Source organism: Poecile atricapillus, chromosome 2, assembly GCF_030490865.1.
Source record: "Poecile atricapillus isolate bPoeAtr1 chromosome 2, bPoeAtr1.hap1, whole genome shotgun sequence".
NCBI classification, from domain to species: Eukaryota; Metazoa; Chordata; class Aves; order Passeriformes; family Paridae; genus Poecile; species Poecile atricapillus.
In genome coordinates, this window is record NC_081250.1 from 21481984 (window position 1) to 21596369 (window position 114386).

Here is a 114386-nt window from a genome sequence, read left to right on the forward strand (position 1 = left end):
AAAATACAAAGAAATTTTCTTGCCTGTATATTGCAGTTGCACAGTGAAGCAAGAATCAATAAAACTTATAAAACACAGAGAACAAAGTATAACTTGAATAGGTCTTGGCATCAGCAGCTCCAAGTCCATGTAGAAGATAACCTAGAAAAGCAATTGTTTTCTTATTTTATGATTATTTTCTTATTAGTAGGGGGAAAATCTCAAGTTTTTAAGGACAAAGCTTACAAAAATAATGAAAATATGTTTGTCTTAAAAAAATAGCGGAAACAAATCTTCAAAGTTCAGGTTCCTTTGTATCACAGACTCTCTGAAATGTTAGCACTGTTGAGAGTTAATACACTCATTAAGAGTCCATTCACTACATGGTTGTCCCCCAGCTCCCACTTTGTTCTTTCTCAAATACTTGCTTCTCAAAGCTTATTAAACTATCTGTGAAGCACCTTGACTTATCATGAAAATGATCTATTACTTGATTAAGTGCTTTGTCAGGGTACCAGCATGCTAAACCCTCTGCAGATACAGCGACAAAAACTGGTTACTGCCTTGGAGCACTTGCAATCTAACAAGACAAATTATACAAACTTGTACTGATCTGAGATGAACAGATTACAGAGGAATGCCCATAATTTGGAAATTGCTCATAATGCTTTTCTTTGTTACAGGGAGGACTGAATAGCTTCAGCGGACTGAATTAAGCACTCTTGAAATACCTTGGCAAAATTTTCATTTTCTGCCCATCATTCTATCCATGAGTTCTCTCAGGGACCAATTTTATCTCACTGTTCTGAACCAATACATTTCAAATGGGTAAGAAATCAAATGTCCTATGTAGGGTTTAGTCTATTGAACAGTACAGGTATAAATGAGCAAGTGTTGGATGAGATATTAACTCTTACTCTAGGAAGGTCAGTAGTGAACCAAAAAGGCTTTTTTTCTTAAGAATTCATCTGGGAATTAAAATTTATTATAACACAGTAATCAACTGTAACACAGTAATCAATCGTCTGTAACTTGGAGCATGGTAGGGTCCATGCAGTACATCCTTGGATTCGGTCCAAGGAGAAGAGTGTCTGTTTACTTTTCTAAAATACATCTGCAACAGATAGTTTTTTCTGAATCAGTGCTGCCGTTTGGTCTCTCTGGCATTTGAAATTCAAGTTGTGGTATCTGCCACCTGGTGGTGAATTGTTTCTCCAGATGTGCTGTGTGTGAAGCAGTTCATCATTTCAGTATAAGCACAGTTAACAACTTCAGTAACGCCAGCAGACAGCTGGCATGGGATCATCAGCTGTTGCCTGGGCCTGCTGTCAGTCCAAGTGCAGAGATCCCTGTCAGCTGAGGGACCTTGCCCAGCCTCTTTGCTGGGCAAATATTCAGCTTATGACATCTCCATTCAAATCAAAATGCATCATCACTGTTGGTACTGCATTCTGCCTTGTGAATAGCACCTTGGGTTTAGATTAAAATAAAATAAAAACAAATTTAATTACTAACTGTTTCCAAAGTTGAGAAAAATAAGAGCAATTCAATTATTTTCCTGTTCCTCTGCTTACAGACAAATAAATAAACTGTCAGGTTCAACACTAGCCTTACTCATAATGCTAACCTTACTATTATTATTGTGTGTGTGTGTGTGTGTGTGTGTGTGTGTATATACACTCACACATGATTTATAATATCTAATACAATATATATATATATCTAATATAATATCTAAGCATAATATCTAATATTATGCTTTATCATATGCTAGGATAGATACGTATATACACTATATTTTCATCATATCTGCTATTTTTATTTCCATGCTGCAAAACAATTGGAATTGGAGCTTCAGGTGCATTTTCAGAATAGAGGAGCATTTTTTTTTACATTTACTCATGTAATTCCAACTGTTAAATTGAGACCAGGTCTTCTATTTGTCAGGAATAACAGAAAGGGTATCTAGTTCTTTTCAGTTGTAATCCTCTGGTATCCACAGGTAATTACTTTGCAAACTGTGGCACCTGGTCTATTATCACTTAGCTGAAATATTTCTTGTTTTATTGATGGTGCTTTTCTTCTAGGGATGAACAGTGCCAGTTAATTTGTTTGATCATTAAATAGCTATTCTGCCTTAGAAATTTACAGCCACGGGGAAAGAAAATGTGATGACAACAGGGAGGTACAAATGAAATACTTGTTTACAGGTTATTTCTGTAATTGTGTAAAGAAGGACTTTGTGTTCACATGACTAGGACGGACTCCTCAATAAACCCAACTGAGGAATCCTCCTGACACTTTATATTATAAAGGGAGGAAACAGTGCTTAAAATAATGCTGAGATGAGAAATCCCACTTTGAAAGGAATGGTTGGTCCTGCTACAAGAGAGGTAGGGCATTAAAACTGAAAGAACTTATTTAAAGTGGGTCCTGTTACAAGCACTGTTTTTTAAAGGGTTTTGGTGACTTAGTGGTTGTATGAAGTTTAAAGAGCTTGGAGATGAAAGAAGCTGTGGGCCTTCGCTTCTCTCTCCTTTCTCTTCAGGGAATGCCCCTTCTATAAACCAAACTCCCTGATTCTGCTTTCAGTTTTTTGCCGTGCTGTGAGGCCACACATCAATGGGACGTACAATGTGACACCCTATGATTAGACTTTTCAGGAAAGCTACATTTAGGTGTTGGCGAGGGCAAGCTTTCTTTGGATCTATGCCGTTTGCTCTAACTGGAATTTAACACCATGCAATCCTGCATTAAATAACACAATAAAAATGAGAGAACCAAAACATGATAGCCAGGTTCTCCCAATGAAAAATGTATTTGTCTGGACAGCTGGATTGGTCTTTCTTTCCTTGAAATGCTGGAAAGTATACTTACAATATATATATATATTATACTTACTTATTACATAAGTGTGTGTGTGCACGCACACCTGCATGGATACACATTCACATGTATGTATATAAGTGCAGTTAATATAAAAGCTGGCTTAAATACTAGTTTCAGCATTTCAACATCAAGCAATGGCCAAGTAAAGGTCGCTCACCCAGACTGACTGGAAGAACCAGCATGAGAGCCCATGAAGGCTTGTATTAATTAACTTAATTGTCCTTGTGGTCTGACATTGCAGGGTCAAAACTATGCTTGATGCTTTCTGCTGTACCTCCAGCTTCCATGAGATTTATTCATACTTGCTTTCTGGCCTAGACCTGATGTATAAATTTTGTCTAAGTATCTATAAACGAAAATTAAAAAGCTTGTCTAGTATCTATATTTTAAGTAAGCAACTCTGCAGTTGTTGCACACTTGACAGAGTCTTTTCTTGTGTGCAAAGGTGTAAAATTCTGAAGGGTAAAATCTTACTGTAAAATCTAAAAAAAAATGCATAGAAATTGAAGAGTTACAATAGAGTCTGATTTTCCATTGTCTTCATAGGGAAGACACTACATCTATGAGACACTTCTTAATTCAGTGTAATTCTCCATGCCATAAGTGTGCATTCTGAACCATGCTGTTAATTTGTTTCCAACCACCCAGAAGGCACGTCTTCTCATAGGAGAGAGTTATTTTTTGGTTTTGGGTAAAGAACTATCTGAAACAGACAAAAAGAAAACTCTAAAAACTTTCATTTTGGAAAAACTACTGAAATGGTCAAGAGATGAAGAATAATTCATATATCTATCGCTCACTTCATCAAAAATGAGGGAAATAAAGCATCTTGGCTGCACCTGCAGCCTTCCTGCAAAGAGAAGGAAGCAGCAGGCACATTGATATGGGGAAGTGTAAAAGGTTAGTGGGAGAACTGATTGCAGAGCTGACAGAGTAAATTGGATTGATTTGGAGATTGGATGGGCAGAAGTAATTGCTGAGTATCAGTTTAGAGGTCCTGCAGTGCCTGTGTCAACACTGTCTTTATCAAAAAATCTGTCACCACTAATTCTCATTCATATACATAATTTGAGAAGGGTCTCAGAATAAAAATAGACATAAAAATGAAAAATATGTTTATATTTGTAATAATTATTTAATTTTTTGCTCTGTTTATTAAGTATTTTTTTACCTTTTGGGGCTAGAGACCCTAGGAACTGAGCAGAGCTGGAAACAGTTTGAACCTGTGTTTGATGTAAGTCTTGTATCCTGCTTCCAACAATCATCAAAAACAGATGCTTTGGAAAACTGAAATCTCTACTAGCAATAATAACAGGATGAAAGTCTTTCTATCCTTACTACCTATACCTTTAAGCACAAAGGTTTTTATTTATCATGCACATTTTTTTAATGTTCTGATAAGTTTTCACTATGCATGTAAATGCCTAACCCTCTTCAGTGCTGTACAGCCCACAGCCCTTGCCAATGAAGGCACCAGCATGGAGAAATAGATGTTTCTGTGCAAAGGTAAGCTGTAAAAGAGAAGAAGGAAGATATGAGCTGCATTAGAAAATGGAATAAAAGCAAATTGAATGAGAGTGCAGCAGTAAGAATATCTGGGATACTTTGAGTGCTTGCCTCCCGTTTGACCACTGCAGCCAATACAGGCCATCAGCAAGTGGGCTGTAGGAACAGGCAAGGCTGCAGCTCCCCGAGCATGGTATGCAGGGGGGTCTAAAAAGAGATTGAGTGAGTGAGACAAACCATAGAGACCAGAGCTGTGATGTCACATGGATACATGTGCAACATTTAGGATCACAAGCTCATTTCCTTCCCTAACCATTTCTACTTCTGCTGTTAACTGCCTTAACTATGCAGAAGTGTTTTGGTGCATCTCTTCTGTTTCTTTTCAATCTTACTCTTTTACCCTTGCCTCTCACTCAGAATTGAGGAAGATAGTATGTCCATTTTCATCATAAAGAGCAGCCAATTAGAAAAAAAACAATGTGAGGTAGTACTAATAGACGCTTGAATGAACCAAAGTCCAAATATATTTGTTTGCTCAATAACATTTTAATGTTAATTAGGAAAATAGGGGAAACACTAAAATAGTAGCTAATTTTCAAATTGGATCAATTTTGCTTCCAATTTGCAAGATTAAAAATGTTTACATCAAGTTGCTACTTGCAATCCAAAAACATTTTATATTATAAATGCCATTAATGATTCAATGTGTTGTGTAAAGGTGGGAGCAGGCCTATGATTGCATGAAAATTTTAGATACTTTTCTTCTGCAGTGTTTAATGCTCAAAACACATAGACTAATCAGATGATCCCAATAGGCTGAATGCTGGATTATATATCACCAGCTCACTGGGATGTAATTAATATGTGTTGCTAGGCAGGTAAACAAGACTGGGTTATGCCTGGCTGCTTGAGGGAAATAATATCTGTGCCTGGCTGGCTTTATTCAGTCACAGAAGAGCAAGGAGAAGCATTGTACAGCCCTGCCTGTGTACTGCTCAGTCTCACCTTATGGTTCATCCGGTCCCTGTACAGTCCTGGGAATTTAGGCTTCCCAATCCCCAAAACTTCTTACTGCCAAGTTTAGATGGCTCCTCCCTCAGTAATCTGGGGTTCTTGTGAACTCATGTTGGCCACCAAGATGGCCAAAGTATTTGACTGCTTGTAGGGTCTCATTTTGAGTCTTGGCACTTCTGGGAGTCAGCTAGGAAAAACAGAGCAATGACAAAGCCCATTTGTGCATCTGGACCTATGCTCATACATGCATTTGAGGTGGCTCAAAGCATCTCTGAATTGTAGACATGGGTTGATTTTGTGTAGCCATGACAGACCCATGACTGCCTCTGTAATGGGTAACTGGGGAGAGACAGAACCTGGAAAGTAGAATGGAGAAAGATCCAGAAAGCTGAGATTTATGGTGGTGTGGTGGGTCCCCTAGACATTGCTCTGTTCCTTGGTGGCTGACAGTAGTGGGAGCAGCAAGACAGAGCTACACCTGAAGTAATTTATTTGCCTTTCTTCCTTTCTTCCAATTTGTTGCCATAAGCAACTGGGTATTTTGTCCACATCTAGCAGCAAACCTAGAGTCACTACTAAAGCTCTAACCAGACCTATGAAAATAACCAACCAATGAATAATTCATTACATGCTGGAAGTATTTTAATTGATTTCATGATATGCCATTTAGTATTAAGTGAAGTGTATCTCCTGCAAAGGAAGTCTATTTTCCTTTGTTAATAATTTTTTAGCTTTTGTGCAAAATGACTGTGCTTTCTTCTTTTCAGTCTTCACAGAATAAAAAGCTCTTGCTTTTATCTTCCCTATAGATCTAGGAAGAGGTCTTTTTTATCAATTAAAAACAGTAAGTTTGCACCGCCACAAACACAAGCTCTTTACCTGGTTAAGTTTAAGCATTTCTGTTGGTTTTTGATGGTCTGCTTAGACTGGTGAGAGTCTGTGGGTTGTGTCTGCAGTACTGACATGCAGCATTTTGGGGCGTCCCTGGATATACTCACATGCAAGAACAGAGATCTTGGAAGTACAGAAGACCATGGGGAGTCTTTTTGGGCACAGCAGGTGCCATGTTTGCTGCTTGCTGTCCTAATGTTACATACTCCAATAACTCTCTGTGGCTGAGCATCTGGGGTCCTGAAATTCAAAGATACATTTTTTTCACCTTGCTGCTCTATTTTTGGAAGACAACTACACATGTGATAGCCAGCACCTATCAAGCACCTAACTGCTGAGCAGCATCTGCAGCGTGAATTTAAATGCTCTGGGAATATGTCTTATAATTTCAGAAAAGTAAAGCTACCTCAGAAATCCACAGTGCAGGACAGGTGCTTAACTTTCACTTCGGGTGAACTTATCTACTTGTGGTATAAAAAAAAGTTGAATTTTCATAAAATGCAAAGCACAATCCAGTGCTGTCATTTGACCTTGCAATGGTCAAACCTGGATAATAATCTCAGTATATCAGCTGCACTAAAGGTAATTCTTCACACATGCTATGAAGTACAGAACAGCAACCACTCTGCAGCTATAGTCCCCCTTTCAGGCAGAATGCCTAGCAGGGTAGCTTGCTGGGAGAAATTCATATTGCCTCTTTAACTGACAATATGAAATGCAAGAAGAGTCAGGATCCAGGCTTCCTGTAGTCCATTTGTCTCAATGAAGTGAGGAAAATTGTAAAGGAAAGAAAACAGTGAAATCTACAGCTTCTCGAACACAGTGATTCAATACAGCTGTTTAGTCTTTGACATACTGTTCTTCACTTTCTCTTACACATTATTATAAAGGGAAAAAAAAATCATTCATAATCACTGGATTAACTTCTCTCCAGCCTATGGGACAACTTCACAATTGCTTTTTGTAATTGAAAACTATTGGGTATTGTGCCTTTGTTTTGAGATTTCCTTTCTCCCCTATGCATTATAACTGAATGAAGGTTTACTCCTAAAGGTCATTTCAAAGTGTAGTGACATGATAGAAACATTCTCCCTCTAAACTACAGTGACAGGCTTGACACTGGGAAGTCATATTTGGCCAAGTGTAAACTACAGACTCCATTTCATGCATTTGAATCACAAGTTCCTGTGGCAACTCATAAGTTGTAAGTGCGGTGGGACAAAGGGCATCCCCAGGCTGGTGGTCAGTACACCGAGTTTGACAGCTGGAAGGACGTTTATCTTTCTTCTGCCTGGCCAGTGAGATCTTTTACTTGACACATGTCACCTGCAATACACAATAGAGCAAAATATGATGCCATCTCAAATCAAAAATGGAAAAAACTAATCCAGATCAAACCTTAAATCAAATAGGGTGGTAGCAACAGGTTCCTCACATTAAACTGCTTTCAAGAGTGCAAAGATAATTACAACTGATGCACCCTATTCTTATGTTGTAATGTGGTGTTTGGCAGCACTGCCAAACCAGGCACTCAGAAATTCTGGATCTCATTCACAAAGCTTGATATGACCCTGGAAATCACAACAGTTCAAATACTTAACACAAGTTGTTCTTTATTTATTTTCCTGGGTATAAATCATTACCATTCAATTCCAGGTTTTCTAGCATGGAGCTTGAAGAAATACAAAAGGCTTTGGGAAAACAGCAAGTGCTGTGAGTGCCCACCAGCCACAGTGCTGGGATTGCCCCTGGGTTGCCTCAGCAACCTCTGCAGCAGCAAATTTTGTTCATAGAGCTGCATTTTAAGTTCTGGAGTTTCCTCTGGGAGTCAGCTAGGAAAAAGTTAAACAGAGCAATGGCAAAGCCCCATCTGGACCTATGCTCATACATGCATTTGAGGTGGCTCAAAGCATCTCTGAATTGTAGACATGGGTTGATTTTGTGTAGCCATGACAGACCCATGACTGCCTCTGTAATGGGTAACTGGGGAGAGACAGAACCTGGAAAGTAGAATGGAGAAAGATCCAGAAAGCTGAGATTTATGGTGGTGTGGTGGGTCCCCTAGACATTGCTCTGTTCCTTGGTGGCTGACAGTAGTGGGAGCAGCAAGACAGAGCTACACCTGAAGTAATTTATTTGCCTTTCTTCCTTTCTTTCAATTTGTTGCCATAAGCAACTGGGTATTTTGTCCACATCTAGCAGCAAACCTAGAGTCACTACTAAAGCTCTAAGGAGACCTATGAAAATAACTTGGGCGGCTGAGTGTTTATGGCGTGAGAAGGAAACATGGGGAGCCGGTAGAAAGCGCACCGATGCTGCCGAGGCCCATCGGCTGCAGACCCGGCCTAAGGGACGGACACGCCGGGGCTGCGCTCGGGTCTTTCGCGGCTGCGGGGACAGCGCCTACGGACGGGATCCCGGGGCCATAGAGAGCCGGGGAAGCACCGTGGATGTCGGTATGACGGGGTAGTGCGGGGCCGCACCCAGGAGCGGCACCGCCCGAGCGTACCGGGCTGGGCTGGGCTGGGCCGGGCGGGACGGGGCGCGGAGCGCTCCCCGCACGGCCCCGCCCCGGTCCCCGCGGGGTGGCGGGAGCGGCCGGGCAGCCCCGGCGGCCGCCGCCTCCTCGTCCCCCGGCTTTGGCGCGGGGAAGGACCGCAGCTAGAGGGAGCTGCTCCGGACCGCGTCTGCCCGTGCGTCCCGGTTCTTTCACAGGCTCCCCCGCCCCTCCCCTCCCTCCTTCCCCCGTGATGGCGGAGGACAGCGAGTCTGCGGCCAGCCAGCAGAGCCTGGAGCTGGATGACCAGGACACCTGCGGCATAGACGGCGACAATGAGGAGGAGACCGAGCACGCCAAGGGGTAGGGGCGCGCATGGGGAGCGGGCATGGCTCGGGGAGGCAGCTCCGTCTCCTCCGCCGCGGCAGAGGCCGGGCTGGAGGTGCCCGGGCCGGGCCCCCCTGATGCCCGGTGCGGTCCCTCGGCGGGGCGGGTGTGGCGGCCGCTCCTGCCCGCTGGCGGGCGGCCTGCGCGGCCCGGCCTGGCCCGGCCCGGCTCATCCGCGGCGCCTGCGCCGGGCCGCCCGCGGCCGAGCGGCCCCGGCCCGGGCTGTCTCCCGCCGCAGCGTGCGGGCGTGGGACGGCCCCGCCGGCCGGGCCGGCGTCCGGCGCCCTTCTACCCGTAAGGGGAGAGGCGGGAGGCTGGGCCCGACCCGAGGTGAGGGGGCAGCGGGGCTAGTACTTCCCCGCCGGACACCGGCCTTGAAATCATGCCATATAAACCAGGGTAAATGCTGCCTTCTTGTTGGTGCTTTTAGGGCTTGGGGGCATTTCTGGGTAATTTTGGCCGTCAGGAAGCCCCCTGTAGCGGGGAGATGCCCCCGTGTTCCCCCGGTGGTTCCGGGTGGTTCCAGCTGAGCGGCTCCCGCGGGCGGCCCCGCGCTCATCCACATGCACATGCACACCCACCGCCCGCTCCCGCCCTCCCGGCCGGGCTCCGGCCCGGACATCGTCTGTGGCAGCCTGTCCTGCAGCCGCTCCTCCTCACCGTCACCCATTGTCCTCCAAGAGATGATACCTCCAGATCCACACGCTGTGCAGAGCAGAGCGCGTGTTTTAGCACGGCGGTAGCCGGGGCAGACGCTGTTATCTGGTTGTAGTTCCTTCTCCGCTAATCTCGCGTCTCAGATCTTCCCACGCTGTGGATCAGGCGGTGTTTCCAGTTGCCTGGGGAGCTGATGGGAGAGGCAGCCAGCATAGCTGCGGCCCCTGCCACCCGACCGCAGTTGGGCTGGCTGCAGCGTGGCTCTGTCCGGGCACGAGGTGCCAAGATTCTGGCTTGCTCTGCAGGCTTTTGGGGCAGAAGACTGGGAACGATGTGTTTCAAAAGTCGGCTTCATTTAATTTTTATTTTTTTTTTCTTTTTTGAGGGGTTAGAAACGGGATTGCAGAGAAGGCGCTTTGTTGTCGCAGCTAGGAGTGGCTGGAGTAACCTAAAATAGAACTAGGTTAATCTATACAGTGCTACACAAATATCTTCCTCATGAATTTGTGATTGATCTGTTTGAGAGCCTTTCTGTAGGTGATTGATGTTTGAGGACGTATTCTGTTATCTCCTGCCCCTAGGATTTAGTTGACAACAATCTTAGACGTGGCAAGAGAAATCTAAGAGACTTTGGAGGGCTGACTTGTCTAGAAGGCAGGAAGGGGGAAAACTTTGATGCTTGCTGCTCTGTCGTTGAGTTGATGGCATGCACACTAAAATAATTGCATCAGAAATAAGTACAGCAATATAAATTTGGGATATTAAAAGGGATAAAATACTGTTTTTTTATCTTGTGGCTTTTGTTACATTTATTTCAGTAAATATGTCACAGTTGATGCGACAAGTACGTGAAAGTAAAGTCCTAAGAGCAGAGAGTTGTTATTTATTGTTCTTCGTAGGAACCGAGCTGGCATCCTAGTTAGGATTGTTTGATAGCCAGGTAATCCTGTCCAGAATTCATTTGGATTGCATTCCTGCTTCAGTTTGCTGTCCTGTTTGTGTGTGTGTCTGGGTTGTAGCTGCCCTCTGCAGCGTAGCTCTGCGTGTGGCTGTGCTTGGGCTGCTGTGACAGCGAGTGCAGCGTGTAAGGAGCAGCCAGGGAACAAAGAATTGCACTTCGGTGTGTTCTGAATCACAGCTTGCTGCTCTACTTCAACACGGGTCTCGCTGCTCTCTAAGGGACACCAACTGTAGCCTGTATGCTCTTCTACCCAAAACTAGTTTTTGTTGAATACCCCAGATGTATTTTAATGAGTATTAAAAAAAAAAAGCTGTCTTGTGCATCTGTGATTAAGAAAGTGAATACTTTCAAGTAATACGAAGTTTAGTTAAATTAGTGGTATATCATTCCAGTAGAAAAAGCTTCTTAATTATTAGTATCTGCTGCATGAAGTCTCATTGACCCTTGAATTACTTTATTTTCCTGTAATCTTTGAAAAATCTTGTTTGCTACTCTTTGTCTGCAGGCTGAAATACTCAAACAAATTCCAGCAAATGAAAGGCAAACTCTCACAGCAGAGTATGCAAAATCTTCTCTTGATCTAAGAGATTAACCCATAGTAACAGGAGCCTAATTAATTACTCTCTGTTTTCTCCCTGTCATTGTATATTAATTCTTGAGGTAACTTTAAAGTTTGCTTCAAGCTTTTGGATTAGGTTTTATATACTTAAGCAATTTATGAGCAGTCCAACTACTTGAGACTATGACTCTGCCAACTGACTTGCAAAATTCTGTGTGGTCTCTATTGCTGCTGATCTGTATTTAATCTATTTTAACCAGATGTTTCTTGACATTTGAAAATAAGTCCTTAGAATATTGCCCACAGGAAAATATGATTTTTTAGATATATATGACTTTTTTTGTTCTGGGCATGTTTTAGGGGGTTTCTGTTTGGCTTTTTTTTTTAGTTTGCAGGTTTTTTTGTGCTTGAGCACTGAATGAGTGCAGCAGAAAATAACCATTTTATAGCTCTCAACTGTGCAAATGTCTTTGTCCTCTGATTCTGCTCCTGTTTTTTAGATGCAGGATTATGTATGTTGAGTGACTCATTGCTGTTTTCCTTTTCTGTAGTTTGCTCCTGCTAGACACATTACGCTGTATTTGTTCTGTATTGTAATAAACAGTGGTTTACAAAATATCTTTGTTCGTGTCTTATGTAGAAAAAATGTATTTGTTGGACCTGGATCCATCCTGCTAAGCCCAGCCTTATAAGGTCTCTCACATTCTAAATAACTCCTTATGCTCCTTGCCAGAAAGGCCTTGGGCATGAAACATTTAGTAAACAGATGAGGAAAAGGTATGACCTTTAAACAACTCCCCCAGCCCTCACAAATTATTTGCTTTGAATGTTTTAGTATTATACACCTATGATTATTTTTAAAAAGGCCAACTTCATAACAAATACTATTTCTAGATTTAAAAAATAAGCAAATATTTTTAAGGTAGTGGAAGCAGTGCTCTGTTTTAGCAGGTGAGTTTTATGTCTCGGAGTACGGATTATGGACTTGAAGGGTGATGCAGAGGAAACATGCAGATCTGAGGAAATCTCTTGGGTTAGGGTTTAAGGTATTGCTGCTAGGTTTCTGTTCTAAACATCTTGCATTCTCAGGCATTGAAATGTGTAGAAATTAAATCTTCATGCAGAGAGATTCTTTGTAATGGCAGTTTGTTAGTAAGTGGGATTTGAAGAGCACAGACCCTTCTGGTCAAGACCTTTCTGTATTGTCTTGGACTAATGGTAGTTTTTCACAGCAATGAGAAAGCCCTTTGCACCTAAACCTCCATTTTCTTTATGAAACAAGGACAGCTCTAGTATAAATAATACTGCTTTAAAAATTTTTGAAATCTTGCCCATATACATGAGACCTGATTTTTGTGATCAAAAAGATCTGTGTAACATCTTCAGAAATACAGCTTTGCAACCTCACTTACTCATAGAGAGAGAAGTACTGTGAAGGCAAGAACCCCACACAGACCTTTGCAGTTTAAAAATAAACATCTGAAGTACATGTTTGGTTTTAAATTTGAGAAATTGGTAACTTAAAATTACCATTCCATGTAACTTAAAACAGATGTTGATATTACAAGAGGCTGTTTCTGCTAAAGCAGAATTTAGTGTTCAAAAAGGAAATTAAAATAATAGTGGCAGTCAGTGAGAAAGATAATCTCAAGCCAAGGGAACCAAAACAGTTTGACCACCTGAACAGGGCAGTTGTCATGCTCCTCCTGATTTTTCCATCTCAGCTTTTCATGGATTTGCTCTAAGCCTCATAAAGTAAGTTTCTCCACTTTAGCTGCACTTCTCCCCAAATGCAGTAAGTATTCCCATTTAAGTTTTTTGCGTTTAAAAAAACTCAACCAACCAAAACACCAAATGCAGGGAGAAGCAAAAGTATTTTTTTCCCACATCGATGCAAAACACCAGATGTGTGTACATAAGTGGAAAGGTATGTGGGTGGGATCATGGGCTTGCATTTGTGACTTGCAGACAAAATCATAAAACTGTAGGCCTAAATGACTGTCTTGGAGTCCTAGCCACAGCCTGTTACTGGACAAGATTAAGTCATTTTGGGGCAGAATAAGATCTTTTGACCCTACTTATGCCTCAACTGAATTGTGATTTGCATGTAACTTCTATGCTGGCCTCACCTTTTTCTTATTCATCCAACTGACAAAATTGTCATTGTGGGTGCATTTAAAAATACCTTCGACTATGCCTGTACTAAGATATCGCTGAAACTCACAACCTCTTGTCATTAGAGTTGTCCTGGTATCAGCATGTCTCCACTAGACTGATACAGTCAAAATTTTCCCAAAGTCTAACATTGAATGGTTTTCACGCATCTGATGCGTGAAAAGGTTGTGTTTCCTGACCTGCCAGCTTGACGTGGCAGCACCCTGAATTCTGTATTGCTTTTCTGCTTCCTACATGGGACCTGTGCTCAGAGTTGTGTCACTTTACAGGTGCAGAGTAGTTTGGAAAAAGACATTTCATGCTTAAAGATCAACTTTCATAGAAATGGGAAACTTCTTTCCTCACAGCTTCTAAGTGTGAGATATAATTCAGCATGTCAGCATATAGGTGTATCTGACGAGACAGAGGAGAATTTAGATCTTAGTCAGCACACAAGAGTGTCAGAGCAAAGCTTTTAATAGGAGCCTATGGTTTCAGTCTTGTTACCTTCACATATCCTTTGTGCTGTCAACTCCAGTGTAATTAATACAAGTTGAGCAACAAAGTTCCTCCCTTCCCAGCCATTCTCACTCCCAGTTTTAGACCCTTTCAATTCTTTTCAAGGCAGAGCATGAGAAGGACACAAAATCCTGAGATGTTTCAGTTTTGCTTCTGCCCTGATTTGCTTGATATCTCTGGTTGTAACTTGTGTTGGACAAACATGTTTACTGAGGAGAAGTTTATGTGTGCTGCCTGCTGCCAAATATCTGGGTTGCAGGCATGCCTAAATAGTAGGATGAGTAGAACTCTATTTAAATCCTCTTTTTACATTGTGTGGACTGTAACAGTAAAAAATAAACTGGCCCAAGCAGGAGACTATGCATAAATAACTGCTCAGAATGATCCCTGGATAAACTGTCAAACAAAGATACCAGTATTTATTTTGCAACACAGTGTGAAAGATTTAAACCTAAAGGTCATAAACCAAGGACTGGGATTTTGGAAGATTAAAAAGTACCAGAAAACACCAAAACCAAGTAGCATCGTTTTAAACGCCACATATATTTTACACTAATTCACATCTGTCTTCCTTCTTTCCCAGCTGAAGAATACACATTTCTATATGAAAATGATCTTGAATTGGTCAGAGAACAAATTATGATTGTCCTGGTAAAAAAAAAACCTGGTTTGACTGGGGGTAACATTAGTAAAGCTTGGCAAAGCTGATTTTTCTCCATAGCTGCCAAACGTTTTTTTTTAGTTCAATTGTTCATTATTTCACCAAATTAAATAAAACATTGACCCTCAGGTAATCCTAGTGAGCAGAATTCCCCTGTGGTGTATGTGATGCCAGATCCTCCTGAAAGACGAGAAGACAAGTGAGCTGCATGGGTGCAGGGTGGGGCTCAGTGCCTGCTGAGAGTGTCTGTCCGAGAGCAGTGTTTGCTGAAACTCTGAGTAGCCTGATGTTCAGCACACAAGCCCTTGGGAGCCAGCTCAGGGACCCAGCAGCATCATTTGTTTGATATATGTGAGGTGTTACAGGGAAATGGAAGCTTGTGGACAGTTGCAGGAAGTAAAAAATGCTTCCTTAAATGAATCTCAGCAAAGGTGAAATCACTTTCCATAGTATTTTTATCTGTTTTGCCAGATAGAGGTGGTGAAGTCCTAGGTCTTATACACACAGGAGGTTTTACTGTTTTGTATTTCTAACCGCTTGCCAGACTTTTGGGTCTGTTGTGCATTTAAATTCTGTATAAAATGTCAGCTTGGTAGACAGGTCTTCAGATAGATTCAAATTTTATTATTTTAGATGAGTCAACACTGTGCCCAGGTGACCAAGGAAGCCAATGGCATCCTGGCTTGTATCAGACAGAGTGGCCAGCCGGATGAGGACAGTGATCGTACCCTTGTACTTGGACTGCTGAAGCCACACCTTGAATCCTGGGTTCAGTTTTCACTGGCCTCAAAACTGGTGCTGGAGCACGTCCAGAGAAGGGCAGCAAAGCTGGTCAAGGGGCTGAAGAGTATCTCCTGTGAGGAATGCCTGAGGGAACTGGGGTTTAACCTGGAGAAAAGGAGGTTCAGGGGAGATCTTATTGCTCTCTACAACTGCCTGAAAGGAGGTTTTAGCTGAGTGAGGGTCAGCCTCTTCTCCCACGTAACAAATGACAGGGGAAGAGAAAATTACCTCAACTTGCACGAGGGGAGATTAAGATTGGATGTGATGAAAAATCTCTTCACCAAAGGGGTTGTTGTATTAGTAAAGGCTCCCCAGGGAAGTGGCTGAGTCAGCATCCTTGGGGGTATTGAAAACATGTGTAGATGTGGCACTGAGGGATATAGTTCAGTAGTGGTCTTGGGTTAATGCTAGGCTCAGTGATCTTAAAGGTGGTTTCCAACTTAAGTGCTGTGATTCAATGAAATTGTGATTCATCATGGATCATGTAGGTGATCCGGCAGTATGCTTATTGTGCAACAGAAGATTTTCTCCCTGATCGCTTATACAAGTCCATCTTTTGTTTCTCCAGCCTTCTAGTAATGCTTCAAATTCTCTTATGCTTCCAGTGTGTTTGGTCTGCTCTACTGTTGTCCATTGAGTAGCAACTTGGTCCTGTTCTAGAGGCTGTTGCATTTACAACGCTTTCTTTCTGGGAGCATAACTCAATGTAACTTTGAATGTTAAGGACTTCTTGAAATTGATCTTTCATTACAGACTATTCTAAAGTACAGTAATGATCTCAGAAAAAATCAGTCTTTGCTTTGCATTGTTTGGTTAACTGCAGGCTTTGGGCCTTCCAACTGGAGGAAGGTGTTTTCTTGACAGTATCAGCTCAGACATGGTATAGATACTAAGACTGGTCATCATAATCTTGAAAGTGAGCATGCAGCAGCAAATAATATGTCCCTTGTAAATATGTTGGTCATAATAACTTTAGTTATTTTCTTCTGAGTTTTCTTTCTGTTTGTCAGTATTATACCTAGGGTTTTTCTCCCTCCAGGATTAAAAGAAACAATTGTTTGTTGCATTGACTTTTTTCCGATGAAAAATATCCAAGCCCCCCCAAAGTCTGATATCTGTCTTCAGTTCCAGTTATGTGCATATGGTTTTGCTGAGAAATTAGCCTCTTGAAGACAATTTCATGTTAACTCATACCCTCTATATTTTTGTTCTGTCTGAGAGTTGCCAACACATCCCACACTTTGCAAATTCTGATCTAATCTTGATTCTATATCTTGATTATTTGTTAAATAAAAATCTCCTTTAAGAATAACATACGTTATCAACAGTCAAAATATATCAGAATCCTCAGATGCAATTTTTACTTTGTTGCTGAGGATTTTTAATTGAAGTTGACCCCATTGTGCTTACTGTTTTAAAGCACAAATACTTGGTTAGTTTTATGCTGTCTCCTACTGGGATTTCAGCAAGACTTTTATTGTGGCTTAAGTTAGGAACAAAATATCCTGAAAACAGAAAGTTTCATCTGGATTCTTCTCAAATACAGATGTGTCTGATGGTTGAACAGAAAGAGGGGGAAAAGTATTGGGGCACTAATAGTTGCTGAGTTTCGAAGGAGGTTACTTTCCTCAGTTCCCATACTTTCTTGTGTTCCTCCAAACTGTTGAATTTGGTCATTTTGTGTTTGTGCTGGGTAATAGACTGGAGAAGAGCACTGGTTTCTGTGTAGTGTCACAATTTGACATGAGTATGTCAAAATGCCTAGTTGTGCTGGTGTCAGAGTATAAAACAAATGAGCTAGCAGTTGCAGGAAGTTTTTCATCAGTGCTCTCAGTTCCCCCCTTCCTTCCTTTCTTTCCACTGCCTTTTCTTTACATTCAAACTGCTGTTAGATTTTTCATATCAAAATGCTGGGTTTTCCATATTTAACTTTTTTTTTAATTTGAGACTCAGTGGTACTGATTTTTCTCATTCCACATTCTTTGAATCTCTGGCAGAAGTCCTGGAGGGGATTTGGGAGCGAAGAAGAAGAAAAAGAAGCAGAAGAGAAAAAAGGAGAAACCAAATTCTGGAGGCACCAAATCAGATTCTGCATCTGACTCCCAGGAGATTAAAATTCAACAACCTTCAAAAGTGAGAGCCTGGTTCTGTTTTAATTTGTACTTGCTTTCTAATTTAATTTTAATTTGTTTGTCGCTTGCTGTAAAAGTGAGTTGGTAGTTCTGCCTTAGTGTGTGAAAATTAAACAAATGGTTCCTGTCCTGAACAGAGAAGCGAGCCAAGACCTGGTGTTTTCAGAGCTGTCGTCACCACCATGGTGGTGTACTGTGAGAAAGGCGGAGGAGGAGTTTTGTCTTTCTCTTTGAGCACTTAGAACTCGGGCTAGTGACAGCCTCATTGCACAGAATCATAACCTGCAGTGGTAATGCTTTCAAATAAAATTTCTATTTGATGAATTGCTTTTAGTTTTTAGCCACCATCTAACTTGGCTTAGTGCATTTTTGGTCACTTGTGCAGCATGAAGCAGGAGGGAAGGTGGGCCTGCTGTGCTAACCAGTCTCTTTAGGGCAAGCAAGCACCATGTATTTGTACGTAAAATGCAGTAATCCCACACATGGAGATACAGCTGAAGAAAATTTTTGCTGTCAGAAAGGCCTCCACTATAATTAAGAATGCAGAATTGCTTGGGGGAATGTACAGTCCTTGTGGAGTTTCTGATAAAATAGTGTTATTTGTGTGCTTTTGTCTAACATGTTCTGAATGAGCAATGAATAACATGATGTGGTGGCTTTTTAGCATACAGCTTTTATCCCAAAAGAAATCTGAGTCCAAGAGCTAAAGTTTGTAAAACTAAGAAAGTTAATGGACCACTGAGCATATTGAGGTAGTTACATTCGCTTTATCTGATTATTGTTGAGAATTTTACACCATTGTACCAACAGTAATCTCTGTCCTGTAAGATTTGTCAAGTACATTGGAGCTACCAACTAATTTTAGGGAAAAATGATTGTGTTCTGGCTTATTAGCATAGTGATACATTTTTGTGTTGTCCTTTTAGATCTTCTCTGTGTTACCCTGATTGCTTTGAATGGGCACATTTGGCACAGGGAACACTTTATAATATGTAGAGAGTACGTATTATATATACTTAAGTGTCGAGTTTTACGTGGGTCTTGGGTCTTCAAGGAGACCAGAGCAGTTGTTGGTTGTTGTAAAGTTGTTTATTGTATGAATGCATCAGACTCAAAGGCAAAGAGTTCAGAGTATTAAAGTCTGTGCTAAAGGCTTTCTGGCACAGAGTTCTGATATTTTGAGCACCAGCAGCTCCCTCCAAGCAGAAGCAGCAGCAGCAGCCATAGCAGCAGCTTCCTTTTTCTTCTTTCTTGTGTGTTCTTCTGTTTTTGTCCTGTTGTTGTCCTTCTTTCTTCTGTTGTTGTTCTCTCCTGTACTGGGGGATTTTATTAATAAGTCATCTAAGCAGCTAAAAACACGATTCTAAAACGTTCTTTCTACACTAATCTAAGCTTAATTCTAACGTGCAAAAGTAGTGTCAGTTCTTACCCAAAATCTACATGTAGAGTATTATCTGTTTACAAACGTAGATCTATCTGTTCTATCTAGAAATGCAAGCAATGGTCTTACTATGTTTTCATTATGTCTGGAGCTAAGTTATGTTTATGAAAGGTAACACTACTGAACTTTAAACTAGACTTTAGGGCTTTTTAGTAGCTAATACAGTCTCTTAAGGCACTTAAGTTATATTTCTACTTACTTAAAACTAAAACTTACGCTCCTACTTCATGTCTGTAGCTTAATATATTTTAGTTTCTCTGAAGGCTCTAATTTAATCTCTGCATTTCTTTCTCTCTCTGAGGAACTCAGAAACTTCAATGTCATACATTCCAACACTGAAGTACTTCTTTGCCACATGTTTTGATACTGCCTTTCAATACAGGATAAATATAAAGGATACAGGATACAATATAAACAGAGAGGGTACACATAAACAGGTGATAATACAGGAAGACTGTTGGCAAATGATACACAAGTAACTTCATATTCTTACAATTGTCATGAAGTAAATTTTTATGTTAACATAAAGGCATAGTTAATTGCTGTAGTATCCTGTGACTTCCTTGATCTGCTGACCAAGCTTATTGTTCCATGTGTTGCCTCTAATTGCATTAAAATGAAGCTGCTTAATGTTATTTTTGCTTTTGTGCGCAAGATTTTAGTCCTGCACCTTGCAGTCTTGCACACTATTTCTCTGATGTGATATGTTGTACAAATGTGGAAGCCTATCCTTGTTCTAAGTTGTGTGCTTAGAGTGGCACTGTTCATGATTATTTTACTGACACAAGTTTAGTTCGTTCATTAGCAATGTTACAAAATTTTATATTTTATTGGCATAAAGAAAAAGTTCTTATATAAATCTTTCTTTCAAGATCTAGGCAGCAAAACCACTTTACTCTTCTTTTATGGCTTTCACTTTTCTTTAGTCACAAATGCATCAATATTGCCTGGGGGTTATTTTGCCTTCTCTGCTGTGTTGCAGGTCGGTTTTAGACAGCTATTCTGTTTTGGATTTTTTGAAAGCATCTTAGACTGCTGATCTGGATCAGTGTGGAAAAGTATATTTATTTTGTCTGCTACTCAAGTAATACTTAGATTTTGTATTCTTGTCCTATATGAAATTTATTACAGAAAACAGGCTTTTAGTATTTGCTTGCTCTTGGTTGAAAAGAGTATATTTTAGACAAGAATGACATTGCACACCTTACCTCTAAGAGAATATATGCAAGATCATCAGGTAGAACTCAGTGGGGCCCCTGAACTCATTGAAAATTATTTTGAAAAACTTTTTTGAGGTCATGTGAGTTTGTAAAAAGATGTATCACTCTGGAGATGAGTAAAGCAGAACAGTGAGTCACCTTGGCTTCTGCTTTCCTTATATGTGATAGTAGTGATAGACTTTTTGAACACTGGTGTGAGTGTAATCATAGCAGTAAATGATTGTTAGCATTGTATGCTTACAGTGACCTTGAGGACACTTCACTGCCTGTCTCACAAGATTTCCATCTTTCCCTATTACAAGTTCCAGTGATGTAAGCTGTCACACTGACACAAAGAAGGCCTGCCATATCTGCAGTCTAATCAGTCATTATCGTAGTCACTAGTGGCCTACACAACCTAGTCACAGAATAATAGATTGGAAGGGACATCTGAAGGTTTTTTAACCAACCTGCATGCTTAGAGCAGGTCCAGCTAGATCAGGTTGCTCAGGCCTAGATCAGGGTGTTTGGACTCCAAGGACGGAGACTCCATGATCTTTGTTGGTAACTTATTCCAGTGTTTGACTACAGTTTCTGGTTAGAACAAATAGTAATTCCTTATATCTAAATGGATTTTACTGGTTTGCAACTTGTGTCCTTTGTTTCTTGTCCTATCACTGTGTTCCTCTGAAAAGATTTGGCTCAGCTTTTTTAATACCCTCCCATTAGGCAGTAATAAGATTTCTCCTACTCCCTCAACCTTCTTTTCTTAAGACTGAACAAACCAAGGTCTCTTGTCTTCTCCTTGTGTGTGATGTGCCTCAGCCCACCATTTATCTTGGTGCCCTCCAGAGAACTCGCAACACTCCGTCAATGTTCTCCTTGTAATAGAGAATCCCAAACTGTAAGGTGTGCCCTCAGGGGTACCAGATAAAGAGGAAGACTCCCTGGTCAGTCTTACTTGTACTAGCTAGTATGCAGCTGTTCTTTGCTGGCCATTAGTCTGCTGCCTCATGTCCAGCTCTCTGCCCACCTGGACCTCCACGTTCTTTTATGCAAGCTGCTTCCTGGCCAGTCCATGCTGCCCTGTGCCTTTGAATGGGCTTTTTCTATCCCAGGTGGAAGACTTTGTATTTGCATTTGTCAAACTTGATCAAGTGTCTGTTTCCAGGTTGTCAGAGTAGCTTTGAATAACTTTTCTCTGTGGTTCAGCATATCAGCAGTTCTAGAAATTCTTCTAGGTATCATCTGTGCACTTGCAGAGAAAGTACTCTTTGTCAAGTCCCAGATCATTAAACAGTATTGACCACTGAGTCCTCCCCCTTGCATTCTTGAAAATGGGTGTGACATTTCCTTTTATCCATTTAGAGGAAACTTCCACCAGCTGAGATTTTAAACTTAATAGATGTTAGTTGCACTACATCAGCCAGCTCCCTTAGTATCCTTACATTTGGTGTGTTTTCAGGGACCTGTGCATGATTAGTTTGCTCAACAGTCGCTAACTTTCTCTCAGACTGCTACAGTGCACAGGGACATCGAAGGCCTAAGGTCATCAACAAAACTGAGGCAAAAACACCATTTTGTACCTGAGCCCTGTTGCACAACAGGGCCATCTTGTGCTGTGAAGAGATATTTGCCCTAAACTGAAATGAAACAAAAGAGCTGTTTTTTGTTTTGCTAATTCATGTGAAGTTTTGTGTAGGTTTTCCTTGCTTTCTGTTAAAGGAAAACAAAAAGTGTTGAATGTAAACTTCTTAGTCAGGTCAATCTCTGAATGTTTTGAAACCAAAGGGGATTCCTCCTGATGTCCCTAGCCATGGTCTATCTAGTACCTGAACAATAACTTCTTACTATTATGCTAGTAAGGTCTTTCTTAGGAACTGTTTTGTTGGGTTTTTTTAGATTTTCTGCTTTTTTAATGGAAAAGACATATAATAGTCTTTAAATAAATATACAGAATAAATTACAGTGTGTCAGCATTTATGTATGATATCATAATGTACTGATAAGATTTCAAAATGTATCTAGTGGCATTAGTAATTTATGTCTCTGTTAATCCTGATCTAGAAATAAGTAGGCTTTTTAGGCCTACTTTTAGTGTTGCTCTAAAGTGTGTAAACATATTAATTCACAGTTACTCAGTTGACAGGTGTTTAAAGCACCTTACAGGTGAAATTTGCAATACTTAAACATTAGGCTTTTTTTTTCATTAATTTAGATCATAAAAGTGTTTATTATAAATAGTAAATGAAGGGCTACTTGAGCTCCAGGCACTTCTGCTCCTTTTGTGACTGAGGCTACCAGAGACTGATCACCCAAATTAAGCTCTACCATCATTATTAAATTTATTTTATGATGGTTTTTCAACACCTGAATCCTAGAAAGAAAGTGAAATATGGAAATAATAGTCCATTACTATTCAGTAAAAAAAAATAAAACAACAGTCTGGCTTGAAATATCTGTGCAGAACTGCTTAAAATTTTCCAGTACATTTGAGACTGTTCTTTCAGATGCATTATTGCACTGCAGTCTAGGGAAACCTGAGCACAAGCATGCTGTTGATGTGTCTCAGAACAGGACTTACCACTGGGAACATAAAAAAACAAAACAAACAGATTTAAAAAGAGAGAGGGGGAAATCTCTTTAGATTTAGAGGCCTTATTTAGAGTTACTATTATTCCTCTGTACTGTCCTTTGCAAGAAAAAATCTCATTCCTGTTACATTTACTCAGAGTGATCAAAAGTGAGGGTTTAAAAGCTCAATTTAGAAATGCTTAGGTTTATGTTTTTAAAATAACTTTTCTATAAATATTTTTCAACTTTTAAGTGGAAAATGAGTTTATTTTATGTTTGCCTGCTTCAATTAAAATTGTCTTTAGCTGTCAGTGTTGGCACAATTGACATTAGCAGCAAGGTGGTTAACTCCTGCATGTATGATGCAGAAAGGTATTATCTGCTCTAATAATTGCCAGAAAATACAAGACAGTATAACTAAGGTTAAAAAGCAGGTATTCATAGCACATAAGTATCTTCAGGCACTACTGAACCAAGGTGAATTTAAATATTATTTTATATTGTATGTGTAAAGTACAACTTCAAACAACTCCATGTGTACTGATGGTACCTTTATTTTTAAATACCTAAACTGACCCTTTTTTGGGGATTTTTTTGTGTTTTACCAGGGGAACAGGGAATATAAGAAGTGTTTATTACCTTAATGCTGCTGTATTTGTGTTAAAAATGTTGATGTTTCTTGGTTAAATGCAAGTACTACTGACAAGTATTTTGTGTAGTTGCTCACCTGTTACCCACCTAACTTTTTTCCACCCTCTGTCTACAAACATTGTATCTAAACTCACTATGATGAGAAGAGTACCTGTAAGAATAGTAAAATAAACTAATATGTTTGTACAACTATTCCCAAAGTAAATGTATTCAGTAAGCCCCCTGTTCTGTTTGTCTCTGTGTGCAGAATCCAGCCATTCCAATGCAGAAGCTTCAAGACATCCAGAGAGCAATGGAGCTGCTCTCTGCATGCCAAGGCCCAGCAAAGAATATTGATGAGGCTACCAAACGTAAATACCAGTTTTGGGATACACAACCTGTACCTAAGCTTAGTAAGTTAAACTGGATTTGTGTCAAAGATCTGTCGTATGATCACTAAAGAAATGTTGTGCCAGCTCTGTGGCATGTTCTCTAAAATGGGTATAAAGTTGGACTGTGTGTGGTAGGGATCCTTAGTCTTTCATGTAGTTTATGTGGAATTTTTGATTTTCTAGGGAAGTGCTTGTCTTCCCTGTAGATAATATACAGTGTTAATAAGTGTCATTCTGATGTCCTGTGTAAAAATGGGAAATGCTATTGAAATAGCCTTCTTTTGTATATTTTAGGTCTGAAATCTTGAACAATAGAACATAGAAGTCTTTTCCACTTTAGAAGTAAGAACCCCTAAGTGGTGACAAAGAGTAGACTTTAATTCTTTTAATTATTATTTGTTTTGTTTGTTTATTTATATTTCCTTAAGTTTTTTTTCAATAAATGGATTTGTTATCACAGAAATTACTCTCCTGCCATAGGCTGCACTGTTTTCATACAGCTTTAAGTGGATAATGGCACTTGTCTGATACACAGGCTCTTCCTCTACTGCTTGTTCATGTTCTTCTCCACAATGTACACTACCTTGAAGACGTGCTTTCTCAGATTCTGTTCTCTGTTTTTGATTCCAAGTGAGATGATGAGGTGATCTCTCCTTGCCTTTAAATTTGTAATGAATCTGACAAGTTATTTTTCATACTGATCTGATCCCAGATAACACAGTTGGTAAATCTTCTTGTTGTTGGAGAAATTAATTTCTGACTGTCTTGTGTTTTCTGCATTGCTTTCTGATTTGATTTCTTCTTTTTCTGATTTCATTATCTTCAAGTTAAGCAGTTCTAGCTTTTCAGTGTGAACATACCTTGGAGGCCCCACAAGTAAAACATTCTCAGCATAGTAGCTGGTGCTGCTCTGTCCTGCAGGTTTCTCTCATTGCACTGGAGACTGGTATAGAATAAGCAGAAATAAGGTAGAGTCTAAAGCACAGGAGCACTCTGGTCACTCTCTCCACAGGCAGCATTTGACATTAATCCATGGCTATAGCTTAATCCACAGCAATCTCATTTTTTCCTGACTTTTCTTGCATAGATAAGTCCAGAGCAGAGTCACTAGATACAATATTTTCCCCTGGACTGCACTGAATTGACCTGCCATGGCTTTTCTCTGAACAAACTTTATCAAGTTACCTGCATAAAGTAATGGTAGTAATTGTCACCAGAAATCCAGCCTAAATGGAGAAAGACCCTAGCCAAAATAAGTTGAAGTGTAAATCAAAGAATGCTCTGGCCATAATCAAGCTTTTCCAGAGCTAGTTCTGGTGTCTGTGCAGTGGTGCCAGGAGTTCAGTTCAGACTAACCAATGTATTTTACAGCACTTAGAGAGGAAAATCTGTCACTTTTCCGTTCTAAAAGGTCCATACAGTGGGGTTAGTTACAGTAACAGATAATTTGTTAGTATTGTTCAGTAGAAATTTGTTTCATTGAATTTGGTCAGTGAGGTTTTTTCCAACAGTGTCTATAGATTTCTACTTAATCTCATAGATTTTTTTTTAAGGTTTTTTTTTTTTTTTTAATCTGATAAATGAACAGATTGGGAAGTGATCACTAGTTGATTTACGTTATATGTTAAGGTGGAAAAAATAATCTCTCAATTCAAGAAAATGTTGTAGGGATCTTTGCATTAAATTTACTTCAGAATCCTCCAGCCTTCAGGTTAAAATTATTAGCACTAGGTCCTTTAGTTATGCCAGATCTGCCATGTAGTGGCAGTAATATCTGGGCTGTTGGTACCTTCCAGAGTTTGCTTAAAGATGGTAATAATTATGACCTTACAAACTGGATGGCAGGCCATAACTATTAGTCCAGATTGTGTATCATTTGGAAAAATTCATACTCAGAGGAACATGTGACTGTCCAGTTTGATGATGCTGATGATACAATTGAGTGTTTATGGGTAAGGATCAGGGGGAAGGTCAACAGGGCAGATATCATGGTGTGAATCAGTTCTAGACCTCCCAAACAGGATGAAGAGCCAGATGAAATATTCTTTAAACATCCAGCAGAAATCTCACAATTGCTAGCTGTTGTTCTCATAGGGACTTCAACATACCAAGTGTCTGCTGGAAATACAGAACAGCTGGGAGGAGACAGTCTAGGAGGTTCCTGGAGTGTGTGGAAGAGAGCTTCCTGACAAAGTTGGTGAGTGAGCCAACTAGAAAGGTGTTCTACTGGACCTGTTGTTTAGTGAAAAGTAAGGACTTGTGAGTGATGTCCTGGTTGGAGGACATCTTGGGCCCAGTCATTATAAAATTATAAAATTTTTGATTCTTAGAGAAGTAAGGAGGGGATCAGCAGAACTGGAGGGATGACTTTGATCTGTTTAAGAGACTGATTGACGTAGTCCCTTGAGAGACAGTCCTGGAGGGCAAAGATGTACAGGAGGACTGGAAGTGTTTTCAGAAAGAAGACTTAAAGATGCAAGAATAGGCTGTCTCCATGTGCCAAAGGATGAGCCAGTGGGGACAAAGACCAGCATGGCAGAAGTTTGGCTCAAAGTGTTGTGAATGAGTGGTTTGGGCCACCTCAAGAATCACCATCAAAGATAATTGCAACAAGCAGGCTTTAATGTATGTTTGTGGAAGTGCAGCTTAAAAGACTTTGATGGAAAGGGTCTCTATTACTTACTACATAGATGAGGCACACATAGCAAAACAGACTTAGCAGCACTTCAAAATTATTTACATAGAAAGTGGGGATGCAGGGAGAGCCTGGGTGCCAAGGATACAGGTGCAAAAATAAAAGGGTACAGAAGAGATTAGAAGTACTTAATCATTAATTCAACATTTATGAAATGATTCAATAGGATTTACTACAAGAGTAATTTAATTGTAGATTTTAGATGGCAGCATTCCTGCTATACTCAACTCACACACATGCACACAGGCGCAGAGTTGTTTATATGCTTCCACATTCAACGGTTCCTGTTAAAAATTCCCCTTGAGCCCAGTGACATACATAAAGTCCCTTGCATTTCTCAGCAGGCAAAGGTTGAGCCTTGAGGAGTGGAGGGTCTCAGCATAGGCTTCATCCTCAGCAAGTCTTTAGAGTATCACAGACTTGAGGGTTTGCAAGCTCCAAGAGACATCCCTCTCAGAGGGAGGAGCTGATGCAGCCCACTGTGGTCCAGGGCACTGTAAAGGGCCTCACTTAGGACCACTCTTCATAGGATTGCAAGGTAATTGGCTTTAGTCATCAGTAAGTTTCCATCATGGCCATAACCCACATTGGTAACTGCTTTTTGGGGGGAAAAAAAAAAAAAAAATCCCATCCAGTAACAATGGTACCATTTCACTTGGGCACAAAATGTGTTCAGGTAAATGGTGTTCCAAGGCTTTCAGGGAGTAGCTGATTATTAGGGAATAAGTGATTATCCCTTGTTCCCCATGTTGTTCAGGCAAATGATGATCCTGATACAGTAAGTGTCACTCCCACATTTACTGTGCAGGATCTCCTGTTATGGTCAAGGGACATTTCACTGCCCAACTAATTTGGTCAAGGCTTATCAGGAGCTCCTGAGATCATAGAGAGGCCCAAGGATGGATGAGGAGATGTACCACCAGAGGGATTCAGGCAAGAAAATGAGTTTATGGCTATTGAGGAAGAGGCAGTCAACTCATGAGAACTGCAACTATGCTGAGGTTATGCAGGAGGAAAATCAAGAAGGTCCAAAGCCCTTACAATGTGATCTGACTTAAAGAACAGTGCTACAAGAACAACACTGAGGTGCTGGACTGAGTCCAGAGAAGGCAACAAACCTGGTAAAGGGTCTGGAATACAAGTCTGATAACGAATGGCTGAGGGAGCCGGGCTTGTTTACCCTGGAGAAAAGGAGGCTCAGTGGAGACCTTATCACTCTCTACAACTACCTGAAATGAGGTTGTGGCCAGGTGGTAGTCAGCCTCTTCTCACAGCTGACAAGTCATAGGACAAGGGGAAACAACCTCAAGGGGAGCTCTGTCAGGGGAGATTTAAATGGCATGTTAGGAAAAATCTGTTCACTGAAGGATGGTTGAGAATTAGAAGAGGCTCCCCAGGGAAGTAGTGGGGTCACCATCCCTGGTGGTATTGAAAAGATAGATAAATACGATGCCAAGGAGCACGATTAGTGGTGGGCTTGGCAGTGTAAGGTTAGTGATTGGACTGATCTTAAAGGTTTTTTCCAATCTAAATGGTTCTATGATTTAGTAGGTGCTGCTCCTTAGAAGAGGAACAGCTGCAGTTTATAGGTGTATACTGAGGATTGGAGCTGTAAAGTAAGGGAGGAGCAGAAAGCATGTTTTCAAGTAGGATTTTAGGAACACATTTCACATACCACCAGTATCTCTTAAATGCCCTGGCTTTGCTATGTCACTGCTTCTGAGTAATCCTGTTGAGTTCAGGTCTATTCAAGTCAGTGGTAAACAGCATCTGAGCCGCAGCTTTTTAGCTGTGAGTACATGGTCTCATGATGAGGCTGTGGATCTCATGGCTGTTTAAATGCTGTGCATGTGCTGATAAGTTGTTGTCTCTTGTGTTATGAAATGCAGGAAATCAGTTGAGATAGAGTGGTTCTGTGCATATCTACAAATATTACGATGAGACAGTCATTAGCCTGAATGTGGTCTGTGAGAATGAGAAGTAATGTGAACTAACAATACTAATTTTTTCAGCATTTTTTAAAAGCTTTTTGTTCCATTCACATAATTATGAGGAAGTACATGATGTGAATTAAATGCAGTTCACAGCACTATCAGGAAAGCTATCAATGTAACAGATTTTTCTTTTTTTTGGTTTTTTTTTCCCCCTCCTTCTCCCTCAAAAGATGAAGTTATAACTTCACATGGTGCAATTGAACCAGATAAGGACAATGTCCGCCTAGAGCCATATTCTTTGCCACAAGGTTTTATGTGGGACACACTGGATCTTAGCAATGCTGAAGTTGTAAGTAGAACAATTTTTATATGTATCTAAAGTAATTCAAACTTTTTATGATTGATATGTGGATAAGTCTTTGGATTTTTTCTGTGTGTTTTCAGCTGAAGGAGTTATACACACTATTAAATGAAAATTATGTAGAAGATGATGATAATATGTTTAGGTTTGATTATTCACCTGAATTTCTTCTGTGGTGAGTAGTGAGTTCCACATTCTGTTCTGGCTGGAGTGCAGTGGAGGGTGTTTTTATTACATCTTCTTAGGCAGTAATTTGTAATTATTTCTGTCATCAATTCTAGGGCATTACGTCCTCCGGGCTGGTTACCGCAGTGGCACTGTGGGGTTAGAGTGTCTTCAAACAAAAAACTGGTAGGATTCATAAGTGCCATCCCTGCAAATATTCGTATTTATGACAGGTAAAATGCACCAGTACTTTTCGATTTGTAAAATAATAATGCCACAAAACAAACCTTAAACTGGTATCCATTGCTATAGAGAACTTAAAAAGAGAGAACGAGGTGAAGAGCACCAATATTTATTTAAGGAATTTTCATAGCGATATACAATATAGATAATACCATACAATTTTCTGACCCTGCTGAAAAGCATTTATAGTTGATCAGCTGGGCTTCTTACACTGACAAACATAAAACATTGTGACACCACATAGCATTGCTTGGATGCTATACTGCCTCTTAAAGTAAAGCAGTCAGTTAAGTCTTGATAGAGCTCTAATAAAGGACTATTGAAACCCCTTAGAGATAGCTTGCATATTGCACAGTTTGTCATTGCAGTCACAGTGTCATAGATCAGTGTTCCTTGCAGATGTGCTTTGTCACAGGCAAGTTTATTTTACTTCAAATTCTTCTGTCACAGTATGGAAAACTAATTACAAAAATGGAAATATGTAATGTGCAACTCTCCTTAATTTTTCCACTACTTAATGTCTTTTTAGTGTGAAGAAAATGGTAGAAATCAATTTTCTGTGTGTCCATAAGAAACTGAGATCTAAACGGGTGGCGCCTGTACTGATTCGGGAAATAACCAGAAGAGTAAACTTGGAAGGAATTTTTCAGGCTGTTTACACTGCTGGAGTGGTACTTCCCAAACCTGTGGCCACTTGCAGGTAACCTAGGTGATGTTCTTAATAATATTGGTTCCTATAACAGTTATTTTTAAGAAAATTTAATTTTTTTTTAATATTGTCTAAAAACAGTAAAAGCATGAAATTCAAAGGTATTAAATATTGTGGCCTTGACTAACCTGAGTGTTTGTCAGTGTTGGACTTTTTGGTGTTGCGGGTTTTTCCCCCCTTCCCTCCCAGTGCCTCAGATAAAACAGCTTCTCAGACTAAAATTGAATTTGTGGTTGGTTTAGCATACTTTAAATAGACTAACAGATGTTTCTGTTGACTTTCATGGTGGCAGCCATGCTAGCAATGACAACGTTGTATGCCTGTGTTTTTCAAGTGGCCTGTGTCCCTGCTGGGACACTTCCCTGTTAACCTGGTTGCTTGCCAGAGATGGCAGAGCATTTCTGGTAATTGTGTGATTTACTTTTTTGAGATACTTTCATCTTTACTGGAGAGAAGAGGACTTTATTGGCATTTGATAAATACAGGATCACTACCATGTGAGAAGAGTTAGAGTCAAATATAATTCAATTTGCTTGGAATGGATTTTATTTTTACTAGGAAAAGTTCAGTTTCTGCACTTTTAGTCCAGCTGTTTAGACTTCTGGAGGACAGAGTACCTTTTGATTTGAAATTGATTTGTACCTATCAACACCAAATTTCTGGAAAGAATGATGGGGGGGGGTAGCTATGCTGTGTGAGAGCAACCAGAGGTGCTCTGTTGCACAATGACCTCCCAAGAATGGGAGACCACCTTCAAAAATAATGCTTAGACATGAGCAGAGGGTCCTGTCTGTACAAGAAAATAAATGTTATTATGTATGTATGGTGAGTTTTTCAGGGCAATGACAAATGCAAAAATGTTTAGCCCTGTACTTATTCATTCAGTATCAAAAAGCATTTGCTTAGATTGAAAATACTGTGATAGCAGGCTTGTTTAAAACCTATTACTTGGATATAGCTTTTCCTTAATTTTTTTTTTTTTTTTATTAATCAGCCTTCTTGTAGATGTAGTACAGGCTTTCTTAGAGATTTTGAGAGCAGAAAAAGAACAAGTAAGAAAGCAGGTCAATGGATACAAGTGACGCTGACGCTTGAAGTACTATTTAAATTCATTATTTGGTTGTATTTTAGGTATTGGCATCGATCACTAAATCCCAGAAAATTGGTGGAGGTGAAATTTTCACATTTGAGTAGAAACATGACTCTACAAAGAACAATGAAGCTCTACAGACTTCCTGATGTAAGCAGTATGACTTCTAGAGAATCCCCACAGTTATTGTGAGGCCCAAAATAACCTTCCATCTGTCTCTGACAGCACAGGCTTTTCTGTGTAAAGGCAGTGCTTGCAGGACATTAAAAAAATAATCTCTGGTTGATGAAAAAGACCTTAAGGGCTATACAAAACAGAAAAGACTATTGCTGGAAATCTGGATCTCTATGGAGAAAATACAAATTTTGACCTAAAACCCTTAAACAAAGGAAAGAAAGCCCAGAAAGCTTGACTTCACAAACACGTGGGATTGAGTTGAAGATTCATAAGACTATTCTTGGTATGTTTAATCTGATAAGAGATTACTGGAATAGAAAATCAACAGTTCATGTCTTAAAATTCTCAAAGAAGTCCATCAGCAACTTGGCTGAATGCAATCATATTGTTGATTCCACTCTAATTCACATTTTTTTCTGTACTGTCAGAGAGTGCTGTTCTTCTGCATTGAGCAGGCTGAGTAAAAGCCACTTCAGTATGTTGTGCACTGTTAGTTTGCATGGTCTAGTAAAAAACAAGTGTTCTGGCATAGCTAGATTAGTTAAAACTTTTTTTCTTGTGTTTGCAGCTAATCGTTAAGCTTGCAAAAAGCCTTAGGGAGCACTTCCATGATTGGGCAAGTCACTGTAAATACTATGTACTGTTAAAAAATCTCATTGCAGTAATTAATAGCGCGTAGAATTTAGTGTGAGTTTATGGGAATTTAGTGTGAGTTTATGGCAGAAAACAATTTATTTTCTTGTAAAAGCTACCTTTTTTGGAGGGATTGCAGAATATCCCTTACCTGTACATTATCAGTAAACCTCTCTTTATTTAAACACTTTATTTTGGTTAAAAAAGACGCTTTTTTTCCTCACTCACAGTACTTTATAATGATTTATCTGATTTTGGAGAATTGTGTCTGTTGCTATGTTTAACTTGATGCTGCAGATTCTCTTACTGCTCAGATATTTGAGCAGTAGGCTGAACAGCCCTTGGAATAAAGCACGTGATGCCATGCCTTGATCTGTACTCCTGCTGCTGTCAGAGAGCCTCGTTTCCTTCTCTGCCTGGTGCCACCTGTGCCTGCACATTCAGCTTCTCCCTTGTGTGCAGGGTAGCAGTTTGCAGAGCTGAAGAATTAATAACCAAATTAATTGGGTTTTAATCTTGGACAGCTAAATATAGCTTCCTTCAAATCTTGAAGACATTTTTAACAGTCTGAAGAGTGCAATATACAATTTCAAGTGTAGATTTTGGTGGCAACTCTAGGAACATTGCTTATGGAAACAACTCAGGAAGTGAATAGTTTAAAGAGTAAGAATCTTAATTGTAGTACCAAAGGTGTAACTACAGAGAATCATTAGAAATAGGAGTTGTGTCCTTATCATTTTCCTTCATCATAAAACCCAGTTTCAACAGAGAAGTAAATTATGGAAAGTAAGTAATAAATCATATCTCATCCATAAAATATAGCTAAGGCAAACATACACTGTACATAGAAGTGCAAATAGAAAATAGATGCTTTCAAAATCAGCTTTTTAAACTAAGTGATGTAGGAGTCCACATACCTCAGGATTTTTGTTATTTTTAGGTTGGATTTGGGAGCTTCTCAGTGGAAAATAAAGATTTAATCTTTGTTCTGATCTTTTCTCTTTAGGTCTTGTGCTTTGGGTTTATTTGGAGGCTTTTTTTTTTTTTTTTCCCGAGAAAGGGATTAAGTGCTGTTGAGGCTCTTTTTCCTCAGTTTCAGGCTGTTGCAAATACTACTGTCAAACAGATTTGACCATTCAGGCCATGCTGTAGTGTCCCTCAGCACCAAACACTGTTTCTTGTATTTTAACCTCTTTTCTTAATGTCCTTGGAATATCATTGCCACTAGGAGCTCATCTCCCTTTAAGAGAATTAATCATTCCTAATCACTTGAACAGCCTGAATTAGAAAGGTTTTCAGGTGTAATAAATACTGTAATTAATAAATATCACCATCCCTAAAGGCTGTGCATGTTCCTATAGATACAAAAAATAAAAGTGTTCTTTTTCCTAAGTGTTTAATCTCTTGAGCAAGGAGTTTTCTGGAAGAAGTAAGATTAGTCTGTGCTTAGAGTCAGGACAGGAGTATGTTTGTCTCTGTTGTTCTTTTCCTGACCAGCTGAGATCCTGATGCTGGACAGTTGCATGATTATGTGCCCAGTCCAGCAGAGAAACAAATTTTAGCACAGTTCTGTACACTTTCCCTTACCTCTGGGATTGCAGATAGTCACTTACTGGTGGCACTTCTGAGCATTACTGGGGGGAAAAAGATCTTCCAGCCCAGCTGCTTTTCCTCCATCCTTCCTGTATGTCAAGTGTACACCCTTCTGGAATAAGGACATTTAAAAACATAGATGATGTGCTGTTGTGGAGTCAAACCATTGTCCCAGGCTGCCTAGAAAAGCAGGAAGACTGAAATATAATACACAGGCCAGAGCTGTGGCAAAATGTGCCTTGATTTCTCACCTGTCTGCTGACTCCCAGAGCGCGTGAATAAACACCTCCCCCAGCATAATGCCTTTTGGGCAAATCATAATCAGCTACACTAATTTCAGGCTTCCAGTAATCAAGTCTCTACCTGGCTGCTCTTGCAATCGACTTTGCTATGATTAATGTGGTACGTGCCCAAGTATGTAGCTCAGACCGAGGAGGCACAATAAATGAGCACTGAAGAGAGCAAGTGTTAGCCTCCCCTAAAGGAAATATCCAGGAAGGCTAGCAAAAGATGGGAAGAAAACTTTAATCACTTTCACTTGTTTAAACAATAATTGCATAGTACTAGAAAGTAATTTTTTTCCTTTTCTGATATTTGAAGTCAGAAAAATAATGTTTGTTAAAATAGGTTTTAATTTCAGGCAGCTGTAAGTTATGAGAAGTTTTCTTGTTAATGGAATAGCAGTTGTGCCTGTATAGAAGGTTGTTAGAAAGGAAGTTTACAAGTGCTGAAAATAGGTAGAATCTTTTTTTGTTAAATAATTTCTAATTAAACTTAATCAGCTGACATTGATGTATAGCTAGACTGTAATTTCCATAAGTTTGAATTGCCTGTGTTCTTGTCTTGAGATAACTTCTGATATGAAAGTTTCTTTGTTTTGTTTCTGTGTCTTGGGCCCCAGGTAGTTTAGAAGAGGATAAGAAGTAGATTGACCTAAAAAAAAATAAAAAATATGAACCGCACAAAGTGTAGGCAGTTGGCGATGGTATGTCTTTCTCTGGAGAAATTAAGCTGATTCAATAATGAAGTAAAAAGATTGAAGTGTCCCAGACTGCTTCAATAATTAGAAGAGAGGGAATTCTGATTGAAAGCTGTTTGTAAAATAGCATAATGAATTAGGTGGCTGGGATAAAGTAGGCTAATAGTGAATGCATTATAACAAGTGAAGTGACTCTGCAACCTACTTTCAGCCCTTGCTGTATTTGCAGTTTTCCTTTCAACATCTTAACATTTATTTTTCTTCTTTTACACTAAGGCCACAAAGACTTCAGGTTTGAGACCAATGGAGCAAAAAGATACTAAAGCAGTACAAGAATTAATCAATACTTACTTGAAACAGTTTAATCTTGCTCCTGTGATGGATGAGGAAGAGGTGGCCCACTGGTTCCTGCCTCGGGATCATATTATTGACACTTACGTGGTAGAGGTAAAATATGCACTAACGTATATGACTGTGTGTGAGAGTGCCACTGACAGTAGTTCATATCAGCGTCAAGTTTTTGAAATGCAGGCAGTATGAAATAAGTGTGTTACAAACTTTGTTCTTTGTAGTACATTCTGTTAATAAGAAAAAGTTTGGCTGTGATAAACTGCAGTGCTCTTATAATAGAGTATCTTAAAGGAGAATTCTGAAATATCCAAATACCACATCTTGACAAGAACCCTACCTACCCTATTTTAAGGCTGACTTTTCCATCTGAATTTCTTGATTCTTTTTTACAGAGGTATGACATGATACTAAGAAGTGGTCTTCAAACCTCCTTTTCTAGAAAAAAGGGAAAATGAGGCCATGACTGAAATAATGATTTGTTTTGAATTGACTGTCATTCTCCCAGGTGTACATGTTTCTGCCCATACACCATTACAAAATTCTTTTTTTAAAAAACCTAATTTTAGAGGCACCTGCTGGGGGAATTATGTTTCTTGATGATTTGCTTCAGTAAAGTGTATTTTTTCCAGTAAAAGAATGTGTGTGTATATGTGTATGAATTTGCATATATATATATATATACACACATATATGCATGCATCTACTACGCCCACCCTTCAAAGCAGTGGTCATAATGCTTCTCTCGAAATAAGGAGGGCAGGAATAGATTAGTATTTGGATTGGAAATCTCCCAGACATGTTTGAAATAGGTGCACTAAAGCTAGTGGAAAGATACGCCTTCCCTTTGAGTCCATACAAAATCAGTTGTAGCATGTCTAGGCATGCTTAGACAGTGTATTACTTTGCTTAAAGTGATAATGTTATTTAAAAGTGATCAGCACTAACATCCCTAAACCTTCTCACAGAGGCCCTAGGTTGTGAAGCTCGGTGTTCCCATGCTGTAACCCAAAGTTGTGCAGGAGCCTCAGCTGAATTAGGAAACCTAGAGCTGATGGAGATGGGTGGTTGCCCATCAGTTTTTATTGTCCAAGCTTACTTTTCTGCTTACTTTGTAGTGGGTCTAGTGCTCATTGGACTTTTCCATGGTCTAATTTATAGTTCTACTTTCTTTCTCCACTCCCTCTTCTCCCTGCCCTCTTCCCTGCTCCCTGAGTCTGTTTTTTGCTTGCTTTGTGAGTTGAAGCCTACAGGAGAGTTCACAAGCACCAGGATCAGCATGAATGTGACATTAACAGTGCCATGCTTACTAAACAGCACAGTCTTCACTTACTTGTTTTATGCTCTCTCTTGCACTAGTTTTTTACTATACAAAATTAGTGCTTAAAATCTTTTTAAGACCTGTGTCGCCTGGAGAATCTACTGTCAGACAAAATACTCTGTATAATTTATGAGTTAATATTTTCATCATTCTTAGTGAATTCAGTGAGTGACTCAGTAACTTTTCTGTCCCTTGTAGTTAGTATTACTCTACTACAGAATGTGTACCTGCTCTAAGACAAAAGCTTTTTTGCATGTGGTACGTTCAACTGTTTTACTTTTTACCGTCAAAGTACTGTTAATTTAAGGAGCCATGTGAGGTTCTTCATTGAACTCTTAATTAGTGGTTACCAGTCATTCAAAAATAAAGCAAACAAGCAACAAGTTTTTCTGTGTCTCCTTTGCCTTATTTTCTTGGAGATACTCTGGGGATTTTTCTGTGCTCAGCATGTTAGTCATAACCCATGTAATAATTATTTCATAACCCATGTAGTAATTTTCTATTTCCTACTAATCTACACTCTTGAAGATGGTCAGACTTCCTTAGATGTATGCAATTAAGAAGTTTTATGTCATATACTTTAGATTTCTGTATGAACACCTTTTTTGATGACTACTGGTTTTATTAGAATTTTGATGTGATTCAGCACTGTTGTCCAACAATTAAGTTGTGCTTGTTGATTAATATTTAAATACGCTTTGTATACCAGCACACTATATTTTTTTCTCTATTTTTAGAAATATGAGAAAATTATTCTTTGATGTGACTATCATCAGATTTTTAAAATATCTCTAATATTTTAAGAATATTAAAAACTAGTTCAGTCAGAGAACTTCAATATCTTCAGTGGAAGTGTGCTATGTTTTCTTTGTCTGTAGCAAACCACTGCTTTCACAATTGTTTGTCAAAATGTTAGTGGTATAATAGACTAGAAAAATCTAAATGTTTGTTTCTTCAAATCATATCTAAGACTAGCTGTTATACCATAGTACTTACAGTGCACAAACCTTACTGCATTTATTACTTTCTGTAGAACTGTCACATTAGCCTAACCAGTAACTGATTACTTACTAATGGACTTTGTTTTGTTTGTTTTTTTATAGGGTTCAAATGGTATTTTGACAGACTTCCTCAGTTTCTACACATTACCTTCAACAGTGATGCATCATCCTGTTCATAAAAGCCTCAAAGCTGCCTATTCCTTTTACAATATTCATACAGAGACTCCCCTGTTGGACTTAATGAATGATGCACTCATTATAGCTAAATTGGTAAGTTGTGGATTGGGTTTTTTCTGCTTCATTCACAAAAGTATTCTTAGGAGTAGTGGCAAGGTAAGGACTGAGTAATTTATCCATGCCAGTGCATTCAGCTTTACTGTTTACAGCAGAGAGTGCAGTTGATGAGACATATGCAATATATTTATCAAAATATAAAGCAGTATGTTTGTTTTTCCTTTTTACTCTGAGTGATGCTGGGGAATGACAAATGCATAAAGTATTTGCAATAGCTTGAACTGTGGAAAACCAAAGAGCACACTCATGACCATAGTCACTAAGTATCAGAAGAATGGAAAGTATCACTAAAATAATTTCCCTTGGAGATAAATAAATAAGCGCTATCAAATATATTTTGCTTTTTAAAATTAGGTTTTATTCCTAAAAAATGTAGAAATTTATTTATGTGAGCTTTATCATTTTATCATTGCTACACATAAAGCTCTGGAGATGATATCATGGCGTAACTTTTAAGCATACTCTTAGGTATTATTAGGAATCATTATTATTAGTAGTAGGATTAGGATTAGTATAATTAGGAATTATACTGATAGATGTTTGGTTGAATGGAAGGGAAAAGACTATAAATTAAATTCTTAAAGAGAAGAATTTTGAGAGTTTAGTACTGTGTAATAAAAAGCTATTGCTCAGTTCTTAGTGACTGGGGTTTCATGGGAGTGCAGTGCTAATACCAATGGCACATACCAGCACTCTGAATGAATTTGCAGAGACCTGTTTGTCCTGGGTGGTTCAAAGCACTGCAGAGGCTTCATCTGCTCCATAGCATCTGCCCTGCAACAATTCCCAGGAGGCTGCAGAGCACAGGCATGTTTTCTGCTCCTCCTTCCCGCTGAGGTGTTGCTGCCTCACAGCTGGTGGTCTTACAGCACCTGGGAAGTGCTCCAGCAGGCCATGCTCAGAGCTGCCTACACGTGCCACAGGGATTTCTGTGTTGGTTCTGGATGAAGCCAGTGATGGTCTGAAAGGGCTGTTTCTGTTCAGACTTGAGGCTGCATGAAAGCAGCCAGACAATCTTCAACCTGTCTGTCCCAGCCATGTTCATGCAGCACTGCAGCTGAGCTGCCATCTGTGACAGGAGCTGCTTGCTGAGGCTTGTTAACCTAGAAGCAGTTCAGTAACTATTTGTCAGGGAAAACTCCTGGATAGTTACAGAGTACCATTACTCAGACTCCAGAATGATCCAAAAGGAAGTTCAGAGACAGACTTTGAGAAGTTAGTATAATTTTCAGGAGTGGCTAAAAATACTAGTAATTATTCTTAAAAGTCAAGGTGGAGGAAGTTTGGTCTCAGTCAGAAGTGTGGCACAGGGAGCTGTGTGTCTGGCCATTCTCTAGGCCGTGGGTGGGACGGGTGAGGAGGCAGTTCCATGGTCTGACCACAAGGTTTTGCACCTTCCCCTGCATACAGTTTCTCTCTCAATGTGACATGCAGCTCTTTTCCTTTTGAGTGGATCATCCTATATCCCTTGCAATACTGGGATTTAGACACCTTCGGATTTCTTAAGTACCTGCTGGGCCTGTAATGCATCGTTAAATGCCTAATTATAGTTGCAGACCTGACAGTTGAGTTTTACATGAGGAGAGGTAAGGCAACAGAAGAGAGATGACAAACGCAGTCCTATTCACAGCCTTTTGTTTACAAACATACTGAGTCTGGCTGGGATTGAGTTAACTTTGTTCCTAGCAGCCCATATGGTGCTGCTCTTTGTCACTGAAGCAGGGCTGATAAGACACCAGTGTTTTTGGTTGTTACTGAACAGTGCTTGCTCAGCCTCAAGGCTTTCTCTTTCCCCTGCAGTGAGGAGGTTGAGGGTGGCCAAGAAGTTGGGAGGGGACGTAGTCAGGACAGGTGACCCCAGCTGACCAAAGGAATGTTCCACACCCTATGTTCTGCTCCACAATAAAGGTTGAAGGAAAGCAGGAGGAAGGGAGGATGCTTCTGGTGATAGCATTTATTTTCCCTAACAATCATTATGCATGCTGAGATCTTGCTTCCCAGGAAGTGGTTTGACATCTGTCTGGCAGTGGGAAGTAATGAATGAATTCTTTTTGCTTCCCTTGTGCCTTCAGCTTTTGCTTTCTCTATTAAACTGCCATTATTTAGATTCACAAGACATCTTGCCTTCCTTCTATTTTCTCCCCATCCTGTGGGAGAGGAGTAAACCAAAGGCTGTGTGGGTGTTAGGTTCCTGTCTGGGGACAGCCCACCACAGTCTCCTTTCCGTACTTTAACTCCAAAGCATGCATTTTGGAGATACAAATTCAACTCAGCAAATTGATTTTAGGGTTTGCATGTCAGCTAATGTTTATTTTTGTCTTCGTATCACACTCTCTATAAAATTAGTGAAGAATTAGTTTGGCAGTTACCAGACAAAACACCCAACCTTCAAAGTAAAACCCAAAATTTGGAGTTACTAACATAGGTTCTATGCATTCTGCATGGGGAGAGAGTGAAATTTTGCATCAGGATAATCCCTCTAAAACCCTGCATATTGTTGAAGCTGACACTTTCGAGATCTGGAACACACGTTCTGAGTCTGCTTTGGTGGTCTGTCAGAGCTGTGGAGAAAACACCTTTAAACGGAAACCTTTTTCTCCCTCTCAGAAGATACTAACCTGAAACTAATCTGCTGATGTTTAAATACTGAATTAAAACTAGATCTGTAGAGTTTTGTTTGAATATTGAGTGTTATATTGCACAGCTTAGTGTACTTGTATCTAGAGTGTGTCTCTATTCTCCCCACTTCCTGCCATCTGAGATTGCTGTTACTGTTACTTTCGAACTTGGAATATTTCAAAATTTACTTTCAATACCAAATGTCAGCTGTTGTCATTTCATTTGCTTATTTCTGAATGTTTTTCACAGCACATTTAACTTAGGATGGTGTCATCTGCACACAGAATGATCTTTGTATAAGGTAGCAGGAAGCCTTACTAAACTCACTGTCTGTGCTTTGTAACTTTCTTCTAAAGAGTCCTGATGAAGAGTTTAAGTGCTCATTTTCTTCAAATCCTTTTTTTCCTAATATGGGATGCTCACTTAAAAGAAAAAAAATACCTATTTTTTTTACTGAGTAAAGAATGTCCCTTAACCATTACTTGCTTAAGTAATTGAGCATTATTGTTTTGTACTTTTTGTCTTAAAAGTGTATCATGTCCTGCTGGTGCCCTCCCTTTGTGCTGTTAAGACTCCAGGAGCTGTAGACCATTGTATTTTTTCCTTTTAATTAACCTAAGTCTCTTGGCTACTGCATGCCACTCCGTAAAGTATCATTTTTGTGATATTTGAAAATTTCAAAAGTAAAATTTAAAAATGTTTTGCTGTTGTCAGAAAGGATTTGATGTGTTCAATGCGCTAGACTTAATGGAAAACAAAACATTCCTGGAAAAACTCAAGTTTGGGATTGGAGATGGAAATTTGCAGTATTACTTGTACAACTGGAGATGTCCAGGCATGGAATCTGAAAAGGTAAGGGAGAAAAATTATTTCCTGAATTCCATTAGACATAATGGTACATTAATCTACACTGGCCAAAAATGGGAAGAAGTTTTAAAAATAATGTAATTGGCCCTGTTTATGATCCATAATTGAGATGAAGAAGACTATTGGTGTTTAGATTTACTGCCATACTTGAACTAAAATACTATCTTTTTCTTCTTCCTTTAGGTTGGTCTTGTATTACAATGAGAATGCTTATGTTTCTAGAACTCTTGAGGTCATCGTTTGAGTTAATTTGATCTCCATAACTCTTGAAATGGTATTGTTCAAGAGGAGTAAAAGCACAACGTCAGTGATACTGAAATAGTCCATTAATTCTGATCAATGAAGACATCCACATGTGACCAAATTTATGCATTTTCAAATAGATCAGACGGTCCATGAAACTCTTCTATTGTCCATGAAAAGAATAAAAAGCACATTCATTTAAGTTTCAAAGCTTAGCTTGCACCTGGATGAGAAGAAGGTATTTTTTTCCACTCTGTAGAAAAGACTGTTTTGTACAAACTGAACTTCAGTGGTGGATTAGGGTACAAAAATATTTGCTATTATGTGGATGAACTGCTGCATTTCTATTTATTAAGTGGTGATGTATGTATATCAATGTAACAGAATGAAGGATACAAACTGGAGTATCTTTGCTTATTTACTTAACTTGGATATCATAATTTGGGGGAAAATCACAAAGTACGATGCGTTTGTAGCTCTGTGAAAGTCCTGGATGTTTTTGTAACTGGAGCAGTATGACAGTGTACTGGTTTAACTAGTGCATTTGTTTCTCCATAAGCAACGCTGCCAAATCAATAAAAAATACAGATTTGTACTTTGATCTTCAATAGATCAGTGGATTGATTTAACAGTATCGCACTGTTCAGTGCAGGTGTTATCTGTGTTGCCAGAATGATAATACATTACTGTACTTAATTTACAGTTGTGGCACAATACCTTAGTTTTTCCTCAGTAGAATAACATCAGCCTGTGTGTAAAACTAAGAATTTTAGTAGTGCTATCAGGATATTTATAGTTTGAATGTTTTTGACGCTTCTGCGAAATTGCACATATTCCTTTGTCTACTTTGATTTCCTATGAAGTCTGTAATTCTAATGAAAAGTACCTTGTGTAAATATGTATTCATAAATTGTTCCTGGTAATGTTTTTATCCTGACTTTGGAACAAGAAGTTTTGCTATATATGGGCTGGTAAGCAGAAGAGAAATCTCTGCCCTCAGTCCTTGGAAGTCTGTACTGCACTTCCCGAAATGTTGGAGGGCTGGTCTTTGTTGGGTGGAGCTATTTTAATTCCCTCATGAATGCTCAGCAACAGGAGTGGCTTCTGAAGAACTTTTTATGCATTCCAGCGTAGCATCATAGCTAGAGATGATAGCAGTCCTTTCAGCTCATGGATGCTGCAGAATCGTGAGCACTGAGAAAATCTGTGTTAAGAAACTGTTCTAGCTGAAAGTGCCAAATCGTGGTAGTGAAGCCTCTGTGCTGTGAGCATCTTTTGAATGTGACTTGAATATCTCATGAAATGCAAATGTCTAACTTTCCTTTTAAATATGCCTGTAATTATGACAGCAGATTTTGCTGAAAGTTTAATTCTGTACATGAAGATAAATTTGTCTGTTCTTCATAACTGTTAGCCCTACCCACCACCTTGTAGCAGTGGGGTTTTTCTTTCTTCCCCCTCCTTTTCCACTGTGTGAATGGTTTGTGGTTTGGTTTCTTCTTCTTGTTGAATTGTGGTGAGAGGATTCTGCCCTAGGAACAGTGATAAATACTTTCCCTTACTGCATTATAGCTGATTAAAGTATTCGACCTCCTTCAAAAAAGGAAGGGACTGAACGTGGTTTGTTTGACCCATGGTTGTGCACCAGCTTGGGACCTCATGAATTTAAAAGGACTTCAAAGGAGATCTAATGGTGCAGTTGGGCTTTACATCTCTGGCCATTCTTGATACCTCTCTGTTAGCAGCAGTGAAAACAGGTGGTGCAGAGACAGCTTGGACTCTGTGAGGCCTGAGCAGAATTAAGTGCCTGAAAATGTAATTGATGGTAGTGATACCTGAGGTAACAAGAAGGATTTAATCTTGACCCTGTCAGAGACTTAACTCCTAAAAGGCAAGAAGATGCCTCCTTGGCAGGGCATTCTCATGGAGTGCTCTGGGATGAGGTTCACCAAGGAACTCTGTGTTCTGCTTCAGCTGTTAAAGGCAGAGCCTCAGCAGTCTTCACTCAGGGCACCACCCCTGAGGTGGGACAGCAGGGCATAGCTCTGTCCTTGTGGCTAAGATACTTTCATGCTGGGACAGCCCAGGTGAAGTACATGTTCATGTTCCCTGCCTTCCCTCCCCTCAAAAAAATGCAAGTGGAGGAAATGTTAGGCAGATGATTTCTCCTCTGAAATCAGAAGGCAGATTCTCCCAGGTATTGTCCTTGTAAAACCATGATGGCCATGATGGGACTAAGTATGTCCAGGTAGAAGACAGACTTGAATGTGGGTTTCCTGCAGCCTGACTTCTGCCAAAATCTTCAGGTTAGGGCACATGATGGAAGGAGCACAGCCAGTCTTGTGCTCTCTTCTAGTAAAATAGTGCCATTTGCATAAGAATCCAAGGGATAAACTTCTGTCTTGTCTGGCTCACTCTGCATGTTCACTGAGGGGCTGGAGGGCAGACATGCTCTTGTAGAAGCTGTGCAGCACTGTAGCTGAGAGAGAAAATTTATCAGCCCCCAGAGCATGAGGGAAGCAGGCATCTGAGCCCACATGTTGGGGCAGCTCTTGGAGAGTTCTGTTCAATGGTGTTAAGCATGGCTTCTGTCCTTGCTGACTGCTCTCCACCTGTAGTGTTCTGCTGAAGTATCACAGCGTCAAGAGGACTTGCATCTTGAAGGTGTCCTAGCCTGCACCCACAGAATGAAACAGTTACTATGGAAGTGAAAATTTTGACAACTCCCTTTGACTTCCTAAGCAGGTACTAAACAAAAGGTGAACATCTGTGTGGGGCCACTGTCAGGAGACACCCTTCTCTTGTTTCCAAGGTTGAACCTATGTGCATTAGTCCTGCTATGAAGGTAAGACTCCTCAGAACCTAATAGATGTTTGCAAAGGATTGGCAAATCTAAAGCTTACTCTACCACCTTTCCCCACTGGCTTTTTAAACATCTGTTACTTCTTTCCCAAAGTAACTTCCTATCTGCAGAGGGAACTCAAATCCCTGAAGATAGAGATAGACCTGGGCAGGCAGTGAAGTGCTTGAATGATGATTGCTGTGCTTATGTTCTTTACCAAAGCTAATCTTTATGCTCTGTGTAAATTTTACAGCTCATGCTATGGTTAGCCAGCCTGGGAATGAAATATGCTAGTGCCAGCATGCCTTCAGTTTTATACACCCAGAACGCCAGAAAAAAGGATATGTATAAAGGACTATGAAGCAAGGCAAAGAAATCTCACCTCTTCTTGCACCCTCAGACACAGACATTAAATGCTTTAACTTTGAGGAGCATCATGACTACACGATCACTGCTCATTTCTACTGCCTGCCTTCATAGTTGGTATCATGAACTAAAGTAATTTCAAAATAAATTAAAAACACAGATGAGATCTGAGATGACAGTGGAAGCCTGTATTAACAAATCTCTGAAAAATACATGCAAATTTTACCTTTTAAGAAACAAAACTTACTCTTATTTTATGCTTTCTTCTACAAGTAAATTCCTAGGCTGTTGATTGCCTGAATTGCAGTGCTATTTCCCTTTCTTCCTACAACCCAGCTCCTTCATTAGGAAATTGTTCATAGTCCCCAGTAAAATTAAAGGAAACTCAGAAGTTACATACGTTTTCAGTCTTGTGGCAGTTATAATTCTCATGTACTTTATATAAGTATATGGTTTATGTCAATTTTCTGGGAAATAATTTTAGACTTCATTTAGAGATCTAATGGAGTTTAGGTTTACATTTTCTCACAGGATGTGTTAATAGTTTGCATATGGAAGTATTTTTTTTTTAATACTGCAGCAGTAGTAATTTGGTTTGGTATTTGGAAATAGCTTTTCCTTCAGCATACCATGTACCAGGTATCAGGTAGAACCCAAGTCTGCATATATTTGTGACCAAAACAAGTTGTTCAGCAGAACAAACTATAATCAGAGTTCAAAAGGGAAGTCTGCCTGCGCTATTTACTTGAACCCAGCTTTAAAAGACTTATACTGGCATGGACCTTTGTTTAAATAAACTTTCACTTTTGGTATTTGTTTGAGTAATTATACTTTAATCTCTTTTGCTTAAAGCATGTTCATTTGTGTAAACAAAGTTCATTTAAGGCTTTGTATTAATTCCAAAGAAGTATAAATTATGTCTTAAAATTATTTCGGCATGTTCATTACCAGCTTTAACTCTGATTTCCAGCTGCAAATGAAAATACCCCAGTAAACACTAACACTCAAGTCTGAGCAATATTCTTTATTAAAGCTGAAAGTATCTCAGCCAAATGCAACATAAAGTTCACAGTGTATTCACAGTGTATTTAGGCTTTACACTGTAAAGCCTAAAATAATTGTTCAGTTAGAACTGTATTCCATCCTTTGTTTAAAAAATCTGTTTAATGGAGTGAACCAAACTAAAATCAGTTACACTGAAAAAGCCTTTTTCTTTTTGCGAGGTGGTTTCTTTATCTTACTGGGATTTGGGACAAGTTTCTTGATTTTCAAAGGCTGCAAAATTACATTTGAAAGATCAGGCCAGTTGCTTTCTGTATGCTTCCGCTTCTGATTTGTGAGCTTATCCCCCAGCACCTCTGTGAGCTGTTCGGGTTCCAGATTTTCTGAAGAATCTGAATCTGCATAAGACATAGGTTCTTCAGCTGTGTACTGAAACCAGGGCACTTCCAAAGCTGGTATCTTTGGAATTATTGCTGCTATTGCTTCAGTGAATGTGTCAGAGTGCTTTTTGAAGCCGAGTGCTAGAACAGATGTTAAGCCGAGAAGGGGCGCGATGGTCTCGCTGAGCCGTGGCACCTGCCCTGCTGGCGTGGCGCGGCTCGCGCTCAGCTCGATCAGGTGCGACGTGATCATGGCAGGTTTGGCAGACTTGCACACCAGCAAGAGAAGAAGCTCATTTTTTTCCAATGCTTTTGTAACTTCATTAACTCCAATAGCAAGCTGTCTTCTGATACTTAGGTCAGTCCATCCTGGTTTTTGCTGGTGGTTTTCTGTTTCCTCTTTACAGAGTTGATTGGTGCTAGCATCACATTTTCTTTCTGTTTGTTTTTTTGTAAGGGAACGTTTTTTCTTTCTTGGACTCTCAATCTTTTTAAGTCCAATATGTTTAATCCTTTCTTCTAAGGTCTCTAGTATAAAATGCATATCTTCTCCATCTATGGTTTTCCATTGGAAAACAAAGGGGTTATCTAGACATGTTTTTACCGTGTTTTTTTTTGCTTTCCGAAGTGTTGCTGTCCCTTGCTTAATTACAGACATCCTGAGGTGGTTCTGTGTCACCCTAAGGAAGAGAGAGAGACATTCATTTAAATACTGTATGGTGTGCTGTGGACATTGTTACCAGAAGCTTCTTCTGAGAATGCAGAAGAGAAACATTGTATGTCAGTGATACTGGCATCTCTCAACCTCCTACACTTGGCATGGATCCTTCACACATCTTCCACAGGGCAGGTGTGGAGCTGCTTTTTTTAAAATTAATTTAAAATGCTGGACAGAAGAGTAAGGCAACAGCAGTGACAACAGACCCTTCTGAAGGTGAACAAAAGCAGCTGGAGATTTTACAGATGTAAAAAACCAGCCAAACCAAACAACAACCCATGCTCAGAATCACAGGTTGAAGGACACTCCATTTTCATTGTTGCACAGCTGCTTTGCCCCCTTTGACATGGGAGGAAAATAAAAGCAAAAACTGAATCACAACATGAAACAAGTTCCTGAATTTATTTAGGAGTTTTAGAAATGTCTTTTCAGTCTTTAGTCCATGCTTTTGTGTTCTTCTGTATTTGGAAGGTATGATAGAAACTTGCAGAGTTTTTAATAATTTATGCTTTCAGGGAAGGAAGACAATCCCCTACAGGCCTCCAAAAGTTCAGAGGGGTCTTTCGTGTCACCTGGACAATGCCTTCAGGCATGAGAAAACCTGAACAGGGGCTGAGAAAGTGTAATTTTACTTGCTCTGACTGATCAAGTCCAGAATAGCAGTGAAGACATGAGGTCAAGCCCGATGACAGGTCAAGCCTCTAACAGTGGAAACTGGAGAAACCATCTGGGGAGGTCTGGCATTCTCCTCAGCCCCCAAAGCACCCAGAATGGTTACATCTGGGATGTAGGAATAAAGATGTGGCAACTTAACCTATTAGTCCTTTATGGAGCAGTCATTCATGCAGTTATCTAATCCCTTTTGCTTACCATCTCAGTGGTAACAATGAAAACTGAACACAACTAAAAAAAGGGAAATGACCACAAGAATTCTTATATGTGACTGAGTTAGAATAGAAGTTTGTGATTGCCTAAAAAAAAATGAGCTCTGGGTCATTGCTTTTAAAAGCTTTCAATTAGGGATGCTCCGATGACCTCTGACAAACAAAATCAGCAACAGACATGTACGAGAAAAAAAAAAAAAACACGGAACATGTTCACAGCTCAGAGATTACGTTTTTCTTTTCAAAATGGGCACTCCTGAGTAAAACAAGCGTGCAGGAATAAGGGAACAGAGCAACGAGTGAATGAACGAACACTGAGCTCCTCCACCTCGCAGCGCCGTCGTGACGCCCTCGCTTCCGCCGGAAGGGAGATGGGGAAACGCGGTCCACGTCCACCTCCGCCGGGAGCTGTGTCCAGCCGCTTCCACTCCACAGCGCTCCCTGGGCTCCTCCAGCTCCTGGCGACAGGGAAACGCGGGTTAAGCACGGCCCAGCACAACGCACCGTGCCCGCCGCCGGGTCTCTGTGGCGGAGGCTCCCCGGGACCGCAGCACCCTCTCCCCGCGTTCCGGGCCGCCGCCCCCCACCCGCCGAGCTCTGCGGCCCCGGGAGCGGAGCGGCCTCCGCCTGCCCGACCGCGGGGCCCAGGCCGCGCCGCTCCGCGACCGCCGGAGCAATGCCGGCCCTACCTCAGCCGTGCCGCGCTCCAGGAACACGCCGCGGGACGCTGCCCGGCCCCGCTCCGCCCCCGGCCCCGCTCCGCCCCCGGCCCCGCTCCGCCCCCGGCCCCGCTCCGCCCCCGGCCCCGCTCCGCCCCCGGCCCCGCTCCGCCCCCGGCCCCGCTCCGCCCCCGGCCCCGCTCCGCCCCCGGCCCCGCTCCGCCCCCGGCCCCGCTCCGCCCCCGGCCCCGCTCCGCCCCCGGCCCTGCTGTCCCCTGCCCCCCGGCGGGGTGGGTCTCCCCGCGGGGATGCGCTGTCCGGAGCGGGCCGAGCGGGGATGGGAGGGCGGTGCGGCGCTCGGGCGGGTCCCACTGTGGCGGCTCGGCTGGCGGTGCCCGGGCTGCGCTCGGGGCCGCATCGCGCAGCGGCCGCAGCGTCAGTAGAAAGCAGCGCTCCAGCGCTGGTGCCGGGGCCTGCCCCTGGCGGGTCTCACCGTGGGCTCAGCACTGGCGTTACCAGGGCATAGGCGATGGCAGACCTGCTCAGCGGTGTGTCAGCTAACGCAGTCAGGGCCAGGTCACCAGGTGCTTCATAGGGACTTCACAGCCACAGGGGTGTCCCTCGCTGCAGTGCAGATGCGCCGTGCTGTGCACGGATATCGCGTTATGTGACCAAGGTGACAGGTAAAGACCGGTTCCATTCAGTGTTTCCCGCAATCCGCCCTCAGCCTTTGACAAATCTTTGCTACCACGTTAATTTTCCACATTCACCGTAGTGCACAGCACGGTTAAGCACAGCCTCTTGGCCCTGAAAAAGCAGAGTTTCTTCACCAGAGCACCGGTGCTTCAGAGATATTTTCAGGTTTTTTTAAATTTCCTACTTACTTAAATTTACTTGGATTTTTTCCTCGTTAATTCCTGATTTAATTTAACCTGGACTTGTTTCCCGTCCAATTGCTTTTTTGACATGGTTTTATGGAAGTTAGCAGGTAAAAAAATGCAGAAAGATTAAACTATGCTTAGGGAATGATGTACATAAATGTATAGAGGCATGAATATAGAAGAGGGATAATTTTTTTTTTCCTTCGGTGGTTACACTTGTAGGGTAGTTTATCAATTAATTTAATATTCTTTTTATTCTGTACTTAGTAGATGAAATTAAAAACCAGCATTCACGGTGTATTTTGTGTGTGTAGCCGCTTGTGTGAGGTATCCCCGGGATTACCCATGCGTTTTTCAGAGCTGCCTCTGAAGGGTGCGAGGTTGGCTGGACAACGACAGGGGCAGAGACTGCGGCAGAGGGAACAGTACCACTAACTGGGCTGGCTGCAGTTCAAATCACTCAAGAAATTCCTTTGTCACGAAAACGGCTTGGGGATCTTTCTGTACCACTGCTCTCAACCTGGCGCCCTAATCCTCAGTGGTATGGCTGGAGCTCAGGCTTTCAGCGGAAACGACTGGGGGCTCAGTGCTCCCTGCCCCCACCGCCCGTTCCCGGCGCCTGTCGCCGCTCAGTTGTCCCGGCGGCTGCGAGTCCCTGTGCGCTGCCGGCGCTGCTCCGCTGCCCAGCCGAGGTCACGGGCAGCGCCCATCCCAGCGCCACCAGAGCCCGCTGGCAGACGAGCCGCGCCCCCGCCGGAGAAGGAGCGAGGCCGTTCCCTGAGCATCCTCGCGGCATCATGACTCTTCAGGTACTCACTTCTGCATCTGGTGAGACAGAGACGAGAGGGGATGCACTGTGCGTCTGTGTAACGCCGTGCTGGAGACTGTGGTATTTCTTCAGCATGAGGATTTTTACTGCAAAATCAAGGTTACCTTGCGGCAAGGGAAATCTGTTTAAACCCCTGGAGGTTAAATACTGCATTGCTTTTCAGAAGTGGAGGGTGAGAACCATGCTGGTTAATTGGAACTATTTCATAGGTCATGTAATATTTTGGAGCCTTACCTGTTCAGAGCATGCATGAATTATGTTTCTTCAGATGTGCATCTGAGTTTGCTAGGACTGAGTTAGACATGGAAAGATAGGTACACACTTGCGTTTTTAGGATCTAGATGGTTGCTTGGAGCTATTAAAGAGGAGGAAAACTTCTAACACTGAGACAGTGTTATATGTGCCTTTGGGAAGTGTAAATAATTTTTAAGGAAGTTGTGTGTATTTTTTAGGATGTATGCATCTTTGGAATGATACATTTTGGTAGCCTTGTGTTTTGGTAGGAGAGCTTCTACTTTCTTACCTTCTGGCTAAAAAGAAAGCTTCCTTTTATGTTCTAATTTTAGCTTTAAATTGCTGTTGAGAAAATTATTGCTGGCTTTTAGCCTCCTATCTTTGTGGGAAACTGTGAATACTTCCCTTGTCTTGGCCATGCCCTGATGGATTAAGCTGTTTTTCTTCTGTAGGCTTTCCTATTATCCCTTTCACTTCAAGATTTGCAAGCTCTTCTATCCCTGTCTCATTATGTCTGTCTCAGCTTAGTGTGTATTTTGCAAAGAGTGAGCAACACAATGCTCTGACCTAGATGCAGGGAGAGCACTGCCAGCAGCTTAGCAATTTTCTTCTGAGCCGCAATTATGTTGAATAGCACAGAGATTTCATTGTGCTGTGTTAGAGCTAGGAAGAAATCTCTTTCTTCAGTGGGTCAAAACTGCCAAATCCCAAACATAACACCACCTTTGCTTAATTAATAATCGCTGAAATTATGGTTTGTTTTATTCTGTCTTGAATTCACTCTAGAAAATGAGTTTATTAGCCTGATGATTAAGCAATGAGCCATAAACCATAAGGAAGAGCTGAATGTGGTGTGATATGCTGTTCCATAGCTATTTACAGTTACACTTTCACATAAAAATCAGTGGTTGAAATTTAAGATACCATATATATTCTGCATTAGACATTATTGAGCTTGTCTTTCACATTGGTTTGGTTGACAGTTACCAATCATATCCATAAATTTATTGAATCTAGCTGTATTGGAATGAGGACAAATGAATAAAATTATGTTCTCATTAGTGAGGCTGTAACATTTATGAGTTTTGCAAACCGGTAAAATATTCTGCTGTAAATGAAGAATTCATTCAAGCTTTTTACTTTGCAAAAAGGCAGTGTCTGATAATATTCTGATAATTTGTGCTTTTATCTTTCAGGCTTATGTCTGTATATTTTTTTATGCTTTTTATTTGAGAAGTTAAAGGGATTTTATTGGTACATGATTAAAATAAAATTATATTTTTACAGGCTGCTCATAAGCTTGTTGTATAAGCAGGCAAATCCTAAGCAACAGTCTGTGCAGAATGATTGGCTAGAGGGGGATAAAGAAAGAAAAGTTTAGTATTTAGATTTAATTTCTGCATGTTTCTTGCTGTGTAAGATAAGAATTTGCAAATTTTTTTAACTATTTTGTGATATTTGCCTATAGATGCAAATAGAATAAAATAGAAAGATAAGGTTATTAACTTAATTATTTCCTTATTCTTTTACCATTTGCCTTGTACAGTTGAACAGGGCTTCTGGTTCATTTTTACTGTGAAGTTGTTATGGTTTAACACCACCCAGCAAATAAGTACCAGGCAGTCACTTGCTCACACCCCCTTCACCTGCAGTGGGATCAGGAGGAGAATTGGTGGTAGGGAGAAGGAGGAGGAAGCAAAAACTCATGGGCTGAGATAAGAATAGTTTAATAATTGTTTAAAAAGTAAATATAATACTGTGATAGTAGTAATGAGAGAAAGAGAGAGAGAGAGCATGTGCAATTAGACCCAGGAGAAGTAAGCGATGCACAATATGATTGCTCACTACCCACTGACCAAGGCTGAGCCCATCCCTGAGCAGCAGTCAGTCCCTCTTGGCCAGCTCCTCCCAGCTGCTACACTGGGCATGATGTTCTATGGTTTGGAATATCCCTTTGGCCAGTTTGGTCATCTGTCCTAGGTGTGTCCCTGCTGTGTGTCCCAGCTTGTGCAGCTTCTCACTTTCAGAGCATGAGACACTGAAAAGTCCTTGGCTCAGTGCAAGCACTACTCAGCAACAACCAAAACATCGTTGTGCTACCAACATTGTTCTCATCCTGCATCCAAAACACTGCACTGTACCAGATACTAGGGAGAAAATTAACTATACCCCAGACAGAACTAAGACAGAAGTTTAGATCAGAAAACAATTCTAGACATGTGAAAGATTTCCACAGATTTGAATGGTCCTTGTACATTCGTGCTGGCAGATGCTCACTTGCAGTAGTATCTTAAACTTTAAACAATGTGGCAACCTAGGTATGGTTTATTAGTGATACCAATTTTAAATCTTAGAGTTAACAGCACAAATCCTGCTTTTGTTTGCACGTGTGTGGATAATATTAAGAAATGTCTGGAGGAGTCAGTCATAGGTGTAGTCAAGAATGTCACATTTCTGATATTTGGGTTAATAATTAAATATTTATTTTAATAAAATCATACCTATAAAAAAACCTTGAGCAGTAGGTCATCACATTTATTTTTGTAAATAAATGTCCATCCCTTTTCTACATCTGTAGCGATAGTGTGACTTTAAATGCTTTGCTTTGAGAAGCATCAAATGTGTACAGTTCCAGTTTCTTTGGACCACTATTTTTAATTCCTTGGTAAGGTAGTTAGCATTGCTGATTTTGTTTCCCCTCATTAAATGCTTCTCCATTATAAATGCTGTACATCTATTAAAAGTACTGTTGTTAGTGCACAGGAGCTTTTGTGTAATTAGACTTGTCTTGCTACCTTAGTACAAAACTCCCTCATATCCTAATGCTGCAGTGCCTGGAACACTGCAGCAGCGTGGCACGGCTGGAGTGACTCAGGCGTAGGCTGGGATGCAAATTCAGAGCATGTGAGTTCCTCCGCAATCCCCATGTCCTTGCCTCTATCCCGAGGTGAGCACAAAGTGAAACAGTAACAGTTTGGTAACATTGAGAATTATTTTCATTAAAACAGGAACAAGCTACATAAGTAATCACATGTTTCAGTATATAAAGTTCTAGATTTAAGAATGTGATTTGGAAGTAATTTAATCTAGAATTTGGTGCAGAAACTGCCAAATCATATACTTTATTGAGTGATCAAGTGTCAGATCTTTAAGAAGACAAATGACATTTGGAATCTGCCTAATTCTCAGAAGGACTGTTATATTCAAAATAGAACAGCAGCATTTCTCAAACTTAAAACAGTATCAATTTTAGCACACCAATTCTTCTCTGTACTCCTCCATCTACTACTGGGGATTTGGTTCAGGAAGACCTTGGTGGGAATCTCCCAGAAACATCTGCTTGTCAGTTATGAGGTTCTCATTGGGTTGGAAGATTATTTGTTAAAAAACATCTGCATTGCTGCAGGATTTTTGTCTTTTCCTTTCATTTCACTTGAAGGGTGCTATGAACTGGCAGACCTAGAGTTGTGTATTGTCATCATGAATCCTTCCCATCTAATGTTCTGTGAATTTACAGCTGCAGTTTAAAGAATATTCAAGACTTAATTGCTGCTTTGTAGGGAGCTAGAATACCCTTTTAATCACACATCACGACTTTTTTTAAAACATTCCTTTTAAGTGCACCTCTCTGCCTGCTGCTCCTTGTTTCAACACTGCTGTTACAGATGTATATCCTCCTGTGGTGAGCACTTTTGTTTTAGAAGACTTGTGCTTTCCCTTTGTGGGTTTCGTATAGCAATTAAAAATTTGCAAGAATTAGAAATTCCTCAGAAGTTTGTATCTGGCGAATCTCATTAGCCAAACTAAATTTCTAGACCAAAATAAAAAGTGAATTCCATCTCAGGAGGCAGAGGTGATCCATTTGGTGGTAGAGTGGCCAAGTTTCTATGCAGGAAGCGGCAATGCACTCAGCTACCTGTCCTTACCCTATTTTGCCTGCTGTTCCTGCCTTAATACAGCCACCAGCTGATGTGTCCTTACATTAATGAATATGTAGTTTCATGATTCCAGTATTATAAATGAAATTAGAATTTTGACAACTAGATCTATTGAGTTAAAATCAGTTTAATTAAAAATGAATACAATTTAGTAAATTGAATATTAATTTGGTATAAAAGAATACAATTTAGCAAAAAAAACAATTTATATATGTAATTTGGCAGTAATTAAGTATGATTAAAGCATAAGCAAAACTGATTGGGGTAAGGGGAGGGCTTCTCACCCCACCTCACATATGAAACTGACTGGGGTATTCTAGGTCTGTTGGAATTCAAGAAGAGCTTGCACAGTCCATTTAAGGAATAGATACATTTATTGAAACAATAACAAAGAAGGGTCTGGAATGCTGAATTCACTAACTAGGGGGTATTACTATCTACAGGAAAAACGCCACCTAAAGTGTCCCAATCTATCTGGTAATTTCACTAACTAGAGGGTCCTAATACATATGGTAAAAACACTAATTACGGGGCTGTAATACGTGTAGTAAATGCACTAACTATGGGGTGTTAACGTGTACTGTAAAAATGCACTAACTACGGGAGGTTAATATCTACAGGGTCTGCCAAGAGGCCCCACAAGCACAGCTCTGTGCAGAAATGTGCAGAATGAAAGCTCTGTGGTTTCAATGGCCGGAGATCAGCTCTTGTTTGAGCCGATGCAGCAGGCGGATGTACTCCTGCACGGCCTTCATGTGGGCATCCGGGCTGCTCGCCAGGGGCTGAAAGAGGTTGGGTGGCTCAGCCAGCCGCAAACTGGAGGGCAATTTGATCTCCTTGGGAAACTTCTCATTGCCTATGACAAAGTGGTGAAGTTGCTTTGTCTCCAGTGAGCACTGCAGGTACTTCAGGATATCTATCAGTCGCTGACGGAAGTCCCTCCTGCCCCAGCGTGTCGGGGGTACGGTGCTCAGCAGGTGCATCACCACAGTCTTCAAGGCATAGCTGGAAAAACCTACGCCCATCCGGAAGCGGGTGAGGAACTGCAGGCACTTGCAGTGCCAGCTGTCCTGGGGAGCCTGCCCAGAAATGTGCCTGAAGAATTTTGCCTCTGCCACAGCGTAAGTCTCGCGCCAAGTTGTGCTTGGCGTGCCTACTTCTGAAGGCTGGCTGCCCACAAAGATATCTGTGTCTCCTTGCCGCACCCCAAAGATCACCTCCACCGTGAAGCTTTCTGTGTCTTTGCTGAGATGAAATTTACAGGAGCGGCTGCAGGGCTGCAACATTAAATGCCAGTGGCAGGACGGAGGCAAAAGCAGCCGGGCTGCTCTCACAAATCGGTAGAACCACTGGACAGTTTTCTCCACGTCTAGATAGGAGCCAGTGCACAGGGTCTGCAGGAGGCTGGGGTCCTGCTTCCTTCTCAGCTCCTCCTCGGAGTGGTGGAGGAAGCACAGCATGTCCTCCCGCAGCTGCTCCCCTCTGCAGGTGCACAGCAGCTCCACACGGACACAGAAGTTCCTCTGGTGCATCCCTGCAGCGTCCAGCTCCAGGTGGAAGGCGTGTCCTGGAGGGGGACTCAGGGGTACAAGCACACGGTACACAACATCTTGTGCATGGGGACTCCAGCCTTCAAAGGCGCTGCCCACTCCGATGGCTTGTTGTGGCACTGGGTAGAAAAAGTTGGAAAAGTCTTGTCCAAAGATGTCTGTCAGTTTGTCCATCAGCTCCATTACCAGCGAGCAACCTTTGCCCAGGTCCACTACATGCAACTCTATGCGCTCCTCTAAAGGCCTTCCAGGGTTCCCCTTGATATTGTGGTCATCATCTTCTCTCTTTGCATCCCGTTTGTCTTCTTCGAGTCTGGCAGCATTGGCTTCCTCGCCCTCCTTTGAACCATGGTTTACTTCTTCCTTTGCACCATCATTGCCTTTTTGTGCTTCATTTCCAGCACTGCTTTCTGTCTTTGCATCAACGTTGTTGCCTACTTCATTTCCATCCTTATTGTCTTCTTCCACATTTGCATCGTTGCTTTTGATTTCTTTCTTTGCAACAATGTTGTGTCCTTCTTCTTTATCTTCTTCTTCATCTTCTTCTTCTTCCTCTTTTTCTTCTTCTTTTTCTTCCTCTTCATTTCCAGCAGCATGGGCTTCCTCAAAATTCTCACTGAGGTTTACTCCTTCTTTTGCATCATCATTGCCGTCTTTTGCTCCATTTCCAGCACTGCTTTCGGCCTTTACATCAATGGTGCTGCCTTCTTCATTTCCATCCATCGTATTTTCTTCCACATTTGCATTGTTGCTTTTGATTTCTCTCTCTGCAGCTGTGTTGCCTCTGCCTTCTTCTTCATCTTCTTCCTCATTTCCAGCTGCATTGGCTTCCTCAAACTTCTCACCCTGGTTTATTCCTTCTGTTGCATCCTCATTGCCTTCTTCTGCCTCATTTCCAGCACTGCTTTCTGCCTTTGCATCAATGTTGCTGCCTTCTTCATTTCCATCCATAGTGCCTTCTTCCACATTGGTGCTTTCTATTTCTTTCTCTGCAACAATGTTGTCACCTCCTTCTTCTTCTCCTCCTTCTTCTCCTTCGACTTCTTCTTCTTCCTCCACCAAGTTGCTGCTGGACCTCTCCTTGACGCCACCGGTGTTGGGATTGCGTCTGATTTTCCCGAGTCCAAACCACAGTGCCACGAGAAGGACCAGGATTCCAGTTAGAGCCCAGAACTGCCAGACCAGCAGGGCTCCCCAGGCACTACCACTCTGCTCCAGGTTCTTCTGCTCCAGCTCCTCAAGCAGCTGAGCCATCTGCTGGTTCAGATACTCAGCACGCTGCTGCATGCGCTCCCGTGTGGCCTCATCCAGCCCGTCCCCGGCCTGCTGCGGGTACTGGATGAGGCCTTGCGCAAGCAAGAGAAGAACGGCCGTGGCCAGCATGGCCTAAGGTGCTTTGCAGGGCTCAAGTGGGGATGGGAGGGAGGTACAGATAAGGGAAATGGGGACAGGAGCCCCCGGGAATCTGAAAGCAGGCAAGAGGGGGCCGGGCAGCTGGCAGGCTGCAAGGCCTGTGCCGCTGGCCCGGCAGCAGCACCGCGCCCTGGCAAAGGTGCTCCTGCCAGAGCCTGGCCTCTGGATGCCCGCTGAGACTCGGCTGCCCGGGTACTCCCGTTTCTGCCGTCGGCCTCCTTCGGCGTTCAGCACAGCCTCCTGTCTGCGCGCACACTCGCCGCTCGCCAAGGCTGTACTGGGCCAGCGTCACCTGCTCGTAATGTTGCTAGCTGCACCCATTGTGACACAGGTCTTGTGATGTCACAGGTGACAGAGTGCATCCCGGCCACACCAGCCCTGCTCTCCATCTCCCCCTCAGCCCTGGGACTCATAATGGCCCCGGGCAACCATAGATATGACCCACGCAAAGAGCACACCAATGGGTCATAATTGAGCCCCGGCACCCTAAAATTGGGGGTCTTCAGTCTTCTTTTGGTGGTCTTTTGACGAAGGCTTACACTCATCCTCGCTGTCCTCTGGATGGCCTCACAGGTTGCATGTGCATACTAAGCGTTGTGTTATGTAAGTCCACTAATTAGTCTTACATTTAATAATTTTCAGGCTCTATGCCTAAAGTCGTTCCAACTTTGTCCATCTCAAGGTTGATTTCGTCTTGGGACATCACTTATCTCAAAACTACATCCTGTGCCTTAATTTTAACATGTAACATCTGTAAAGGGGTACATCTGCTTTGTAACACTAATTCCCTTGGTTGCTTATAATAATTACTTTCCAAATAGTTACAAGTTAGTTAGCATGAATCAATTCCATTTATCACACCAGGAAGGGGCCTTTTTGAGAGGAAACATTGCTTGAACATCATTCTCTAATTAAATTACTACTCAGTTTTCCTTCTTAAATTTAAAATCAGAAATAACCTTTCTCTTGTACTTTCTCTCTGTTTAAATACAGAATGCTGTAGTGAATCTAGCTCTCATTCATATTTGATTATTTCCATCACCTGGTCCACCCAGCAAAGTTACTTGCCAAGGAGAAAGGCATCAATTAAGGCGACAAACATGCATTAGGTTTTCTTATTAAAAAAAAAAAAAATCTAATTATTAATCTTTCCTGTAACTAAAGGGAAAGGTGGTATGAAGAAGCACAATGCGGACTTCTGTGGTAATGCCAGGATATCAGTGATTTAAGCAGAGCTGCAGTGCTCATGCTGAAATCATTGCTGACTTTTATACAAACTTTTAAGTTGGTGTAGTAGGTTGATGCTGGCCAGATGCTAGGCACCCACCAAAGCCACTCACTCTCGTCTGCAGCTGGACAGAGGAGAGAAAATTTAACAAAGGGTTCATGAGTTAAGGACCAGGAACAATCACCCATCAAATACCATCAAGGACAAAATGAGAAGTAAAATAAGCCCTTATAAACATGTTCCACTCACCCCTCCCTCCTTCCAGCTCTAGCCCCACCCCAGCAGTGCAAGGGGACAGGGAATGGGGGTTATGGTCAGTTCCTCACCCGTGGCTTCTCCCGCTGCTCTGGGAGAGGAGTCATTTCCCTGCTGCACCGTGGGGTGACACAGAGACAGTTCCATGTGAACCTCTCCAATGTGAGCTGATCTCACGAGCAACAGCTCCCTGTGACCTGCTGCAAGGTGAGTCCATCCCATGGGGAACAGTCCTCCCCAGACTGCTGCAGCGTGGGTCACTCCTCCACAGGTGCAGTCCTTCAAGGACAGGCTGCTCCAGCCTGGGAGCAGGGCCCCTCTCTCCATGGGTCTCCCACAGGATCACAGCCTCCTCCCAGGCATCCACGTGCTCCGGTGTGGGGCTCCTCCATGGGCCCATCCATGGTGGATCCCTGCATCCCCCAGGCCCCCCATGGGCTGCACCACGGCCTGCAGGGGAATCTCAGCTATGGCACCTGGAGTGCCTCCTGCCCCTCCTTCTGCACTGACCTGGGTGTCTGCAGGGCTGTTCCTCTCACGTTCTGGCTCTGCTCTGGCCATAGTTACAACTGCACAAACACTTATTTTATCTTCCTTCTTAAATCTGTTACCACTGAGGCATCACCACCATTTCTAATCCACCCAGCCTTGGCCAGTGGCACATCCATCTTTGGAGCCACCAGGAATTGGCTCTGCTGGACATGGTGGAAGATTCTGGCAGCTTTTTATGGAAGCTACCCTTGTAGTCCCTCCACTACGAAAAACCAGGCCATGCAAAACCAATACAGCTCGTTTTGTACATATTAAATATGAGTGCAGGATATACTACAGTTCTGCAAATGCAGATCCAACTCAAAAGCTAAAATAATTGTTGAAACCAGCATATAGCATGCTAAAGCACTTGTATAATTCTGCATTAGAGTAGTGCAGTTACCTGATGGGTCTGTAGTCACTACACAAAGTCTATCTCTCTCTGAAATGTTGTCGGCATGAAACAGAACTCCAAACCTTAGCCTGAGACCTGATTTATAGCAAGAACGGCTATAGCCTCAGGTTGATGTGAGATTCACAGTGATGAAAGGAGTAAATTTATACTTTACTCTGGTGCTCTCCTGTGTTTCAGAGCTGGCTGTGGAAGGTGGTCCTGGCAGTAACTCATCTCCATGAGGTACCTCTGTGCCAGCTGTTGGTCACCTATTTCCCTGTCAGCAAAGCAGTGGAAATGGAGGGTGAATTGGGCAGTACCATTCAGAGGTGGATTTGAGCTCCACCACTTGAGCCAACGCAGTGCAGGCAGGGTCAAAAAAATTCAGAGATCACTGTGGGGTGTTAAGTTCAGTGAATGGCATCATACCTCTAGTGTGACTGTAAAAGACACATATGCTACATAACTGTGGAGGCTGCTTGCCCCTATCAGCCGTACAAGCCTATATCCCTTTCTACAAATGTACACATTTATGAAGCTTCTTCCATGGAAAAAGCCTTGTCTGATGGTTAAACCCAAGTGAGTCACTGAGAATATCTAATGATATTAGATTGTGTCTTATAACTCATGTTTTAAATACACCCATTGAGAGGAGAACACTTTCTGTTCTTTCATCAGGCTGACTTTGATGGTGCTGCAGAAGATGTAAAAAAATTAAAAACAAGACCAACTGATGAAGAACTGAAGGAACTCTATGGATTCTACAAACAGGCTACTGTTGGAGATATTAATATTGGTATTACCATATATACTTCACATTTACTCACATATATTCATAAAATCAAGCTAATGTTATGTAAATCTCATGATAATCAAAGCTATGCATTTATTTTGACAGAATGTCCAGGAATGCTAGATTTGAAAGGCAAAGCCAAATGGGAGGCATGGAACCTGAAAAAAGGTGTTACACCAATTGAATTTACATCCTGTAGTCAAGTTTATAAGATGACAAATGAGGAAAGATAATGACTCCTACTTTCCTTTGCAGGTTTGTCAAAGGAGGATGCCATGAATGCCTATATCTCTAAAGCAAGAGCAATGGTAGAAAAATATGGGATCTAGAATATTCAAAGTAATTCCCACTAATAATTAACTGTTCAGCTAATGAACTAACTCTGTTGAGAAAAATGCAGTACTAACTCTTTATTGTGTAGTCTGACACTAATATATTTTAAGCATAAGCTGTTTGACTGTAAAGGGTATTTACACATATAATGCATTTTTAGCTTGTATATTAATCTAAATAAATTTGAACTGAATAAATTAAACTCTCTGTGAGAATTGTGGATTTGTGTGGGTATTAAATTATATTTAGCATTCTGACAGGAGCAGACAAACAGAGAAAGTCTAACAGTAAAATAACATAGATGTAATTTTTTTGCAAACAAGGTTATGCAATATAGCGAAGAGGTTGTACATGTGAAAGAGAAGAAGGAAAAGATTAAACCTTTTTTAAGACCCAAAGCCAATGTTTGTTTTCAAAAAAATCAGGAAAACTTCCCCTTATAAAGGATTACAGAGGAAGAACAGAACAACTTCTAGGCATAAGTGCATGCAATGTAGAGAAAGAAGTGACTTATTACAAACTGCTGTGGACTACCTTTACACATTTAAAATTGAGGTAAACACTCATAAACCAGCATTTTCTATGCATCTTGTGATGTGTTTTATCAAGAAACTTTCATTAGATGGTTTCAGCAGATAAAAGTGATCTCCAGGAAGCTCATAAAAGGCAGTATCTCCACTTGTTAGCTCTCGCCAACCTAACAAAGATATTTAAAGTATCAGAGAAATGTCAATTATTGTGACCATTTTGTATAACTATTTCAAATTTATTATTTAACAATTATTTTAAATTCATATCAACTTTTTGGTTCATACATTGAAACTGCTCTGTTGATTTGTTTCCTTTAAGAAGGAGATACTCTAAAAACTCTTAATTAACGGGTGCACTACAACAAGAAAATGCATAAGAGGAAAATCATTTAAGCAAAGTACCTTGTGCATCATATACTTTATCATCAGATCCAGAAAAGTAGGTAATATCACAGGAGAAGGGGATCATTTCTGCCTTCTCAAATCTGTGAACATAAAAAGTAGTCATAAAACATTCCATAAGATACCTATATTTGGAATTTGCTTCCACATACAAAAAAGGGTTGTTTCTTTTTTCTTCCACAAAATGTAACAAATTTTGGGAGTTAGATTATACAGGACATCAGGAGAAAAAAATATTGCATTTTGAAGTTTCTCAGCTCTTTGCCCTACTGCAATTAGATCTAAAATTGTAAAGAAAGAATGACCCAATAGTTAAGGGAAAAAAGAGCTTCAACCTGCAATAAATAATGATGTTACCTATTTATATACAAGTTCTAACATTTCAGCATCTTTCAGTGTCAGGCTCCTAAGACCAAAATGGGTCCTACATCCAAGTGTATTCTTGTTTTTGCCAAGGTAGGAAGCCTCAGCTACATGAGCTGTTGTGTAACATCCAGTGGGGACAGCAGTTAGGATGCAGGAAGCTGGTTGCTGTCTGGGTTCCCAGAACACAGGGATTCTTTTCTTCTGATTAGGCTAGAGGACCTTGGATCTGGAGGCTGAATGCAGTGTTCCTGAAGCATGATGAGCTAAGATTCTTAACCTCAGAAAACAATAAAAGACATGAGAATATTCCTTTTTAGTAGCTGCTAACTTTGGATCCTAGGTAGAACTGTAATTCTGCCATGACAGGTTCACTACTGCATGAAAAACAGTTGTGGTTGCTGCAGTACACAGTGTTTCATCTAGGGCTTAAATACTAGAAAACAAATAGAAAAGAACACAAAGGAAAAAAACTGTTTATTGTTTCTTTTTCTTTTTATAACAGAAATGAGAACAAGTTACTAAGAAAGAAAACCCCAACATGATCAGACAGAAGTAAAAATGTATAATACAAAAGTAATACAAAGTTTAAAAAAACTTACGAAAATGTCTGAAAAATTCTCATGTCTTCTCTGAAATTAAGCGCCATATTCTTCCTTGTGTCCTCATCCTGTGGAAGGTCATAATTTCCTCCTAGAATCGCCATACATGCAAGAACTTCATCATTTCCTTCAGGTATGACCATGCTTTTGAGGGCAAGATGTACTGCAGACTATCAGTACCAAACAAAACAGATCAGTGGTTTTATATAATATACTCCAAATAATCTTTTCATTAAAATTATTTTAGAAAAAAATACAATAATTTTCCATCTCCAGAATACAATGGCTGATTTGTTTAATGTTCCCAGAGAACACTTGATGGAAAGGGTTAGTTGGTTGTGCTTACAACTTGGAAGTGACAAATTATGAGTGAGCCAAGTATGCTCTACTTCTGAAACTTATGCAGACAAATAACTGTTAATATGATTTTGTTCAAGCTTGACTCTTACTATTGGAATAAAACTAGTAAAATAATCTAAGAAAAAGAAAAACCTAGCACTGGACATAAACCTGGCTAATGTAGGACTGGAGAGACCAAGTGATTATGGAAATTTGCGGGAATAACAATTACTTCCATGAATCACTCATACTCAGGACTGCTAAGAAGCCTTAGAAACTAAAGAACAGAAATAGAAAATGCTGACTGAGGACAGGACTGGAAAAATGCTACTTCACTACTGTTTTTCTGAAAAAGTCTAGCAGAACTAGCAGAACCTCAGGAAAAAACTGATTAAAAATCCTATAAAGAATGAGGAGAGAGAAAAAAATTGGACAAATATATTGAGGCTGATACAGCAGGTTTATGAAAGACTAGGTCCAGACAGTTATTTCACACATTACACAGTAAGGAGGACCACTTAGTATTTCGGTTTGATTACTTTTGAGTTTTAAGCCAATGGCCATACTAAATAACACAATATTCAAAAACATTTAATTTAAGAATTAGTTAATTCAAACACTAATTAGCTCAATCATTAGTTTAAGGAGATTGCTCTTGCAAGGCTAAGGTTAGCAGCAGTGAATATTATGTATTCTGCATCTACCTCAGAACACTTTTCACTCCATAGATTCTGAAGAAATGTTTATTTTGTATTAAAACTACTCTGCATACCATACTGAAAAGTATTATTTTTACTTTTAGTAGCTAATTTATGACTCTTTTTCATAATGTTAATGATTCTGTAGCTTACATTTGGGGCATGTGCTGCTGACATGAAAAGATGGACTGGCTCCAATCCGTACTTTTCTTTCAAATGAAGTGCAACAGCAAAACTTGTGTAAGTTCCAAAACTGCAGTGAAGAAGAATTAAAGCAAAGTAAGTAAAAATGTACATAAAATCAGGAAAACATAAACATAATTTTAATTTTAGTGCTAACTGGCTATCTTGAACAGTTGCTGAAACCATATATGACATGCAGATTATAATGATATTAGTTCGTTGACATGAAGTATATTCCTACATGGTCTAATTTTGCAAATAAGACTTTTTCATAGTGTCTCTTTCTCTTAACAGCCTCCTTAATTTTCAGTAAGAACAGTTATTTTGAATACTTGAGACTCAGCAGTCTTTAAAATCTGTGTTTCATGAATGGTTCACTGCCTGCATTCATACAGATCAAGCACTGACACAAATATTAACAATAAATGCAATTATAATTGATTAGAAACACGTGTTCAGATGTTGTGCCTGAAGGTATAAATATATAAATAACCAGAGTCTTTGAGAGCAACTGCATGTTTTAGGATGACTTGACAGAAGATCCTTGCAGAAGCATATAAAGTAAAATTTTATTTTTATTTTTCAAATAAAAACAAGTAATTCTCTATTCCTACAGCTCAGAAACAGAAGCTCCTTCTCCAGGGTATCTAAAAATGTGTATTATTTTACCTGTGACCAAAAAATGCAAATGGTTTTTCTTTCAATTCTTTTAACAAAGCACTTGTAACTTCAGTAACTATGCTTGCCATGTCTTTTGCAAAAGGCTTCTCAAGATGAGACTGTCTTCCAGGAAGCCTTATACAGAGCACTGCAGAAGAGGTGAAGGAAGGGAGGGAAAAGAATTACAGTTATTTTAAACAAATACAGTAAAATAGTTTTAATTAAAGTTTTTAGTTATTCTGCAGAATATACATACTATTCTAATTAATCCTTCTTACAGTTGATACTGTGCACTTGCTTACTATTGCTGCTACTGTTATTCAATCCTGCAAGAGATTAGGTTTCCACGTGTCCTTTAGTCTCAAATATTGCCCCTCCAGCTGATTTGATTGATAAATGCCTTGGGTAAGAATCCACACAATCCTGATTTCAGCTGAGGTTTGAAAGCAACTTTATTGTTGTAAGTTTTAATAACAACCACAAATTCATTAATTACAATATTAGTAAGTTTGAGGGTTGTGTAAAATATATTTTTTCAAGGGCAGCATTACTAAGTGAAACTATATTAAAATTGTACAATCCCTGTTTTCTTCTTTGTCAGCTCTTTAACACTGCACATTGGAAAATGTGGAATCATAGTGCAAAATGGATATTTACAGTTAATTATCTTTATAGAGAAGGAAATTTTACATCCTTTTACTATTTCCCTTTCAAAGTTTAGGGGTTTCCTCTCACTGTTTAGTGAAAGTAAGGAATGAATAGATCAGAAAAAAAAATGTTGATTTTTTTCAAATCTCCTTGATATCATGCATACTGCCAGTTATGTAGAAGTAATAGGTCAGACACAAAGTATTTTAGAAGAGATAGATTAAGCCACAACCTAATACCAAGTACAGAAAAGTTTGCGTCTTCTGTACTTTCTGCAGAAACCATCTCTGAAAGAACATTATGTGCCCTGACTTTATTCACGCACCTGGTCCTAGGCCATTTCCTTACTCACTTTCTTGGAAGCAGTTCCAGTGGACAAAAACTTTTTCTTTCTTCTTTTTTGTTTTTTTCCCCCTAATTTCAAGGAAAATTCAATGTGCAACTACTTACCAGAAAGTATACGTGCATTTAGAGGACTGGTAAAACTGTAATGGCAATACTCATGAATATGAAATTATTTTTTTCTTTGTGGAAGGTCTGGAAAATGGCCTTGGTTAGGTCAAGCAACGGATCTTTTTAGTGCTGATACATCTTGTGAGCAATGAGAATTATTTCATAGTGTAACTAAATGTCATTTCTCTGTTACAAAATTCATAGATTAAATTTCAGTTTTGATACAAAAAGTGCAAACACTGGTAAGAAATACTCTGCAGCCTCTCAAAATTAAAAACAGTTCTCATATCTTCACTGTTAACCTTGCTGAAGACTGGCTTATAAACAATATGCAGTGTATTTCTGTTTCTGAATCATACCAATAGTTTCTGAAGCAGTCAAGCATACTATACTCTTGTGAAATGTAGCTCTGAGGATATAATTTTTTAACCCTGTCAAATATAATTTGATTCAAGGTGGTACAGAAAATCTACCCTAGTGGAAATGCTAGTTCCTAATGAGTGCTTGTTCCTTCCTTTCTGGAAAAGATGCATTGGATAAAGATTGTGGTACTCTCAAGACTATTATATTCAATTTAAAAAATATGGCTATTGTGTATTTCAGAATTGCTTAACTTCTACTATAACTACAAAAATTACCAACCTTCAATTGAGTCATTGAAGAGTTTGCCCCATTGAGCAAGTTGGGAAGTTCCACCTCCAGACCACGGAAAGCAAATCAGTCTACAAAGAGCGTCTGGCCTTCTTTGTACACAAGAAACCAGCCTTTCCATTTCTTAAACAAAACAAAACAAAACAAAAAACCCAAGAAAATAACACATCATTCTAGAATAAGACTCTTCAGATATAGGAAAAATAGAGTGAATTAAGTGTAAATTGAAACAACAGGGTGCAATAGTCTCTGTCATCAAAACTGCTTGTGCTACAACACAACTGCTTGTGTCTCCTAGATATAAGAGAATCTTCCCGCAACACTGTAAACCAGTTCTGCTTTTATAAATGATGGTAAAATAGTATTGGGCAATACCCTTAGTTAATATTTGCTCAGTCACTGACTACAACAAATATTACAAGTAGCAAAAGAAATTGTTAAGGGTTTTCAGGAAGACCATTTAAAACCATAGGCTTTCAGAATATACACAAAAATAAAAGATCCATCTAAAGAACCTAGAAAACATAAGGACCACCTAGTTAAATGTTCTTTCTATAAGAGTGATAAAATAGATGTCACAGGAATAGTAGTTTCTTTATATATATAATATCTATGAATTACTCTTTCATGCATTTTTCCAATCTCCCCTTGAATAGGTGGTATTCATGACATCTTCTTGCAATGAGTTGCACAGCTCTACTATCTGATGCATGAAGAATGAATCCCTTTTTTTGTTTAAATCCAACTTATACAAATTTATTTGATGGACACGGAGTAGCACAGTAAAGAGAGTGAACAGTGCACCTCTCAGGGTGCCACTGAACATTTCTAAGCTCTTCTGCCATATTGTCTCAGCCCTCACTATATGGCCTGGCTGTGTTAGGTATCCTTCATATCCATCATCACTGTCCATCTCTGGACTTTTAATTTGTTACATTCTGTTGAGATCATGGAGTAACCAGAATAAATATGTGTTGTGTCAAAAATAAAATAAATATGTGTTGTGTCAAAAGAACCTGGGAACAGCATGTGCTTGGTGAAGATAAATTAATTGGAAATATAGTGATACTGAATTTTTATAAAATGTTTTCTGCAACCATCAGAATAAATTCTCATGTTCTTATTAAAAAGACTGAAAAAATACTTATTAGGGGGCAGCAAGCAGCAAAATTCCATTTCCAAAATGCTGCAAATCATGAAGGGCTATATTCTTGCCTTGAATATAGCTCAGTATACGTAAGGGCTGATTCGCCATAAAATACACCTGTATGCCTACATGCAATCTTTTTTGCCTACCCAAAAAGTTTGAAAAATGCAACCAGATCAGGATAGGCAGCAATTCAGACCTATTTCAAAATTACACCAACAAGATAAAAGAAAACAGGCCCAAATGTGTATCTGTCAGCAGTTCTTGATGCCAAACATAACAATTTGGAGAACTAGTACTTTGCAGAACTGCTATTCTGGAGAAACAGCAGTTTCTTCAGGGGGTCCCTCCATCTCCCAACAATGCTGCTCTTGTCTCCTGGCCAGCAAATGGTGAGTCAGCCATCAAAACCAAAAGGTAGTCAGGGAAAGTGAAAGGACATAGCAGGTTATGGAAGAGAGAATTTTACTTTCCCAAGAATAATAGTGAGTGACATAGCATCAGGACTGACAAGAATAAAACACAAACATAGGAGCGCTAGTAGGGTACAGAGAGACCCTGCTTAGGCAAAGAGGCAGAAATGCCACAGATAATGAGAATCTGTTCCTTTCTTAGCCTTTGTATGAAAGATACACATAGCACAGAGAAGGCTGGCACTACATTTTAACCACAGCAATTCACATCCAGTGAGAAGACCACATAGACACTCCACTTCTACCTTACAAAAAATAAGAACATGACTAAAAAAGGCATGAGGTTTATAAACATTGAGGTTTGGCCTCAAAACCCAGTTGTACAAAACGTATTCGGTAGACTTGTCCACCAAATTAATTACCCAGAGACATAGAGTAGGTGCAAGACTCCACAGGACTATTCTCATTCTTTTAAACAGAAATATTTTTATATGATGATAGTAAAATCCCCACAACTGCTCACAACCAACTCTGTCTCCTTCAACTGGAAAGTTCTGTATTCACTACTGGCTATCCTGCACCTTGTGGGTGATGTTATCGCATCACTTTGAGGTCAATTCCTTTATCCAAACCTACTGACACCCAATCAGAAGAGAAAAATCAGTAGCAAGAACTCGAGGAAAACTATTCTAAGCGCTGTTTTCCTCACACAAGTTGAAATATGCTAATAAGGTATGAAAACAAATAACAGATTTCTGAAAAATATCAGTAATGAGGCCAGATTTCTTAGTTGCAGAATGACCTACAGAAGTACTTGATGATGAGAACAGGAGTAAAACCATAGTCACACAAAAACATAGTCACTATTGTCTTTGCTGCAAAGGAGACTGCTGTGAGGAAGGCAAGAATGCAGTGCAGAGAAACGGTGAGGCTCAGAGAGTAACCTAAGTCAAAGCTGTAACAGATGCACTCATCACCAGACGCTGCTGTGTCTGCTCGTGCTGCTGATGAGACAATCTGTCCCTTCCCAGCTTCTTGGGGCATAATGCTCTATCTTTCACTCAGCACTAGCAACTACATAGCTATGTAGTAAGAGCACATCATTTATCAAGCTGAAAACTAATCCTGTAGTTCAGTTTTCACATCAGTCTCACCATCCTCCTGTTGAAAACAAAGGGAGTTTTTTGTGAGCTTTTTTGGAAGCTTCCACACACTTCATCCAGCTGGACAGGTGCATGCTGATATTACATATACAGCCCCAAGGTTTGGATGTCAATGACACATTTGTGCTAACCTAATGGAGTAATTTGCCTTTAAGGATTATTTTACAACTTTCCCTGGAACAATTTCCCTGAAAGAACCCGCAGAGTCTGTCTTACTGGTTTGAAAGATACATCTAATTTTCATTCACAAAAAATGAAAGGCCACAAACAAGAAAGAACTATTACATGAATAAATAATCTTCTTTGGAGTACATTCAGTTGAATCTAATTTTATTTGAAATCTAAGCATATGTGGTTAGGAAAATATCTTCCTTTTTTCTAATTTTTTACAAGACGGGCAACAATTTAAAAAATTTATTATTATTTCCAAAATGTCTTTATATTTCATCTACTTATTTGCCTTACACCTGAAATCTAACGTAGACCCTATTAAAACAAAGAGAGGATACATAAGAATTCTTTCGCAGAATCAAGATTTTCCTAGATTGTAAGCTTTGCAAGAAAAACAAGCTTTTATTTTATTCCCTATAAATTGTAAGTTAGATGCATGATCTGATGCATTAATGGCAGAAAAATCTACTTTAGAGTGTTCACAATCAAAAAGAATGTTTCTTTCTTGAATATCAGCAAAGAAATGTCTCAGTCATAAAAAAAAATAAAAACACTGAATTTTAAGAAAGTATTTCCTGGCTTTTATCTCTTCACATTTAGAATAAGCTGAAAATAAAATTCTAGTTTAATAGAGAGCTGTATAAAAGATGAAAAGAGCCATCATTTAAATCACAGAATAACTTAGGCTGAAGGGATCTTCTAGAGATCATACAGTTCAAACCTTCTCTCGTTAGGTGTTCAGGGTCTCCACGGATGGAGACTCTACAACCTCCCTTGGTAACCAAGTTCCAGTGTTCAATCATGGCTCATAGTGAGTATACTTTTCTTTCAATCCATATGCTTGTTGTCTCTTGTATCCGCAAGTCTTCTGTCTTTTTGCTGAGTACATCCAAGAAGAATCTGGCTCTGTCCATCCTCTGCACATCTTTCTATTAGGTAGGTGAAGACATCTTCATTTGGCACTCCCCTCTTAAGACAAAACCAATTATTTCATTATCTCCTGTACACCACCCACTCGAGTCACAATCACAGGGGACCGTGCCACACTCACTTCAGTATTTCAACATCCTTCAAATACAGCAGAATTAAAAATGGAGCCAGATGTGGTATACCAAAGAAATTTTGGATTATTTTTCAAACATGTTTTTGAGACAGGCTTTCAGAGCATGATGAACTTTTTACATGAGCTTTATTTCTTTTCATGTCATCACCTTATAGTAGGTGGGCAAGTATTAATTGAAAAGCACAACTGAAAACACAAGTGACAACAAAACTGCTTTCACACTGACCAAGGACAAATGGACCAACAGCCCCATCCTGCAGGGAACAGAAAGCCAAAGATAAAGAAACACCAAGTGCTTGCAGCACAGGGTGTAAGATAATTCCCCAAGGAAAATATATTCTATAGCACACAGTCTAAAAATCCATGGAACGCATCTTTGTGAACTGCAGGAGTGTGGTATGTAGGGCAGTCCAGGACCTAAGAAGCCTCTCAGGTATCCAGGCACTTGCAGACCCTGTATAGTAGGGTCTCATTTGTGCACACACGAGTTAACCCCTTGTCTGCGGATCCTGGAAGCCAGGGAAAAAGCAATCCTATCCCCAGGTGGCAAGTACATCCAAGTCTACTCACACAATTTAGATTTAAGATAGTCCATTCACCTCCCAGCAATAAGCACAGAAGCGGAATAGTGAGCCTGGGAATCAAATGATCCATTTCACAGTAGGTATTGAGTCTGTTACCAAAGCTGCTGGATTGCTTTCAACCAGGCATGTATCTGAGACACCTGGCTGGGAACATGGGAACTTTAACAGGTCAGGGCATTGACCACTTGGTATCTGCAATCCTGTAGTAACAGAGCTGTCAGGCTGTAGGATAGTTAGGCAGTGTAATCCTCTACTGATTGTATCTTCACAAGAGAAATGCAGTTTGTGTAACTGCAGACTGGTGACAGACACCAGCTTCTCAGTGTCTTGAACATTGTGATACAGTTGAATTTTTTTATTTCTGCATCTGTATCAGTACCTTGCACATTACTGTATCACACACATTTGGTTACATGCATTGTTCAAATAATCCTTAAAAAAAAAAGTGAAAAAATATGTTTTGCAGGGTAGGCACTTAGGCCTTCTGAAAAATTACAGGTTTATGGAAAGAGGTGTCCAGTTAGAGAGAAAACACATCTGTTACATGCGTAGTAATATTTATTACAGATTTTTGAGGTTTATGATTTATATCCCTAGAAGTTTTCTTACTCAGAAAAAAGCAGTGGTGTTCCATTTAAGAGACAGCAAAATGCATAAACCACAGGAAAAAAATATGTGGGAAGCCATATCTCAGTAGTTCCTGAGTTCAGGAAAATACTGGTCTTTGCTTCTTGAAAAATAAAGACTTAAAGCAATCCTTCGTCATTATACCTAGATGCTATAAATTAATGGAAAAAAGTATGGAGCATACCCATCTTATTAGTCATATTTTTCCCAGTAACATATCTCTCATGGTCACATTTTTAGCAGACTATATTTGAAATCAGTTAATGTCATTGCTAACATCTAAAAGCTGATGATGAAAAAACAATTTAAGCGTCATTACCAACTGAAATCATGTCCTCCAGAAATCTGTTTGCCCATCTCTTTACTTAGTCTTGAAATAAAATCTAGGAAATTATTACAGAAAACCTATCTGTGGGACACTTGCATCTGATAAGCTCAAAGCATCCCTAATCCAAAATTATTGAAATAAATATTGAAGTCACACAACATGCATTCTCAACATGGACTTTACTACTTGGACCTTCCAGGGTGTTGAAATTGCCAAATATACAGACCATGTGGATGCTCCAAAAAAAACCACAAGGAGCAGTATAACCTCCCCTCCTTCCCTACTGCTTCTGCTGCCAGCCTAGTTCTGCTATGTTACAACCACATAACCTCGGCTCAGATGTTTGAGGAAATCATTCAGTTGAGAGAAAGAGCTCTAAAGAAGTCCACAGAGTTGAGCTGTGAAAGGTAAGAGAGATAAAATTGGAGATAGAAGCTAGCCATAGAGATGCTAGGCAAGTAGCCCAACAATCCAGAGGAAAGACATCAATGTGGAAAGATAATTACCATCTCAAGGGAAAACATGAGTTGGGAGATTGCAACTTCCTGTTTAGCATCTTTATTGATAATGTGGATGAGGGGACTGTGTGCACCCTCAGTAAATTCACAGACAACACCAAGTGGTGTGGTAGGGTTGATGTGCTGGAAGTTAGGAAGGCTCTGCACAAGGATCTAGACTTGGATCGATGGTCCCAAGGCCAGTGGCATGAGATTCAACAAGACCAAGTGCTGAGTCTTGCTCTGGGGTCAAAACAACCCCATGCAGCACCACAGGCTTTAGGAAGAGCTCAGTACATAAAGTGAAGGGAAGAAGGTGGAATGGGGGAACGTTTTAAGGCATGGCAGTTTGTCTTCCCAAGTAGCTGCTACATATGATAGAACTCTGCTTTCCTGGGGATGGCTGAACACCTGCCCATGGGAAATAGAAAATGAATTCCTTGTTTTGATTTGCTTTTCTGTGCGGCTTTTACTCTTCATACCCGCAAGATGTCTAACTTTTACTCATCTGATCCTCTCGCTGATCCCACTGGTGGGCGAGTGAGTGGCAGTAGGTAACGGGGAGCCATCTTGGCAGCAAAGGCAGAGAGTAACAAAGAAGCAAATAGAAGGCACCACTGCTGCAGAGGCAAAGAGAACTCATGGAACATGGTGAAACTTAGTATGGCAGATTATGTCATAGAATTTCTTTTTTTTAAACTTTTTTTTTTTTTTTTATTATTCTGGGCCAAACCATAGCTCTTCAACATACACTACCCAGGTACACATGCAGCTGTCAGATACTTCTTCAATGTGCCAAATAGCAGAACTCTACTCTATTCTATTTAGGAAGAGCTCAGTATATAAAGTGAAGGGAAGACACTCTGGCAGGTGTCTCTGAAAGCAGAGACTTCATTAACCATGGCAAGTAGGGCTGAGTGGGCCTCACATGTCCTTCCCAGTACAACTGGTGTTTCACCATGTGGTGAAATGTTTTCTCCAGCATGTAAAGACTACTCCAAATGCCACCCAATCACTCTGGTTACTGCTTACTCTACTGCTCTGTAGCTGCAAGTCACACCCCACAAGCATTTTTCCCACATAACATTTTAACAGGTGGCACAGAAACCCACTAGCCCAGACTTGCTCCACCCTTACAGATTCCTGAGCTATTGCCCACCCACAAAGCAGTTGGGCCACTTACCCTGGGCGAGGAGTCCCCTGGGCCAGCCATGGCTTGCATTTGGTCTCAGTCCTGCTAAGGACACCACCGAAGTTAAGAGCACAACTGCTGAGGGACAGCAGCTGTGAAGAGCCCCTGCCCTCTAGTGTAGCCTCAGCTGTGCCTTCTCCCCACGTCACAGATCCTGAGTTCTAAGGATCACTGAAGTCCAGCTCCTGACCCTATGCAGGGCATCCCAAGAATCACATCATATGCCTGAGAGCATCCTTCAAATGCTTTTTGAATTCTAGCAGGCTTGGTGCTGTGACCAGTTTTCTGGGGAACCTGTTCTAGTGCCCAACCATTCTATGTGGAAAAACGATTTCCTAATACCCAGCCTAAACCTTTCCTGACACACCCTCAGGCCATTCCCTTATTTCCTGTCACTGGTCACCACAGAGAAGAGATCAGTGCCTGCCCCTCCCCTTTTCCTCACTATGAAGTTGTAACTACAATGAGGTCTCCCCTCAGTCTCCCCCAGGCTGAACAGACCAAGTGACCTCAACTGCTCCTCATGTGGCTTCTCCTCCAGGCCCTTCACTATTTTCATAGCTCTCTTTTGGAAGCTCTCTAATAGCCTAAAGTCTTTTGGATGTTGCGGACACCAAAACTGCCCCAGCACTGAGGTGAGACCGCCCCAGAGCAGAGCAGAGGAGGACAATCCCCTCCGTTGCCCGGCCGTGATGCTGTGCTTTGTGCCCCCCAGGACACGGCTGGCCCTCCTGCCTGCCAGGGCACTGCTGATTTATATTCAACTTTCTAACGACCAGGTCAATAGAAATTAGGTCTCCAGTCTCTCATTCCCCAGTCTGTACGTACGTCCAGAGCTGCCCTCTCCCAGACGCAGAATCCGGCACTTGCCCTTACTAAACTTCACACTGTTGGTGATGGCTAGCCCCTCCGATTGGTCCAGGTCGCTGCGGGGCCCGTCTGCCTTCGAAGGAGTCAACAGCTGCACCCCACTTCCAGCTGCCCTTTAAACTATTCCACCGGCGCGCCCAGAGCGCAGGGGCCGGCGAGGCCGGCGAGGCCGGCGAGGCCGCTCCCCTCACGCCCCCGCGGCCGCCCCGCCCCGCCCCGCCCCGCCCCGCGCGGCTTCCGGAGCCGCTGGGAGTTGGGACAGGAGCGAGGGCGGCGGCCGGGGAGGTGGGCAGGGATCCGGGGCTAGTGTGAGTGATGGTTCCTGCTGTCCTCATTCCTTGGGGTGCGCGGTGGTGGGGCGAGGGGTGGGCTCGGTTCGGCTGTCTCCTTACACCCAGGCCCCAGCCGCCCGAGGCTCTCCCGGGCTTTTCTCGATGCGGGCCCTGAGCTGCTGTAAAGAGTGCTGTGGTGTCGCGGGCTTCACAAGCGGCCCGGGGAGCGCTGGGGTCGGGATGCGGCCGGGGCTCGGGCTCGGACCTTGGGGAGGGTCTGCAGGGGGGCTCGGAAGGGCCGCCAACTGGGCTGGGGGGTGATTCCCTTTTCCCCAGATTTCCTCTAGTCTTGGGCTGTGTCCCAGGGCTGACTGGCTGATTCTCGGGAGAGAAATCGACAGTCCTCGAGCTGGTTAATCGCGACATGCTGGGGAAAGCCGCCCGGTCGTCGTTTCCCCCTGTTGTGTGTGTGCCTCTCGTGGCTGCGAGCCAAAAAGAAACCCTCTGTCCGTGCTTTGTCGGGGAACGCTTCCTGATATCTGTCTTTTACCGTGTAAATGGCAGGAGGCCGGAGCGGGGGAGAGAACAGTGTGGGGACATTCGTCATCGAACGTGGGCTTCGTGAATAGTCTGCTTGGTTGTGCTGCACATCTGCAACATGGAAAAGCAAGTGCTTGAATCCTCAGAGGAACGAACATTTCAGTACCAAGATTCTCTGCCTTCCCTGCCAGTACCTCCTCTTCATGAATCTTTGAGTAAATATCTTGATGCAGGTAATGACTTAATGTTGTAATGGCAGCGTGTCATGTGCTGTTGTAACCATGCTAATCTGAAGATGTTTGCTAAGTGATTGTAGAGACAGCTTGTACTGTAATTGGGGCGTGGGATACAGACAAGCTTCGAGTGACAAAGGTCTTTTTCAATCGTTAAACTGGAAATTAAGTGCCCAGTGCAACTTGAATAAAAGTTTCCGTTTTATCCCTAATGCCTTTCTTCAAGGGAATTTGGCATGTGGGAAGGTTAACATTTTAACTTTTTGGTTTGAGAGTGGTTTGGGTTTTTTTTAACTTTTTTTTTTTTTTTTTTCCTTCTCAAAAAAATAAAAAGCTGTTCTGGTGAAAGATACTTCACTTACAAATTCTGGTTTGCATAACTGCTTGTTTATAACTGTGTTTGCCCAGGATCTTTAAAAAAGCCCCAGTTATTTAAAACTTTTCATACTTAATATTGGTGAGCAAGAGCACTTCTTAACTATACAGTAGTAGGAAAAAGCAGTGGTGAGCATTTTCACATAATTTAGCTTGGATATTTACTGCCTTGATATGTTGACTAATCTAAAGAACATAACAGAAAAGTTTTGAAAACAACATCAGTGTATAGTTCTGTTTATAAAGAATAAATGACTGCTTAGTTCTTTATTATATATTGGGAATGGCAAAAATACATTATGGAGTATCTTGAGATTATTTCTTCAATACTTTTCAGGACTCTGAGACATGCATTTTTTTCCCTCGATCATCTACTTTGTGTTTTACCATCTTACAGGTATTACACAAATGCTAACAAAGTAAAACTTGGAGTTCTCTCCTTAGCAGAAGCATACTACACCGAATTTTCCCTTCCCCAAAATAGAATTCCAGAAGTTTACTCAGAGTTCCCATTTATTCTGAGTACTGGAAATGGCCTGCTTTGGCATTCCTTACATCATTGTTTTTTGATGCAGAATGTTGAAGTTGTGGGTTTTGAGCAAAAATGTTGTGTGTGTATGTGTATCTAAAATAATGCACTGTCTTTTTGGCTGTAATGCAGATTAATTAAAGTTGTGCTGCAAGAGTAGAGCCTGCAATAACAAAATTGCTGTTTAGTTTTGTAAACCCATCTGTCTCTCCAGGTTAATAAATAACTCTCTTATGGAGTGAGAAAATCTGACAGTGAGTTTGTTTGCTCTTGTTTTCTGATTCTGTTTTCATAAATACCTTATCACATGTCCCTTTTTTTTTTTTATGCTGAAGTTAGTTGCTGATTACTGTTCCATGTACAAATTCGTTCTATAATTTTGATCACTGTTGCTCTTCTTTAGTCTCACTGGTGGTGGAGAAAAGTTTGCCCATCATTTGCCACAATCTTCCCTTGTACAAATACATTAAAGTCAAAGTGTGCAGGGCACAGTTCTAGACATAACTTTGTGAATTTAATTGCTTAAGCTTGTAATTTTAATCTGTAAATGTGAGTGAAGGAAAGGAGGTGCTTCAGAAGAACAATTCAGAACCTCCAAATGATTCTTCGTAGAGGCTTTAAATTAGTCCTGGGAAACCTTTCATTGGTTGGAGGAAGACTCCAGGCACTTGACATAAGTCAAGGTGCCTGCTGGTAAAGTACTTGTCTGTTTAGGGCCAGCCAACTAGAAAAGCTGGACAAAGTATGTGTCAGAATATGCCTTATTTAAGACTTTACTGTTGCTACCTCTTCTTTAAGGACTAACCCTGTTCTGAAAGTAAGCCTTAAGCAGAGAAGGTGGCCAGAGCCATGTTATTTAGCCTTCCAGCCCAGAGGCTGAGATTCAGGAACACAGACTCAACACGAAAGTATGAAAACTCAAACTTCCAGCTTCCCAGAGGGATTCTTAACTATGCAGCTGAAGGTATCTTTCATGGCACACTTCTTGTCCATGGGCAGAGCCGATCTTCTAAAGACAAGATCTGTAGGCTGAAGAAATGCAAGAGAAGTTTGACTGAAATCTGGTGGGACATGGGCCAAGTTCTGCTCCTTAACAGTGCTGCTTCTACATCTGATTAAATAGTTTTTAAATGGAAAGAGGCCCTGTAGTCATAGAATCATGTAGATTTTGAAGAGTTCATCTGGACCAAATTTCTGCCCAAAGCTGGTCCAACTGCTGTTGCTCAGGCCTTGCTTAGTCCGGTTTTGTTTACTTAAAAGGGTGGAGACTGTTTCCTTGTAACCTGTTCTGGTGTTTGGTCACCCTCATGACTGTGGGAGGGAGAAGAAAAACAACCAACAAACCAAAAAAAACAGCAATAACCAAAAACCCCAAAAAACTTCACATTTTCCATGTCAGGAATTTTCTGTATTCCACCTTTATTCCATTTTTCTCTTACCTGAATTCTTTACATCTCTGAGAGGACCTATGGTTTATCTTCACCAGAACTTCCCATTCAGTTCAAGAGGGCAGTAAAGTCTTCCTTTGCATTCTCTTTGTAAGCTCAACAAACACAGTTCTCAGCCTCATCTCATTGTGCATTCCAGTCCCCTTGCAATCTTAGTCACTCCTTTAGTGGTTCAACTAAACTAATGACAGCTCTTTTCCAGCCTAAATGATTCTATGAATTGAGACCAGAATCAAATAATTTTGCTTGGTTTTCATTTTCTATGTGAATATTGCTCTGTAATGACTTTGTAACCTGAATAAAAGCTGCATCTAGATGAGGTCTAGATGTGGTAGGCACTGCCTGAATGTCCGCAGCTGATCATCTCTGGTGGAAGTGTAAGGGAAGTGCTGGTACCTTTCCAGTTGTGATGGTGTTATAGTTTTTGGAGGTCCCATTGGCAATTTAAACACAAGCATTGTATGGTAATACTTGAAACTAGATGTTCTGTCTTGCTACCTAGGATTATCAGGATGTGTTTAAAACCACATTTTTAGGTAATGTTTGGCCCTCACTCTCCATGTCTGTCCTGTGGAATAGAAAATATATCACCAGGACTTGCATTATTGTTGTGGAGTGCCATAAGTAGACCAGGATGTATCTGAAAATGGATCCTTTTCTTTCACCTTAGGACAGGTAGTGCAAAATACTGAAATGCCTTATATAATTAGGATTAAAATGGAATTATTTTGAAGAGGAGTGAGGATGACTTGCCCCTGATAGAAGAGGATCAGCACTGAACAGATTGACATGAAAAACTATGTGGGTTCTGTTGAGATGTGCCCACAAGTGCTGAGGGAGCTAGTCTTTGTCTTTGGGAGGCAACTTCTGATAATCTTTGAAAGATCATGATTACTGGTGAGGGTTCTTGAGGAAAGGAAGAAAGCAGATGTTACTGTTGTCTTCAGGAAGGACAAGAAAGAAGATTTGGGTGACTACAGGCTGATCAATCTTGCTTTAATTCCTGGGAATCCCAGGCAAGTAATCATGAAAACCATTTCTGAGCATATGAAGGACAAGACGGTGATTGGGAATGGGCAGCATGGGTTTCTGAAGAGGAAATTTTGCTTGACCAACATGGTAGCCTTTTATGGTGAGGTGACTGTCTCACTGACTGTCTCACTGGATGAAGGACAAAGAGTCGATATTGTGTATATTGACTTTAGCAAGGCTTCTGGCAGATCAATCTTCACAGGTGAACTAATAAAGTATGGACTAGGTAGAGGACAGTCAAATGAGCTGGAAATTGTATCATCTGCTGGACTCAATGGTTTGTGATCAGCAATGCATATGCCAGCTGTAGGCCAGTCTCTGATGGTGTAGACCGGGGTCCAGTAATTTTTAATATGGTCATTAGTGGTGATGGGACATGCATGATGGGACAGAGTGTACTCTGAGTTTAGGAGCTTCCAAAGCTGGAAGGAGTAGCTGATACACCAGATGGTTATTATGCCATCAGAGGGAGCTTGATAGGCTGGAGGAACAGGCTCACAGGAACCTTATGAAGCTCAACAAACACAGGGAAATCCCAAGTCATTCAAAGAGGAGAGTATAACTTGCCACAGAAGCACAAGCTAGGGCCTAGTGCCTGAATGCAGAATATCCCCTGGGATCTGGTAGATTTGAAGTTAAGCATGAAGCAGCATGTGGCTTTGCAGCAAGGCATGTCAGTAGTCTTCAGAGCTCCTTACAGAAGGAACATTGCCAGCGGGTACAGAAAGATGATCCTTTCCCTTAGTTCAGTGCTGGGGAGGACACACCTGTAGTTCTGTGTCTGTTTCTGGGCTCCCCGTACAAGCGAGAGATGAACATACTCAAGTGAGCCCAGAGAGGGGCCGTGACAGTGATTAAGGGCTTGGATTATCTGGCACATGTGGAGAAACAGAGAAAGCTAGAATTGCACAGATCTGCAATATGTGTGATTACTTGTTGTGGAGGAGTAAGAAAGATGGAGCCAGACATCATAGTAGTATCCAATGACAGAATAAGAGGTGATGGGCACAAACTGAAATACAAGAAATTCCTTTTTAATATAAGAAAACTCTTCTTATTGCAACAGTGGTCATGCAGTGAACAGGCTGCTTCCAAGATGGTTGTAGAGTCTTAACCTTGGAGATACTTAAAACCTAACACAGTCCTAAGCAACTTGCTGTAACTGACCCTACTGAGATGAAGTGCTGGACAAGATAATCTCTAGATTTATGAGGAAGAGAAAAATAGTGGTTGCAGGCAAGCAGGCATGATTGCAGCAAGATGGAGTTAAGATTTAATACTTAGGTTAAGTAAGTGTTTGAGACCTTGCCGTGCTGAAACTTGGTTGCTGCTTGCAAAAGATAAGAGATGATGCAGATACTTGTTTGAATTTTTGTAATTGTGTATCTTGCTTTGTTTCTTAACAGGTATAAATCCATTATAGGGTTACCGGTAGCAAGGCAAACGAGAAATAAACTAATGGTAGTGTCCAGCAGCCTCAAAAATTACTTGGACCTCATTGTGTAGGCACTGAATCACCAAAAACACACCTCACACACAACCCTCCATTCTGTTTCCCACTGACTTCACAATCTAAGTATAAATATAACAGAAAATACATTGTATGCCAGGTGAGTATAAGAAAGAAATGAAATGTGCCTGTATGGAAAGACTTCAGCAGTGGCTGTTATTTACCATAGATTTCATGGTAAAAAGTCTTCAAGGAGTTTTTAGATTAAAATAACAATTAGTTTTGCAGATGTTCATGGAGGTCTTTGGCCTATAATGCACATGATCTGAGAGAAATCCAAAAGGATTTAAAAACAGAAAAACTGTCTACCAGTAACTGCATTTGCTATCAATCAAAGGTGGATATAACACAGGGACAGTGAATGAGAATTGGTGGGCAAGTTGCTTGTGGACCATGACTGGACTTGGAAATACAGGCAACTAGCTTGTAGTTGGTGCAGTAGGGTGGCAGACATGTATGCTCAATGTTTGCAATTTTATTTTACAAAGTTCCTGTAAATTTAATTACTTGGAAGAACTCCATAGTATTTGCAGAGGTAAATATATTTGATTTAGTTATCTGTTAGGTATTTCAGCTTTTCAGCAGTTACTTTAATCTGCTATCATCTGTATTTATTTAAATGTATATATTTATGTTTTATTAGTACATACTGATTTATATACAGATATTTGAGAGGCATTTAAGAGGTGTTTTCCCTTCAAATACTTGTTTTAGAAAAATGAATTTTCATTCATTCCTTTGCTTGTGGATATCTGAATCTTGGAATAAATCTTAGTGTACAATTGTCTTTAAAATAAAAACATTTTCTTTTTACAGTGAAGCCATTTTTAAATCAAGAAGAATATCAAAGAACTGAGGATATAGTTAAAAAATTTGAAAATGGCATTGGAAAAGAGTTGCATCAGAAATTACTGGAAAGAGCTAAAATGAGAAGGAATTGGGTGCGTATTTAGATATGTAAGAAATCGTAATTCAATATAAGAAGTCTTATTTCAACTTGTAGAAAGTTGGTTATTCAGGATGTAATTCAAAGGATCATTTCACTATTTTAAATCTTCAGATCTTCCTTACATCTGCCACTTGACCTGTGGATATGAACTCTTTCACTTACGTAGATGTCATTTGGTTCTTTTCAAAACTGAGTGGCTAAGAGAGCTCACTAACTGAAATTTAAAGTTATTTGCCAACTTTTGAATGCTTTATCTGTCACTCTCTTCTTCTATGACATCTGTGCCTTCTCTCTCCATGCTGGAAAAAAATCAAAAACAAACAAAAACCCCAAAAAACCTACCAACGAAAACCACAAACAAACAAACAAAACCCAACAAAACCAACCCTGGAATTCAGAGTTTGGTTTCTTTCTTTTTCTTCCCATAAGGAATCTATGTGGTAGCATTTAAAAGTTATCTTTCAACAGAGAAAGAGATACAAGGAAGAGCATTAGCAAGTGGAATTCATGAGGGCTTTCTAAATCCTAACAAGACACTCCAGAATGGGGATTTTCAGATGGTGGCAGAAAATGTACATTATGAACTGTCTCTCTCAGATCCCTTCTCAACACAAGTCTAGTTTCCTTCTGTTCTTCACAGAGTAGTCTGAGATATTCACAGCAGCCACAACTGACATCTGCAAGGGTTTAAGATGATGACTATCAGGGAAGAAATACCATAATTTACAGTTTAAAATTCTTAAGCTGCATTGAATTTTATTTCAAGCTTGAAAACAGAGAAGCTAAATGTGTCATTATCTTTAACAGTTAGTTTTGAGCCACTGTTCTGCCTTGAGTTATATAGGACCTACTATTCAGAATATTAAAATAAAAAAGTAAAAAGCAGACAGTTAAACAGTCATGTAATTATTAACAAATTAGTGAATAACATAAGTTCTGATGTTAAACATTTTTCATTTCAGCTGGAGGACTGGTGGCTGAATGTGGCTTATCTTGATCTTCGCATCTCAACACAAATACACTGTAACATGGGAGGCCCTGGTCCCTATATTGAACACTGCTGGCCACCAAAAGAGGGCACTCAGATAGACAGAGCCTGTGTAAATATATGGCACACCCTGAAATACTGGGATCTATTACGAACGTAAGACTTTAAGAAAAAATAACTGATCCTACATATTGATGGTCTGTGTGTCCCTTAATTGCATATGCATGTTTATGTCCATTGGCATGCATTCTTTGCTGTAATAGACAGGTTTGTCTTACCTTGATTTAATTCAGTCATTGTAATGTCTCTTGCTTAATGTTGCTGTGTTTGTTATTACAGAGAGAAGGTTGCCATAGAGAGATCTGGGAATACTGTTCTGGACATGAACCAATTTCGAATGCTCTTCTGCACTTGCAAAATTCCTGGACTTACCAGAGACTCTCTCAGCAGTTATTTTAAAACTGGTAAACAAATGAAAATTTGGGGTTAATACAAGCAAATGATTTTTATTAATATGCTAAAGGACTGGTCAGTTTAACCATAAAATTCTTGCTTTCTTGAGCACTAAATCAGCTACTGGTTGTAGGATGTTTATATAATGAAGCAAAGAAGGTGTCTCATCTACAAATGCCCTCTTTGGTCCAATATTTAGTCCTTATCAAATAAGAGTAAAAGAGAGCTCTGCTTCAAATTGTGTGTTACCAGCCTGATGCCTATAATAAGCATACCAGCATTAAGAATTGATGAAAGACAAATTCTGTGTGTTCTGTGTGGATTCAGCAAGGAACACTCATTTCAGCAGAGGGAGTTCCTGGCTACAAGAGATGCAAATAAATGCAATTTGCTCCTAGATGAAAATGACTTGAAGTAGTTTATAACAGTGAAAGTTATGTGTGACTTCTGTTGGCTTTTGAAATGTCTTCAAGTTTGTAGAATTGAGCAAAAAAGAGTCTGTAGGACTTGCTGAGTTTGTTCTGTATCTGTTACTTTATCCCCAAGGTTGGATTTTCATTTATTTACTTACTTTTATTTATTTACTGGGTTTTTTTTAATTTATTTTAATGTTTTTTGTTTCAGAGGCTGAAGGTGAATGTCCATCTCACTTGATAGTCCTGTGTCGAGGTCGAGTATTTGCATTTGATGCTGTGCATGAAGGCAGCATCCTGACTCCTCCAGAGATTTTCAGGTTTTCAAAATGTTTATTTTAAATGAGTTGTCTTATTTAAGCTATGTACCAAAGAGGCTTTTTTTTTTTTTTTCCATTCCTTTAACCCCAAAGAATTAGGTGTGAGAGAGACGACAGCTTCTCCTTTAGCTGAAAGGTTCAGATTTGAGTAAATCCTTGTTCAGTGGATGGCAGCTTCTTTCCATGTACTATTGTAGCACATGTGTAGAGCATCATACAGAAGGGCTGAAAGAAGAAAATACCTTCAGTAGGAAATACCTTTTTTATGGTTTCTTTACATGGAATTAGGATTACAACTGTCATCATTCCTTCCATGTACAATCCACAGTGCTACTTAATCAAAGTTGAGGCACTCTCGTGTGTTGAACTCTTTTGTTACATACAGATGTAGTTTCAGCATAAGTCTGTAGATTTGGGATCTATATGCATCTCTTTACTAAAGAAGGGTTATTAATTTTGACAGGGAATAACTTAATGCAGTTGTCAAAATGCTGCTTATAGTGCACAACAGAAGGCTTGTAATTAAAATTGGCAAAAAGTGGATGGCCAAATTCCTCAGGAAAGACAAACCTAACTAGAGAAGCTAAAAATCACTTTTTAAAAATAATCTGGTACTTTAATGCCTAATATTTTAACATAGCCGTTTCTAATTTTTGTAGTTGTACCTGTTAAGTAAAGCCAGTAACAAAGAAATGAGCACTTGGAATACAGACAAAACCCCCTAAACCTATTGTCTGTAGGAAAGGCAGGTTGAGTTTGGTTTGGTGGGGCTTTTTTTGTTTGGCTTTATTTTTGTAACCTCATAATGGGTGTCTTATATATTTGATACTATGTAACTATTGATCAGTAGTGGAATTTAATAGGCAAGAGTGCCAAAACAAAGAACAAACCAGATTACATGCCTGTAATTCATGGAATTTCTTTAACATTGAGAACAGCATGTGAAAAACTGAATTTGCAAACTATAACTTACCCCTCTGTTAATTTTTCTTCTAAAGGAAAAGGTAGGAAGAGAATTGCTCTTGTGTAGTTCAGACTCTACATTCAGGATGTACTGTAGCTAGTGTTCTGCTTTAAGATTTATCTTGAGGGGAAAGTTTGCCCTGTATATGATTAGTTACTGTAAAAGCTGCAGTATAGCAGGTGTCTGCTGCTCTGAAAAGTCTCAACCTGTTGAGAATCTTCAACCTATTGAAGTCTTAAATCTAATTTTAAATTAAGCGTGTAATAACGCTTCAGCACTACGATTGTTTATGTGTGTTTGTACTAGGCTCGTAGGTGCTGAGTGACTGAAAGCTGAGCAGGTCTTCAATTGTCTTTAAAATCTAGGTGAGCTGATTCATGCTTCCTGAAATTTCACATTGGCTTGTGAATGCCAACCCAAAATTCCAGCTTTGTAAAAAAGAGAGAGAGAGACGCAAGGTGACTTTTAGCTTGTCTCCATCTGTTGTTAACTTCAGTTTTTGAAATCTTTTTAAAGGCAACTTACGTATATACAGAAGAGATGCTATAATGAACCAGATGGACCAGGACTGGCATCCCTAACAAGCAATGAAAGGACAAAATGGGCAGAGGTAGGAATACTTCAGCAGCTGATTCCTGGGAAAAGCATTGCGATCACTGGAAAAATACTATTTCACTTAGCTTTGTCTTTTTATGCCTTCTAGTTACGGGAATATTTGATTCATCTTGATCCAAAGAACTTAACTCTTCTGGAAAAAATTCAGAGAAGTTTGTTTGTGGTTGGCCTTGATGATTCTAGTCCCCATGCAACTCCTGAGGACTACACAGAGGTAACTGAGAATTTTTGATAATTCATATCTGATCATCTTTACATAAAAATTTCTCCTACATATATACAGAAGTAGCTCCTCTTGCTCTTTCAGAACTGTAAAAATGAAGCAGATAAATATGCAAAAAAAGGACTTTTTTAATCTGTAGGAAAACTTAAATAGTTCTAATCATTAGGACATTGTAAGTGGGAATGGTTGAAATCTACCTTCATAAATTTTTAGTTCTCTATCCTTCGGGGTCTTCAAAGACAGTCATTAACTTTTTATCACACTTCTAATTAATAAGTTAGCCCTATAATCATGTTTCATTTTGAACTGGATGAAGATATCATGTGTCAGGGAGGTCTTGCCATCTTAAAGTAGACTAGACTTAGCTTACAAAGATCATCAGTGTTCTTGGTGTTTTTTAGACTCCACAGTGTGTTTCTTCTGTTTTAGCTTACAAGGCTGGGGCTGACAGGTGATCCAACTGTGCGCTGGGGAGATAAATCCTACAACAGCATATTCTTTTCCAATGGAACCTGTAGTGCATTCTGTGATGTAAGTTAATTTTTTTTTCCATCTTCTGAGTATTTATTTACTGAATTTCCCCCTTAAGAGTATTATTTTAAGTGCTTAATGTGTTATTCTTTAGTATAGCCTTGTTTACCTGGCATCTGCTCTGCTAAGTTCCCAAAAGCAGTCTGCTTTCTCATGTTCTTTGCTCTCTTGTGGTGTTTTCTAGTATACCATACTTGAATTAGCAGTGGCATCTGAAGTCATAATTTTATTTCTGAAAGTATTTAATGAGGAATTCCAAAAGGAAAAAATACAATGCACGAAAAGGCTTAAAATTAACTCCCTGCCTGATGTATCCATTTAAACTTACTTTATTTTAAACTCATTATTGCATGGCCAGAAGGGCTTATATTTTTCTTTAAACCTGCCTTTTCATGGCAGTAGTACATTTAACTGTGGAGCAGTTAAAATTGTGAGTGGACTTAGAATATTTCTATGTTTATTGCAGAACTATAAAACAAGTCCAACACTGCACAGTAAAGCTGTTGGTCTGCAGGAAAATGAATAGCACAGGGAAAAAAGTGGAAGAGTTTGATCTTCTTGCTGTTATGCAAAGTAATGTAATATCTTTTCTTATTTGATTCTAGCATTCTCCTTTTGATGCCATGGCTTTAATTACCATGTTATCTTTTGCTGAAAAGAAGATTATTGAAAATGAGGGAAAATGGAAGGTATCTATCCTTTATAAAAATTCACGCTCATCAGTTAATGTGTCTTTTCTTATGGATAACATTTTCTGGCTTTGTGTCTTTCTTTCTGTCTTCATCTTTCCAGGGATCAGATAATGTGAGGGATATTCCATTTCCAGAGGAACTTGTATTCACCGTGGATCCAAAAATAATAAATGAAATTGGATGTACTAAAGAATTGTATTACAAGAAGGTGAAATTTACTCTTGGTTCTCTTAGTTGTTACTGATACTTTTTTTTTTTTCATTCTATTTACATATTTTTAGTTGGTCTTTTTTTCCTGCTGGAAAACAGGAATGAATGTTACTTATTAAGTGATGAATTTAACACCGTGGTCAAATTTGTTTTGTTGTGGTTTATGTTGAGTGTGTTTTATTTGCAGTGGACCAAGTTGTGATATTTCTTGACTTCTGTTGTTTTTCCTCCTTTGCTATGACAGGTGTCTGACTTGCAGCTGGTGTCTTACGCCTTCACATCCTTTGGCAAAGCATTGATTAGAAAGAGGAAACTTCATCCTGATACATTTGTGCAGCTTGCTCTTCAGCTTGCTTATTACAAATGCCATGGACGGTAAGAGAATACCAGATTAGGAGTAAAAAACTAGTTTCTTGAGTAGAGGTGTGTGGTGGCTTTGCAACCTTAGTATGTAATTTGCCATGGAGATGTAAGAATGAAGAACTAAGGGCTTTTTGCAGTAACAGTTGCATAGAGCCATACTTGCTTCAGAAGAATTGTGTTCTTGTGCCCATAGGGATAATACATATACATATTATGAAATGGATGGTAGAACACAGACCACGAAAACTTGAACTTGGGCCATACAGAGGAAACACGTGGGTGAACACAAAATGCACAGTGGGTCAGGATTCTCTAATGTCAAATAGTTGCCTAAATGTAAAAGAGAGTTTTGTCTGTAGCATGTGACAGTCATCAGTAAAATGTTTAGTTTTCGAAGTCTGTAAAAGGCCTCACAAACTTCAATGTGTCTTTTTCTTGAGCAATATTGGATGTGAAGGTTTGGGCAGAGTAATAGGGGTGGAGACAGTGACCATTCAAGTACCTGCCTCTACATTTCTGGATGTGCCATTTCATTCTGTATTATTGATTAAAAGGTGTTACTCTTGTTATTGGTGCTCCCAAATTTTTGTTTGCTACCTAGTATTCCTTATGCCTTGAGTAAGTCATTACTGACCAGCAGAGTATTTCTTGCTTCAGAAAGAGGAGGGTTTCATCATAGGAGTGTGATGCTTAGTCACTGGCGAGATGTAGCTCATTATAACAAAGGTTGTTAGATCTTGATTTGCTAAACATCAGGACACTAATTATCTGACTAAAATAGCCTTGGTCTGTTGTAAACATGCAAGTGTGTTTCATGGAGGTTGTCTATTAAGTGGTAGACTGTCATAGAGCTGGAGTTGCTCCATGTAAAAACTGGATGGCTGTCAGTATGCAGCAGAGAAGGTTTTGACCTTTTCCCTCTAAATGCTTTGGAACACACTGCTTTATTTCAAATGTGTCTCTTAATTTATGAGGGCTTGGATGGTGTAGGTGGAAGTATACAGTGAAACTAAAGCTTGTGTAATTTCAGCTATTTTTGCTAGAGGCTGGTAGATCTGTAGTCCTTATAAACTCTCCATGGCAATGCAATCTTTTCAAGGTATGATTATAGTACTGGCACTTTTTTTCAGTCATCTGTCCCATAAAAGCACATAGAATTGCTTTGTGGTTCTTTTTCAGAAATATAAGTTTAAAAAAATTAATGGGTTTCTGGTACTTGTAACTGAGCTGGATGTGCAAGATCTTTTGCAGGACTCCTTTAGTCCTCCAGATAGCAAATAGTTTTGTTGAGTTAATGAGACACTCTTCCCTCTTTTTTGTTCTTAGTCCGGGCTGCTGTTACGAAACTGCCATGACCAGACGTTTCTATCATGGCCGCACAGAGACCATAAGACCATGTACTGTGGAAGCAGTGGAGTGGTGCAAGTCCATGCTGGATCCTTCTGACAGTGTAAATACTGAAATCCTACATTAATTACTATGTATTTACAAGGCCTCTCATCTGAACCACTTCAAACTTGTTTTTCTGTTGTCTCATTGATGGGAGTTGGCACCTTTCCAGGGAGACAAATTTCAAATGTTGGGTTGTTTGAACTCTGATTCTGGTCATTGTGACTGAGATATGTTGTCATTTGTGGGCTTGCTGGGTTTTCTGTGTTATTTACCTTTTGGGTTCAATAATGTAACTGTCTCAAATTACATTCACACTGATTTATTTCACACCTTCAAAAGTTACTAGGTTGGAACCAAAGTATTCTGCTGTTGTTCTGTTGTTTTAATTTTCAAGTGAACTCAGGAAGTGTGTATCTAATAGTTGCATCTGAGAGCAAGATTGAAAGATGTTTGTGTCTTAGTGGTAACAGGAGGGTATTCCAGAGTTTGCTGAACCAGAGATCTTTTCTTTCCTCAGCAACTACCCTCTGGTGCTTGGCTGGCAAAGCAGATCATGCCTTGCTTGCCAAGCAAGAGCTCTACTAAAGCTCTTTCTGTTGCCCTCGCTGTACATTCTCAGAGCCTGAGAAATTAAGCAAGGCAAAGGTTTTTGAGACAAAGGGAAATACATCTTTAAAAAAATCAAAGTTTCAATATTATTCATGCATCTGAAAAACATTGAGGAAGACAGCTGTCAGAAAGCATGTGCGATTAATAATTCTGACCTTTAAAAGCACATTTTCCTGGTCTTCATTGGTTTCTTTTGGCACGCACTGCAGTTTTAAAATTCAGCTTTCTGGCTATCTTCCAAATCTGCTTTTCTATTCCAAATATCAATTCCTATTATTTCCCTGCTCCTCAGTTACCTTCTAACCAATTATCAGGTTTCTGTGATTACTGCTACTACTAGCAGTGCGTAACTTTCATCACTAACTGTAGCCTTTTTCTCTTTGTAATGTTACATAGCATCTCCAAATAGCTCCCTATTGTTGTTTTGTTTTGCTTTTTTTGATACTAACTCCTGGAGCTTAAAAAGATCTGTTCAATGGTATTGAAATTAATGTGCTTAGAAGTCTGCCTTTATGTAGTTTTTAATACCTTAAAGTCAGATGTTTTGAAATAATCCTTTTGTCTTAAATTTTGTTTTGTCCCTTGTCATCTTGGTAGCTTGATTTTTATCCAAATTGAGTGGCTGCTGTCCTTGTTTCACATTGTCTGCTGCAGCCTCTTGTGTGATGAATAAAAGGATAAATAGTGCTTCTTAAGTAGTCAAAGAACTATCAAGATTTAAGGTCTTGGAAGTCAAGATGTTGAGCATCTAGGACAGTTTCTCAAGGTCTCCTTTACAAAAACCATATTATTTGTATTCTCTCTGACTTTAATATACAAGTTTTAATATAAGCTTGAGAAAACCACAATGTTGGGCAGAATTGGCAATCAGCAGAGAAGATTTGGGAATGCACCTAGTAGGAGCTAGTGTCCTTCTGAATAAGTGGAACTATAGAAGGCTTTAGGGTTTGATCACTCTAGTTCCTGAGTGATGTTTCCTTTCCATTGTTTCAGATTATTTGGGAAAGAGCATGTGTTTCAGAATATTGTTCAGTTCAAAAGCAATCTGATTAAGAGAACAGCAATACAGGGAACAAACAAGCACATTTTCCTGAAAAGAGAATTTGGGTTTGGGAGAAAGGGTTTGAGAGAGGTTATTATGTACCTTTCAAGTTCCTCCATTTTCTTCTATCTAAAATTGTTAGAAACTATGAAAGGGAAAAACCTGCTGATCTGTGATTGCTGATGTGTTACTCATTTGGATTGATTTTTCTTTTTCTCTCTTTCTCTTTTTTCTTTTTTTTTTTTTTTTAATCCTGTCTCTGCCCTACTTTACAGAATTATCAGCGGCTACAACTGATGCACAAGGCATTTGCAAAGCACAACAAAATGAGGAAGGAATGTGAAAATGGAAAAGGTACTCTTGGATCAACATTTTTGGGTCTTTTTCATGTGGGTGAAAAGGGAATATCATTGTATGCTAGTACATTTTCTCTGTCTCCTTATTTTCAACCTGAATAAAAACTACCTCTTAACATTTTATACTTTAATTCTGGGGGAAAGAACTAGTCCTTGCACCCATCCTTGTACCCCAGAAATATGTTTACTTGGAATATTATTCAGTGTTTTTTCTGCCCAGTTAAACATTACTTTGGAATACCTTCCAGTTGAATATGTGCTTGGCTGAAAAGTGAAAAAGGTGGTCTTTAGGACACAGGTGAGATTTGGGTGAGATTCTACCCCAGCTGTGTTAGTGCTGTACACTATTCTGTGAATAAAAAAAGGGTAGTTGGGAAATGAACCTGATGAGCCTCATACTCTCTCCAGCCTTCTTGGTGTGTTAACACAATTCAGAGCACTTGTGGCCCTGAAAGCTTTTTTGCTGTGTTGACATTGCCCATGGGCCACTTCCAGTGTGGGGAAATCTTCCTCCTTGACTGAAGTGGGAGTTTTCTTGGGTTTTGTTTTCCTCAGGAACTGTGCTGCATCCCTATTACTTAAGTCATTTGCTTTTGAGCTCAGTGCTGCAACTTGAATGTGTGAAAGACCTCTTAGATCAAATATGTGGGAAATGTTTTTGGATGCTACAATATGATGCTGTTGTTCATCTGTCCTTCAACTGCTATTAGAGCTCCCAGCTATCCAGACCAGAAGAAGCAGAAAAACTTGGAACACTGCTGTTAATGATTCAGTATTTGCATTTATTGGACAGGCTTTGATCGTCATCTTCTGGGTCTCCTGCTCATAGCACAGGAGCAAGGACTGCCGGTGCCAGAATTGTATGGGGATAAGGCCTTCACAGCCAGGTAATTCATCTTCTTGTCCCATGGGAAGCTGTATGTATTTCTTGATACCAAGGCCTTTGTGCTGATGTCTTGATCTATACAACAAAATAACTGTTTCATAAAACTCACTTTGTTTTAAATTATTTTTAAAAGTGCTGCTTTTGTTTTGTGTTGTTTCACAGTGGAGGAGGTGGGAATTTTGTCCTTTCAACTAGTCTGACTGGCTACACTAGGTTTAGTGGATCTGCACTCCCTATGGTACAACATGGCTATGGCTTTTTTTATTCAATTAGAGATGACAGGTAAGGATATAATTTCATTTTGGATATGGCTCTGCATTCGTCACAGAGGAAAAGGTGGCTAATAACTAGAACAAGGAAAGGAAAATACCAAAGAAATATGGCTGAATGTGTTAGAAGAGATTGAGAAGTGAGATACATGAGGATAGAGGCATTGACATTCTGGGAAAGCATGTGTGGGAGGAAGAATGAGTAGTGGAAGACAAGTGAGCACCAAAATACTGACAATAAGCAGAAATAAAGAGTAGGGAAGGTGAAAGAAGGGAGCAACAGAAGGACTTAAAAATAGGCTGTCATTTTAGAGATCATTTGTAACATGTAACAGTGCTTTTTGGCTGAGCTAGAGCAGATAAGAGGACACGTGAGCACACTGCCCATCACTCTTGGCAGTGACATACATCTTGACTCAGATGAGACCTTTTTGACAAGGAGAGGCTAAAACATTTGGCTTCACTTCTCAAAAAATCATACAATTTGAGAAGATCCAACTTCAGCTTAGCTGGTCTTATGGACAAAAATTACTGCTTTTTTATGAAATCTAAAACTACTTTGGTTAGAATTTGTAGAGATAAATTGCTAGTTTAGGTGTAATTCAAATGATTTTTTCCTCAAGCTAGGCAGGGGTTGTGTGCCCATTCAAATCTGTTTGAGAAGACAAGCCATTAATACTTTGATCTGTGGCTCTCTTTAAATAAATAGAACTAGATCAAGATATACCTTTTATTAGATGAATAGAAGAGAAGTACCTAAAACCTTAAATTAATTGCAGAAAAAGAAGAAATATAATTTACAGCATTTTTAAATATAAGCAGAAAAGTTTTGTCTCTGTGTATGTAGTAGCAGGTATTTAAATCAAAGTATCTGATTTCAAGATCTGTCAGCATTATTGCTTAATGAAGGTACTAAGGATCTGAGTCCTGTTAGTGTTGAGACAGTATGTTTATGTGAGAATTTTTACTTCAGAATTTATGCCAATAATTCCACATTTTGGGACAATTCATGTGACTTTGTCCTAGACCCTGACAATTAAGCACAGTGACTTCACTGTTTTCTGTATTGGTAGGATTGTTACTTCCTGTTCTTCTTGGAAATCCTGTCCAGAGACTGATGCAGAAGTGCTGTGCAGAACTCTGTTCCAGTGTTTTCATGATGTCCTGCAGTTAACAGTTACAGCTCAGCTGTAAGCTTGATAATGATGTAAGAGGCTTTGCAAGCTCACAGGTTGTATGTAGTGCTTAAAAATGAAATGCTACTCAAGAATACTGTTATATTCAAGACATTTAATGATCTATGTGACATATATTTTTATGAGATTTACTGTGGTAACAATACCCATTTAAGAATAATGTAGCCATTTGCAAGAGCAATGCAAGTAGTAGTACCTTATCTGTGTAGAACTATGCAATATTAAAATATGCCACAACAATGCAAACATACTTAGGGATGAGATGTTGGAGTGGAAAATTGATGGAAGACCTGTATTTATGACCTTAGTAGTCACATGTAGAATAGTTTGTAGTCTACTGATAGTGTTTATGCCAGTGGAGCACTTAACTGTGTACTCAAAAGTAACCACACTATCCTCTTATGCGATTATGCTTCCTATTCAGAGTGGTTAATGAAACAGAAGGGCTGCCTCCATCAGGTGATGTGGTATTTTGTAAGTAACCTTTCATTTTTTGCTATCAGGATTATACCAAATAAATGTTGTATCCATTAATGGGGATGTTCCCACAACATTTGCAGTATGAGAGCACTACAGTTCGAAGTATTTTGAAAAAGAATCACAAATTAATAAAGAAGAAAGCAGAATGAGTTTCAAATTTCTCAGTTTTCATTCTCTAATGAACTGTGAATATTTGCTGCTTTACACTAATAATGCACAATAAAAGTAAGCACTGAATACAGTTTGATATGGTTCTCAGGATTTTAATACTTGATTCCTCTGAGCAACTTTGTATTTCCCTGTTACAGAAATAAAATTTTCTAAAAATCAACCTTGTCTTAATTAATTTATGGCTGGACTGTTTAACATAGTATAGCAACATTGTGAGAGAAAGATGATCTTGGTGACAGGTGAATTTGAAACAGAGATTCTGAAGTACCCATTGTTTTTTCTCTAGCTTTTAGAGTTTCAGAGAGATCAAATACTATTAATTATTTTATAGAAACAACTCAACTTTCAGCTATCATGGAGCCAGTCTCTTTGCTCTCTGGAAGCTCTGTTGTATGTTTTTGTCCACAGTAGCAAGAACACTTCCCTTTTTGATTTTCTCCATCAATGCCTGACACTTCTCTACAGTCCCGGGTGTGTTACACTGTGTCTTGTTGCCTCAAAAAATGGTCTCCTCATTTCAGCCTTTATTTTCTTTCCTTTACTGAGCTACCTGTACATCTTGTCTCAATTACATCTGGTAATCATTCAGTGTTTAATAGTTTGAGATCTTCCAAAACTCATATAGAGAAAGAATCCATCCCTGTTCTGCAATGCTAGTAATAACCCACCCTCTTTCTCAGAGGTACATGACTTCCTGAAATCTCATAGGGCAGTAAAGCCTGTGTCTTTATGATGCTGTGATTTCTGTGAGATAGATTAGGATTTTGGATTAAGTTATGTGTGATTATTTTTGTTCTTTATTTTAATAAGTTTTGTCACCTCAATTGGGGTGAAACTGGTTAGTAAACTTGGTTGCAGTTGTGATAAGGACAGTTTGCTTTGAACATTCATTCAAAACAGTCTGAAGTCTGATGAAAGGTGTAATTTTGCATTTATTTGCATTTATTTTCTCTACACCTACTCTTGCCTTTCTGAGGATTTCTGGGAACATAGCAATCCTGACAGAAGTCCAGAAGAAGGAAGAAAGTGAATCATTGAGAAAATGGCATTCAATCACCAGCATAACCAGAATTTCCTCTTCAGCTGACACAGTCTGAGCCTTGCCTAGAGAAACTGAAGCCAGAAGAGTATCCAGGGAGAACAAATTTAAATTATGAGTTGTTAGGGCTGTTTGTTATGTTCTGTGGATGCATGAATTCATGAATGTGGTATTAATTTCCTTGTTGTGTAAAACATTTCATCTCCAGTGCCTCTGTTCTCAAGAACAGAGAAATTATCTTTCAGAGGGTATATTCTCAGCGTTTTTTGAAAATCAGAAGTTTTTCCAAACTTCTAAAAGAGAAATTCCAAACTCAGTGCTGTCGCTCTATTAGGAATGGCGAAAAGAACGACACAGACTCTCTCAGGAGTCAATCAGGAGATTTTCTCTTAGTTTATTGCTTCAGGTCTTTTTTATAGACTGATACATGGAAAGTACAAAAAGGAAACTCTTATTGGTTAGCAAACTACTACATCACCATCATTGGTCAGTGGGGTACACCACCCCTCAACCTTCTCCTGCAAAGAAAACAAAGAACAGACAAACAGCACCTGCAAGGCTGTTTTCTGTCTCTGAGGATTTTTTTAATGCTTCCTTATGAATTCCCAGGCCACTTTCTCAGGCAAGACTGAGAAAGCTATGTGGCCTGCAATTTCTACAGCTCTCTGTTTCAGAGTTAGCACCCATACAGTGCCATTTATTACACCTAAAGGAGAACCACCGTTCATTCCTAAAAATGTAGAGACACATTTTCCTGGCTCATACAGCAATTTGGTATCTAATCCCCATTCATTTTATATCTTTGAAAATCTTCCTGTTTTGCACAGAAGAAAAATAGTCAAAGTTCTCAAAAATTATTAATTAAGCTAGGTACCTGTCATCTTTGAAAACCAGAGGAAGCTCATGCCTTAATTTTCTTAATGCTCCCAAATATTAAGAGACTCTACTTTAGCTAATTACTATCAACAAGAAGTCTTATAATAGCAGCAGTTTGTTTAGCCTTGGTCAGGAATCTGGCAATCAAAACTCAATATATAAAGCATCTCGGAAATCAGTTTTTTAATATATATTCATTGAACACTAAATTCTCTGCCGCTCATAATTTAGTTTCAAAGTACTCATTTTTTGAGAGAAGAAAACCAAAAATAACCACTGGGTATGTGACTATATCACTAGATATAGCTGGAAAACCAGTCACTATGCAGGACTGAAGCTCAATTCTTTCTCACTTTCAGTCACTCGTGTCAGATTCGTGCACTGTGGAATCCCACTGCCTTCACAGAATCTCCCCATAGTGTCTGTACCACTCTGAATTGTTGCTCATGGATTGTACCAGGAGCTACTTGATTCATTAGATAAGTGTATGGCAAATTTGCTGCTCATAAAGAAGGCATGAAATTCATTTACTCTCTTTTAGTTGTGTCATTTCTGCACTGCCTTTCAATGAGAGTAGTTTATTTTTACCTCTGGTGTGTGAAGTTGGCATTTCTCTATAGGCAGTATTCCAAGAAGAACCTCACTTTAAAAAAAACTCAATTTCTACCTAGAGCTAAAAACAGATGCTTGAGACTTCCTTCAAGTTTGCTTGTTATACTGAGAGTGAAACATTTTGCTGATTTGCTATGGAAAGACATGTTTTAAATATTGTCAGAAAGTGATGATCTGAAAAAAATTGTTCTGATTGATATAGTCTGCCAAAACCAGATATTTAGGTCATCGCTTAGCAGTCATGTAACTCTTCTTACAAATACTATCCAAGGCAGTTGGCATGAGATGATAATCAGCAGTAAACTACGTAGCTATGAAATAACAGACATATTTCAGTGCATTAGAATGCACTCAACAAGGTTACTAATTTGGCAAAACTTTGTGAATAATTAGAGACAGTTTTACAAATTTTTTTCTTGGTTACCCTATCAAGTAGAGGAGAATATGTTTCTTTTTTTTTTAACACATATTCTTTAAGAAAGAAATCTTTCTAACTTCCTATTTTAATGTGTGACAGAACACCTCTATGCTTGTGAATCATCAGCCCTTACTGTAAATGTAGAAAACAGCTTGGAAGCAAACATGACTCAACCTCCAACTCAGTAAGAAGAAGAAAAAGCCTAGAAGCTCTAAATGCGGGAGCTAACCTCCAAAAACTTAACTCTACCTATGCAGTTAGTAAATCCTTCTTTCCACATCACTACTTCGATGTAAGTAGAATAAATGCTTAGACAATCTACAAACAAGAAAAACAACAGACTAAGTACCACAGAATCACAGAATAATTAAGGTTGGAAATGACCTCTAAGGTCATTGAGTTCAACCATGTAATCAGCACTGCCATTTTCACCACTGAACCATGCCTCAGTCTCACATCTACATTTGTTTTGAGCACTTTCAGCATTGGTGACTCAATCACTTCCCTCAGAAGCCTGTTCAATGCTCAACAACCCTCTCAGTGAAGAAATGTTTCCTAATATCCAGTCTAGTGGCCTTCTAGGATGGAGAGCTACATCAGTGGACAAGGGAAGGGCTATAGATGTCATTTATTTGGAGTTCTGTAAAGCCTTTGAGACACCCTCCCAGAACATTCTTCTCGCTACATTGGAAAGACATGGATTAATGAGAGGACTGTTAAGTGGATTAGAAATTGGTTGGATGGATGCATCCAAGAGGGCAGTGGTCAAGGGCTCAGAGTTCTGTTGGAAATCAGAGACCAGCGGTGCCCCTCAGGGGTCTGTATTTGGGCCAGTGTTATTAAATATCTTCATTAATGATACAGTGGGATCGAGCGCACCCTCAGCAAGTTTGCAGATGACACCAGGCTGAATGGTGCAGCTGAGAGCCTGAAGGACAGGATGCCATCCAGAGGGACCTGGAAAAACTCAAGAAGTGGCCCATGGGAATCTCATGAGGTTCAACAAGGCCAAGGACAAGGTGCTGCCCCTGGGCTGGGGTGACCCCAGTATCCACACAGGCTGGGGGATGCAGGGATGTGGAGCAGCCCTGCCCAGAAGGACCTGGAGGTGCTGGTGGGTGAGAGGCTGGACATGACCTGGCCATGGGCACTCCCAGCCCAGAAAGCCAAAGGTGTCCTGGGCTGCACCAAAAGCAGCGTGGGCAGCAGGGCAGGGGAGGGGATTCTGCCCCTCTGCTCTGCTCTGGTGAGAGAGATCCCACCTGGAACACAGCACCCAGCTCTGGGGTGCCCAGCTCAGCAAGGACATGGAGCTGTTGGAGTGAGCCCAGAGCAGGGCACCGAGGTGATCAGAGGGCTGGGGAACCTCTCCTGTGAGGAAAGGCAGAGAGAATTTGGTTTGTGCAGCCCTGGCTTAGGGGTGACTTAATTGCAGCTTTCCAGTACCTGAAGAAAATCTTCATGAAAGATGGAGAGGGACTTTTTACAAGAGCATGTAGTGACAGGATGAGGAGAATGGCTCCAAACTGAAAAAACATAGGTTTAGATTAGATATTAGGAAAAGATTCTGTGAGGGTAGTGAGGCAGTGGAACAGGTTGCCCAGAGAAGCTGTGGATGCCCCATCCCTGGAAATGTTCAAGGCCGGGTTGGATGGGGCTCTGAGCAATTTGATGAAATGAAAGGTGTCCCTGCCAATGGCAGAGGGGTTGGAACTGGATGATCTTTAAAGTCCCTTCCAATCCAAACCATTCTATAATTTTTTTTCTGATTCTATACCTCTCCTGTGGCAACTTGATGTCATATCCTCTTGTCCTCTCACTTTTTACCTGGGAGAAAAGGCTGATTCCTACCTCATTAAAATCCCTTCAGGATTTTCATTTGCAACAGGCTCGCAGGCTCTTGCTTCTCTTCCTGGCTGAGAAGGAAAGAATGAAAATCAGAGCAAGAAATTGCAAGGCATGGTCAGCTACACTGTCACATTTTCACCTGTCCCGTTGCTGATGGTTTCTATACAGCTTTTTCACCTTAAGCACACAGACAACTGCAAGGTGAGAGAAAGAGAGGTGGAAGAGAGGGACTCTGAAAGGGAACAAACTGAAAAAAAAATGACAAGAAAGGAGAACAAAACAGTGTTGGGAAAGACTAGGGAACCCAAATGCAGGTTTGGGACAGAAATAAGGGACCCAGTACTTTTAAAACGCTTAGTATGCTCTGAATGCTACAAATTCTTTGAGGACACGAATGTAACTCATGTTTTCAATTTTCAGCTTCATATTTGCTATACCATCATTTTATCAGAATAATAGAACAAGGTAGAATTTGACTTATTTGAGGAGTATATTCTTGATCCATCACCAATGTCCCTATTAAGCAACACAGTTTAGTACAACATAAAAACCTAAAAATGCCATAAACCTACTTTTCCTATGATTTACAGTTCCTTTTTATCTTTTTTCCCATGTCCAGCAGGCATCATCATTTGAATCATTACTGTTACAGCAATAATTTGCACAATGGCTAAAAGCAGAGTAATCAGCTGCTAGCCACTAATCAACAACAAAACATCCCAGCCCCAGGAATAGCTATATTATAGGCAATTTGTGCCAATCTGGAACCTGTAGCCTGGAAATGAATGAAGCCATTGTAAATTACTTTGGTGTGTTTGAAAACTCAACAGGAAATATTTGCTACCTAGACAATTGAGATTTATTCACCAGAGGACATCTGAAAGTGTTTAATTTGGTCTAAATATTCTGCAGAATTGGATGCTTTATCTTTTGTCAGTTGTACAAATGTTTCCCTCAAGCCTACTGAATCTTAACTAGTTTTCCTCCACTTAACTAGTGGATCTTAACTAGTATTCCTCCACTGCTTCCATATATTCATTCAGACTTACAGTCCTTGTTCTTAGGTTTTACCAAGAACACACAATGGCATTTCATAAATCTCATATTTTTTAATATGTGGAACAATGGCTTTAAACTAGCCAGATCCTAAAACATGACATTTCCTAACTCGGAGTCTGAGACTACTATTTTTTTTTTCTATGACCATTTTAATCTTTAAACAGAGGAGAAACAGTGCTGCAAAGAGAACAATCCCCATTTTGAGGCATACAATTATTTTGTTAATATTCTTAGTATTTGCAATGCTTAGCATGAAATCACAATGCTGTCTAGACATATAGATTGGATAAATAAGGTAAACAGTCTCCTTGGATGACTCATTTATGCTAGTGATAACTGGACTGAACATTAATATGAACTAGAAGGAAATTATATATAAAATATATTTTTGTGACACTGAAATAAATATTAAATAAAAATCTAATAATTAATTAATACAAAAACTTCAGTCTGCACATCACCTAATTAGGTTACATAAGAGAGCTTAATCACTTCAGGTTACAATAGGATGACACACATAATATGGTTTTCATTGCATGTAATAATAAATGTAATAGCTCTAATAGTTTAATAAAGATATGGGGAACACAAAGCTCCTTTTTGCAGCAGCGCAAACACATTATTTCATATTAAATGTAGCTTCTCAAGAATTTTTTTCTTGTGAATTTAACATGTTTTTGACAATCAGAAACTCAGTAAATAGTGCCATGGAAGCTGCCAATCAGGGACAATTACTTTCCTGTATAACATGCATCTGCAAAGATACTAAACAAATTACTTTATCCTGTTTTAAAACTAGAAATAAATCTTCATTCTCTGTCAGTTACAAGTACTGTGAGAGCTGTAACTCTGCTGTGAAGTGTTTCTGAGTGTTGCTGCTAAATCTGTGTGGCGTCTGAGAGCACATATGTGAAACAGTGAGCAGTGCTGGGAGATTTCTCAGCACCACCTCTTCCTCATCTGGAAGATACTATTTTTAAGGGAAAAATATCTTGTAAATTATATATTTTTCTATCTCATTAACCATTCAAATTAATTGGTCATAGGGACCAGTGACTTTAAAACACATCTTCGAAAACTGAAATGTCTGAAATAAATGCAAGACATTTGTCTTATTTAAATCCAGGAAGCAAAAATAAAATATTAATTATATCTTTCCTCCAGATTTGCCAAATATCAAAACTAAAATGTCACCACCATGAAATAATATTATGATTTTGTTGAGATTCAGCATGGTCTGAGAGATCTCATTTTCCTCCTGGGCTGGTCAAAGAAGTCTCATGGGACCTAATTTCCAAGAAGGTGATCTATAATCGCTTCCCATATAAACTATGAAGAAGGGCGATCTGGGTCGCTAGGGAAAGGGGTTAGCAAGTGAAGCTGATGTGACTCAGCTTGGCTCTGGGAGCTTCTCAGAGAGAAAATGGCCCTCTCTGGAGGCCAGGAGAAACTTCACTCAGCTGCATGGGTTCAGTAAGTGGTGGGGTTGTGGATGTATGAGACTGGCATGGCTGGGATGAACCTGTCTGTCTGTCTGTAGTGAGAGAAGGATGAATGAGGGAGGTGTCTGGTCTAGTCTACATCGCTCTGCTTTCTACTCCTTCAGGGATCACAAGCAAGCCTGCAGCTGGGTCAGGTGAGAGTAAAATTTAATAGAAATTCAGAGAAGGATTGAAGTTATGCTGTGGGTTGATGATAAGATGCTGAATACTAACATTTCCTTAAAATACGTGATGAATTAAAAAGATACTTGTTAGGGTATCAGCTGGTAAGCGTAGGAATAGCAACAAAAGAAGGATAAAAATATTTGAATTAGTTCTAGCCGTGCTAAAATACAAACTGGAAACACTGTCCAGTCCTCAGGGCAGGCTGTGCCTCCCAGGCATGTTTAGCAGTTTCCACTGGTGTCTTACACACGGTGCAGCAGTGTAGGGGCGCCGAGCAGCTCCCCATGCACCGGCTCCAGGAAGCAGCTAATGCTGAGCTCTCCTGGGAACCTCACTGTGCTACTCCCTGCACAGCAGCTGGAGACAGCCCTGCTCACATTTCAGACTGAGTATTTTTAAATGGTTTAACTTCGTTGCTGACTGTTCTACAGACAGCAGAGCCTGCTCCTGGAGCTGATCCCTGCTGATCTTTGGCTCTGTGCCTGCCACAGAGGAGCAGCCACCAGGTCAGCCAGTGCACTTAGTCACATATCCAGGCCCTCTACTCTTCACTAGTAATGTTTTGTGGATCCTACTCAGAATACAGTCTACTTTCTCTGGTCCTCCATCCAAAGGTGCTTAGATTTTAATAAAACAGCTAAATAAACACCACAGTTACCTTTGAGCTTTTCTCCACTTGACTTGCAGTTATGTTTTAAAAGCATTCAAAATATCTACCTGGACCTGTTGTGAAGATTTAGCACAGCTGATTTCTAAACTGAGCTGAAGAAATCAGTGTGGTATCTTTATGGATAGGATCACAGCATTAATTAAACACAATTTATGTCATGTAAACAAACAAGCATTTCTAAAACTCTAGAAAACTAAATATATAATGATTTTACCTGAGTCAGAAGTGCTTTAAATACTACAGATCAAAACCTCATTATAAGGATTTCTTCAGTTTTGCCTAATGTGAAATCCTGTTTGGGGGGGGAAAAAAAGGCTTTTTTATTACCTTATCATATTTTTTTGTCTTTTTCAGATAAGTAAAGTGAATATGTGCATACAATTAAAAAATAATATTACCATGTAAAAATTATACAAGCTGCAGTTGAGGTAATCCAAGTTTTTAAAACCTAAATTTTCTACTCTATAAGGTAGAGGAGAAATGAGACATTTTTTAAGAAATAAGTGTACGTCATGTAGCAGTCTTCAGGCCCCACCAGATCCTGTGCTCATTTTAGGCACTGTACAAATACCAAGGATTTCCTCCTCTCTCTCTAAGAGCCTACAATCAAAACCTGTAGTGCTGCTGGTTATTTTCCAGAGGAAGCCCCTGACCCTGCTCAGATAGCGACTAAAACACAACTCTGTGTGCACAAAGATGTCTCTCACTCCTGGGGCAGGGCCATGCAGGGCCAGACTACAGAGAGATGGGATGAGATGAGATGAGATGAGATGAGATGAGATGAGATGAGATGAGATGAGATGAGATGAGATGAGACATGAGATGAGATATGAGATGAGATATGAGATATGAGATATGAGATGAGATGAGACAGACACATTAGGTTGAGAAACATCTGTAACAGCTATACCAACATCGTCTTTTCTTTTCCAAGGGCATCACAGAACTCAGAATTTTGAGGCTGTTTCTGCCTGAAGAGAGATCAAGGGCTGGATATCTTTGCAGAAAAGGCACCATTTTCTCAGAGACATCAGGGTGCAAGGTGTTGTTCACAGCTACAAACTGGGGAAGAAAAAGTAGCTGAGCAAAAAATAAAGAAATTAGCACATGTAAATGAGATGAACATTTCCCTTTAAGTCATTTACCTTTCATGGAACTATCCAGAAACAGAAGCTGAGAATATAAACCACTTTTTGCATTTGATGGTATTGAATGTTGAGAGAATTGTTTCTTTCTTGTTGCTGAATATGATCTTTTGCAAATTTAGGTCCTTAGACAGCTTGATAATTATATCTTGATTTCCAGGAATCTATTTGCTAACACAGGCATTTTAGACAACAAATATCAAAACATTTAGACAAAAATAGTAATTATTCTCTATTCAAGGTGTGTTATTTCAGTTGTATGACTAATTACATGGTTTTGGTTTTTGTTCTATAATTAAATTAATTGACTTGCTACCTAGGATATTCCCATATCAAAGTAATTTTGTTTCAAAATATTACTCAAACTATTTTAAGTATCACAACAAAAAAATTTAGCTTCGGAGGAAAAGGCATTTCTACAGAACTCTTGTACAATGAGGTCAGTTTATGAGTCCTTACCCAGACACACAAGATGCCTTGGCACATTTTGTTTAAAAGTTACACCCTCTCAAGTGGGATTGTGTTCCTTTTTTATCCCATTAGTTACGGAAAGCACAGGCAGGTATGAATACAGAGACATAATCTTTTACATCAGGTTCATGATGCTGCTTTCTGAACCTTTTTATGCTTTTCTGAGTGGATGGTGGTTTTTGTCCATCAGTATTGATCTTTTCTGTGCTTCCTCTGAGACAGCTGATGCACTGACTTCTTTTTGTAATTGATTCTTAGTTCCTGATGCCTGAAACAGAACACAGTACGATGCTAAATGTTGTTTGCAGCTATCGAGGTGGGCCCCGCCAAACCTCATGAAGTTCAGTGCAAGGCCAAGTGCAAGGTCCTGCACCTGCACTGAGGTAATCCAACATGGATAAGGGCTGGGTAGAGAATGGGTTGAGAGCAGCCCTGCCAAGAAGGGCTTGGAGGTGTTGGTTGATAAGAAGCTTGGTATGACCCAGCAATGTGCCCTTGCAGCCCAGAAAGCCAACCACACCCTGGGCTGCACCAAAAGCAGCGTGGGCAGCAGGGCAGGGGAGGGGATGTCTCCCTCTGCTCTGCTCTGGTGAGAGAGATCCCACCTGGAACACAGCACCCAGCTCTGGGGTGCCCAGCATAAGGACATGGACTGGTTGGGTAAATCCAGAGGAGGCCACAAACATGATCAGAGGGTTGGAACACCTCTCTTATGAGGAAAGACTGAGAAAATGGAGTTTGTTCAGCCTGTAGAAGGGAAGGTGGAAAGACTTTATAGGAGCCTCCCAGTAGCTAAAGGGGTCTACAAGAAAGCTGAGGAGGGAGTGTAGTGATGGCATGAGCAGTAACACTTTTAAAGTGAGACAGTAGACTTCTATATTAGGAGGAAAACTGAGATCAGGCACAGTCACAGGTTGCCCAGAGAAGCTGTGGCTGCCCCATCCCTGGCAATGCTCAAGGCCAGGTTGGAAGGGGATTTGAGCAACCTGGTCTAGTGGAAGGTGTCCCTGCCCATGGCAGGGGGGTTGGAAAAAAGTCATCTTTGAGGTCCCTTCAAACCCAAACCATTCTGTGATTCTATCATTCTATCTTATCCTGTACTTTCAAGTGATGAACAATTCTGAATAAAAACTACAATTCCAGTCAAGAAGAAAAATTAGTAAGAGCTGAGTATTTCTGCAAAGCCCAATCAAGTACTAGGTTTCATTAAGTCTTCTGTACATTCAGTGAAAACCTTGACATTGCACTAGCACTCATAAGTGGGATGTGGGGTGGGTGTGTGTGTGTTTTAGTCACAGATTTTTTTTTCTCATTATTTTATTATATTTAACTGTTATGAAAATATACAGAACTAAGTTAACTGAAGAGACCTGACAGAAAGCCTCTTTAAAATGCAAGAATTATATAAAAAGCCTTAAATTAAAAGAGAATCAGAAAGATAATGAGAGGGACTTTCATTGTGAGGAGGGAGCCAAGAAGAGTAGGAAATGAAACTCAAAGCTATTTGAAAGGGTAGGCCTGAGAGAAACTGCTTGAGAAGTTCAGGAGACAGCTTGGGAGATAATAAAAATAGTGAAGATAAACCATGTCTGACTGACAAAACTTCAGGAGCCGGAGGCAGTAAGATGCTGTTGATTTGAAAATTATTTGCATAAAAGATTTTGAATTTTCACAATGAGGGAGGGAGGCACTGGGGGTAAGGGCTTGAGGAGGTGTGGAGTCTCCATTTTTGGAAGTGTTTCAAAGTCAACAGGACCTGAGCACCCTGCCCTGGCCTCAGAGTACACTGCCTTCAGCAGGGGTTGCAATAGACATTCATCTCCAGCCTGATTGATTTAATAATTTTATGATTTGGAAAAGTAGTCTGAGATGCAATCAACTCCACAACCTCATTTTTGCCACAGTCTTAATTTTTACCTACACATATACTTAAGTTTTAATGTCATACTTCTGAAAAAAATAAATAAAAATTACTTACAATTCCTGTAATTCACAGCTTTGAATTAGACTTGAATATTTTACTCTAATATGACCTTTTCGTACTCTGAAGTTTAGCACTCTTCAAGTGAGAATTTTTCTTTTGGAGTTTTTTCACTGAGAAAACACTGCAAAACTGGAAGTACCTTTAGGAGCAATTCAATCCAGTTAGGTGAATTGAAATATCATATGATAACAGCTATGAGAAACATTATGTGCATATTGGCCAGCTTGGTGTAAACTCCACTCTGTTCCATTAATTCATTATGAACTCATTCTGTGATGACATCATTCTCAAGTGCAGCTATAAAATCTGCATTTTGAGCCATTGAGCTCTGTGTAGCATCCTTTCCCAACCTGCAGACAGTGAAATTGTGGCTACAGATGAACTTTTTCAGGTACATATAGTATTTCCTCTCTTAAAATGGTGTTCTAATAAAAATCAAAATGGGTAGCTGAGAAATTTGAACTTAGCTATATTTTTAGGTTTCTTCAAGGTAGACTAAAGCAAAAATGTAACTTAAATCAGATACTGCAAAATATAGTTTCAATGAAAATATATGCTAAGGTTTTTTATATGGTTTTTTCATGCCCTATTGCTTTCTAAACACAAATATCTAAAAGTTATACTTTTGAGAATTTCTCTTCAACATCCTCCCCAGTTAGCTGTTGAGTTTTCACTGGGAAAAAGATTATCTACCATTAAGTATGTTCATGATACTTCGATTTCAGAACACCTTACAAATATATATATATTAAAAAATCACTTAACAATATTACTTGCCCTAAATGACTCATTTGAATTAGTTGAAAATGCTTATCTAAAATTGTACTTAAATTCATACTTCTGTTACTCATATTTTTTTTTTCCATCTTTTAAATTACTCAAAAAAAAAAAAAATCTTAAAAGTATGCACTTGGTCATGACAAAGACGTATTTACATGCACATTGTGTCAGTGTCTGCTTGGATAACTTTGTAGTAGTACCTAAGGTTCCAAGAAATTAATACAAACTTTATATTATTCTTCACTGAACATTTTGAACTGCTAGAATATAAGTGGGTTAATAAGTGTTTTAAAATTAGGAAATAAAAGATAAAATTTTAATGTTGTGGATGTCAACCATGATTTTCTAGATAAATCTGATATCTTTATATTGTAACATGATTTTAAGAACTGGAAATGACAGCCATTCAAACCATCCTATAAATAAATGTATGATTTTTCTTGGTAGTCTGAGAGCTTCACTATGTCTGAGGTGACACTAAGAAGTTAAAATCACATCAAAATGTAGAAGAAAATCAAGTTAAGAGCCTTCATTTTAAAAAGCATGATGTCCCATTCACAAAAACAGTGAACAGAGATTCATCAGTGGGGTTTGGTGAAGCCTGCAGGGAAAAGAGTCTAGTCTACATTGGATGTAAACCTTCTGTGGAGGTACATGCTCAGCACAGTGAGGAAGAGAAAAAGTAGGCAAGAGGAGGACAAATGAATGCTTGACAGACAACAGGTTAGCTTTGTCTTGCTCAACATCAGCAATCAGAGCTAGTCTAGTCCCAGCAAGCCTTTCTGTCATGCTCTGCCAGAAATGTCAATAGGAAAACACATTTCAAAGCTGTGTGGGGGAGGTGAGAGGCTAAGTAGCTTGTTTAAACAAGCTCTGTAAATTTTATATTGCAGCACTTAGTCTGGAATCCTGCCAAATGTGAGTGTCTCAGCAGTTCTCTGCCCTGCTGCCTCTGGGATTCACTTTACAGGTCACAGGTTGGGAGAGAGATCCCTGCGTGTGCCAGACAGCACAGTTTCACTAAGTAGTGTGAATTATCAGGAATTAGAGCTACTGTCCAATTCAAGGGAGAGTCCAAAGTCTTGCTGAAATTAGTGTCCAAGGAGACATTAGGGATTAAAAGATCTTTGACAATGAGAGGGTAAATTTTGTACTTCTCCTGTGACAGTACATTTTGAATATGTTCTCTGAACATTTTGTCTGTAGAGAAACTGTGATCACTGCTAAAACTGTTTGTGTGATAGTGAGAATTTATCTTCATCCAGAGCATAAGCATAGATGCATAGTGAGGTAGAGAAACAGAGAGGGGATTGAATATGATATGATCATATGAAATATGATTGAATCAGACTGGGGAATAGGTAGAATTCCTTTGTAAATGGTTCACAGACATGCTTAGAGCAGACAGCAAGAAATACAGGATTGGCTATTGCTTTGAATTCTGGGTGTGGTTTATACGGTAGGTCTAAACAGCAGCCAACATGTAGCAGCTGCCCTAGGGGAAACCCCCGAGCTGTTTTTCAATTACTTTGCTGGGTGTTAATAAGAGCACAAACCACAGGGATCCCCAAAACTGTTTGGGAATATTTAAATCTCAGCACACTCTGAGCTCTCTGGTGCTTGAAAGACTAGAGCTTGTTTGGGGAGCCTGCTGCTGTTCAGTCCCACCCATAACATCACTCACTTCCATGGGCACTGACAAAAGCTCTTCAACACTGACCAATACTGACCTGGTCCAGTGCTGCCTCCACTGCTGATTCACGCTCAGTATCCAAAGCTGATGTTGCTTTATCAAGAAGAAGCTTAGGATTGTGAACTCTATTAAAATTAGAAAATATCACACTGATACCATACCAGAAGGCCAAGACCAATGATGTATATATAAAAAAGAAAGCAATACCCATAGAGATGTTGGATGATATAGCCTGTTTGATAGCAGTGTGTTTGATGTCTATTTTTTGGTACCTGAAAGGAAAAAAAAGCCAAAACATACAAGAAATTACCCTTTCTTTCATTGTGTATATGCATAAATTTCCCTTGAAATACATTGAAGATATATAAAATATTTTTTTACACGGTAATCCAAGCCCAAGAAAGATCTTGCTAAGAGTAGAAGAAAATGTATTGACTGTCTCTCTATACTTGTGATATACTGAGCAATTTTATCTTACTGTAATTACAGTGAACACACAGAGAAAAGGTCTGCAACAATGGGTTTTCATTTCGTGTGTCTTTGAAATTAAAAAGCATTGAGATGATAATTGCACCAGGGATGGCCTTGAAACTGTCATTCAGCCTCAACTTTCAGTGAAAAAATCCCACAAAAGTGCATGGTGCCAAAAGCAGGATGACAAATGTGATTTGGGTATCTTAATTACCACATCTGACCTGAAAGGGAAAATGGTAAGGGATGTGCTTCTCATGGTGAACATGAACTCTTTACTCTGAGTATTGAATAACCTGCACAACATAATACTGATTCAGTATCAAAGGCTTTTGTGATTATTTTCAAATTGTGGATAACGACATGGGGCTGAAGAGTTACAACAGAGGCAGTAACCTGAGAAATTGCACTTTTGTCTTGACAAAAACAGTACAGGAAGCTTACAAACAAACCCTAAAGAAAATAATGAAGTCTGAAATAAATGGCAATAAATTATGTCATGAGTTAGGGAAGCAAAGAATTAACCCAATTATTTTTCTTTGGTACTCCTTTTCCCAGTAAAACTAATCCATTGGGACTTCATTAATGCTTACTAATGCCAATTTATCCTAAAGCCATGAGATAAATTATTAAACAATAGTTGTGAAGTAATAAAAGAACAGTCGAGTAAAAAAGAGTTTGAAGGAAGACGGAGTTGTTCAGCATGGAGAGGTAGTAATACCCAAGGGAGCTGACAACATTAATTCTCCACTCAGTCTTGGGATTTATTGCTCTTACTTAAATTAATAACTTTGGCATGCAAACAATATTCATGATAATGAAATTTTCTGATGATACAAAACTGAGAGGATCAGTACAGAAAACCAGTGAGAGGACCAGGACAAAAGAATACCAGAATATCTTACAGAATTAGGTAAATTATATTGGAGAGTAGTAATAAGAGAAGCAGATGAACCATAATTATGTGAAATACAATATGACAGAATGAAAGAAAAATATGATCAGTGAAAACCTATACTATATGAGAAAACTAGAATTATTTAGTTTGGTTGCCTAGCAAAATGCCATCTGAGAGAATCTGTGATTTATTTCTATAACCAGCACATGAAAATAAACCCACAGGAGGGAGCTACTAAATCAAAGGCTTAGTCCTGGTCCAGGAACAAATTAATGTACAGAAAGAGTGCATCTATTTTGCTGGAAAGAGATGTTCAATCTTCAAACAAGTAGAACATCCTTCCTGAAGCAGTGGAGTTAAAAAGCTCAGGTCATACATTTGTTTTCTACAAAAACAAGACCTGGTCTCAGGGAAGGTCCTTCCCACTTCTGAGCCAAGAGGAAAAACCTGCATTGGGTTTAGTGCACTCATGGCAGGAAGTGGCTGGCAAACAGTGCCCTGAGGATGAGCAGGAAAAATAGATAATGAGTTATCTCCGATAACCCTCTGAGTTAAATGAGAGTAGTGAACAGCACTGGGTGACCAAAGAGAGATGCTGTATTGAACTGGGAAGCCGAGTGAAGGTACCCAAATATGTTCTTTAGCCAAGCCAGCTAACAGTGGCAGCTGGAGCATAAAGGGATGGAACATGTTTTCTGTGGGTGACAGTTGTTATTGAATTTTGAGTTTCAAACCTTGTTGGGTTTTGTGGTCATGCTCTTTATATTTAGATAAAAGATCAAAAAGATGGCAAGACTGGTATTTCATAATGTAATACAAATAAATACATGGACATGACCTTGTTATTTTAGTGTTATAGTCATGGCTTTTTGCCATGTGCCTGTCTTTTTAGTCTGTAACTCCCACTGATTTTATGAGGTTTGTAAGATCATATTCTCTTTAAGAAAGGGACTCCATCTCTACATGCTTTGTGATGCTTTTTTAAACTACTAAAACCAAATCAAAACCAAAACAAATCATCAGCAAAAAATATATTAGAAAAATTAAAAATCTCTTCAGCCACTGTGATAAAACCAGCCAACATATGGAAACTTTGCAGCATTATATCTGAGTCCGTGCTGGAGGCACTGTTCTTCTTCAGTTGCACCAGTGTCATCATGCTGCTATTCACACCTTTCTGCAGGTGGACAAGATGTAAATTCACTAAGAGACAGACTGTATTTTTAAATCTTACAGACACCAAATGGGATTATAGAAGATATGGCTCACCAGTTTATTGAAAACTCACATGTTTTACACATCTTTGCATGGAGAGCTGATGAGAATTCCACAACAGGACTGAAGGCCAGAATCACAAGTGTCAAGCCTTTTGTAAAACCAACTCTAAATGCAATGAAAAAGGCAGCACCACCTGAACAAACATTGCATTTTTTCCCCTATTCCTTCTTTGATTTTGGAGATGTCACTAAAAAACCCACCTGTGAGAGATCCCTCCCCCAGAGCCCCCCTCAGAACGAGACACATGGCAGAGATTTGTGCACTGGCCTATGCCTTACCCTCCTGTGGTCATTCCCCTGACAGAGGGGGGAAAACACCAGAGAAGTGGAAAAAGGATGAACAGGAAAGTTGCTGCAGGAAGAAGAGAGACCAGGTTGCAAATCAGGCAGGGCTGGTGGCAAAATGGGAACTGGGGAGTGCAAGGGGACAATGAGGACTGAAAGATGTGGGCATGGAGGAAGAGTATAAGCCATCTGGCACAGATGGGTACTAGGGTGGGAAAATGCAAGGTGTTCCCTCTCATAAAATGATGTTAGCTTAAAGATACAACAAAAGTTGAATTCCTACAGTTCTGTGAAATATTTATAATAAGGTTATTAACCAAATATTAGAGTAACCCTTAGAGAACCTTCACTTGAGATCTCTATTACATGGAAAGAACAGCCATGACTTGACTGAAAATTTTCCTACTACCTGGTCATTTCTTCTCCCAGCTTTCTCATCAGAGTGTAAGGAAAATCTCTTAGAAAAAATATTCACTGATGTACCAATAAAGAAAAATTTGCCAGAGAGTTTTACAATAAGCTTTAAATTATGCTGCATTTTCTCTCTACAATTAGTTTAATGGATAGCTGTATTTATATCTAGAAAATCAGTGTTGTCTTTTCAGAGTTTGATAGCATTGGTTGAGAAGGGATGAAAAGCTCAAAAAATTAAACCAAAAAATATTTTATCAGAATGAGGTTTGGTAACATGAGAGCTCCTAGAAACTTGGAGGAACTCTATGTTTTCCTTTTGAGTTCTCAGGGTGGCCTTTGAGGGTCTTACAGCAATGCAGTACCTTGAGGAGGTGGCAGAGGGGAAGGGAAAACTGCTCTCAGAAAAGCAGAGAGAAGCAGCCATGGCAGAACCTGAGCATCCACTCTCCAGCTGCCTGTTGCTGTCCTGTAATAAATTATCTGCAATTCCTAACAACAAAGGTTTGCCAGTCCTTGGCTTTCACGGAGTAAAGTCATGGCTTACTGTCATGATGTCAAAACAATGTTCTGTCAGAAATGATGGCTTGTTGGTAAGTGTTAATAAACAACCTTTCTCCTTTGGCAGACAGAACCCAAATCTGAATCTTTGCCTCAGGCTATCAACAGAGGTCATAAAGTATTTCTATAACATTCTTTTTGTTGTGTTATAGTCATCTTTGAGGCATAGGAGACTTTTACATACTTTTTGTACAAAAGTCTATGAAGTTATGTTCAAGCATTTTTTTGATAACTGTTTACATCTTAATACAGCTTTGTGATGTATTGAATGGTTTTGACATACTGAAAGCCGCCCTATGGAGTGGATATATTTAATTGGTTGGATCCATGTGGCTGACCATGATTTTTCCTGCGTAGAAAACCAGAATGTCTGAAGCTGACAGGCACTTCTGGAGATTGTCTAGTCCAATGCCTAGCTAAAGCAGGGCAAAGTACAACAAGTAGTTTGGGGCCATAACTAGTTTAGTTTTGGATATCTGAATGCAAACTCCACAACCTCTCTAAGCAACATGTTTCAGTGTTCACCCACCCTCACAATAATGAGCTGTTTTCTCATGCTCAGATGAAATTGGACCCATGGCTTCTTCTGCTACTGGACACAAAAAAGAGTAGTGCTTGTGCACATACATACTCATCCACCATAAGAAGTTAATTGGTGTTATTGAGAATTATTTTCCTCTTGTGAAGCAGTCTCATCCTAGAAACAGAATTTTCTCAGTGTAAAGCAATAAACCATCCCTGTATCCTCATTACAGCCAATTAGACAGCTAAATTATTTTAAAATTATATTAATTTAGGTCATATGAAAGTGCACTGAATATCTCTTTTAAAGTCTGTGATATATTAAATTGAACAAAACGTTGAATTTCCTGTCCACAGCTGCAAAATCAACCAACTATGAAATGCTTTTATCTTTTATCAACAGACAGTACTAAATTCTCCTAGTATAAAATATTGATGTTGGTGGTAAAATGCCTGTTGTCTCACAGGTGAACAGTTTCACTTTAATATAAATGTGGAATTTTAATTCTCTATTTACATTATTTTTTAAATTCCTATATCTGTTCTGTAAAATGTAGAATGATACTGGTGTTGAATGCAATTTCTCTTAAAAAAGCGAGTTTCTCATAAAAATGGGACTCAAACTCTGTATCTAGAATCAAATTGCCAAGACTAAATGAAAACCTCTTTGCTCTTGTAATACTCTGAAATACTTTTTACATGGGATGATTCTTCTTAACCTTCTCTTTTATCTTAATAGGTTTTGTGACAAATTAGATTAAATTAGGAAGAAATAAATGGAAAGCCTTTGATTTGAATGAGGAGATAAACATTATCTACCATCATGGATTGCCTCCAGCAGGTCTGCTTGACATAGTAGAATCTGTGAAGAGCAGTTAGTCTGAGTCTTAGGAATTCTGACTTTAAAAGACATGGCAGCAATGCTGTCAGGACTGTAAATTTGATGTGCTAATCCCTTAGGCAGGAAAGAGAATATTGCTGTTTAGGCTGAAGAATACTGCATACATTGAGTCAAACAGGACATGCATGAAGAAGTAAAAAGAAAAAAAGATGATGCAGATCACTGTAGCCATTTTCTGAACAAATGAGGCCATCATGTGGCAAATTAAAGACATGGCCATAGGAAGAAAAGTTATGGATTTACAGAATAAAGTAATAAAGAAGAAAAGTCACATCTTTCATCATGAACTCAAGGGAGATTAGTGTTAAAGTTCAAACACAGAAATTACTTCTAGCACTTTAATTTTTCACAAGTACTCATAGAGAAATTTTGAAAGATATTTTGAAATTTATTTTCATTTTGAAAGGAGATATTTTTAGATGGAAATCACATACATTTTTTTCTACAGTTGAAGTCTCATAGGTAATAGTGTGGAAATGAGAGCTAGGAGGAATAATCACATCTTCAGAGGAAAGATTTCAAATGCCTACATACAAAGCTCCAAGTGAGCAACTAAGCTTCTGATTATTTATCAAGCTCATCAGGAAATTGCAGGAAACAAAATTATAAACATCTGCAAAACTAGATTGCTGTATGCTTCATTGAATGTACCATTAACAGGCTGAACAGGGAAATATTAGCATCCTGAACTGTAATTCACAGCTCTAATATGCATGAGGAGTAGTGTCTAAGCTGTTTTTTATCCAGCAGATATGTAAATAACTCTGATCTTTAATAACTCATCTTCTTTAATAGTGAAAAATAGATACATGTAGATAAATCTTCTGTAGGGCTACCCAAAAGAAAATCCTGGGAAAACTTTATTTAGGTTAGAAATTTATCTGATGGATGGAGAAATGAGTCATAATTCCATGTGCCTTTTCCAACTCATTCCTTGGAATGCACACAAAAATTTTGTTTTGTTTTTTTTTGTTTGTTGAACAACATGGAAATGATGTATTCCTCTATAACACTGCTAAATATATGCATATCAAAGAATGACTGAAAAGTTTCTACAACAATCAAGCACATTGATTAATCCAAAATGAAAGCTGCACAAAATGCCATATATGTAAAAGGGAATGTAAGAAGAAATTAATCCTGGGGAAAGACAGGAGTGCCTGGAAAGGAAGAAGTGTGGTGCCAGTGTTGTCATAGCCCCAGCAATAAAGAGAGTTGATAATGCTGGTCACTGTGCACCCACACTATTGACAAGGGCATGGAGGGACAGGACAAGGGGAAATGGCTGCAAACCTAATGAGAGCAGGCTTAGATTAGGTACTAAGAAAAAATCCTTTACTCTGAGTGTGATGAGGCACTGGAGCAGGTTGCCCAAAAAAGTTGTGGATAACCCTGTCCCTGGAAGTGTTCAAGGCCAGCTTGGATGGGGCTCTGAACAATCTGGTCTAGTGGAAGGTGTCCCTGCCCACAGCAGAGGGGTTGGAACTAGATGTTCTTTAAGGTCCCGTCCAACCCAAGTCATTTTATTGTTCTATAGTAGCTGCATTCTTTCTAAGTTATGCCCTGGCTTCTTTATATATTGCTGTAATAAAAGCTGTCCTAATTATGGACATTTGAAACATAAGTGGGACCTCACAGTCCCTGTGTCATATAGAAATGGATTCCTTCTCCCTCAACATTGCTTTAACATTTTGCATATAAATAACTGGATTGTTTTCTTGGATTAATCAAGTTATTCACTTCTTTTTTCATCTGTGATCAGGATTAACACAGAAATAAAACTATTTCTGTTTGTTATATGATGTGTGCAGCATGCTTTTTAATCT

The 114386-nt window shown here is 39.8% G+C and overlaps 5 protein-coding genes across 9 annotated transcripts; 3 read left to right on the plus strand and 2 right to left on the minus strand.

Moving 5' to 3' along the window:
* Nucleotides 1-8877: 8877 nt before the first annotated feature.
* On the plus strand, nucleotides 8878-43727 carry NMT2 (N-myristoyltransferase 2). The gene is made up of 12 exons (XM_058832417.1): nucleotides 8878-9139; nucleotides 17455-17590; nucleotides 23702-23846; nucleotides 28685-28803; nucleotides 28899-28990; nucleotides 29097-29213; nucleotides 29753-29923; nucleotides 31064-31172; nucleotides 34681-34851; nucleotides 37177-37344; nucleotides 40702-40839; nucleotides 41038-43727. The coding sequence occupies exons 1-12, from the start codon at nucleotides 9030-9032 to the stop codon at nucleotides 41056-41058; spliced, it is 1497 nt and encodes a 498-aa protein (XP_058688400.1). The 5' UTR covers nucleotides 8878-9029; the 3' UTR covers nucleotides 41059-43727.
* Nucleotides 43728-45316: 1589 nt separating this feature from the next.
* Nucleotides 45317-48070, minus strand: RPP38 (ribonuclease P/MRP subunit p38). 2 transcript variants are annotated; one of them, XM_058832418.1, is made up of 3 exons: nucleotides 47979-48070; nucleotides 47618-47747; nucleotides 45317-46367 (listed from the first exon to the last, which is right to left on the minus strand). In XM_058832418.1, the coding sequence occupies exon 3, from the start codon at nucleotides 46343-46345 to the stop codon at nucleotides 45497-45499; it is 849 nt and encodes a 282-aa protein (XP_058688401.1). In that variant the 5' UTR covers nucleotides 46346-46367; nucleotides 47618-47747; nucleotides 47979-48070; the 3' UTR covers nucleotides 45317-45496. The 2 variants fall into 2 exon arrangements, with proteins under 2 accessions (XP_058688401.1, XP_058688402.1); XM_058832419.1 differs by having other exon boundaries at nucleotides 47603-47747.
* Nucleotides 48071-49590: 1520 nt separating this feature from the next.
* Nucleotides 49591-60525, plus strand: ACBD7 (acyl-CoA binding domain containing 7). Its single transcript, XM_058832172.1, has 4 exons — nucleotides 49591-49638; nucleotides 59880-59997; nucleotides 60100-60162; nucleotides 60250-60525. Exons 1-4 carry the CDS (start codon nucleotides 49627-49629, stop codon nucleotides 60321-60323), a joined length of 267 nt encoding a protein of 88 aa, XP_058688155.1. The 5' UTR covers nucleotides 49591-49626; the 3' UTR covers nucleotides 60324-60525.
* A 29-nt stretch (nucleotides 60526-60554) lies between these two features.
* OLAH (oleoyl-ACP hydrolase) lies at nucleotides 60555-73995 on the minus strand. The gene is made up of 7 exons (XM_058832171.1): nucleotides 73870-73995; nucleotides 65848-65979; nucleotides 64114-64252; nucleotides 63415-63514; nucleotides 62225-62394; nucleotides 61260-61342; nucleotides 60555-61024 (listed from the first exon to the last, which is right to left on the minus strand). The coding sequence occupies exons 2-7, from the start codon at nucleotides 65975-65977 to the stop codon at nucleotides 60891-60893; spliced, it is 756 nt and encodes a 251-aa protein (XP_058688154.1). The 5' UTR covers nucleotides 65978-65979; nucleotides 73870-73995; the 3' UTR covers nucleotides 60555-60890.
* Nucleotides 73996-74085: 90 nt separating this feature from the next.
* On the plus strand, nucleotides 74086-93132 carry CROT (carnitine O-octanoyltransferase). 4 transcript variants are annotated; one of them, XM_058833066.1, is made up of 17 exons: nucleotides 74086-74219; nucleotides 74748-74956; nucleotides 80667-80791; nucleotides 81762-81943; nucleotides 82127-82251; nucleotides 82865-82973; nucleotides 84454-84547; nucleotides 84641-84766; nucleotides 85205-85306; nucleotides 85912-85995; nucleotides 86099-86206; nucleotides 86453-86583; nucleotides 87898-88021; nucleotides 89890-89968; nucleotides 90764-90857; nucleotides 91019-91138; nucleotides 92199-93132. In XM_058833066.1, exons 2-17 carry the CDS (start codon nucleotides 74842-74844, stop codon nucleotides 92317-92319), a joined length of 1839 nt encoding a protein of 612 aa, XP_058689049.1. In that variant the 5' UTR covers nucleotides 74086-74219; nucleotides 74748-74841; the 3' UTR covers nucleotides 92320-93132. The 4 variants fall into 4 exon arrangements, with proteins under 4 accessions (XP_058689049.1, XP_058689048.1, XP_058689050.1 ...); XM_058833065.1 differs by having other exon boundaries at nucleotides 74088-74196; XM_058833067.1 differs by lacking the exon at nucleotides 74086-74219 and adding an exon at nucleotides 74231-74254.
* Nucleotides 93133-114386: the final 21254 nt, after the last annotated feature.

Excerpts from the sequence above, each read along its gene's own strand:
- NMT2 (XM_058832417.1), top strand. The coding sequence starts at position 9,030 with ATGGCGGAGGACAGCGAGTCTGCGGCCAGCCAGCAGAGCCTGGAGCTG. Across the intron at positions 23,847-28,684 it reads ACAACCTGTACCTAAGCTTA|ATGAAGTTATAACTTCACAT; the intron begins GTAAGTTAAACT and ends CTCCCTCAAAAG. Across the intron at positions 29,924-31,063 it reads AAACCTGTGGCCACTTGCAG|GTATTGGCATCGATCACTAA; the intron begins GTAACCTAGGTG and ends GTTGTATTTTAG.
- RPP38 (XM_058832418.1), bottom strand. The coding sequence starts at position 46,345 with ATGTCTGTAATTAAGCAAGGGACAGCAACACTTCGGAAAGCAAAAAAA.
- ACBD7 (XM_058832172.1), top strand. Across the intron at positions 59,998-60,099 it reads TGTTGGAGATATTAATATTG|AATGTCCAGGAATGCTAGAT; the intron begins GTATTACCATAT and ends TTATTTTGACAG. Across the intron at positions 60,163-60,249 it reads GGCATGGAACCTGAAAAAAG|GTTTGTCAAAGGAGGATGCC; the intron begins GTGTTACACCAA and ends TTTCCTTTGCAG.
- OLAH (XM_058832171.1), bottom strand. The coding sequence starts at position 65,977 with ATGGAAAGGCTGGTTTCTTGTGTACAAAGAAGGCCAGACGCTCTTTGT. Across the intron at positions 62,395-63,414 it reads CAGCAGCACATGCCCCAAAT|TCTGCAGTACATCTTGCCCT; the intron begins GTAAGCTACAGA and ends TGGTACTGATAG. Across the intron at positions 61,025-61,259 it reads TAAAGTATATGATGCACAAG|GTTGGCGAGAGCTAACAAGT; the intron begins GTACTTTGCTTA and ends TATCTTTGTTAG.
- CROT (XM_058833066.1), top strand. The coding sequence starts at position 74,842 with ATGGAAAAGCAAGTGCTTGAATCCTCAGAGGAACGAACATTTCAGTAC. Across the intron at positions 84,548-84,640 it reads AAAGGACAAAATGGGCAGAG|TTACGGGAATATTTGATTCA; the intron begins GTAGGAATACTT and ends TATGCCTTCTAG. Across the intron at positions 85,996-86,098 it reads AAAATGAGGGAAAATGGAAG|GGATCAGATAATGTGAGGGA; the intron begins GTATCTATCCTT and ends TCATCTTTCCAG.